This window comes from Spea bombifrons, chromosome 5, assembly GCF_027358695.1.
Source record: "Spea bombifrons isolate aSpeBom1 chromosome 5, aSpeBom1.2.pri, whole genome shotgun sequence".
In the NCBI taxonomy this organism is placed as follows: domain Eukaryota; kingdom Metazoa; phylum Chordata; class Amphibia; order Anura; family Pelobatidae; genus Spea; species Spea bombifrons.
Window position 1 is genome coordinate 51,310,327 of NC_071091.1, and position 144,179 is coordinate 51,454,505.

The 144,179-nt window shown below is 42.2% G+C and overlaps 3 protein-coding genes across 4 annotated transcripts in view; 1 reads left to right on the top strand and 2 right to left on the bottom strand.

Moving 5' to 3' along the window:
- Nucleotides 1-264: 264 nt before the first annotated feature.
- On the bottom strand, nucleotides 265-12,417 carry LOC128496921 (uncharacterized). Its single transcript, XM_053466752.1, has 5 exons — nucleotides 12,255-12,417; nucleotides 11,392-11,613; nucleotides 3,343-3,672; nucleotides 1,772-2,074; nucleotides 265-446 (listed from the first exon to the last, which is right to left on the bottom strand). The coding sequence occupies exons 1-5, from the start codon at nucleotides 12,286-12,288 to the stop codon at nucleotides 367-369; spliced, it is 969 nt and encodes a 322-aa protein (XP_053322727.1). The 5' UTR covers nucleotides 12,289-12,417; the 3' UTR covers nucleotides 265-366.
- A 1,005-nt stretch (nucleotides 12,418-13,422) lies between these two features.
- LOC128497658 (uncharacterized) lies at nucleotides 13,423-75,707 on the bottom strand. Its single transcript, XM_053467822.1, has 13 exons — nucleotides 75,487-75,707; nucleotides 70,283-70,336; nucleotides 67,717-67,782; nucleotides 67,428-67,458; nucleotides 51,092-51,207; nucleotides 49,337-49,459; nucleotides 48,649-48,691; nucleotides 43,692-43,823; nucleotides 43,399-43,554; nucleotides 42,309-42,354; nucleotides 41,602-41,644; nucleotides 19,556-19,619; nucleotides 13,423-13,619 (listed from the first exon to the last, which is right to left on the bottom strand). Exons 1-13 carry the CDS (start codon nucleotides 75,502-75,504, stop codon nucleotides 13,423-13,425), a joined length of 1,089 nt encoding a protein of 362 aa, XP_053323797.1. The 5' UTR covers nucleotides 75,505-75,707.
- Nucleotides 75,708-131,944: 56,237 nt separating this feature from the next.
- The window catches only part of MSANTD3 (Myb/SANT DNA binding domain containing 3), a 15,973-nt gene continuing 3,738 nt past the window's right edge, over nucleotides 131,945-144,179 (top strand). The window contains exons 1-4 of one of the 2 annotated variants that reach the window (XM_053467492.1): nucleotides 131,945-132,480; nucleotides 138,899-139,335; nucleotides 140,667-140,756; nucleotides 141,187-141,330. In XM_053467492.1, coding sequence (XP_053323467.1) covers nucleotides 138,921-139,335; nucleotides 140,667-140,756; nucleotides 141,187-141,330 — 649 coding nt within the window. In that variant the 5' untranslated portion in view covers nucleotides 131,945-132,480; nucleotides 138,899-138,920. The remainder of the gene's footprint in view (nucleotides 132,481-138,898; nucleotides 139,336-140,666; nucleotides 140,757-141,186; nucleotides 141,331-144,179) is intronic. The other variant, XM_053467493.1, reaches the window with a different exon arrangement.

The window sequence follows — 144,179 nt, forward strand, 5'->3', positions numbered from 1 at the left end:
AGCAGATTTCGGTGTTGCTGAACACTTCGACATCAAGGCGTTACAGCAACAAGCATTTGATCACTCTCTAAGCATATTTAATGCCAGGCACATCATCATAGTTAAGGGGATATTACATAAATACATACAAACATTACTAAATATTTTCCTTTAGCTATGTTGCAATATTTTTGTGGATATGTTAGAAAGTTAATGGCACTTAATTAGCACAAAAATATAAATATGTTTGCATCCAGTACAGAAAGGTAATTTCTCTTGACTTGGTTACTTTAAAACAAAAACATTTATTTATTTTGTCATAAATCTGCATACACTTTTGTAGATCAAACATACAATTGGCTTTGTTTTTATGGGATAGATGTCCTTTTATTTGTGGCTCTCTCTTTTTACAGACTTCATTCCACCATTTTCTATTAATATTCGGACTACTCTATTAAGGTCAATTCCTAGAGGGAAAAAAACAGTACATTCATTACTACTCATATAATAAAATCACAACACTATGCGATTAGATACTGCAATATATTTAAGTAGACAAATTAATGTAGCATATATGATATCAAATTAATTTACGGTATATGAACTTGGTAAGAAAACACAACCTACTAGTTGTCAGACATGAATAGATTTGTACAAGAAATATATGTATAATCTATGCGAGTCTGTCATGTGAGTTAGTGGAATATAAAGAGTTCTGTTGTGCGTCATGGATGCTGGGGGTTTTACATTTCAGCTGCGCACTGTGTATAGGGTATATAGATGATGTTCAAACATGATTGGGGTTTATTCACTAGAACAGGAGTTTAGAGGAGTGTTGTAATTTGGGCTCCTGCACATTACTATGTGTTATAAAAGGCCAACAACAGAGAGCTTCACTAACTAGAAGTCGTCCCTGCATAATGCACATTTTACTGTGGGGAGAGTTCTTAAAAGTGACCACCTTAATAATACATCATACAAGCCTTAGCTCAGTCTCTGTTGTATGAGAAGGTCATTAGGATTGTCGTTTATAAATGTATAAAGAAGTTGGTTCGTTAAAACCAATTCTCCCACAGACGCTCAACTTGGTGAATATAACCCCCTAAACGGAATACTGGTATGTATGAAAGTCAGAAGCATTGGAGCAGGCTTTTTTATACAAAAAACACCCAGTTTATCGGTGCCTACTTAATGACTATTGTATTCAGTTGTATTAGGTTGCTAATAAACTGCAATTGGAAGTAAGTGGAATACTAAACAAAAATAAAGTTTGACATAAATCAACACAGACCAGGGGAGGGCTGGCAACTTCTGGCATGGTATGTGTGTGGGGTATAAGATAAACCCAAGTGGCCCCTTGATGACCCCTGGTAACTGACAAACACACTTATACACCTACACATTCACTCACACTCCCTCTAATACACTTACACCTTTATTCTAACACACATTTACAAATACACCCTTGCGTACATACATACTCACTCACTCCCTTATCACTTCTCTCACTATCTCGTTCCTTGCCTTCCTCCCTGTCACTCCCTCCACCGCTACCTTCTCTTATATTACCTCTGTACATCCCTCCCTCGCTCTCTCTCTCTCTTCCCCTTTGCCTGCCTTCCTCCCTTCACCTCTAACTTCAAGAAGAGTTCTTTCTTGCATAGTCTGCACAAGTGAGCGAGTTGGTCCAAGTTGGACTGGCCCCTTTTGAAGTATTTTGCAGTGGCCTGGGTAGGAAATACCACCTGCCCCTGTGACAGACAATACCCTGAACAGAGCACAAAAGGATTACCTTTAAGGACTGGTTTTTCAGCAGCCGCTTTAATAGCTTCAGCAATAATCTTTGAAAGAGCTGTGTCATCTTTGCCTCCTAAACTCACAGCAAGCTTGCTACTACCAAAGGTTGATGACCTCACGCATCCTAAAGGGGAAACTGGACTTGCATCCGAAGAAGCCAGGTCTTTTGTATGCAAAGTGGCACAGGCTTTCTTCTGGAGGTTTAGAACTTGATTCAACTTAGATACAGATGTGGTTGTTGAAGCTTTGGGGGTAGTATCATGGATACTGCCAATGGGACTTACACTTAATGCACGATCTAATAAAAATAAAAAATATATTTCATCAGCAAAAAAAAGTCAATGTGACACGTATACATTCTGGTTAACAAACTAATTTAATTGTTGGTCAATGTTTTTTGCAACTGAGTGGAAGTACTGTGAAACCTCAACACCCATTTCTTTTAGACAAGGAATGTAAGCAAAGTTAGTGTGTATCTGAAGTCTAGGAAGTAAGAGGAAGTGTAGATCTTGCCATAGGATGGAACACAAGCAGCACAACATATACACAATATGACCAAATGTATGTGGACACCCCTCTAGCCCCTTAATGACAAAGCCCGTACATGTACGGGCTCAAAATGCATTGTTTTCAATGGGTTTAGGGACCACCCATTGTCCTTAAGGAGTTAATTTAGGTGTTTCAGCCACACGCATTACTAACACTGCATGGTTAAAAAATAAGCACATGGCATGCCATCTCCATAGACAAACATTGGCAGTAAAACAGGTCATACAAAAGAACTCAGCTGATGTTCACTATACACCAAGTCTTGGCTGGAGTAGTGTGGACTGAGCTTGGTGAAAAGTGGCCTCTGGAGTGATGAATCAAGCTTTACTATCTGGAACTCTGTTGGACATGCTGTTTGGTGCACAGCGCATACTGTTTGGTGCACAGCGCATACTAATGGTCTGGGGCTGCTTTTCAGTGTATAGGCTAGGCCCCATAGTTCCAGTGAAGGGTAATGTTACAGAATAAAAAGACATTTTAGACAACTGTATGCTTTCAAGATTGTTGGAGAAGTTTGCCCCTGTGCACAAAGCAAGGTCCATAAAGACATGGTTTGAGAAGTTCAGTGTGGAGAAACCAGAGTGGCCTGGATACAGCCCTGACCTTAACCCCACTGAACAGCTATGGGATGAATTGGAATGCCAAAGAGCCAGGCATTCTCGTCCAACATCCATTGCTGACCTCACCAATGCTCTTTTGGGTGAATAGGGACAAATTCCCAGAGACACTCCAAAATCTTATGAGAAGCCTTCCCTAGAAGGGTCTAGCCACAAAGAGGGGGCCAACTCCATATTAATACCAATGGTTTTGGAATGGGATATCCAACAAGCTAGGTGTGATGGTCAGGCGTCCATATACTTTTGGTCATATAGTTTAAAGGGTCACTGTTCGAAACCTCTGAAACGTGAAATTTAAGTCAAGGTCTAATTCTTACATTTTCTGCTTTTTATAGCAAATAACAGACTTACATCCTAAAAACACAAAAAATGCAGACTAAAATTAATACAGACTAGTTACCTTTGAAAATTTGCTTAAGTGCAGCAATTTTCATGTCTTCAGCTATTGCCTTTGAGCTGTTATGTATATTTGTGTTTGCACTGCTTTTGCTTGGTGCCTCAGATGCTTGTAAGGAGGTTCCTTGTGAAAGGGATCTTTGTGACACATGTAGTAAAAAGGTGCTACTCTTCGTTTGAACAGAAGAATATGAATTGAAAGGAAGCTTGCTGAAGTCCTTGTCCTCAGTAGGCATAGAAGTGGCTGGGGCCTTGTTTATTTTTTCATGATTAATGTCTTTACAGTGTATATCTTGCCTTCCCAAAGATGTAGTGTAACTGGATGTGCAATTTTCTAAAATAGAAGGGAAAAATTACCAAAACATTAATAATCTAGGAAGCCATCAATAAGGAACAAATGTACTAAATATCTACACCAATATATTACGATGTGGAGACATCTGTTCTTCTTCGCACAAGTACATGCACAGGAGTGACGTATACTGAATATGCGTTTTTGCATGCTTATAAATGCAGTTTTAATCCCCTGCAGACTGCCTTTCACACAAGGCTCAGAAAGCAAAATGACTGCAACCCTGCAGAATCTGACCATGGTAACGGCCTGTATTGATAGACATAACAATTTAGCATTATAGAGACATCTCCGTGTAAATATATTATTAAAATACCTTATAAACCAGAGAACTTTGTAGGTATTGCTTTTCGTAATAGAAATTCAAATTGCAAAATACACCAAATTACAAAACAATGATAAAGTAGCAATGGTTCTCTCCATAATTGAATTAAAACAATTATCAGTTGAATACCGGTACCATGGTTCTGAAGAAATTCTGCCTATTATATCATTCCCAAATATTGCACAATACATATGAAAATATAAATTAATTATAGATAATTTTCCATTATCTTTAGGGACTAGCTTGGTATCAGCACATACAGAAGGTGGTAGTAATCTTAAATCTGAAGAAATGCCCTTTTCCTTCATTTCTGATCCCATCGAGACTGAGGACAGACACTTTTTATTTAGTCTATTTTGATTTGGCTTCAGTACACAAAATACAAGTGAAGACCCAGAGGTGCTGCTGTACTTATTGTCTTTTGAATAATTTCTGAGGAAACAGTTGTCTAGGAACAGAACTAGCCAGAAAACATTCTAAAAAAATATAGAAAATCTATAGTAAAGACTGTTCACCAGTATGTATGTTCTAATGCATGGATGTTGGGCAGCTACAGTACATTACTCATGGAATATATTTGTTTCCCTTTTATTATAAATGAACTGTGCTCAGTCCATTTCTATGCAATTTTATAAAGTAGCATCCATCCCATGCCACCGACCAAAACCACTGCAAACCATTTACATGTTACATTCTCTGTGTAAAAGAAATTATATATGTTAAAGGGCTCTAATCATTATTACAACATACTTACATAAAGATTTATGGCACATGTAAACATTGAAGTCAGAGTAAACAACGTAACCACAACTAAAATGGTTCTATCCTTTGCACTGGTACTGCCGACAGATGTATTTTTGTATACCTGCTGGGGATATGCCATATGCAAAAACAGTGTCAGATTTTCTCTTAGTTTCCCTTAACTTAGTGCTCATGGGTGGATTATAGTCTTGACATGCTTTCAATAAAGATATGGAAGCTGGAGGTTGTGGAAGAGTAACAGACTTAATGGCAACATGAAGAGTATCAGAACCATCTTGCCTTGAAGCAGTACTGGAATCAAGTTCTAATGAAAGGACAAATTGGTAAACAAAGATTAAAATAACGACCAGAAGTGCATCAGTTACCCCTTCTAGTACATAGTTGGCACTGAAATGGTTGAATGAACACATCACCTAGTAACATATTCACACAAAGTCATTGAAAATATTGAACCCTTTAGGTAGAGGCAATGAGAGATGACAAAAGCATTTTAAATATTCTGATGAAATTGCCAATTGCAGACATTTAAAACAAAAAACTCTCACTAGATATGTGGATAACTCCAGGAGGGGTCAGAGGGTGAGTGGGAAAAAAATTACACTTAAAGCAATAAGCGCTGGCAGCATTCACCCAAGGATTCTTCACAGGGATCAGTAAGGCTATTGCAAACCCTGCATTTTTAATAAAGATCCTTTGGTGCAGTGTCATAGGTCTGAAAAGTATTCTAACGTGATCTCGTTGTTTAACAAGAGATCACAACCATAACTGGAAAATTAGTTTTATGAATAAGACACCATGCCAAATATTATAAGCTTGTACAATGTAGTAGGCATACATTTATCTCTTGGACCACGCAAAACTAAAGTCTTTTAGGTTTTACTAAGGTACCCGATACTAGGCCTAAATTATATCTATACCTGGATTAAAAATGTGTTGAATTTTATTTGAAATATGAATTAAGAACCAGGTACCATACTATTCTATTCTAGGACCTTTATTTTTTACCTTCTTTTAAGCATTGACAGCAGAATTTATGTTTTTTGTTGGTGACCACAAATCTATGATGCGTTTGTGGTACAACACACAATACCAGAAATCTATAACAATGCGCACTGTAGAAATACTTTGAGCACTTTCTCCCAAGTAAAAATGGTCAAATAAAAGATTTAAAATAGGCTTATTGTGCCATCATTCTTTGATTTAACTATTTCTAAAACATAGGAACTTTCAGCACTACCATGGCCCCTTCATACTATTGCATCCCCCTAACTGAAACAACGTCATCTGGCCAACTAAAGGGAGTGTGAGGTAGAGGACTGCATTGGGAGGCGGGTCCTGCACACTGCTGTTAATGACTCTAGATCTTTTACCTTGACATTCAAATATATTTAAATAGGATACACTGTAGTATTAAAAGAGTAAATAGACTGAAATCTAAGAAAAATAAATTGAAAGATTAAGTTCTACTTACCGAGAGCTTCTTTTCCCTGCCAATCCCTGGTGACACTATGAGACTCCTCCTCCGTACCTGAGATAGGGCAGGACTCAAACATTTAAAAGGCCCCTCCCCTCCTAGCACCCTCAGTGAATATCAAAGACCACACAGGAAAACAGAATCGCTGCAAAAACAAACATTTATTGAAAGGAAGGGAGGGAACAAAACGTGTCACCAGGGATTGGCAGGGAAAAGAAGCTCTCGGTAAGTAGAACTTAATCTTTCCCTGCCATCCCAGGTGACACTATGAGAGATATAACAAAGAAGAAGGGTGGGAAACAAAGACACTCAGGGGGAAAACACTGCCCCAAGAACCGTACGACCGAACAGGGCATCCTCCTGAGCCATTTGATCGAGTCTATAATGTCGAACAAAAGTACTGAGAGATCCCCACGTAGCTGTTTTACAGATGTGTTCAGGCGAGACAAGACATCGTTCAGCCCATGAAGTGGAAACTGCGCGGGTAGAGTGGGCACGAATCCCCGGAGGGGGAACCCCGCCAGCTGCTGTGTAAGCTAAACAGATAGTAGACACAATCCATTTCGCCACCGTACGCTTAGAAATGCCAAGACCTCTACTGGGACCAGAAGAGGCTATGAACAAACTAGATGATTTGCGCACAGGCTGCGTGCGTTCCAGATAAATAGAAAGACATCTTTTTAAGTCCAACGTATGGAGCGCTTCTTCTTCTGCCGATTGAGGGGACGAGAAGAACGTAGGCAACACAATTTCTTGGTCCCTGTGAAACGCCGTCTGTACTTTGGGTGAGAATTCCGGGGGCAAGGCGAGGATGACCTTATCCGGAAAAAAACGCAGAAATGGTTCTTTCATAGAAAGAGCCTGGAGTTCACTGATACGCCTCGCAGAGGTAATGGCCACCAGGAAGGCCGTCTTCAGAGACAACAGGTGTAGGGACACTGATTGAAGAGGCTCAAAAGGTGGCAACATGAGCCTGCGAAGGACCAGGTTCAGGTCCCAGGGAACCATCTTGGAGACAGGGCGAGGACGAATACGCACCATAGCCTTGGAGAAACGCCTGATGATTGGAACAGAACTCAAATTAAAGCCAAGTAAAGCACTAATGGCAGCAATCTGAACCTTGATGGTAGAAGGCTGAAGTCCATGGTCAAACCCCGTCTGCAAAAACTCCAGAATAGCAGCTGGAGAACACTCTGAGGGAAGAATTTTCCTGGATCCACACCAGCTACAAAACTTCTTCCACACTTTAATGTATCTGATGGATGTGACCTTCTTACGACTGCGCAGAAGAGTTTCCGTAACCGACTCAGAGAAGCCTCGAGACCTCAGAATCCTCCGTTCAACCTCCAAGCCGTCAGCTGAAATACCGCAGGATTTGGATGAAGGAACTGACCCTGGTGAAGCAGGTTTTCCCAGGCCGGGAGCCGTAGGGGTGGTGTGTGGCTGAGTGAGACTAGGCCTGCGTACCAGACACGCCTGGGCCAGTCCGGGGCGACCAGAATAACTGATGCCCGGTCGAACTTGATCTTTTGCAGAACCTTGGATATCAGAGGCAATGGAGGGAAAACATAGGCGAGGTTGAAACTCCAAGTCTGGGCGAAGGCATCCACCGCCAAAGGCTGGTCCCGAGGATTGAGAGAAAAAAACGCCGGAACTTGAGCATTGTCCCTGGAGGCCATGAGATCTATCTCGGGCATTCCCCACCGTTGGACAATCATGTGGAAGGCTGCCGGATGCAAAGCCCATTCGTGGCTTAGAACAGGAGTTCTGCTTAGAAAGTCGGCTTGGGAATTCAAAGCCCCCCGAAGGTGAACCGCAGACAAAGTCATGAGACGTGATTCTGCCCAAAAGGAAATCCTGAGAGCTAGACGCAGTAGGCGAGGACTTCTTGTACCCCCCTGCTTGTTGATGTAGGCGACAACCGCCCGATTGTCGGAACGAAGCAGGATGTTGCCGCCAAAGAGATGCTTTTCCCAGTGATGAAGGGCATTCTCCACTGCCAGCAGCTCCAGGCAGTTCGAGGGTAGGAGCTGAGTGGCAGGCGACCAGAGACCTTGAGCAAAGTTGTCCCGATAAGTTGCCCCCCAGCCTGTACTGCTTGCGTCCGTCGTCAGGAGCTCTTTGGATGACCAGGCCCATCGTCTTCCCGAGGCCAGAGTATCTCGCAGGAGCCACCAGGAGAGGGATGCCTTGACATGCGGAGGAAGACGAACCAGTCTGTCCAGAGCGAATGGATTCTGTTCCATCAAATGAAGAATATGATTCTGAAGGACCCTCATGTGAGCCAGGGCCCAGGGAACTGCATATCTTGCTGAAGTCATCTTGCCGAGAAGAGACATACACCGCCTTAGTGGACTTTTTCGTGCAGAAAGCACCTTGCAGGTTAGGGAGTAAATACCGCTGATCTTGCTCGAAGGAAGAAAAGCTTTTCCTTCGCAGGAATCCAGGTGAAGGCCGAGGAACTCCAATCGTTGGGAAGGAACTAACTTGGACTTCTCCCAATTTAGAATCCAGCCGAGATCCTGAAGCGTCTGGACCACCCGGGACAGGTGAGACTGAAGGAGAGTCGCTGAATGCGTGTGAATGAGCCAATCGTCTAAGTAAGGGATGACCGAAATGCCCTGACGTCTGAAATGGGCCACCACCACTGCAAGGAGTTTTGTAAACACTCTGGGGGCTGGAGACAGTCCAAATGGCAGGGCTTGAAATTGGAAATGACTGATTCCTGAACCCCAAGGAATAGCTATCCGCAGAAACCGATGATGGGAGGGATGCATAGGAACATGAAGATACGCATCCTTTAGGTCTATGGAGACCATGAAGTCCTGGAGGTTTAGAGAGTCCAGTGCTGATCTTATGGTCTCCATCTTGAACCTTAGGAAACGAAGGTGACGGTTCAGGAAACGTAGGTCTATAATGAGACGAAACCCCTTTGGTGACTTTGGAACCAAAAAGACCCGAGAATAAACTCCTTGACCCTGTTCCTGCCGGGGTACAGGAATAAGGACTTCTGTCTGTACAAATTGATGGACAGCAGACAGCAGGAATCCCCGCTGTTCCAGGTTCTGCGGAAGGTGGGAGATCAAAAACCGGTCTGCAGGTTTGCTTTCGAATTGCAGTCGATAACCCTGGGATATGATGGATCTCACCCAGGAATCCTTGGTGATGAGGAACCAATAGTCCATGAAATGCCGAAGTCTTCCTCCCACCGGGATGACTGACGAGTCATGCAAAACCTTTGGGATCCTGGGCCGCTTTGGGGAAGGCGAACCTGTCGTGTCTACCTCTCTCACGATGGAATCTGCCCCGGAAGGCATGCTCCCTTGCAGGGCGAAAGAAACCGGAACCATAACCCCTGGACTGGCCTGGAAAGTATGGACGAAAGGACTGCCGTCTCCTGGGAGCAGTTCTGCGTAGAGGCATCCAATGTTTATCCCCAGTCGTCTTCTCAAGCAGGGACTCCAGCTCCTCGCCAAACAGAGACCCTCCTTTAAAAGGGATATTTAGCAGTCTATTCTTTGAGGCATTGTCAGCCCCCCAGGCTTTAAGCCATAAGGCCCGTCTGGCCGCCACCGAAAGTGCAGAGGCCCTGGCTGACATCCTGACATTTTCAACCGAGGCATCGCAGAGAAAATCCACTGCCAATTTGAGAGCAGCAATGTTCTTAAGGATAGTTTCTCTAGGCGTTTTTGCCGCAACCTCCTCCTCGATCTGTGACAGCCAGATTTTAACAGCTCGAGACACTGAGGCAGATGCTATGCCAGGTTTAAAAGCAGCAGAGGAAGCTTCAAAAGATTTCTTAACAGCTGCTTCAGCCTTCTTCTCCATCAGATCCGAGAAATGAGAGCCATCCTCCAGCGGCAAGGCAGTCTTTCTGGAAACTTTCATTACCGCGGTGTCAACCAGCGGAGTTGCACAAAATTTTTCAAAGTCCTCCTCAAACGGAAAGAGGCGTTTCACCCGCCTAGACAGGTTAACCCTCCTCTCTGGATGATTCCACTCCTGCTTAATGATGTCGGATAAGGCAGGGTGCACAGGAAAAGAAGGTGACTGCTTGGAGAAGCCGGCAAAGAAGTGATCCTTCTTAGGCGTCGCAGTTTCCTCCAAGTTCATGGCAGACTTTACCGCAGAAATGAGAGTATCAATCTCTTCCACCGGGAACAAATAGGAACTTTCCTCTCGGATTTCACCTTCCTCAGAAGAATATTCCTCCAGCTCAGGATAATCTAACTCGGAGTCAGAAAATTGCTGGTAACCCAGGAGCGATGGTTCCCGAACTGCCGGAAGATGGGAAGGAGCAGGAACCGATTGACGAAAAGCCGAAAAGGTGGACTGCATCTCCTCCTTAAGCCAGGCCAAAAACTCTCTCCCACCAGAGGCTTCTGAATCCGCAACGGACTTTAGACAGGCAGAACAGAGCTTTTTCTTAGCATCCTGCAGAGGCCTGTGACAACCAGAACACTGCGCATGTTTTGATTTAGTTAAAGCCTTTTTAGGTCTCTCCTCAACAGAGGGAGGCTCAGAATTATCTGGAGCAGACATAATCAGACAAAATGCAACAGCACCGTCAGAAAAATATATAATAATCCATTGTCAACTCACCACACCGCTTAAATAGCTGCAAATCAGGCTACAAGCTGCAACAGCAGCAAATCTGGCGCCAAAATTTTGAATTGACATGAAAACGAGGCTTGGAACGCATACCGGACATGCCTGCGAACCGAGCCGGAAAAAACCGAGACGCCATCTTTAAAAAATGCTGAGACGCCGAGCCGCGGCGTCTAGAAACAGCGAGCGGCAGTGGAAACAGCGGGGAGCTGAGGGAAGGAAGCCGGACGGAACACCGCACCGCCAGGGTAAGTAAGCGCCGGGCCGCGCAGCACCAGCCACCGGCTAAGGTGCAGAGGCTACCCCCACCCGAGGGGGCTTAGCCCTAGGGAGAAACGGCTCAACCTAGAGCCGAAAATAAAATAACAAACGGGAGACGAGTCCTCCCTACCTGATGTAGGGCAGGAAAAACACTGAGGGTGCTAGGAGGGGAGGGGCCTTTTAAATGTTTGAGTCCTGCCCTATCTCAGGTACGGAGGAGGAGTCTCATAGTGTCACCTGGGATGGCAGGGAAAAAGCATTTTGTGATTACCTTTGGAGACTGGTTTTGTTGCAACACATATTGAAGCTTCCTCTAGCTTAACCAATGGCTTAACCAATGGCACGCATTGTTCATTCTTGGTTGACACTAGTGAGAGTGACGGAAGCTGCATCCTTTCAGTAGACTTCAATACAGAGGACTGAGATGTGTTGCTGAGGCTAAGTACACTATTTACAGGATATGCTTGTCTTACACTGGAGCAGCCTGGGGATGCTAATAAGAATTCAAGTGTGAAACAGAATTAGTTGTGAGATACCAACCGCCTATTTGTAAAAAGAACCAATAACAGCAAAACACAGTGGACTCAAGAAACTGTATACAATAACTGTCAGGTGTGTGCCAGATCCTGAATGGGATGTCTGCATGTCTCATTAACCCCTTAAGGACAACGGGCGGTCCCTAAACCCATTGAAAACAATGCAATTTGAGCCCGTACATGTACAGGCTTTGTCATTAAGGGGTTAAGATTAGTCCTTCATAATGTACAATGTATTCTTTCCAAGATTCCGCTGCCCTTCTTGCCTCCCTTGATGTTCCACTTATGTAGAAGTTCAAAATGCTTGGTGGTTATTAGTATATCACAGTGCTTTACGTCCCTAAAAGTCACAACAACAAGAACAAAAGCAGATGCTTAGAAATGAATTGTGAAAATAAAAAAACACATTCTTCCAAATCCCTGACGCTATCCACAGCTCAACCCCCCTCTTCCCCAACAGTGTCCCTCTGATCATTTGAAATGTTCGAAGGTATGTCAGAGAGTCCGGTAGACATCCACATATTATGCAAACATACTATATCGTTAAGGACTAATCTGCAAAACTAAAATCTCAGGAATCAGATTATAAAAGGTTTACCTGTTGGGTGTGTGGCACATGCTGAAGGGGACATCTGCAGTGTATCCGAAGAAACAGCATCAGGGTCTTTCTTCACTACTGCCAACGGATAGTCTTGATTTTGCTTTAAAGGCTGAGTTTTTGAACACTGCTGGTCAGAGCTGGATTTGGTTCTTGGGTCTTAAAGCAATAGCATTAAACAGTGAATTGCTTTTGAACAAAAATAGGAGTTTATTGGCAAATTTCAATTCAGTAACTTCACTATGTGTTAAGGAGGACCAACTTCAGTGAGTTTCTCCCTAAATTTGCATCATGCAGGGCAGAAGATCAGTTCTTCATAATGCATAGTGATGTCAATGAGCTGACAAATTTAAATCTGTTTAGTTTAGAAAAATGGCGCCTCAGAGGGGATATGATAGCATTATATAAATATATTCGAGGCCAATACAAACCATTGTGTGGAAATCTGTTCATAAACGGGACTATGCATAGGACACATGGTTTAGACTGGAAGAAAGGAGATTTAGTCTAAAGCAGAGGAACGGGGTTTTTACAGTAAGGACAATAAGGATGTGGAATTCTCTAGCTGCAGAGGTAGTTTTATCGGAGTCTGTACAGACATTTAAACAGCAACTGGATGGATACTTGGAAAAACATAACATTCGGGGATATAATCTTTAATTATGGGGAAACAGCTTATTGATACAAGGAGAAATCTGACTGCCATTTTGGGGTCAAGAAGGAATTTTTTCACTGGTAATTAATTAATGTTAATAAATTAATAATGTAAAATAGTAAATTACATTTGAAAGTAGTATAAAAAATACTTTGGCCATCAGTACATACACCAAGTGGTGATTTTACTAAAATAAATTTACAGATGAGCAGCAAATTTCAAATTATCTCAACTATCCATCAACGAGTGCCAATCTATACCAGTTTCTGTTTTGCATTATTTAGAGCAAGCTTAGGCTCTTTTGCAAGAGAGGTACTTTAATGATGTTTCTGTGCCACCATCATTATATGTCCCAGGCAAAAATTACATGAAATGCTCGTAGTTTATTTCCGGGAAGAGTTTAGCACCCAGTTTTAGGAAGAATGTCTCTAGTACTGCATTTAGTTAGAAAGCTGTTAAATTCACCCACGTAGGTAGGAAAGCACTTCTGAAGATCTATCTGTTAACCTATCATCAGATGATCATTTGAATACCTGTTGGGCACGTGGCACATCCTGTAGGGGAAGTCTGCAGTCTACTTGATGAAACAGTATCAGGGTCTCTCTTGACTCGGTCTAATAGATGGTCCAAGTTTTGGTTCATTGCAGAAAGGTAAGCTGAAGGCTGGGTGATAGAACACTGTTGTCCAGAGCCACATCTTATTCTTGGATCTAATAAAATATATTTAAATGTCAGGGGTCCAGGTATATTTTCTTCGGTTTTTTCTTCTGTGGGAAGCCTGCATCATTTTCATAGTTTTGCTATAGTTAAGCGACAATCTAATATACATCTTACACCATACCTAAGGAAAACTTTATATTAAGATTCAGGGTAAGTTAAAAATATATTTAGTCAGACTGATCAGCAGCCATCTATTCACTACAGATGAAACCTTCGTGTTTAACAGCCGTGGCATATTCTGGCCTAGGGGAGCGGAACCCCATCTGCCACATAAGAGGGAGCCAATCGCCCTCATGTTCGATCTGACTGCCTTCAGAATCACTGGTCAATAGGCCAGACAAAGGGGATATCAGCCATCTCCCCAGCTGACCTATTAATACCATGGACCACTGTGCTGTGTTGGGACAGGCTCCATAACTCATTTACACCAAGTGCTGCACAACCTCAAAAAGTGGAGTGCTGGGTTAGGACAGCAGGTTAGGGATGACGGCTGGTGGCCCTGTCCTAGGCTAAAGGCTTACACCTTTAACTCAGAAGCTGATCGTCCGTCTCCCCTACACTGCAGAAAACCTTGCAGCAAATCACAGTAGCCATTAAAGCGCCACCACGTGTTATGTGGTTGCCACTCTAGGTCTTTCTGCTGGCAACATTTTTGACACTCGGGGGTTAATAGATTTTAGCCATCATATAAACTTTAATGCATATGATAGCTGGGTGGTCCCTTTTGTGCAATCTCACTCTGTAGAATGCAGTCAGCTTCACTGTTGCCTCAGCAAGAGTTCTGTTGAGGGATTTAAAAAGACCCCTCTGTGTGCATTAGCAGAAAACACTTACAGTCAGCTAATGAAAACACAATTACACAGAGAGCTCTACACTGCAGCTTTCCTTAAAGGTAAATGCCTCATTTTTAACAGGTTGAAGAACGCACATTCCTCTTTGGTGAGGATGCTTGGGGCACTAGACTGTCCCTTTAGGCAGTAAATTGCACTTATAAAGTAGGGGCACAAAGTTTGCCTACAAGTGCACTCACCAAAGGGTTATTTCACTAAAAAGGACTTTGCAGTGTGTCTTTTACTTTGCATTATGCAGCACAAGCCCTGCCTTGTTGCAGCAAAAGCTCAAAGGGATTTGTTCTTCATATTGCAAAATCAGGGATTTCAAATTTGTCACCTACCTAAGAACTCAAAGAGATACCTTCAAGTGATATAAAGTTTGATTACTGTTAAGGATTGATAAACCTGGTATGTCTGGAATTACATTAAAAATTAATGCATTTGGCACATCTTGAGGGGTCATCTCCAGTGTACCTGATATATATATATATATATCAGTGTCCGGTACTTTCATGACCGGCATGAAAGGTCTAGATTTGGCTTCAACACAGAAGACGAAACTGAAAGCTGGGACTCCAATTCCTGCTTTTTGGGTTCTTACAGCGAAAAATTTTGTTTACTACAACTAATAACTACTAGGGCAACAGGTGAAAAGGGCCCTGCTCAAACGAGCTTACAGTCTACATAAAGTCACACAGCAAAGTCACCAATACTCTGCTGATTCCATCGCTAAAGGAGTTTCACCAGCATTAATATCAGCACAGTGCCATGGGAGGTTCATGGAATGGGTTTCCATGGCCGAGCAGCTGCATGCAATCCTCACATCAAGTACAATGCCAGCCATAGGACTGAGGGGTGTAAAGCACACCACTGTACTCTGCACGCTTCTCTGTTTGGCAGTCTGATGGACGAGTCTGGGTTTAGCGGATGCCAGGAGAACATTACCTGCCTGACTGCATTGTGGCAACTGTAACGTTTAGTGGAGGAGGGATAATCAGTGGCGTCTCCAGCTTTCATATTTAGGGGGGGCACATGGGGGGCCAGGGACCAAAGTAGGGGGGCCAATTATAAAACAGTACATATACACTACATACCGTGTTTCCCCGAAAGTAAGACAGTGTCTTACTTTCTTTTTATCCCTAAAAGCCCCACTATGTCTTACTTTCGGGGTATGTCTTATATTGGGAAAAAATTGTCCATATATACCAATCCACACGCATACCAATCCACACATATACACCAAACCACACACATATACACCAAACCACACATATACACCAAACCACACACATATACCAATCCACACATATATACTAATCCACACATATACCAAACCACACATATATACCAAACCACACATATATACCAAACCACACATATATACCAAACCACACATATATACTAATCCACACATATACACCAATCCACTCTCACTGTCACTCTATGCTTTCCTACCTTTCCTCTTTCAGTTTCTTTGCCGCCTCTTCGCTCTTCTTCTTAGTTCTTCTGTCTTCTCTTCTTCCGGGTCAGAGGGCACGGAGACCGGTGGGCACGGCTTCAGTGCTGTGCGCCGGGATCTGGCAGCAAACCCCGGCGCACAGCAGCTGTTGCCTTGGGGATCACAAGGGAGCGGTATCGGAGGTCTGTTAAAGACCTCCGATACCGCTCCCTTGCGAGCCTGCTCCTCCAGCGGCGGACATTACTGTCCGTCTCTGGAGGGGCGGCAGGGGCGTCGGACCGCGCTGCGGCGGACCCCGCGACGGCAGTGGCGTCGGACCGCGCTGCGGCGGACCCCGCGGCGGCGCCCCCTGGAGTGTGGCGCCCTGTGCGGTCGCACAGGTCGCACACCCCAAAGGCCGGCCCTGGTCCTGATGGACCACGGAAAACATTATTGCTGCTCCAGCAAATCCCCCGTGTTTCCCCGAAAGTAAGACGTATGTCTTACTTTCGGGGTACGGCTTATATTAGCCGACCCCTCTGAAACCCCCGATACGTCTTACTATCGGGGGTGTCTTACTATCGGGGAAACACGGTATATATATATATATATATACATACACACGTTAGACGTGCATTTTTAACTACATAACATGTATTTATCTCTTTGAAGTAAAGACTGTGATTAAAATATGATTTCAAAATAACAGCTAAAGTGACAGTTATTTTTCATTCTTTAATATTAGCCCCTGCTGACAATATATATAAATATTAGACCCTGCTTCCGATATATAGAAATATTACATCCTGCTTCCGATATATTTAATATTAGCCCCTGCTGCGGATATATACTTATATTATACCCTGCTGCCGATATACATAGAAATTATACCCTGCTGCCAACATATATTAATATTAGCCCATACTGCCGATATATTATTAGTCCCTGCAGCCAATATATATAAATATTAGCCCCTTCAGCCAATATTTATTGATAATAGGCCCTGCAGCCAATATATATTAATATTAGCCCCTGCTGCCGATATATATAAATATTAGTCCCAGCTTCCGATATAAATTAATATAAGACCCTGCTGCCAATATATTTGCCACACTGACTGCAGATCAGGGAAAGACCGTGAGAGTCAGTCCTGCACCGTGACATTGAGAGGTCCTCTCCCCTGTAATCATCCCCAGAGTCCCTTTGTCCCCTCATTCACTAAACCATACCGCTCTTTTACTTACACCCTGTAGTTCAGGTATAGATCAAATAAACAACACATGGAAACAGCACACGCAACTGAATGAGATAAAAAAAAAACTGTATTTGCAGGTATACATAAATAATGTATGGAAACATAGCAGATACAGATCAACAGAATTTTACACACTATTTGACATCCAAACAACTATAAATCATTCTTTTTTATCACATTATTAAAATCCCAGAAATCAAAAAAGTTAAAAGGCCCAAATAAATTAAGGAGATTGGACATAATGGAAACTTCAACAAAACTTTTAGCCATTAATGCATCACAACCATCTTAGCGCTGCGTCACCAAATGAACACCTCATTACAGATAACACAATGCATGCAGCTGCATATAACTAAGCTGAGTACCGCTTGGTCTGTGAAGGCCGTGAAACCAAAGGGGAATAGTGTCCTGTATAATGAAATCAAGAACTGAGTTTCACAAACTCTGAACCAACATCTACGTTTCCTTTTTAATAATATATTCAGATTGAAATAAGAGTAAATAACACAAAACCTTTACTTTTCCTCTCACTGATTTCTAGGCCTAGAAAGTTTTGTCCTCTGAAGTGACCACAAAATCTGGATAAATAAAAATTACAAAGTTCTATTTAACCCTCTACAGCAAGTAAAGTGCCAGGAAACAGATGACCAAACACATATCAGGACAGGCTCTGCCACACTGACACCCAAACACATACCCCAGGGCAGGCTCTGCTGCCACATGGACCCCCACATGAGGATGGGATAATTATTAATTATATACCACTACTAGTATAAAAATGCTTTCCACATTGCTCTGTTGTTTGTGTGTATTGCCCCTTGTGTATTTGTGCCCCCCCAGCCACCCTCCTTTGTGCATTGATTTATTTGATGCCACCAGCCAGCCCCCCTCCCTTGTGTATTGATTTATTTGATGCCCCCAGCCAGCCCCCCTCCCTTGTGTATTGATTTATTTGATGCCCCCAGCCAGCCCCCTCCCTTGTGTATTGATTTATTTGATGCCCCCAGCCAGCCTCCCTCCCTTGTGTATTGATTTATTTGATGCCCCCAGCCAGCCCCCCTCCCTTGTGTATTGATTTATTTGATGCCCCCAGCCAGCCCCCCTCCCTTGTGTATTGATTTAATGGATGCCACCAGCCAGCCCCCTCCCTTGTGTATTGATTTATTTGATGCCCCCAGCCTGCCCCCCTCCCTTGTGTATTGATGCACCAACCCCTTGTAATGGTTATTATAATGGCCCCCATACAAATGTGTATTAACCCCCCCCCAATGTGTAATTATGTCCCCAGCCTGCCAGCCACCATCTTTTTGTATTTAATTTTCCCAAGGCAGCCCCCCCCTTGTTAATGTGCCTCCTCCAGTGAGATCTGGTGTACTTACTCTAGTGCATTACTTCTAATAACACATTACATTTGAAGACCCTTCTGCTTATCAACTATTTTTTTAAATTAAATAATTACTTTTTTGAAGGTCTTCGTTTTTCTGCCTCAACACCGCTGCTCTCTTGCTCTTCTACAGCGTGCTCCCTGTCACAGCATCTGTTCCGTAAGTGCCCGCCCCCTTGAGCATCTTCAAAGGGGCGGGACGAAGAGCCTCAATGATTGGCATGCCGGCAAGCCATTAAGCGGCCAGCGGCTGACAGTTTCAAAGCTTTGAAACTTTGAAACAGTTTCAAAGCTTTGAAACTGTCAGCCGCATCGGCTGCAATTTCAACTGAATGTGCCGGCACGCCGGGAAATGTCCCGGTTTCCCAGCAGTGAGCCGGGTCAATTGGGGGGCACACTGGGGGGCACAGCATAATGTAGGGGGGGCCATGGCCCCCTCTGGCCCCCCCCTGCCGACGCCACTGGGGATAATGGTATGGGTCTGTTTTTTAGGGGTTGGGACCCTTACTTCCAGTGAAGAGAAATCTTAATGCGTCAGCATTCCAAGACATTTTGGACAATGCTATGCTTCCAACACCGTGGGAACAGTTTTGGGAAAGCACTTTCCTATTCCAGCATGACTGCGCCCCAGTACACAAAGCCAGGTCCATAAAGACACGGTTGGATGAGTTTGGTACGGAAGAACTTATGCCCTCTCTGCAATACAACATGATGCAAAAAAGCTAATTTTGTCTATTAAAATAACATGAAATGGATTAAAACTATAATGTGGACATTGTTAATGGGGTAAAGGACTATTGTAGCTGGAAAGACTTGATTATTAATGGAATATCTTCATAAACATACAGAGCCCCTTTATTACTTCTATGTTCCAAAGGCATGTTGCGTGTGAAATTTCCTTGTGTTTCATAAAAACACCTAAGTGACCCCAAACCTTCTCTATGCTACAGCTATGTATTTAAACCAAGTTTCTAGCTCCAAAAACGTGCAGTTTACAAAACATAAATCAGTTTTACCTGCTTGCTGAGGCTCAGTTAGCATGGGTTCTTTCAAATTGCTTCTACCTTCATTTGAACAGAGCTGTGGATATACAGATTTTAAAGACCAATGGTCAAAACAATTTCATATATGGTATAATAAAAAACTAAAAAAAAACAAAAACAAAACATTTTCCTTCTTTAGTCAGGTAGAAAGAAGACTGGGGTAGAGGTAGTAAACATATTCCAGAAAGAGTACAAAATTCAAACTTGAGTTATCCATTAACATTCTGTACTAAGAATAAGCACCTAAAGTGTTTCAAATCAAAACGTCGCTTAACCACTTATTTTTTTTTATTTAAATACTATGTCTGTACCCGTAATGGACCCACACAAATTATATATTGAGCTTTTTTAGTAGGGCTATCTCTTGAAACCATATTCATAAGTAGGGCTGCAACTAACGATTATTTTCATAATCGATTAGTTGGCCGATTATTTTTTCAATTAATCAGATTAAAAAAAAACGTAAAATTTTCATTTATTTAAAATAATTTAATAAAGTAACGTAGGATGTTAAAAACAAACAGCAGAATAAAAAAAATGCATTTCTTGTTTTTCTTTCCCAACCTGCCCCCCAGTTATGTACATTTGAGCCCAGGCTTGCCACACTGCCTCCCAGACATGCCACACTGCCTCCCATACATGCCACTCCACCCTCCCCACATTTGCCTTATATACCCTTTATGCCTTATACCCCCAGATATGTCACTCCGTCCTCCCAAGGTATGCCGTATACCCCCCTGATATGTCATAGATTTGCAGACTCGTTCACAGACACAATACTTTTATAAATAAATACATGGTTAACCCCTTAACGTCCATTGCCGGGTCAGGCACGTCATGCAAAACGGTCACTTAACGACCTATGACGTACCTGACACGTCATCAGACTTAAACAAGCTTAGAAAGTGATCAACGATCACTTTCTAAGCTTAAACGGTGTTGCTGTAATGCCTCGATGTCGAGGCATTCAGCAACACCGAGATCGGCATGATGGGCCATGTCTGGCCCCTCCCCGGGGCGTCAACAGCCGCCATACATTGTATGGCGGCGGACGCCCGTTTTAAAAGCGTTTAGGAGGCGATCAACGATCATCTCCTAAACTTCAATGGTGTCGCTGGAATGCCTCGATCAGGAGGCATCCAGCGACACCAAACACTTACCTCTTGATGGACTGTGACCGCTCCGGAGAGCGGTCACAGCCGCAGCTGCACGCAGTCTTCACCATCTGCAAGATGGCGGCGGCCCGGGAAAAAAAATAATAAAGTTTTAAAAGTTGGCTAGATGGTCTCCAGACCCTCTAGAGAACTCTGGCTCCACTTGCAGGTTGAATACAGGTACTGCATTCAACCATACAAGTCAATGGAGCCCAGCTTTCTAATCACTATGTGATTAGTAAAATATTTAAAAAATAAATAAAAAAATTTAAAAAAAAAAGGAAAAAAAGAAAAAGCTTAAAAAAAACATGGTAACATTTAAAAATTATTATGCTTTAGAGGAACTATCCAGTTCCAGCAAAATATAAAAAAAAAAGTCCAAAAAGAGTAAAATAAATAAAATAAAAAAATAAAGTTTATTATTATGAGCAAGTGCTAAAATTAGCGCTGTATCTTCCCAAAAATCCTGACGTGGAAAAATTTAAATAAAAGCATTTCAAATACCCAAGGGGTGTCTAATTTAAAAAAATGAATGGTTTGATGGAGTAAATTGGAGTTGTTATGGAACCATTATATATATCAGCAAGAAATGTTTATTGCTTTAATGAATATAAGCTGGCCTCGACCAATAAAGGGTTACACCTCACGCAGATACGTGAGAGACGCAAGTAGCAGTGTATTCAGTTATCTATATTTTACTAACCGCAAGCGCCATTCTGGCTATATCTTGTTGCAGGAAAGTATCTAATATTTGTTTCTAACGGTTTTCTGCCTTTCTGCCTATTTCCGCATAGTTTCAGGATTAACCAATTAATAAGCTTTACGTAACCTGACGTCCCTTTTTGACGTCCCTATATAATCTATAATATAAACAAAATAAAGCAGAGTGATTTTGGACCTGACCCAGAGTGTGTCGTGTCTTATTTTTCTCTCCGTGCACGTACATTTATATTCACATAATTTGGAGCAGTTCAACAATTGAAGAAAGGCTTTATTGGAAAGCATCCAAAACAGTTGGCGCCCAACGTGGGGCTCGAGGAAGCCGTACCTGTCGGAGGTCCCTCCCGGGGAGAGTTCACGCCGTGAGCTGACGATTAGACCCTGGGACTGCAGCCCAGTTACAAGGTAAGATCGTTTCTTATCTACCTTGTGTGTCTCTCGTTACTCACGTGTGTATTCGGAGGAGGGAACTCAGGTGGTTGACGCACCCTCGAGAGGCAATAAAAGAACCCCATGTAAATCTATTGTATAATCACTTGTTGAACTGTGGTGCCTCCCTTTTGCTGGCGAGCACACTGTTTCGGAAAGGTTTCGGAAAGTGTTTCAAGTCTACACCGGATCAACCCAGTTGCTCTGATCCCCAGACGGTGCTGTAAGACTAACACTAATTTGGACAGCCTAGTCGTCTGTCCCTAGCACACTGTAGAAATCGGTAAAGTGTTTCAAGTCTACACCTGATCAACCCAGTTGCTCTGATCCCAGACGGTGCCGTAAGACTAACACTATTTTGGACAGTCCAGTCGCCTGTCCCCAGTGCATAATATTACTACAGTGTGTGTGTGCCTCGCTCGTATCAGAAGGTTTCGGACGGTTGCGGACAAGGTTACGATACCGCTGCGGAATGGGGAACGATAACAGTGTTCCAAGTGGGTTCTGTACTCCCTCCCAATTAGTTGCTGACAGACGAGGGAAAAGATACATTAAGCAATTATCTAAGTTGGAAAAACGATATAAAGTACCCAGAGGAGGAACCTTATCAATTTGCACCTGGCAAAACCTCCTAAATGAAAAAACAGTTGGCGCCCAACGTGGGGAAATTAGACGACGACGGATTGAAAGATACTGTTAAAATCTGGCTAGATTGTAGCAAAGAATTTAAATCGTTAGATGGCGAAGAAATGTATGATGAAAAGCACTCAAGATATCTGTGTAAAATTCCAATGTTTTATACGCCACAGCTCTATAATGGCGCCGAGTCGTCGGACAAGGGGTGGAGCTGCCCAGCCTGTAATGCAATGACGTCAGGAAGCCGTCGCTCTTGTCTGTACTGTGAGGCCCCCCGCCCCCCGTCTACTCCGGCTACTGTGTCGTGTCTGACATAGACACCAGTGCCATCTTGTGACGCACTTCACCAACTGTCTTCAGTGGAAAATCCCCACCAATTGCCTGCCCCGCCTTCTATGTTAAATCCGGTACAGGCATCGAGGCCATCTTTGTTAACTGACAACGCCCAAAATTCTGGCCTACCTCCAGCTCCGTTATCTTCTATGTCTATTCCCACAGTGTCATTGTACCCAGTAGTTAATCCGGATGGCACATTTGTATTACCTACCCAGATTACAGCACCCAAACATATGGTCCCAATCATGATAATGGCAAGCGGTGAGGAAACAAAGAAGGAAAATATATCTACTAGTGCTGTTATGCTTCCGGCCCAACACCAGGCTGAGGAAGGCAAAACACTAGAAAAACCTCAAACAGTACTATTTCCACCCACTCCTCCCGTAGTTACACCCCCGGTACCTACACCCAGCACTACTGTCCCGTTAATGATGATGGGCCCAGGCGACAGTCCAGAAGGGGAGGAAATAAATACGACCGAGGGCGCAACAGCTGCCCCAACCCAATCCGATGCCGACAGCAGTATGATACTTAAAAAGGGAAAAAGGTTACCTAGACCGAAACCAATAACTAAACCCCAAAGAAGAACTAAGCCCAAACACACACAGTCCCCCTTGGTGGGTTTTGACCCACCTGTTCTCCATGCTGAGGAGATGGGAGCTAGGCCTAAGCACCAACCTATTTTCACTGATGAAGAAATAGGTACTCATGACAGTCTATCAGAAGAAGAGGGCTCAGAGGAGGGGGAGGAATCCCAAAGTATTTACCAGAGCTTACCTTTTGTACGTTCTCCTATAGGCCATCGCCGTATAAGATATACTCGACAATCTGATACCGAACAGCCCTCAAGTACGTCAGCCCCTCAGCCACCATCCATGGGGAATACAAATCCCAATAATCCGTTTTTTTCTCAATTCGCTGAAATTATGTCTGCAGCTATAGTACAAGCCACCCGACTCGCCACTGAAAATGCTACTCCACGAGATGGTCTCGCTTCCACGGAGCCGCGTTCCAAGTATGTAGCATTCAATCCGCAACAACTGTATACAATCGTCAAAGATCTCCCTGAACCTGATACATATCCAATGCCATTTTATCGAAAAGTTTCACAGGCCTGGACTACCTATGGATGTACCTGGTCTGACCTTGTTAGTATTGTCCAAGCCAAAGCAGGAGACTACGCAGATCTTATTCTCAACCAAATTATACGAGACCCATCTTATCTATTTTGCGATCCCAGATCCACTGAATCAGGTCAACAGTTTATCAAGCAATTGGAAATCTGGGCGAAGGACAGATTGTCCGAACAAACAGTATCTCTACAGGATATAACTCAAGAAAAAGGAGAGTCAGTGGAGAAATATGCCTACAGAATCAAACGATATTTTCGTGATCTAGGATTCTCACTCCAAGAAGTGGCACATATTCGTATGTTGGGTCGTGCCTTTGTAGACGGCCTCCATTCTGATCTCAACAAAGTACTCACTACCTGCCGCCCGGAATGGAGGTCAATGGATCTTGAAGTCCTTATACAGGTTGCTAAAGGATTGGAGGCAGGAAACAGCAAGAAAAAGTCCGCCATCATGGCGGTAATGACCGGAGCCGACGCCACTAATGAAGCCACGGACAGACAGCGACAACCTCGTAAATGTTTTGGATGCGGAAAAGTCGGTCATCTTAAAAGAGTATGCCGTAGTCGCCATCTGTGGGCCGCTTATCAAGCCCAGAACCAAAACCAGAACCAGAACACTCTTCCTCCACCTCCTCCTCCTCAGCCATAGGAAATAGGCGAGCAAATGGAGGAGGGGGACTCTATTTGCATGGCCGTCTCCGCCCCTCCTTCCGGCCCTTCCCCTAAGATCACTCTTGATGTAGCCGGAAAACCTTGCTCATTTCTTGTTGACACTGGCGCTGCTCGTAGCGTGCTTTGTGAGACGGATGCATTACCATCCTGGCTATCTGATATACAACTCCCCTGTAGTGGGTTAGAAGGCGTGGTTCAACACAACCCACTCACACGCCCCTTACCCGTCACAAGCTCTTCAATACATCTGCCTTCATCTACTCTAGCTCAATTTGTGGTCAGTGCCACTTGCCCTTTCAATCTTCTAGGAGCGGATTTTCTCAGCAAAATCCAAGCCAATATTACCTTCACTGACAAAGGAACTGTCACTCTCAACACTGCTCTTGCCCCTGAAGAAACCTGTATGCTTATGGCAGTAGTACATGATCCTGGTGCCGAAACCTGGGATAATCTATTTAATTCTTTGAATACCATGCTAGACCATCTTCCAGCTACCCTATGGGCCTCTGGACCTATGGACATTGGACGTCTCAATGTCCCACCGGTACAAGTTGTGCTTAAGGATCCTAATGTTCTTCCATACAAGGCCCAATATCTTTTATCAGTGGCCCAACTAGATGCAATATCTATTCAAGTAGCTGCACTCCTAGAATCCGGTGCAATAATACCTACTACTTCTTCTTGCAATACTCCGCTGTATCCAGTCAAAAAGAAGCAGATAAAAGGCCAACCTCCAGTGTACAGGATGGTACAAGATTTACGCGCTGTCAACGAAGCCACGGTTCTGGATACCCCTATTGTGCCAAATCCACATACTCTTCTATCCAGTATTCCATCTACGGCATCCTGGTTCACTGTAATTGATCTTGCTAATGCCTTTTTCTCCATTCCATTACACCCTTCGTGTCAATATCTTTTTGCATTCACACATGCTGGTCGGCAATACACCTGGACGGTGATGCCACAAGGAGCTCAAAACAGCCCGTCCAGTTTCAGCAAAGCTATGTCTTCTGTGCTTTCTTCATAGCAAGACGCTCACCCGGAAGTTGAGCTCCTGCAATATGTGGATGACCTACTTCTTTGTGCTCCAGACCCATCCACGTGTCAAGAAACTACCCTGGACCTACTCTATTTTCTAGCTACAGCTGGCTGTAAGGTCTCCAAATCGAAACTACAGTTATGCCTTCAAAAAGTGATTTTTCTGGAACACTGTATTACCAAAGGCCGTAAACACCTTACAATGGCACGAAAAAAGGCCATCCTGGAGTTGGCTCCGCCAGAAACTCCACATCAGCTACAGACCTTTCTGGGTCTCATTTCATACTGTCGTCCCTGGATTCCCGACGCTTCTGTGCTAATGCAACCACTCTATGACTGTATACCTCGAGAACTACCAGCAATTTTTTATTTAACACCAGAGGCACTGGACTCATTCGACGCTCTACAACAAATGATTGCCTCATCTCCAGCTTTAGGAATTCCGAACTATTCTCTGCCGTTCCGTCTCTATGTTATGGAACGGCAAGGCCATGCCACAGGTGTTCTCACTCAGATGCACGGTGGTCGACATCGTCCCCTCGGATTCTACTCCAAACGATTGGACCCAGTTGCTCGCGCGACACCTTCCTGTGTAAGGGCTATTCACGCTGCCAGCTGTCTTCTGGACGTCACTTCAGATATTGTCCTCGGACATCCCTTGACAATTCTAGCTCCACATGACATCTCAGCTATTTTACAACAGACTCAACCCAGACATCTCACTGCTCAGCGTCATCTTCGTCTCCAAGGGAGTCTGTTGTTGCCCGACAATGTTACTATTCAACGATGCAATGTTCTCAATCCGGCTGCCCTCCTTCCACTTCCAAGGGGGGAGTATACTGATATTCCGTCTACGGATTTTATTGATCTAGCCACAGAAGAAGATCTTCAGGAACAGCTATTGTGGCATACACAGTCATCAAATGTCGATTTTCCAGATGTACCACCCGAGGACGATCCACATGATTGTCTGACCATGATGCAAGCGGAAGTCGGTTCGCCTCCGAATATACAGGATACCCCACTCTCAAACCCAGAATGGACCCTATTTGTGGACGGCTCCAGATATGCCGATGACAAGGGTCATTTCCATACGGGAATGGCGGTTACGACTGACACGACTGTACTGCCTTAGCAGATAGTGCAGCCAAGCAAGCAGCTCTCTCTCGATGAAGACTCAGTGGTCCCTTTAATGACGGTGACCAAGAAAGCACCAATGGAATTAGACTGGGATATTTTAATTCAATTACAACAACAAGCTTCAACCAAGGAACAAAATCAATGGATACAAGAAGGAGCATCCGAGGATGAGCGGGGAGCCTGGGCCAGAGGCCAATATCTTTGTTTACCCCGGACTTTATATCCTTTAGTCGCATCACTAGCTCATGGACCGACGCATCAGTCTAAAACCATTATGAAGGAGATTATCGACAAAATCTGGATCGCACCAGGAATCACCCCAATGCTAGCACGAACCACCGAATCATGTTTAATCTGTGCTCAGTGCAATACCGGAAGGACAGAACCTACACCATCCAAATGTTTACCGAATGCTCAATACCCTTTCCAACGGATTCAAATTGACCATATTCAAATGCCGATGTGTCAGACATTTCAGTATGTACTGGTAGTGGTAGATGTGTTTTCCGGATGGCCAAAAACCTATCCAGTACGAAACCAAACCGCACCCACTACCGCAAAGAAGCTTATTCAGGAACTCATTTGCCGGTTCGGCGTCCCAGAAGTCATAGAAAGTGATCAGAAACCTGCATTTACGGCAAACGTCACTCAAGAAGTGTGGAAAATCATAGGTTCACATCTTGTTTTCCATACTCCCTACAGACCGCAGAGTAACGGGAAAGTGGAAAGATTAAATGGCATAATCAAATCAAAGATATTGAAAATGACACAAGAGACTGGTCTAAATTGGGTACAGTGCCTACCCATCGTATTTTTTGCTATCAGACATACGCCAAAGGCGTCACACAAACTGACCCCACACGAAATACTTTTTGGAAGTAGCCCTAGGTTAGGACAATACTTCCCACAACAGTTGCAAATGAATTATGAAACAATGGCAAAATATGTTATTGCTTTGACTACTCAATTATCTAATATATATACCCAAGTTTTCTCTTCTATTCCAGATCCCAATATCCTCGAAGGTACTCACTCTCTATTGCCTGGAGTGGGTGGTCGTGAAGAAACACGTCCGATCTACTTTGGAACCGAGATTCGAGGGCCCTTTTCAAGTGCTACTAACGACTCCTACCTCAATAAAAGTTGAAGGGAAACCCACGTGGATACACGCATCGCATTGCAAGAGAGTCAAAGGATACGATCCTCCAATCAATGACTCCTAGAATGCATATCCTTTGCAAAAGAGTGGGCATCCCACTATTATTATTATTTATTTTCCAATATACATGGGGAAAACCAGCCCAAGCTATCAGTCACCAGGGGGGTCGGGTAGCCATTACAAGAGATGCAAAACAAGCAGGTCCTCCCATTTTTTGGTACAACTCCAGTAGCACAACAGTAGCCACATACTCATTCCAATTTTGTCACATTATAGATTGTGTTTCTAAACGCTACACCAATGTATATACCGGGGTGATGACCACCGACAATTTTGACCCCGGGTATTGTGATGTTCAAATAGGAGAATGTGTTGGGTATATATGCTATGTTGGAGGGCAATGGGGGGACGACTGCAGGTATTGGGGCTCTGTTATAACTAATTCAGGAACCAAATGGGGATATAAGCCCCCTGAAGCCCTAGCCCTTAAAGATCAATATGGTAAATCATTGCTCTCACGAATGACTCTCATATCCACCGGAACTGGTGATAACCAACGATACACCCTTACTATAGAGAATCCCCGGCCAACTGATGCTCGAAAATATATGGTTTCATGAGCGGCAAGGCCCCCTTCTATCTTAAAGATATGTACAATAGTTTAGAATGGGAAGAGCCACAAGGTAAACCATCAAACCAACCAGTTTCGAAACCACCGGAAATTCCATATGCTGTTCTGCGCGCCATTCAAAGTATGATAGCTATAGCGAATCCCACTTATGATGATACTTTAGCCATAGAAACTGGATATAATGATATTAATCTATGGCTCGAGTGGATGCAATATTCTGCTATTAAGCACAATAAGTCCAATTGCTATGTGTGTGGTAAAGCCCGTCCACATCTGGGTACAGTACCCCTACAGTTGCCCTATCAGTCACTACTATGTCTGTTGAGTCTTTATACCAATACCAGTAACAAATTCACCGAATGTGAGAAATGGAAAAGAGAATATCCTCTACTAATCGAGGCTCCCAAGCTCAACGGAGGAATTACTATATATTCTGGCACTTATATTTGTATTTCAAACACCAAAGGAACAGGCAAATTTCTTGGTAAATTCTCTAATGGTAATTGTGCTGAATACAGCAATTTGACCGGTCCCCCCACACAGAATCAAGTATATTCTCTGGGAGACATCTATTGGCTATGTGGAGATATGAAATTGCGCACCAGATTAGAAGGTAGTTGGACTAATAAATGCGCACTGACCAAAGTTATAATGCCGTTATTTATAATGTCGGAAGAGCCAGAAGCTGTTGAGGCCCAGTCTACCCTGTTCCGTAAAAAACGCAGTGTCTCAAAAGCCCCCGAAGGAAGTTTCGACCCCCATGTGTATATAGATGCAATAGGAGTTCCTAGGGGGGTCCCAGATGAGTATAAAGCCCGAGATCAAGTAGCCGCTGGTTTCGAATCCATTTTTCCCATTGTTACAATAAATAAAAATGTTGACTGGATTAACTATATCTAGCAGAGATTTGTCAACTATACCCGAGATGCACTCCAAGGACTTTCGGATCAATTGGAGGCTGCAACCCAGATGACTTTTCAGAATCGTATGGCATTAGATATGATTCTGGCAGAAAGAGGCGGGGTCTGTCGAATAATTAGAGAAACTTGTTGTACTTTCATCCCAGATAATACAGGCCCCGACGGAAAAGTGACCATGGCTATTAAAAAGTTAAATTCTCTAGGAGACGAATTAAAGCGCAACTCCGGAATCGATCATCCATGGGCCGAATGGTTTGGCTGGCTCAAAGAATGGAAACAAGCTCTGGTCCAGCTGGGAATAATTTTACTGATTATTGTGATTATTGTTGCTTTTATGCTATTCTGTGTAGTCCCTTGTCTTCAACGCCTATGCGATAAAATGTTTGCAGTAGGCGAGACTATCCCGTTAATGCTTATGTACGATGACACGATGCCAAGCTTTGCATCTTCTTATGAAACACCATCTAGTTCGATAGTTCCCCCTGACAGTAATCCCCGCCCCGTGTAGGGACATATAGATCCGAGGGACATGTCCAAGACCTGAAACCGGGATTTTATCCAATAGGGATAATTTGTCGCCACTGCAGGTGAAGAGGATGCGGGATCATGTCCGGTAGGATCTGTCAGGATTAGGGACAGTCGGCCATCGTATATTCAAGGGGGGACTGTTATGGAACCATTATATATATCAGCAAGAAATGTTTATTGCTTTAATGAATATAAGCTGGCCTCGACCAATAAAGGGTTACACCTCACGCAGATACGTGAGAGACGCAAGTAGCAGTGTATTCAGTTATCTATATTTTACTAACCGCAAGCGCCATTCTGGCTATATCTTGTTGCAGGAAAGTATCTAATATTTGTTTCTAACGGTTTTCTGCCTTTCTGCCTATTTCCGCATAGTTTCAGGATTAACCAATTAATAAGCTTTACGTAACCTGACGTCCCTTTTTGACGTCCCTATATAATCTATAATATAAACAAAATAAAGCAGAGTGATTTTGGACCTGACCCAGAGTGTGTCGTGTGTCTTATTTTTCTCTCCGTGCACGTACATTTATATTCACATAATTTGGAGCAGTTCAACAATTGAAGAAAGGCTTTATTGGAAAGCATCCAAAACAGAGTGGCCGGGCTCAAAGATAGGGCATAGGCACAGACTGACCGAAATGGGGGAAAAAAAAGCGCACTTCCAAAATGTGGCATTTTAACCTCAAACACCAGACAAACCCATACATGTGGGGTATGACTGAACTCGGGAGATGTTCCTGAACACATATTAGGGTGTTGTTTGATAGTGACGTATACCTGGAGCTATAAATTTATACCCAAAGTACAATTTGTGTGAAAAAAATACAAAAAAAATACTACCACAAAGTGTGGCAAAGGCTGGTGGTAGATTCTGATGCATGGAAAGGGTTAAATACTACCATTTTAAGTACCTTGGGGTGTCTAGTTTTCAAAAATATATGGTTTTATGAGGTAAATTGTAGTGGCCAGGCTCAAAGATAGGGCATAGGCACAGACTGACCAAAATAGGGGGAAAAAAGCGCACTTCCCAAATGTGGCCTTTTAACCCCAAACAGCAGTCAAACCCATGCATGGGTGGTATCACTGTACTCGAGAGATGTTATTGAACACATATTAGGGTGTTGTTTGATAGTGACGTATACCTGGAGCTATAAATGTATACCCAAAGTACAATTTGTGTAAAAAAAAATACCAAAAAAATACTAACACAAAGTGTGGCAAAGGCTGGTGGTAGAATCTCATGCATGGAAAGGGTTAAAATACTAGCATTTGAAATACCTTGGGGTGTCTAGTTTTCAAAAATATATGATTTGATGGGGTAAATTGCATTGGCCGGCTTCAAAGATACCCGAAATGGCACATGGGGGGAAGAATTACCAGGCTTGGAAAAAATGGTTTTGAAATAGCCAAACGCTACCTGTACTTAATGCTCCATAACGTGCAGAAAAAAGCAAAAAAAACATAAAAACATTGGGTATTTCTAAACTCAGGACAAATAGTAGAATATATTTAGTAGGTTTTTTCATTAGCTTTTTTGGATGAGTAAAAGATTTTTGGGGTAAAAGTCAGAAAATGTGGGTTTTTTTTACATTTTTCATCATATTTTATTATTTTTTTATGGGAAATTAGATAATATGATTAAAACAATGGTATCTGAAGAAAGCCCTTCTTGTCCTGAAAAAAACAACATATAATTTTATTGCAAGACAGGAGGCTCATATTTGCTTGACTTTCTTTACTGTCACCTTAGCAGCAAAGTAAAAATAGAACATTGGTAACCAATCATAAAAAAGTCCAACAGTATAAACTTGGATGCAGCCCCTCCTACTTCCTCTTTCTTTGCTGCTCACCATGAAGTCAGGTCAGCCCTATTACATTGTAATTTCTGTGTTATGCAGATATATTGCATAATTATATATATTCCGTGTTTATTGCACTCTGATTGGTATATATAGTTTTTTGTCTGTATATATTATTGTGTTTGGTCTTTTTGTACCCATTTTCTCATATTTCGTGAGGTACTTATATTTGAATATTTCCGTTATTCTCCTTCGTTTTTTCATTTTCTTATTTGCCCCTCTCCGGTTCTTATTTACCTTTTTACTTAGCTGGGAGCTTGCCCTGGCTCCTCTGCATTGTGTTTTTTCCTTGTGCGTCTGCGTCTTTACCTTTTTTCTTCCGTTATTCCGTTTTGCCGTCTTTCTTATTGCGGCCGCCATCTTCTTCATCTCGTTCTCGCGAGACTTCGGGCGCCATTTTGTTTTTTTCTCCGATACTCGGCTACGTTGCCGCACAGTTGTGATTTAGTCTTCTAACAAGCAGGTTCTTCTAACTCGTGTTCAGTGCTCGTATTAAGCTCCTGCTCCTCGTTTCAGTTACCGGAGGAGTTATTTACCCTCCGGACATTGCCTTGAGGCTACCACCTACAAAAAAAAAACAAAAAAAAAACAAAAACAAAAAAAAAAACGCTACTTTTAAAGACATCTATATTTACTACGGTGAGCCATTGTTTTCTGTGCCTGGATCTACTGCAGTGTATCCCCTAATATATGGACTCATCCTGTAACCCTTTCATTGCTGCATCACAGCATTATATTTACTTATTGCCACTTTTTATTTTGTAGTTCTGTGCTCCTTTTTTATTTATCATAAAAAATGTCTGAGGATCCTAGTCCTTCTCAGGACTTTATTTTATCCTGGTTGGAAGCTAAGTTCTCTTCCTCCATGGAGTCTATCATGGCTAAAATGGCACATACTGTTCCTGCTCCTGCTCCACTAGATCCCTCTCTACCGCAGGAAATATCTGATGGTGATTCAGAAAAATCTGAAGTATCCCATACATCAAAACGTCCCTGGAAAGGGAATAGTATAACTGCCGGCAAAGGCAAAGGTCCTGCAAAACGCCCCAAGTTGCTTCAGGACAGATCTCAATCATTAGAGCTCGAGGACGTTAATTCCGGGGGTGTTCTTCAACTCCTCGATGAATGGAAAGCGACATCTTCGGATGACTCGCAGCACTCAGATTTTCTGGCTACGTCCAGAGATCGTCACTCACAATATATACGTGAGTCGACCGTGGGTGAGCCCCAGCAGAAGTCTACTAATGAGACGTCTTTATTATGCCAAACCGCTTCTGCTGATACTCCAGTGCATGACCCTGCAGGGGTTCTTTTATTTGAGCCATCCAACATGCGCCATCCTAAGGCTACAGAATGGGCACCTCCAGAACACCTGAGTTTATACCTACAACGATGGCTACGCAAACCATTAGATAAGGAGGTGCGTAACAAATTAAGAGCAGAATGTCCTCGCCCGATCATTCCGGGAAAAGTAACGGTCACTCCTGAATTTGACCAGAATGTGGTTTCTCTCCTCTCCCAGAGGGGTCGTGACCCACGTAAAGGACTGGAACAAGGCCTGAAATCCACGCAGGATAAACTGTTGGATATAGTGGGTCCCATTACTCAAATTTTATCTTTGGCGGACCGTGCCCTTCTTCAAGATTCTATCCTAGATCCTCGACTTATCAGAGATTGGGCCCTCAGGGTCGTTTGCCTGCTAGGCAATGCAAATGTGGCTATTTCCACTGAACGAAGAAAGGCGGCACTGCTCAGAATGGATCCTCGCCTAGCGGAACTGGGCTCCAAAGAGTTGGGCTCTTCTGCCAATGGACTCTTATTTGGCGATACTTTCGTGAAAGAATTAAACAGATATGTTTCTGTCATGACATCATGGACAAAAGCCAAGTCTTCCATGCGCAAGGTCTTCAACCCAGACACCCGTTTTTCCGCCAGGGCTGGACGACAGAGGGGCCGTGTCTCCAGCCGCTTCACGCCCACAGGCTCCAGGAATTTCCAGCAACAAAATACCTCTTTCTACAGAGGATCATACCGTCCACGTGCTTCCTACACCCGTGGTGGCTACAGAGGGAGAGGTTCTACACCATCTTCCAGAGGCCGCTTCAATTCCGGTAAGTACTGTGTCTCATCATCATGCTTCTCTCCCACAGGTAGCAGGCAGAATATCCCGTTCCTACCATTATTGGCAGGAGATCACATCGGATCCTTGGGTTCTTCATACGGTAAGGGGTTATCTAATAGATTTTGTTTCTCCTCCCCTAAAAGATCAGCCTCCTGCTCCGGTTTTCAGACCCACTTCTGCTTCCGACCTCATAGACAACGAGTTATCGTTGCTGCTAGACAAAGGGGCCATAGAACGAGTCTTCGGTCCTCCCGTTTTTGTCAGCTCAATTTTTCTGGTCAAGAAACGCACAGGCGATTTCCGCCCGGTTATCAACTTACGGGCTCTCAACAAGTTCGTGGCCTACCATCATTTCAAGATGGAGGGCATTCATCTATTGAGAGACCTCATGAAAAAAGACGACTGGTTCACTCGTCTCGATCTGAAGGACGCATATCTGTCGGTCCCCATTCATCCTCATCACCGCCAATTCCTTCAGTTCCATTGGAATCATCAATTATGGCAATTCAATTGCCTTCCTTTCGGCCTCAGTTCAGCCCCTTGGTGCTTTACCAAGCTCCTCAAGCCAGTAATGGCTTTCTTCAGATCCAGGGGCATAAGGTCCATAATCTATTTAGACGATATCCTCCTGTTTTCCCAACATCCAGGACTTCTCCAATCCCAAACCTCATTTGTCATAGAGACTTTTCATCTCTTGGGTTTCCTGGTCAACATGCAGAAATCAGAGTTGATTCTGACTCAAAAAATTTGTTTCCTGGGATTCGACATCGATTCCGTGTCCGCTCTTCTTTGCCTTCCAACATCCAAGATCGCCAACATCAAGAAGGAGATTTGCGCTCTTTTGCGCATCGATTTTTGCCCCTTACGGAGACTTTCTCGTATGGTGGGCCTCCTCTCTTCTTCGATCCAAGCGATCTTCCCAGGTCCTTTGTACTACAGAGCGCTCCAACGACTGAAAGCATCCTACCTCAGACGGATACCATCTTACGACCAACCGGTTCATCTCACTACAGAGGTACGTCAAGAACTCCAGTGGTGGCTGTTCCACATGCAAGCCTGGAACGGCCGGGCGATTTTCGGCGCTCAACCGGATTTCGTTCTAGAATCCGACGCCAGCATGCTAGGTTGGGGAGCGAGATCATTCACGGAGGCCACGGGAGGTCGATGGTCTCGAGAGGAGAGTACTTTACACATAAATCATCTAGAACTGATCGCAGGATCCTTCGCCATTCGCAGTCTGGCAAAAGACCGCTCGGACTGCTGTCTTCTCTTACGTATGGACAATTTTTCAGCAGTCCGCTACATAAATCGTTTGGGAGGAACTCGTTCCAAAGGTCTGACGGAGATTACGAAACAAATTTATCAATTTTGTTTCGAAAGAAACATATCCCTGTTGGCAGAATATGTTCCGGGAGTGGAGAACCAAACCGCAGATTGGTTTTCCAGGAATTGGCGAGATGCCAGCGATTGGATGCTCCACAGAAGTGTCTTTCGTTCCCTCGATTCCCTCAGAGGTCCTCTTACTCTGGATCTATTTGCATCCCGCATAAACCATCAGACTCCAAATTTTTTCAGTTGGCTTCCAGATCCGGAGGCTCTAGCTACGGATGCTTTCTTACAAATTTGGCCACCATCGGGAGCTTATGCTTTCCCTCCTTTTTCTCTCATTCCCAGAGTCATCCAACACCTCCTCAGGACGCGAATATCTCTCGTCCTAGTGACTCCATTGTGGCGCTCCCAGCCTTGGTTTCCAGCTCTTCTGGAAATGTCGATCCAGGATCCTCTAGCTCTCCCTCTTTTCCCATCTCTTCTCAGGGGACCAGAAGGTCAATCCCATCCTCTGATTATCGAAGGCCGTCTCTCCTTGGTTGCTTGGACGATTTCCGGGGATTTCACCCTGTCCAGGGATTATCGCAGGACGCTAGAGACTTGCTCAGAGACTCTTGGGCTCCGGGTACACACCAGGCTTATAGAGCCGCATGGAAGTCCTGGTCTGCTTGGTGTGTGGGACGACAGACTGATCCCCATTCTGCCCCTGTAGCTTTCATATTAAATTTTTTGGCAGACATGTTTTCTTCTGGTAAATCTTATAGTTCTATTAATTTGTCCCGTTCGGCCATTTCCAGTGGTCATGTCGGATCCAAGGAAGGTCCCATTGGAAAGGATCCTTTAGTTTGTCGTCTTCTCAGAGGTATTCGTTTACGACGACCTCCGACTGCTAAATACGATTCCTTCTGGGATGTTTCCATTCTCCTTGATTTTTTGCGTCAATGGCCCGATAATGATTCTTTGACTTTACGTCAATTATCGGCAAAACTAACCTTGTTACTTTGTTTACTCTCTTTTCGTCGTGTGTCAGATGTTAGGGCTTTGGAGGTTGGAGCAATTTCCTTTTCTCCTGAAGGAGTCATTTTTTCTATTCGTAGACGTACGAAAACTTCTTCGACTTCTATTTCTTATCCTTACCTCTCCGAGGATCCCAAACTTTGTATCGCTAGATGTCTTCAGACTTACCTTGCTGTTACTCGTCCTCTGCGTCCAGTTTCAGCTTCTCAACTTTTAATTTCTTATTCTAATCCTTTTCTTCCGGTTTCTTCTCCTACTTTGGCGAGATGGATTCGTTGGCTTCTCACGCTAGCGGGTATTGATCTTCATTTTGGGGCTCATTCTGTCCGAGGTGCAGCGGCCTCGGGTGCTTTCTTCGCTGGAGCTTCTCTCTCCGACATTCTCCACACAGCTGATTGGTCACGCGCATCCACTTTTCGGTCCTTTTATTTTCGGCCCTTATCTTCGGCTGTATTGCCTTTATTGGCCCGACGTTAAAAAAGCAAATATGAGCCTCCTGTCTTGCAATAAAATTACACAATTATTCTAGACTCGATGACCGAATAATTGGAATTTTAATAAAGACAGGAGGCGAATATTTCCCTCCCTCCCACCCTTTTTTCTTTAGTGTTCTTATATATATTTTGCCTGTATTATTGCCTATTGGTGAAATGTTTATACTTTCGCTATATCTATATATATACATATATATTTTATTTTTCTTGGTGTATTGATTATTTTATGCTTATAGCATTCAGATGCTGTCACGTGTCTCTCTTCTTTTTCAGTCTAAACCTTTGTGTGGGATCTCCTGGTTCCAGTTTTACCTGATGTCCAGGGCTTCAATTTGATGCTCCGATCAAGTTTCTTCAGATGGTTCTTAATTGTTTCGTCTTCCGTTCCATGGTTCGCAGATTGCAGAAAGAGGAAGTAGGAGGGGCTGCATCCAAGTTTATACTGTTGGACTTTTTTATGATTGGTTACCAATGTTCTATTTTTACTTTGTTGCTAAGGTGACAGTAAAGAAAGTCAAGCAAATATTCGCCTCCTGTCTTTATTAAAATTCCAATTATTCGGTCATCGAGTCTAGAATAATTGTGTAATTTGTGTGGGTTCACTAAATGAGTGAAGAGAAAATTACATCTAAACACGAACACCGCAAAAGTGTTAAAACAGCCTCGGTCCCAATGGTACAAAAGGTAAAACACAGCCTGGTCCTTAAGGGGTTAATCTTCACTGCCCCCAGGATTTAGATTCCCCTCAGTTTGCCCCCCTTTACCTCTAACTGCACCTTAAGTTAACCTTATTAAATTAACCCTCAGTTCTCAGCATTAAATTAATCCTGAAGAGAAGACCTCATTAACCATAACTGCCCCTAAATTAACCCTAAACATCCCATTAACCATAACTGCCCCTAAATTAACCCTAAACACCCCATTAACTATAACTGCCCCTAACTTTCAGCAGCCCAAATATTAATTTTATACTCAGATAAGTTCTTGAGCCATGTGTCCCTCCCTGCAGTCACTGCCAATTGGCCCCGCCCCTTTCTTTCTCCCTGTCCCTCCTTGCAGCCAATTGGCAGTGACTGCAGGGGGGGCTGGAAGAAGGAAATGGGCGGGCCAATCGGCAGTGACTGCAGGGGGGGACTGGTAAGTGACTGCTTCTGTGAGTCACACTGAAACGGATTATAAAATGAAGGGTATTTTTCAGAGGTATTTTTTATAATTGATAAAAATCGATTCAACTAATCGATAATGAAATTCGTTGGCAACGATTTTCATTATCGATTAGTGGTTGCAGCCCTATTCATAAGGCAACATTTTTTTCATATATAGAGCCAATGGGAAAACGTATATTAAATTGTCCTGATTTGGAAACTTCCCTAGATTTTCATTTATTTTGTACAATACAGGCCAAATATTACAAGTTGCACATCACATTTTCCAAACCTTTTCTCTTAAATTGAGCATGTTCTTAAAATTAGAACACATATATCAAAATCACCCTACATAAATGAATACATTTCTGAAAAGAAGACAGCCCTGGGTATTTTACTAGAGTAATTTTGACACTTTTCAAGAAGCAATTTTATCTTCAACCTCTTTCAAAGTTTGTGATAACTTATTTTCTTGTATTTTTGGACAAACATTGCATGCTTCTTTTCTTGCCCAGAAACTAGGCAACTGCAGAAAAAAAAAAAACTTTGTACAGCAGGATCCTCCTAGTATAGTGCCCCAACAAATTTAATTTAGCCCATATTACTATTTTATTAAGAGGTAGCCAAAGTTTATTTTTATGTATATTTCTATTTTAGGTAACTGGGGAAGGCTTAGGGGATTTTTAAAATTGCCGATAGGGCTCCCCAGCACAGCTATCAAGGGGTTCCCCTGTGCAGAAGAGGGTTCCCTTCTACAACGGTCAGTCCCTATGTGGAGCACCCTGATCGATGTCTGCAGCTCTACGACTGTGGCTGAAGACCTGACCTTGGTCTCTACAGACCCTGCGAGTACCTGCCGCATCATGTGGATTACCTGGCAACGTCAGCGTTTATGTTGTGGAAGAAAAAGCTAGAACTGCTGTCCAAGTCTCCAGTTAAAACCCTTCATAATCTAGGTGACATTGTTCCTTCTGGGTTTCAATCCTACCCGATTGCACCTTCAGTATCTTCATTTACAGTAACAAGTCAACTTACCCCCCACCCCAAGTTGTTGTAGCCCAAGGCTCAGCTCTAGGACATCTTCTGTTGTCACTTTACACTACATTCCTTGGCAAACTAATTTTGTACTTTGGATTGTCGTATGGATTTCTGTACAATTTCTAAAACTCAATCTCACTAGAATAAAACATTTTAGCTTCTCTTCCTGCAACGCTAAAGTTTCTTCCTTGAGTATAACAAGGTTCCAAAGTCACCCCACCTTCTCTGCCAACCGCTTCCATGTCCAAGTCTCCTGTCCCACACCTCCCCTTCTAATACTGCATCTTCTTGTTCTTCAGTCTTCTTCCTGTGTCTTCTTTCGTCGTCCGGCATATGGGAGGGGGAGGAGCCAGAGTGGTTTATGGGAGGGTGGCTCCCATACACCACTCTGCCTCTCTCCCGACTCCCTGGTGTTTTGTGAACCTCCGTTGCTGACAGGCACTTTCACTGCAGCTTCATAGAAGTCACAGCGTAAGTGAAGGTGAGTAACTGAGGCTGTCTGTGTGATGCAGACCACCACCAGCTGACAGAGAGGATGATCCTCTGCAGGAGACCTCGATTCTCTGTCAGCCGGTGGGGGTCTGCACGATGTGCACAGACAGCCTCCGTTACTGCCCTTCACTTACGCTGAGGCTTCTATGAAGCTGCAGTGAAAGTGCCTGTCAGCAATGGAGGTTCACAAAACACCAGGGAGTCAGGAGAGAGGCAGAGCAGTGTATGGGAGGGGGGAGGAGTCAGAGGGGTGTATGGGAGGGGGGAGAGAGACGGAAGTGAGAGACCGGCCGACAGTGAGGGGAATCCAGGTCCCCTGCAGCGTTGCGGGGGATCTGGATTCTAGTGTTATAATCCGATCTCTGTTTGAGGTCGGATTATATAAGGAGAGGAGTTTTTCAGAGCATTTGCTCTGACAAAAACCTCTTTTATAATCGATAAAAATCGATTCAACTAATCGATAATGAAAATTGTTGTCAACGATTTTAATTATCGATTTTATCGATTAGTTGTTTCAGCCCTAATGCACTATACAACCCACTCCATAACAGCCAATTAATGTTCCTTTTTTGAGGGAGGGGAAATAAAAGGGATTTTTAATTTATTAACTATCATGGGTGATGAGGAGAGAGGCAGGGTGTAGAAACACACATTTATAAACATTGTGTCTGTTCTTTTACAAATCAATGCATGTTAGTTGCTTTAACAGCGATCACATGTCCCAAAACACGGGTGATTGTCTGTAGGCCAATCGCTCAGGTCGCTGAGGAGTACAACACATTCGTCCCTCCCAGTTATCCCGACCTGCATTGCGTCACGGGAGTGAATTTTTTGAGATGACGTACCAGGTACGTCCATGGTCCTCTAAGGATACTTTCTCATGGCATACTCGGTACGTCACTGGTCTCAAGTTTTTGGTCACTGGTATCTAACGTTCAACCGACAGGATAACTCCTACGTTAATGCATATGATAGCTGCCTGGTCACTAAGTAAATTGTTAAGAACTTACAAAGTAATTCTATGAGTCTGCTACATTTTATTTTACTGGCATGTCAACCTCATTATTCTTTAATAATAAAACACTATTAAAATTATGTGGATACACTAAACCCTACTATACCCAATTCTACACAGGTTACAAGCAGCATGCAACTTCTTGTCTTATTAAACCAAAAACCGAATACAGTTAACAGCTTGCAAAGAGGTGCAGCCATACTTTATTTTCTGGAGTTTCATCTTGCACATGCAAAGGAGGACTCATGGGGAGTAGCAGTAGTCAGGAAGGAACACGTGATTAGTTGCCAATTTTTTTTGCTAGCATACATTTAATTAAATGCTGTTTCAGTGACTTCAATGTTAGTTCTACTAAGCATGTGCAAGAAAAGTTTACATACTAATGCTAGTTTAAGCAGCCAGGAGGAGGAGGAAAGGTAGGGGTCTCAGTCTCCAATAACTAAAGAATTAACTCCAGCAAGCATTTACAATACAATGGATATCGTTAGATGCTTAGTAAGATTGATTATCATGCCAAAGACTCATCTCATCAGAACACACTCTAACATGTCAGATGTCCAAATAGGGGATGGAGAGTGGCCACCGGCCGCCTTACTTGCGAGGGAGCATGTGGAAGCTGCAAAGATCTTTGCGGCAAAAGAACACAGAGCTCCATTGCTTTGTCACCTCCCTGGCCCAGCCAGTGGCTCAAAGGATGTCCTCAACCAACACATTCTCCTCGCTGCCTGCAAAAGCAGTGCTGTGGGCAGTTACCCGGGACAGCGGGACTATCCCACAAAAACAGGGATTATTGGGAAGTATTATTGGGAACAGCGAGAGGCTAGTCAACCTGAGTGGACAACACAAACATTTTCATGTGCAATAACCTGTTCTTCAATTACAGTACTCTAACACAAACATTTAATCAATATGTGATTAAACTGAATGGAGAATCTGCATTGATTTACACTATTTTATGAAATATTGGTTTAAATTAAAATTCAGTATTCTAAAAATATACTGTGTCTTACCCCATGATTTCTTTGTTCAGATTCACAATTAGTTGCTTTCCCCCTGTGGAAATGAAAAAATACGCACAGTATACATGGGCCCAGAACCAATACTGAAACAGAATTATCCTATTAAAATGATCTTGGGTTACACTGCATCAGATTCAAACTTGCCCCACACTGTCGCATGCTTCCCATGGAGCTTTCTAGAACTCCTCCTGCAGTTTTTAAATGTTGTATGTAAAGCAGTACACTTTATGTAGTGCACATTCTGTACATTGTTCATATGGTTTATTCAATACTTGTGATTGCATGATCAAAGGTTCAAATAGGAGTAAAAGTGAGGTTGGATATTTTGAGATACACGAAGCCTTCTCACCAAATGAAATTCATAACATGGAAATGTTTTTTCCATAGGTTTGCTTATACTGTTAAAATATTCCACATATTAGAAACATTTGAAAGGTTGCTCCATATACTACATACTAATTTTTAACAATCGCTGCTGTTTCAGTAATTTGAGATAATTATTCATTTCAACAACTGCTGTGCCATTATCAATAAAGATCAACTTTAATCAAATGGTTAAATGGACTTTAACATCACAAATATTCTATCATATATAGAGAGAGAATGGAGTCTTGATAGAATGTCCAACACCAATCTATATATAACCGCCCCATAACTGCCTCTGCATTATCAGAGGTTTGATGTGAAATATCCTTTACCGGTCGCTTTCTTTCTGGTAACATTTTTCTTTAGTATTTCTTGTCTCTAAAAATAAAGAAGAAAATGTTTTCATTGATCTGTTGAACAGGAATCCAATTATGAAAAAAAATAGAAAACACTATTATCTACAATTAAAAAAAAAATTGTAATATTCTTGGAGTAATTAGACAACTTGTACTGTACATGCCCAATGCAGAGTCTCCAGTTTCCCAAGGTCAAAGTCCTGGTTTATACACTACCCAGTGAGATATGGGTCAGCTCAATGGTTTCATCTTGCTTTATCAAGAACGCATCTTGAAATGCTTATTTAACCTTTGCTCCAGAGAAAAACGTTCATCATGCACAGTTGTTTTCTTCTTATAGGGTGGATGCGCATTTTGTTTAGTGAAAGATTTGAGTGTTTCATTTGCTAGTATCATAATTTCTTGCACAATAACATTACCAAGCATTTCAATTAAGTTAGATTTTTGTGGCTTATGTGCCTCATTTTGTGCATCAACCAATAAATTTAAAATAAATTAAAAAAACACCTTTGATGCACAGAATGAAGCCTTGGGACTTCTGCAATATTAGATTTTACTTATATATCTGCCTTTTACATATAATGAAAACTACTAACCATTATAGGCAAACAGGTGTTGAACAGCTAAAACATGACACTTAAAAATGTTCTAACAACAAAGTATGCAGTTTTGTGGCATTTACCTGCAGCAGACCTTGATGACACCGAGGAGGACATGGAGCAAGCAGCAATAGGACTTGTGCTTGAGTGTTTTTTTCCCATTCTGCTTTGATGTTGGCTGTCTGCGAGTAAATTTAAGTATATTATTAGTCCCTAGCTACCTGGAGCTGTTTCCTTTATTCTCCAATAATAAATTCAACACTACCAAGTTCAATGAACAGCATCATAGTATTATAATGTTCATTATATATTTATGTGCTTGGGACAGACTGAACAGAGTACTGAGTTTGAGCTTGTCACACTTGTAAAGATAGGAACAATTTTGTATGCTTTTTTTGGGGTGGGGGGTATAACAGGAAAAAGAACAGGATAAACATTAAAAAAAAATACAGTACTGCAATAAATACTTTTAGTAAGTTTACCAGAAGTGGATATAATTGCATCACATATAGAAGTCGTTGTGAATACATCTTTCTCTAAATCACATTTTCCAACTGTATCACTGTTCAGATCTGTCCTTTGTTTCTTTTTTGGTGGCTCATCTTCTTTGCCAGTTACATTTCCTAAAATTTAGGATATTTTATCAAAAGATGATTAGTATGAAGTGGATACAGCTACATCTTAAGTCAAGCTATTAATCTATTCAAAACATAAGTACCACGCCTAATGGGAATTTTAGTTGGGCTTCTGCAGTATTTACCTTTTGTAGGTTTAGTTGAAGTAGCCATTGATTTTTGGCATGTAGTATTAGCCATTGGTGGTTTCTTGCCTGCTTTATAACTTTTTAAACAATTTGCATTTTCTAACTTTTTCTTTGGTCCGATCTCATTACCTATTTTTGAAGAAAGCAAATCAAACAAATATGTAACACATTAATTTTGTACAACATAATTATTCATTGCCTCAGAAACAAAATAACTACTTGAGAATCATTCAGGAGTGAAACTAAATGAAATTCGGAGTCTTTTTGAGGGGAGTTGTCAGTTTTCCACAAGTCCCAGTCCTTTAACCCCTTAAGGACCGGGCTCATTTTTCGTTTTGTACCCTGTGGGACCGAGGCTGTTTTGACGCTTTTGCGGTACTTGTGTTCAGCTGTAATTTTCTCCTCACCCATTTAGTGTACCCACATAAGTTATATATTGTTTTTTTTTCAGGACAATATGGGCTTTCTTCAGATACCATTATTTTGATCGTATCATCTTATTTACTATAAAAAAAAAATAAAAAAAACATTGTGAAAATTTGAAAAAAACACATTTTATGACTTTTATTTGAAAAATCTTTTACTCACCTAAAAAAGCAAGTAAAAAAACTAGCTAAATAGATTCTACTACTTGTCCTGAGTTTAGAAATACCCAATGTTTTTATGTTTTTTTGCAAGTTATAGGGCAATAAGTACAAGCAGCGTTTTATGATTTCCAAATCTTTTTTAACAAATCTGGTCAGTCTGCCTCCATCTCCTCTTTGGAACATCTTTGAAGCCGGTTAACTCAATTTAACCCATTCAAACCATATATTTTTGAAAACTAGACACCCCAGGGTATTCCAAATGCGGTTATTTTAACCCTTTCCATGCACCAATTATACAACTACACTTTGTCAAACTTTGTAATAGTAATTTTTTTCACACAAATTGTACTTTAGTTATAGATATACAGGTTCTGGTATAGGTCACTGTCAAACAACACCCCAATGTGTGTTCAGGAACATCTCCTGAGTGCAGTGATACCCGACATGCATGTCGTTTGTCGTTGTTTGAGATTTAAAATGCCACATTTGGGAAGTGCGCTTTTTTTTCTCCATTTTAGAAAGTCTGTACCTATGCCCTATCTTTGAGCTCGGCCACTCCAATTTACCCCATCAGCCATTTTTTTTTATATTAGACACCCCTTGGGTATTTGAAGTGCTTTTATTTTAACTCTTTGTTGAGATTTTAGAGAAATTTTAGCACTTGCTCAAAATAATAAACTTTATTTTTATTTTATTTTTTTAATACTTTTTTTATATTTTTTTTTTTACACATTTTGCTGGTACTGGATGGTTCATCTAGTAACATCATTGCATTATTATTTTTAAATGTTAGCACCTTTTCTTTTCCATTTTTTTATTTTTTGAATATTTTACTAATCACATTGTGATTAGAAAGCTGGGCTCCATTGACTTGCATGGTTGAATGCAGTACCTGTATTCAACCTGCAAGTGGAGCCAGAGTTCTCTAGAGGGTCTGGAGACCTTCTAGCGAACTTTTAAAACTTGATTGTTTTTTTTTACAGGGCGGCCGCCATCTTGCTGATGGCGAAGAACACCGTTAGCTGCGGCTGTGAGCGGTCACAGCCCATCCAGAGGTAAGTGTTTGGTGTCGCTGGATGCCTCCTGATCGAGGCATTCCAGCGACACCATTTAAACGCTTTTAAAACGGGCGTCCGCCGCCATACAATGTATGGCGGCTGTTGACGCCCCGGGGAGGGGACAGACATGGCCCCTGATGCCGATCTCGGCCTTGCTGAATGCCTCGACATCGAGGCATTACAGTAACGCCGTTTAAGCGAAGAAAGTGATCGTTGATCACTTTCTAAGCTTATTTAATTTTTTGACGAACCGTCCTGAACCGGCAAAGGTCATTAAGGGGTTAAGAATAGAGGTGAAAAAAGTCACCCCAGTCAGGTTTGGGCACCCTTCTTACACTGTCATATCTTATCAGGTTTGAGACAACAAATACCAGTGATTCTAGACAATCTTTCAGCACAAAATTTTGAGAAGAAGAAGCCAATCAGTAGCACAACTTTATACAGCGATCAGCCATAACATTATGACCACTGACAGGTGAAGTGAATAACACGGATAATCTTATCATGGCACCTGTCAGTGGGTGGGATGTATTAGGCAGCAAGTGAACATTTCATCCTCAAAGTTGGTATGTTAGAAGCAGGAAAAATGGGCAAGCGTAAGGATCTGTGCGACTTTGATGAGGGCTGAATTGTGACGACTTGACGACTGGGACAAAGCATCTCCAAAACTGCAGCTCTTGCAGGTTGTTCCTGGTCTGCAGTGGTCAGTACCAAAAGTGGTCCAAGGAAGAAGTGGTTAACCGTTGACAGGGTCATGGGTGGCCAAGGCTCATTGATGCACGCGTGAGGCCAAGGCTGGCCTGTGTGCTCAAATTCAATTGACAAGCTACTGTAGCTCAAATTGCTGAAAAAAAACGGTTCAGGAATGGTTTGAGGAACAAGTTCAAGTAAATTTGTCCTCCAAATTCCTCAGATCTCAATCCAATCCAGCATCTGTGCTGGACAAACAAGTCCAGTTGTTGGAGGTCCTACCTCACAACGTACAGGACTTAAAGAATTTGCTGCTAATAATTTGGTGTCAGATATCACAGAACACCGTCAGCGGTCTAGTGGAGTCCATGCCTCAACATCCCAAGGTGGAAAAGGGAGACTTACAAAATATTAGGCAGATGTTCATAACGTTATGGCTGATTGGTGTGTGTATACTTATATACACACACACACACACACACACACACACACACACACAGTGGGGCAAAAAAGTATTTAGTCAGCCACCAATTGTGAAAGTTCTCCCACTTAAAAAGATGAGAGAGGCCTGTAATTTTCACCATAGGTACACTTCAACTATGAGAGACAGAAGGGGGGAAAGAATACAGGAAATCACATTGTAGGATTTCTAATGAATTAATTGGTAAATTCCTCGGTAAAATAAGTATTTGGTCACCTACAAACAAGCAAGATATCTGGCTCTCACAGACCTGTAACATCTTCTTTAAGAGTCTCCTCTGTCCTCCACTCGTTACCTGTATTAATGGCACCTGTTTGAACTTGTATAAAAGACACCTGTCCACAACCTCAAACAGTCACACTCCAAACCCCACTATGGCCAAGACCAAAGAGCTGTCGAAGGACACCAGAAACAAAATTGTAGACCTGCACCAGGCTGGGAAGACTGAATCTGCAATAGGCAAGCAGCTTGGTGTGAAGAAATCAACTGTGGGAGCAATTATTCAAAAATGGAAGACATGCAGGACCACTGATAATCTCCCTCAATCTGGGGCTCCACGCAGGATCTCACCATGTGGTGTCAAAATGATCACAAGAACGGTGAGCAAAAATCCCAGAACCACACGGGGGGACCTAGTGAATGACCTGCAGAGAGCTGGGACCAAAGTAACAAAGGCTACCATCAGTAACACACTACGCCGCCAGGGATTCAAATCATGCAGTGCCAGGCGTGTCCCCCTGCTTAAGCCAGTACATGTCCGGGCCCGTCTGAAGTTTGCTAGAGAGCATTTGGATGATCCAGAAGAGGATTGGACGAATGTCATATGGTCAGATGAAACCAAGGTAGAACTTTTTGGTAGAAACTCAACTCGTCGTGTTTGGAGGAGAAAGAATGCTGAGTTGCACCATACCTACGGTGAAGCATGGGGGTGGAAAAATCATGCTTTGGGGCTGTTTTTCTGCAAAGGGACCAGGACGATCTGTGTAAAGGAAAGAATGAATGGGGCCATGTATCGTGAGATTTTGAGTGAAAACATCCTTTCATCAGCAAGGGCATTGAAGATGAAACGTGGCTGGAACTTTCAGCATGACAATGATCCCAAACACATCGCCCGGGCAACGAAGGAGTGGCTTCGTAAGAAGCATTTCAAGGTCCCGGAGTGGCCTAGCCAGTCTTCAGATCTCAACCCCATAGAAAACCTTTGGAGGGAGTTGAAAGTCCGTGTTGCCCAGCGACAGCCCCAAAACATCACTGCTCTAGAGGAGATCTGCATGGAGGAATGGTCCAAAATACCAGCAACAGTGTGTGAAAACCTTGTGAAGACTTACAGAAAACGTCTGACCTTTGTCATTGCCAACAAAGGGTATATAACAAAGTATTCATATGAACTTTTGTTATTGACCAAATACTTATTTCCCACCATAATTTGCAAATAAATTCTTTAAAAATCCTACAATGTGATTTCCTGTATTCTTTCCCCCCATTCAGTCTCTCATAGTTGAAGTGTACCTATGGTGAAAATTACAGGCCTCTCTCATCTTTTTAAGTGGGAGAACTTGCACAATTGGTGGCTGACTAAATACTTTTTTGCCCCACTGTATATTGTATAAGAGATGTCAAACATCCACAGCCATTATTATGTAACACATAATTATGCAACACGTTGTTTGCACTTTATTTATGAAACCTAATAAAAGTCAAGCTTTGTAAAATCTCTAAATATGAAGCTAGGTGTTTATCTCAAAACGACAAAAAAGGATTATGAGCCATATATATCCAGAGACAACTAGAAGACTTCACAGGAAACACTTTCCGATTGACCTGGACGGTGCATAACTTCACACCTCAATTCTAGTTAAGCAGAGTGGGTAGTATGCAATTTCATGTGAATGTCATCCACATAAGGCACTAGCACAGTGTGGTTTGTGCATGCATTTTGGCCATTTGGTCTTAAAACTGCCATTGCTGAGGACATTTTCCCAACTTCACAGGAAATTAGGACCCTGTGTCAGACAGCCAGCCAGCCAACAAGACATGACTCCACTGTAAACATCAAAGGCAGGAAGAAATATGCGATACACATTAAAATTTTCAATGTAAACAGATTAAGTAAAAAAAACAATAAAAGATGAACTTACTGCCAAACATTTCTCCCATCCACAAAGCATCCTCTGCATAAATCTAGAATATGGAAAGACTAAACTTATTACTATTGCCATACAAATGAAGACATTTCAACCAACCTATAAAAGAAATCTATTTAAGAATGTTAGACTTTTCGCGTGTGGTAGCATATTTGTGTGTGCATGCATGTATGTGCATGTGTATACTGATTTTAATTGTATTGACTAGACAACAACATGAGATTGGGGATCTCTTTACCTTTCTCTTTGCTACCATATAGATCTCACAACACAAAATGTTTCATTTTCCCTCAAGAAATTGTAAAAACTACTTTTTGTTATGTTTGATTTTCTATACACAATTTATTAGGTATTCTGTAATGGAAATCAAGAGAGTTATGACCACCAGACCAAACAAACACGTAAGATTACAGGTTGCTAGATGGCTGATCCAGACTAGAAGATGATGAATGATGAAGAGATTCTGGTGCAATGCATGAAAATTGGTTTCATCACCATGGCCACCTATTAAATCATGCTGAACAGATCTTTCCACTTTGCATCAGATTCACTGATTATTCGTAACCCTCACCGCACACAAACTAAAAACTAAGATTCTGGAAGAACTCTATACATAGACCTTCAGGCAATTCATTTACATTTTTCAATATGATTAAATCGGACCGGAGAACAAATATATTACATTTAAATTCCAATTTCCAGATTGTCTTCCAATTTCCAGCATAATTCTCTTCAGTTGTTCAGGACTGAAGGATTTTAATCCTTGGCATTTTATATTTTTAAAAGTCTCTGGATAACGAGTCTCCTAAAAAGAGAAAGTGTAAACAATTCAAAACATTTTCATCATGAACACTCGTTAAGTTTAAAACGTTTAACTGGATTGTTTTAAAAGAGCAAACAGTTGAGTCAACAATGTCACATGATAGCAAACCAATACCCAAATCTTTAGGTAAAACAGGTCTTGACAAAATTTTTTAAATCTAGGAGCCAGCTAAAAAAAGTTAGGAGCCAGGACTTTTTTTTGCCCTACACTCACACTTTGCCCCAGCACACACAGTCTCACACTTTTCCCCAGCCCTCACTTTGCCCACACTAAAAAGCACCAGTGCATACTTTTAATTACCATTAATTAATTCCGTTAATTAACTCTGTCCCCAGTTTCCATAGGCATCTGTCACTAAATAGCTTCCCATAGTCCCATGTTTAGTGACAAAGATGCCTATGGGAAACTGGGGACAGAGTTTGCCTTTGCCCCCAGTCTCCCATAGGCATCTGTCACTAAACACGAGATTACGGGAAGCTATTTAGTGACAAAGATGTCTATAGGAAACTGGGGACAGAGTTTGCCTTTGCCCCCAGTTTCCCCATAGGCATCTTTGTCACTAAACATGGGACTATGGGAAGCTATTTAGTGACAAAGATGCCTATAGGAAATTGGGGACAGAGTTTGCCTTTGCCCCCAGTCTCCCATAGGCATCTTTGTCACTAAACATGGGACTATGGGAAGCTATTTAGTGACAAAGATGTCTATAGGAAACTGGGGACAGAGTTTGCCTTTGCCCCCAGTCTCCCATAGGCATCTTTGTCCCAGCCTCCTACTGCCAAGCATGCCCCCAGTTACTTCCACTTACCCAACCCCGATGTGCACTCTGTTGGATTCCCGCTGCTGCTGGCGGCGGCTCCACCCATCCTCCTCACTGAACGGGGCTGGCACCGCCCACAAAGCTCATTGAGCAGCGCTGGTGCTGCCCACGAAAGTTATTGAGCAGCGCCGGCTGACCCACTTCTATTTCGAATCGTCAAATCGGTGGCGTTTTAAGAAGCCGTCCCCGTTGATCCGAAATAGAATTGAGTCAGCTGGCCAGCGCGACTCAGTGACCTTCGTGGGCGGTGATAGCCCCGTTCAGTGAGGAGGGTGGGCGGAGCCGCCGGCAGCAGCGGGGTTGTCTGCATCGCACAGACGCCCGCTGCTGCCGGAAAGGAGGATCCAAGTCCCCTGCAAAGCCGCGGGGTATCTGGATCCTAAACTAAATTATAGGTTTGGCTCACAAACACCTAGGCGCCAGGACAGAATTATCAGTCATCCTGGCGCCTGGGATTTGTCGAGCCCTGAGGTAAAATATAGGTAAAATAAAACAGTACAAGAATAATACCATATTCCAGTGTCATGTGTGCTAGTGGGAAAATGATTGACATTTCTATTTAAGGGTAGTTGGGAAATGATTATGTATGGTCTTATATAGCACCATCATATTCAGCTATGTAATGGGTCAACAGGACACAACTAATATATAACATAACAATTTGACTTACAAAAACAAGAAGCCCTACTCAAACTAGCTTACAATATAGAGAATAGTACATAATCTTTTTTTAGACAAAACATTTTCCGAGAAAGAAAACCTTTTAACTACGTACAAAACCATAAGAGACTTACCATATACTTCAAGATGTGCATGGATGAGTTAACATGCCCCATCACATCAACAAACTGTGCATCACATAATTCACATTTACTAAAGACGTTGCTCTTTTTACGTACATATTCAATTCCTGAGAAAAGAAAAGGATAGCATTAGCTGATAAGTGTCACTTCATAAAAGACCACCAATATCTATGTCGCTAATTACAGAAGAGGCACAAATTTACAACTGAAGCCTACCTTGTAAGCTTGTAAGATAACCCTAGAAAATCCATATGTTGAGAAGAAAAAAAAAATCATTTGATCTGCTACTAAAAAAAAAACTTTTCTTGGTAAACCCCTAAGCAAAATGTTACCAAAAAGGGGAATTAAAGTTTATATTCCTCTTTGACAAAAAAAAAAAAAAAAAAAAAAGCTGGTAAGAAAATATGTATCCACCATAAACATATTACCTTATCACTTACACTGCAGTTTAACACCAATAATAGTTACACTAGTTACACAGGATAACTACGCTGAATGGAATCAGTCCATGTTGGGAAAAAAAGTGAAACGCTCTCAAAATGATATTTTTAAATAACTTTTCCTTAGTACATTCTTGCTCCGGATGGGAGGGCATATTTCCGGATAAGTGTTAGTAAGTACTTAGACAAAGGGTACTTCCCTGGGTCCCAAGTCCCAGTTTTATTTACATTTTGCCCCCCCCCCCATCATCTTAATCATTTTTACTTGACCTTAAGAGGTTTTTTTTGGTTTGTTTTATTTAATGTGGTAGGTGGTTAGAAAAGGTATTAGAAAATAGCCTTGGTCCTTGACCTGTGCTGAAAACAGACACAAAAACCAACAAAAAAACGTTCCCAGCAGCAATAACGACTGCTGATAAGAACTGCACATTCTAACTTATCATCAGGAACAAACAGACAGACAATTGACACATAAGCAATATACAAAAACACAAGTGCTTGTTCCATAGCTGGAAACGCCTGAAATCCGAAACCAATAAAACAGCTATGATCCAAAACGCATTATGAAATGGAGCAAACAACTTACTTATGCAAAAGTAACTTAACATTCTCTTCAATAACTGCCTGAAATGTTAAATTCAGAAGACTATGCCTGAACTATTGAAGCACCATATTCTTTGAGAAGGGCATTACTCTCACCTTCCAAGTCTTGATGATTTATAACATGTCTGACAAGCTGAGTTACATACTTCAAGACAATAAAGAGGAACGATCACCAAAATGTATCACCATTAGAGCTTTAATATCCCTCATTCATCCCCTGCACCACTTACAGCTAACCCCCTACCCTGACAGATAAAAATCATAATAACCCGTACCCCAGACTCCTTGGTGTCTAGTAGGGGCAGCCAGTAAACGTCTGCACGTAGACCACCTCTGCTGGTAGCCGAAAAAAAAAAAAAAAAAAAAAAACTAGGGATGCACCGAAATGAAACACAGTTTAAGATTAGCAGGTGATCGCTGATCACCTCCTAATTTCTTTTAAAGCAGGTGGCGCACGTTGATGCTCCGGGGAGCAATCAGACAAGGGCCCTGCTACAGTTTTCAGTGCTGCTGAAGGCTTTGATAGAGGTATTACAGCAACACCATTTTGGAGAAGAAAGCAATCTTAGATCCATTTCTATGCCTGTTTAAACGTATGATATGCCAGACATGCCAAGTAAGTGGTCAATTTATATTACGGTATTAGACAGCCCTTCTAACCTTTCCGCCCCATACCCAGTACCAGAATAACAGCCTGAGATGTGCACAGTTTTATGCAGTGTATTTACCTGGAGTGAGCCAAGGTATACATTCCTTACTTTGCTGAGCAAATGTGCAGCCACACAGTTTAAATTTTAACTATGTTTTAGCACTATTGTACTGTGAAACATTGTTGATCCTTGTTTTCAATGGATACTTAATCCTACAAAAATGTTTGTAACAGAACATCTGTTTTCATGCCAAAAGCTTAGGCATATAATTATCATACAGGATGTATTATACATATGCTGTTCTGATGAAATTCCTAACCTGTACCACGTTAAGATTTCTGCTTATACAAAAAATGTTTCTTCATCTACTGTATGCATAGCATTAATCCTCTAGAGAATCTCAACGTTCTAGCGTATGATGTATCCTACAAAATATTTAATATATCTTTTATTATATCTTTTATTAATATAGCAGCAAAGATTTACACAGCTCTTCATACAATACATAGACAAAACTAGAATTGACAGACTAAAACAAATCAATAAATTAGGTAAATATTACAATCTAGAAGAGAAATTATAGTGCCAAATTACTTTTTAAACAGTTACAGTTATTGTTAATCACTTGCTAAGCTCTTCCAGCAGCATGGTGCTGCCATATTTGAAAGGCATGGTTAATGGGGTGTTTAGGGTTAATTTAAGGGCAGTTATGGTTAATGGGGTGTTTAGGGTTAATTTAGGGGCAGCTATGGTTAATGGGGTGTTTAGGGTTAATTTATGGGCAGCTATGGTTAATAGGGTGTTTAGCGTTAATATAGGAGCAGCTGTGGTTAATGGGGTGTTTGGGGTTAATTTGAGGCAGTTGTGGTTAATGGGGTGTTTAGGGTTAATTTAGGGGCTGTTGTGGTTGATGGGGGTCTTTAGGGTTAATTTAGGGGATGCTGTGGTTAATGGGGTGTTTAGGGTTAATTTAGGGTAGTTGTGTTTGATGGGGTATTTAGAGTTAATTTAGGGGTAGTTATGGTTAATAGGGTGTTTAGGGTTAATTTAATGAAGAGGACTGAGGGTTTAATTTAATTTAATAAAGTTAACTTAAGGCGCCGTTAGAGGTAAAGGGGGACAGACTAAAGGGAATCTAAATCAGTGAAGATTAACCCAGTACTTATTTATAAAAGTATGGTGTCAGTGTGCTGTGAACAAGTCTGTGACTATGAGGGGACTATGAGATATCTGGGGGGGGGGGTATAAGGCATATCTGGGGAGGATGGAGTGACATATCTGGGGGTATAAGGCATATACGGTATATAAGGCATATGTGGGGAGGGCAGCGTGGCATGTCTGGGGAGGATGGAGTGGTGTATCAGGGGGTATAAGGCATATCAGGCACAGTGGCATATGTGGGGGTAGAGTGGAGTGGTATATGTGGCAGGCAGCGTGGAGTGGTATATGTGGGAGGCAGCGTGGAGTGGAATATGTGGGAGGCAGCGAGGAGTGGAATATGTGGGAGGCAGCGTGGAGTGGCATGTCTGGGAGGCAGCGTGGAGTGGCATGTCTGGGAGGCAGCGTGGAGTGGCATGTCTGGGAGGCAGCGTGGCATGTCTGGGAGGCAGCGTGGCATGTCTGGGAGGCAGCGTGGCATGTCTGGGAGGCAGCGTGGCATGTCTGGGAGGCAGCGTGGCATGTCTGGGAGGCAGCGTGGCATGTCTGGGAGGCAGCGTGGCATGTCTGGGCTCAAATGTGCATAAATTGGGGGGGGTGGTTGGGAAATAAAGACAAGAAATGCATTTTATCAAAGTTTTTTTTTTTATTCTGCTGTTTGTACCGTATTGGCTTGGATATAGGCCGCCCCCGTATATAGGCCGCACCCTAAAAGTTTGGTGCTTTTTTAAAGAAAAAGTTTTTTTCTTTAAAAAAGCACCAAAAAAAACATGCTGCCACTCTGTCTCCCCCCGAGATATGCTGCCACTGTCCTCCCCCCTCCTGAGATATGCTGCCACTGTCCTCCCTCCCCGAGATATGCTACCACTGTCCTCCCTCCCTGAGATATGCTACCACTGTCCTCCTCTGCCCCCCCCCCACTGGATGTGCCGGCACCGGAAGTTGTATACGCGTATTGCGTAGACGTCCCCCGCCGGCCCCGCAAGACACCCGGGAGTCTGCTCCGGTAAGTCCGGGGGGGGGGCTTGGCGGTCCGCACGATGCGCTTAGACAACCTCCCGTGCCGGCACCCCCCCTGTGGGAAGTGCCGGCAGGGGAAGCTGTCTGAGCGTATCGGGGAGTAGGATGCAGGTCCCCTGCACGGCTGCGGGTGATCTCTATCCTAACCCCGCTGCCTGCCCGGCGCCCGGGACTGCATGTCCCGGGCGTCGGGCGCTAGACCCCGAATATAGGCCGCACCCCCACTTTAAAGACTTAAAGTGGGGGGGAAAAAGTGCGGCCTATATTCGAGCCAATACGGTATTTAAAATCATTTGTTTATTAAATTAATTTAAATAAATGAAAAATGTACATTCATTTTTTTTATCCGATTAATCGAAAAAATAAATCGGCCAACTAATAGATTATGAAAATCGTTAGTTGCAGCCCTACATTGGAGTAAGTTTTCCAGTCCATCTGTGTGTTTAAATATATATATATATATATATATATGTGTATATATATATATATATATATATATTTTTTTTTACTTTTGACCTTATAGATGCATGTTTAAAGAGTTACATTTTTCATGAAAACCAATGTAATCATACAATCTTAAATTAGTAACACCACAGCTTACCTGAAACAAATGGAGTTTCCTTTGTCTGAGCAACCACTAACCATAGGGAAAATAAAAAAAAAAATCAAATTCAGGTATTATTATAAAAGCCATTATAATGGCTTCTATACTTAAGCGAGTTCCTATAAGAATGCTGTTTGTATTGCAGTACCTGCATTCAACCTGCAAGTGGAGCCAGAGTCTCAGGAGGGGCTGGAGAAACACTCCTGAGGATTCTTTTCAACTTCATTGTTTTTTTTTAAAGGACACCGCCATCTTGCGAGCGTCAAAATCACTCGCAGTGGTGGTTGTGACCGCTCTTCGGAACGGTCACAGCATGTCCTGGGGCGGGAGTTCAGTGTGGCTGAATGCCTCGTGATCGAGGCATTTCAGCGACAACATTGAAGTTTAGGAGGCCTGCTGTAAGCCTTTAAAACGGGCGAACGTTAACACCTGGGGAGGGGCCAAACGAGCCTATGATCCCGATCTTGATGCTGCTTAACCCCTTCGTGACAAAGGCTGATTTTACTTTTTGTACCCTTCGTGACAATAGCCTTTTTAACATTTCTGCGCTGCTTGTGTTTAGCTGTAATTTTCTTCTTTCCCGTTTACTGAACCCACACACATTAGATATTGTTTTTTTCAGGACAAGAAGGGCTTTCTTTAGATGACATTGTTTTGATTGTATCATATTATTTACTACTAAAAAAAGTATAAAATATGGTGAAAAATTTAGAAAAAAATGACTGTTTCTAACTTTTAGTTGAAAAATCTTTTACTCATCAATAAAAGGTAATGAAAAAACCTGCTAAATAGATTCTACTATTTGTCCTCAGTTTAGAAATACCCAATGTTTTTATGTTTTTTTGCTTTTTTCTACCCATTATGGGGCAATAAGTACAGGTAGCGTTTTGCTATTTCAAAGCCATTTTTTCCAAATCTGGTAATTCTTCCCCCCATGTGCCATTTCGGGTATCTTTGAACCCGGCCAATGCAATTTACCCCATCAAGTCATATATTTTTGAAAACTAGACAGCCCAGGGTATTTCAAATGCTAGTATTTTAACTCTTTCCATGCACCATATCTGACACCAGTCTTTGTCAAACTTTGTGGTAGTCATTTTTTTGCATGTGGTTTTCCACACACATTTTACTTCAGGTATGAATTAAAAAGTTCTCGTATATGTCACTATCACAAAACACCCCAATATGTGTTCAGCAACATCTCCTGAGTACAGCGATACCTCACATGAATGATTTTGCCTGGCTGTTTGGGGGCAAAAGGGCCACATTTGGGGCAAGCGCATTTTTCAATGTTGAACTTTGGCATTTGGGGATCCACTGCCCATACCCTATTTGGTACATCTTTGAGCTGGGCCATTTCAGTGTGCCCAACAAAACCATATATTTTTCAAAACTAGACACCACAGGGTATTTTAAATGCTGGTATTTTAACTCGTTGCATGCACACATTTTACCACCAGCATTTTTTCAAAGTTTGCAGTAGTATTTTTGTGTGTGTATTTTTTCCCGGCGTATAGTGGGACAAACACTAAAAGAAAACGAAGGGTTAAACTCCGCCCCCCCCTTACCCTATAACCGCCCGTAGCGGCATGGAGAATCAGTTCTTTTTTGTCCCGCAGGGACGAACACTTGGCTCCGGCTTCTCCGGTTGAAGATTTCAACCGGCACACGGGTTGTGCCGGCCAAGGGGGTCGGGCAGTCCGTTCGCTCCCCGGGTGGGAGCTCGGCTGCCGCTCAGCTACTCCGCGTTACAGACGGGTTCTGTAGCGGAGGTTTTTCAAACGTCCAGGGGAGGAGCATGCGCAGTTCAGTGGAACGCACGCCCGGGTGGCTATGCGTTCCACTGATGATCCGGCCGTGCTACAACGCATGCGCGGTTCGGATCATCCGGATTTGGCGCCAAATTCAAAATTTGGCTGCCTATAAAAGCTGTGCAAACCTGTCTGACCACAAGAGTGTGTGTCAGGACAGGTTTTGGCCGTGTTGTTTGACCCCCACACGGTTTTTTTGGTGATCTTGCTTTTGATACACCAAAGATTATGTTAACCCCTTCATCTCCAGAGAAGGACAAAATGCCTTCTGCTCCTCCTAAAAAGGCTTCATGTAAGTCTAAACATTTGGCGTGCCTTGAATGTAATACTCCTCTCCCAGACGGCTACAAGAGGAAGACGTGTCAGCAGTGTTTAGCAGATATCCTGGCTAAAGAAAAACAAAAGGATATGCAGTCTTTTCTATCCTGGTTCCAGGATAATTTGTCCCAAACATTCCAAGCATTTAAGGAGGCGGCCAAGCCAACAGTATATGACAAGCCAAGTAAGAAACGCAGGAGAGATAGTCCATCTACTTCGGAATTGTCATCTGGGGAATGTTCGCGTTCATCAAGGGATGTTTCCAGTTCGGAAGAATCTGAATCAGAATCCGGTTTTCCCCCTCAAGAGCTGGGAAAATTCATTAAAGAAGTAAATCATGTTTTACTGAATCCAGACACTAAGAAAAAGGGTTTTCCTGTTTTGCCTCATCTTATGAAGTTTGTACAGCGTGAATGGAAGCATCCTAGTAAGCGAGCTTTTGTTTCTAAGCACTTCAAACAACTGTTTAAGCTTCAGGATGACAGCATATGGGAAGAGCTTCCTAAAGTTGATGTCCAGGTCGCGCAGCTGTCAAAAAAGACTACATTGCCAATTGGAGAAGTTTCCGGCCTAAAAGACACTATGGACAAGAGAGCAGAGACTGCTAATAGAAGAATCTTCCAAGCAGCAGGACTTCAAAGTAAAGCAGCATCAGCTGGAGCAGCAGTAGCGAGAGCTCAAGGCTTATGGCTCCAGAAATTAGAAAACCACGTTCTGGAGGATGCAGATAAGGATCTTTCTCAACTCCTTAAAAATTTGAAACTCTCTAATGATTTTTTGATTGATACGGTTGAAGAATTAGTCAAGCTATCCGCCCGTAATATGGGTCTGTCTACGGTTGCCAGGAGAGCAGTCTGGCTTAAATCCTGGAACGCTGATTCGGCATCTAAATCTTCACTGTGTGATTTACCGTTTGAAAGAAAAAAGCTTTTTGGGTCTCCTCTTGAAGAGCTGTTGAGACAAATGTCAGACACCAAGAAGGCACTGCCTCAAGATATTAAGCCCAAATGGAACCGCAGGTATCCCTTTAATAGACAGAGATATTCCAGACCATCGGATAAGTCTTCCTTTCGGAAACAAAATAAAGACACCAGATTTCGCCCTAAAGGAGCCAGACAAGATAGGGCAAGACGGTTCTGACAAAGTAGGAGGACGCCTTCGGATGTTTCGGGATACATGGTTCCAGACTACCAGCAACCCTTGGATCCGTCGGATCATTTCAGAAGGCTACACCATAATGTTTTGCAGACCTCCTCACAATGTTTTTCTAGTCTCCTCTTACCCGTCAGTAACCAAGAACACGGCATTAATTATGGCAGCGTCAAAACTCCTCAGTCAGGGAGTTATAGAAAAGGTTCCAAAGTCTCAGTTTTTTCAGGGGGTTTATTCCCGGTTGTTCCTAGTCCCGAAACCAGGTGGCACCTTTCGTCCAGTATTGGATTTGAAGTTCGTCAACCAACACATTCCTTACCAACACTTCCGTATGGAGACCATCTCTTCAGTTACCCAGCTGATTCAGAGAGGGGATTATATGGCCTCCCTAGACCTTCAGGATGCTTACCTTCATGTGCCTATAGCCGTAAAGTAAAGAAGATTTTTAAGATTTGCAGTGAACACAAGCCGAGGTCTCCTCCACTTTCAATTCAAAGCGCTACCCTTCGGCCTTTCCACTGCGCCAAGAGTCTTTACCAAGATTCTCACCCCTTTGGCGGCGGAATTAAGATTACAGGGGATATCGGTGGTCCCTTACCTGGACGACTGGTTGATAAAAGCCTCATCAGCTGCACAACTTTTAATAGATCTTCAAGTGACAATCAATCTGCTAAAAAACCATGGTTGGCTTCTGAATGTGGCCAAATCAAACTTAATTCCAACAACAGAGATCAAGTTTCTGGGGTTTCATGTAAACTCAAACTCTCTTCGTCTTGTTCTTCCGAAAGACAAAGCCACACACATTCGGCTAAAAGTCACGGATCTCCAGGCATATCCCATATGCTCCATCAGAAAGGTTATGAGCATTTTGGGACTTATGACTTCCACCATACCGGCAGTAGCCTGGGCGCAGGCAAGAATGAGGCCTCTTCAATGGCACATCCTGTCCCACTGGTCCAGAAAAGACGAGGACCTGGACAAAGAGATTTTGATATCTCAAGAAGTGTTGCGGCAACTAGAGTGGTGGAAGATCAAGAAAAATTTGACAAGCGGCCTGTCATTCCAGCCCAAACAGTGGCTGATAGTTACCACAGATGCATCCCAGACTGGTTGGGGAGCTCATTTCCAATCTCACTCGGCACAAGGAGAGTGGTCAACGCAGGAAGCTCGTCAATCTTCAAACTTCCGGGAACTACAGGCTGTCTTCAGGGCCCTAGTATCCTTCAAGCCATGGATAGTAGGCAGATCAGTAAAGATTCAATCAGACAACGCCACAACAGTGGCTTATATAAACAGACAAGGGGGTACGAGAGTAGCCAGTCTTCAATCGTTATGCACCGACATTATGCGATGGGCACAAAAGCATCTGGAAGCTATCTCGGCGGTTCACATCAGAGGGCAGTACAATGCCCTAGCAGACGACCTCAGCAGAAACAGATGCTCTCAAGCAGAATGGTCTCTTCATCCGACTATATTTCAAAAATTGGTGGCATTAGTGGGCTTGCCGGAAGTGGATCTTATGGCAACACGACTGAACCGAAAGGTCCCTCTTTTTGCTTCCCTGTACAGTATGGATTACCCGCCCTTTCTGGATGGATTGGGGATCAAGTGGCAATTCAGCCTAGCCTACATCTTTCCTCCGGTGGCGATGATTCCCCGAGTCTTGCTCAAAGTCAAGATGGACAAGGCAAGAGTACTAGCAGTTCTCCCGTTTTGGCCGAATCGGAGCTAGTTTTCGGACCTGTGCCAGCTAGCAGTAGCTTATTGGGAGCTTCCGTTGTCCTCAGTAGTTTTGGAAACGAAAGGAATTCCCCTTCACATCCTTCGAATGTACAGACTGACGGCCTGGCTGCTGCAAGGCTAATCCTGAAAAATCAAGGTATAGAACCTATTATGACTGATCTCCTCTTGAATTCAGTAAGACGGTCTACATCAAGAATTTATCTGAGAACATGGAGAAAATTTTTGGAATGGTGTCAGTCTCTAGATCTGCAGTCTTCTCCTCCGTCCATTCCGGTCATTTTGCGCTTCTTGCATATGGGATTTACAGCAGGCCTCAAAGTCTCTACTCTTAAAGGTCAAGTGTCTGCTCTCAGTCATTTCCTGCTACTCGATCTGGCGTCAGATCGCTTAATTCGGAGATTTTTTAAGGCCACCACTATTAAAAGACCTCCGGTTAAATCATTTTTTCCACCCTGGGATCTTACCCTGGTTCTCAAAGCTCTGTGTTTACCTCCGTTTGAACCTCTCCAGGAAGTGTCACTAAAATTCCTCTCCCTAAAGACAGCGTTTTTAGTGGCTATCACGTCGGCACGGCGCATTGGGGAACTCCAGGCGCTCTCAGCCTCTAAGGAATTTCTAGTTTTTCATCAAGATAAAGTGGTCATGTATCCGAGACCGTCATTTCTGCCTAAAGTATTATCCCAGGTCAATATTAACCAGCCTATTGTCCTGCCTACTTTTTATCCGGATCCGACACCAGAAGAAAATGAATGGCACTCGTTGGATATTAAAAGAGCTCTTACCATATATTTGGAACGTACCTCTTCTTTTCGTTCCTCTGACCACCTGTTTCTACAATTCCAGGGAAGATCTGCAGGGCAAGCAGTGTCAAAATCTACGTTATCTAGATGGCTCACAGATACAATCCGTCTGGCATACGACTCCTGTGGGGCCACAGTTCCTCCTCAGATTACGGCTCACTCTACGAGAGCCGTCTCAGTCTCCTGGGCTTCCAGGTCTTCAGTCTCTCCGGAGGACATTTGTAAAGCAGCAACGTGGTCCTCATGGAATACTTTTATCAAACATTATAGACTGGACATTTCCTCTGCTTCAGCGGCTGAGTTTGGACGTCAGGTCCTTCACGCAGTCAAGCTCTAACTCCCTCCCCTTTTTTTGAGGGGGATCTTGCTACATCCCTCTGGTACTGCCACTATACGCCGGGAAAAACAGTAATTTTACTCACCGTAAATTCTCTTTTCCCAAGTATAGTGGCAGTACGGATCTCCCTCCCAATTTGGTATTAATACAGATAATTGTTTTCCATCCTTTGGTCCTCTTGTTAGTTAACTGATTCTCCATGCCGCTACGGGCGGTTATAGGGTAAGGGGGGGGCGGAGTTTAACCCTTCGTTTTCTTTTAGTGTTTGTCCCGGCGAAAGAGCAAACCCTCTGGTACTGCCACTATACTTGGGAAAAGAGAATTTACGGTGAGTAAAATTACTGTTTTCCCACACACACCTACTTTATGTATGAATTTACAGCTCTTGGTATATGCCGCTGTCACACGACACCCCATAATGTGTTCAGCAACATCTCCTGAGTACAGTGATACCCCACATGCATGGGTGTGTCATTTTTGTGGGAACTAAAAGGCCACATTTGGTACGTGTGCATTTTTCTAATTGGAAATTAGATGTGTGGCCATCCTTCCCCCGGTGTTAATTGGGACGTTGTTGAACCTGGCCAATGCAATTTACCCCATCAAATCATACCTTTTTTAAAAGTAGACACCCCATGGGCATTTAATATGCCAGTATTTTAACTCTTTCCATGCGAGAATTGTTTTAAGCTAATATGCTAATTTTAGGACTTGCTCACAAAAATATATTTTTTATATATATATTTTATTTTTTTTTGTCTTTTTTTAAAAAAAAAATTTAACATTTTTTTTCAACTTGGAGGTTCCCCTGATAGTGACATCAGTGGGAAATGATTTTTACATTTTACTAGTTTTTTACTATTTTTTTCTAATTATTAATTTTATTTTATTTTTTAATTTATTTTTACTAATCACACTGTGATTAGAAAGCTGGGCTCCATTGACTTGCATGGTGAATGCAGTACCTGTATTCAACCTGCAAGTGGAGCCAAAGTTCTCTAGATGGTCTGGACCATCTAGCGAACTTTTAAAATTTGTTGGTTCCTGTTACAGGGCAGCGGCCATCTTGCTTGATGGCGAAGATCATCGGCAGCTGCGGCTGTGACCGCTCTCCGGAGCGGTCACAGCCCATCGAAAGGTAAGTGTTTGGTGTCGCTGGATGCCTCCTGATCGAGGCATTCCAGCAACACCATTTAAGTTTAAACGCTTTTAAAACGGGCGTCCGCCGCCATACAAAGTATGGCGGATGTTGACGCCCCGTGGAGGGGCCAGAGATGGCCCCTTCGTTCCGATCGCGGCGTTGCTGAATGCCTCGAGGTCGAGGCATTCAGCAACGTTTTTTGGGTGCAGAAAGCGAAAACAGATCGCTTTCTGCACCCGTTTAAAGATTGTCGTAAAGCACATGCTTTTCCGTGTCGTGCCAGGACCGGCAATTGTCGTTAAGGGGTTAATGCCTCATCATCGAAGCATTACAGCAGGGGTGTCCAGGTTTTTTCTGGAGTGGGCCACTTCATCAGAATTGTATACGTGCGCGAGCCACGCTTATTTTTCATTGTGAGAAAATATGGCCTTTTGTTGTGACTACAAATTCAGGATAATTAAAAATGAAATAGTTCTATTTATTCTAGGGATACACCGAAATGAAAATTCTGGACCAAAACATTCACTTAGCCAAAACTGAAAATGACCCCACCTCAAATTTTTAATAAAAGTAGGTAACACACCACAACTGGACAAAAAAAATAGTAATATGACTTGGCATGATAAGAGTGTGATTGCTAACAGCAATCACAGTCCCATCATGCCTAGGTTCCAGCACTTACATATCCAACCAGTAAATGCTAGAACCTAGGCATGATGGGACTGTGATTGCTGTTATCAATCACACTCCTATCATGCCAAGTCAGCCAGTACATGCTGGTACAGGGTGGCTGTAAGCGATGTGCAGACCCCATATTGCTGGCAGCATCAATACACAAGGGGGGCAGCTAGCTAGGTTTCAGCATGTACTGGCTGTTAGCAATCACACTCCTATCATGCCTAGGTTCCAGCACTTACACATCCATGCTATCACACACACTCATTCATTCATATACTCATTCATTCACAGATTCATTCCCTCAATCACGCATACTCATTCAAACACCCTCCCCACCCCCTTACCTGCACTGCAGCTCCTCGATGCCGCTCACAGACCTCAGCAGGGGGCGCGGCCTCCCTCTACGTTCTCTGGTACTGAACAGAGGAAGCAGAACTGGAGCAGAGTCATGTGATGTCACGTGAACTCTGCTGGGTTCCGCTTCCTCTTTGCAGTACAAAAGACCCTCCCACTGGTAAGTAGCAGGGCTCGAGGTATGGCCCGCGTAAGATCGGTTGCCCTAGCTGCCGATCTTACGCGGGCCGCACCTCGAGGGCCGCATGTTGGACGCCCCTGCATTACAGCAACAGTTTAATGCCATGATGTGCCAGGCCAGTCATTGGTCGTTAACTGACCGTTTTTGCATGACGCGTCTGGCACATCGTTGGTCGTTAAGGGGTTAAAATGCTCTCGTACGAGTCAGTTATTGACATATAGCTACAAGACTCAGTAAGGGTCACTATAATTTTAATTATATTGATCTCTCCCTCTCTCATATTTTATATACTTCTGCATATCTTTACTGAAACACTTTCAATAAACAGTATTTTGTGTTAATATAATGAACATGTAACAACTAAAAGCTAATTAAGTCAGTTACAGATCATAGATTGTAGACAGTGTAAAAACTATGTGGTGATAACTAACAAAGCGAAACCAAAGACAAATAAAAGTCCAGAAACAATGCAAAGAAAAATACTGTATGTAAATTGTAATGTAGCCAAAGACTGACATCATCCAATGCTGTGTACCATAAGGATAACCGTCACACATCTTCTTAACCCCTTCCGGACCATGACGTACCTGGTACTTCCTGGTAATACGTCACCACCAGACCAGGATGTACCAGGTACGTCATGGCCAATAAGCGGTCGCGCTGCACGCTGGGATCGTGAGGGGATGGCTGCTACTGACCGCTGGGCGACCCCAGCGATCGTGTAGCAGCCAATCTCCGTCAATTCCGTGCATGTGATCACTTTAAAAGCGAATCACGTGCATGCTTTTGAAAATTGACAGATACAATGTTTGTAAACATTGTATCTGCCTATATTACCCTGTCTCCCTCCTCCTCACTCGTGGTTGTGAGTTGGAGAGACAGAAAACGTTGTGCAAGAGAGTCCTGAGCGATTTGTGTAAAAAAAAAAAAAAAAAAAATCTATCTATCTATATATATATATATTTTCACTGCTGATCAGTGTTCTGATCAGCAGTATTTGACCCTAAGGGGTTAATTCTTTTTTTCCCCTCATAAATTGTGGGTGGGTGGGTTAGTTAGCGGGGAATTGATTAGGTAGGGATTAGGGTTAGGATCTAAGGTTAGGTAGGGTTTTAAAAAAAAAAAAATAATAGGTTTTATATGGTGGAAGAGGCATATAAAATTTTGGCGCCAGACTCTGCCACTGACACTGCGTCAGATTTTGATGTGGGACAGTTTACCAGCAGCTCTGATGATGATGCTGCACCCCCAGTTAAAAGGAGCAGTGTTGCTACTCCTGATCCCTCTGATGAGTGGATCCCTGCAGCTGGCACTTTTCCAGATGCTCCCCCCTTCACCGACAATTCCGGCATTCATCCGGATGTCACAGAATTTACCCCATGCCAATTTATGGAGCCGTTCATGGGCAATGAGTTTTGGGAGGCGTTATCTTACCAAAACTAACTTGTACGTTGCCCAGCAATTTAGCAGTATCAGTATCTGTGACAACTATTGCAGTTATTAGACCACCATGCCAAATTTGAAAAAAAAATACATTTTAAAAACGTGATGCATGCCTTGCAATATTTGCCCTATACTGGTCAAAATAGATGAAAATCCTGGCTTTATTTGGTGGTTTCCAAATAAAGTTAATGAATATATTTTGGATCATTTTCCCCATTGGTTCAATGTGTATGTATACAAAACTGTAAAAAAATGCGTTTTTTTCATTTTCCCCCCACTTTTTCCCAGTTTATTTCAAACAAAACAATGTACTACCCAGCTTAATATGGTTTCAAATGAAAGCCCTACTTGTGCTGAAAAAAAACAATATATGATTTGTGTGGGTGCACTAATTGATAAGAGAGAAATTACAGTTGAAGAAACACAAAACGGCTCCGGTCCTTTAGCGACACGTTAGTATCAAAACACCCAAGGTATTTCAAACGCTAGTATTTTAACTCTTCCCACGCACTAATTCTCCCACCAATCTTTGTCAAACTTTGTGGTATTTTTTTTTAGCGTTTCTTGTTTCACACACATTTTCTTTAGATATGAATTTACAGGTCCTGGTATACGTCACTGCCACACAACACCACAATATGTGTTCAGCAACATCTCCCAAGCACAGTGATACCACCCATGCATGTATTTACCCAGCCGGGGGAAAAAGGGCCACATTTGGGGCATGTGCATTTTTCAATGTTGAACTTTGACATTTGGTGATCCTGTGCCCATGCCCTATTTGGTACATCTTTGAGCCTGGCCAATTCAATGTGTCCAATAAAACTATATATTTTTGAAAAATAGATACCCCAGGGTATTTTAAATGCTGGTAATTTAACTATTTCCATGCACAGACTTTACCACCAGCCTTTGTCAAAATTTGCAGTAGTATTTTTTTTGTGCGTATTTTATTTTTTTTTGGAGCTGGAATTTTCTCCTGATAGTGGAAAATTATTTTTACATGTTACCACTTATTTTAAAAACTTTTTTTGTATTATTTTTAAAGTACTTTACTAATTACATTGTGATTAGAAAGCTGGGCTCCATTGACTTACATGATTGAATGCAGTTCTCAGGAGGGTCTGGAGAGTTGGAAACTTTTTCAGCTTATTTTTTTTCTTAAAGAACGCGCCGCATCTTGCAAGTGGCAAACTTCTCGCAGTGGCTGTTGTGACCGCTCTCCAGAAAGGTCACAGAGCGTCCTGGGGTGGATGTTCGGTGTTGCTGAATGCCTCAACAGCTATTGAAGTTAAACTCTTTCAAAACGGATGTTGAAGCCCCAGTCATGGCCCCTGATGCCAATCTCTGTGTTGCTGAATGCCTCGACATTGAGGCATTATAGCAACACCCTTTGGGTGAAGAAAGCGAACGTAGACTACACTTGTTTAAAGTCAAGACGGTCCTGGCATGTCGATTGTCGTTAACTGAATGTTTCTGCATGATGTCAATTGTCATCAAGGGGTTAAACAGGGTAATTGTTTTGGAGAGACTTGATTTCATGACTTTTCTCTGCTAAATGTTAAGGTTAGATGTTGCAAAATTAGCATCCTTTATCTAAAATTAGCCCAAAAAGGAGTCTTTTCACAGGCTTTAGAACAACTCCATCAATTTGATACTAAAAGTATGCTTAGCTTGTGCCTTTGTTGGTTAAAGAATTTGTTGTTGAAGCTGAGATTTGTGGCTAGCAGACTCATTTAACCAATTTCCAGTCTTTTTTTCTACCTTTTTTTCGTTAACATCCTTTGATAAGACTTATTGCTAGTCTATTGTTTTTACTATTCCCTGAGCCAGTCAGGGAAAAATCAAATAGAACGAAAAATGTTAACACAAAAAAATTATGTTCCGTACTCACCCAGATTGTTCAGCCTAACAGATTCCTTTGCCTAATAACAAAAAATTACACATTTAATGTATGTGTGTTGGACTTTTTCACATATAATTTGATATGAAAACTGGGTATAAAATACATAACATAGGAGACAGAAGAATTCATTGGGGTAGATGCCAGCTGTGATTGGCATAATACGCATTTTGTATTTACACACTGAAAGAAAGAAATGTGCATATGGATGATCCCCCAACACAAACAAAAAACTCCTTATTTTGATTCCCTACCCCTCCACAAGTTTTCCAGCACTTACCTTGTGTTTTTTTCCTTTGAAATGCTCATTCAGGCTTGAAGCAGAAGTACATGTGACATTACAGAGCTAGGGAAAAAATGCAAATAAAGGTGAATATGGGGAAATCCTATTTTCCCAGGTTTAACAATATGCTCAGATGCAGTCATTATTCAGGTCTGGATAACTGGCCATAAAGGAGCTGGCTGTGTCAATAAATTACTGCTGATCCTTGACAATGAGGATCCATTTGCATGGGACGGACACAGTCAGCTACTATACCTCTGCAGAAAAGAACAGGGGACAAGGCAGCAGTGACCATAGGCAGTTAAGTAAAGTGGTCTTTTTCTAGCAAAGGTTTGCAGAATTGTTCCCTTTATATGCTGACATACACACTCATGCTAATGCCATATTATAACAAACTAGCAGCACACTAACACACATGCACACACACTGGCTAACACTATACACATATGAAATTATACACCAACACTATGGACACACACACCAGATCTGGCACGACAATACAGTAGACATACTGACTCTGGCACTATACATTTACACACACACACAAAAACACACACACTGACTAGCACTATGCATTGACACACCTACACACAGATACTACAGTATACACATAAACCCCCCCCCCCGTGGAGACCAGTCTAAAAGTTTAAAACCCTTGTACCAACATAATGGCCCTCCATAACACTGCTCCTCAATACATCTCTGCCCTCGTGAAAAAATACTCTCCTACTCAATCTTTACATTCTTACCGTGGGCTGAGGGTCTCCTCCCAACGTATCACCTGTTCCTTTTCCCAACTACAAGACTTCACTCGTGCTGCCCCATACCTCTGGAACCTACTTCTGCCGAACCTTCAGCTTTCAGCCTCCCAACAGTCAAGAAAAATCTCAAAACCCACTTCTTCAGAGAAGCATACCATCTTAGCTGCTGGAACTTCCTTGTCACTTATACAACCCCCACAGTACTTCCTTATGTTTGTCCTGAGCCCATTCCTTCAAGATTGTAAGCCTGCGAGCAGGGCTCTCTCCACCTAAGGTATCGGTTTGTCTTAATCTGTCAATTCTAGTCTTGTCATACCCCTTAAATATATGTATTGTAAGAAGTGCTGCGGAAATTGTTGGCGCTAAAAATAAAACTAAAAAACTAAATTATAAAGATTGGTGAAACCTAAACATAGAACAAGTAGTGGTGCATATCCAGCACAGAGGATTGTTTCCCTCACTGCAGCAAGAACTATATGTGCTTTCACCCGGGGTATGCAGTCCAAATAATAAATGTCGCTGGATGTATTGGCATCACCAAATTCATTTACCATGTTCCAGAATCTTTTGACAGACATTGGAAGAAGTCAGCATTTTCTTCTTGACACTTGGGACACAACCCTTAATCTTAACCCCTTTAATCCCTTATGGGCGTACCGGGACGTCCAAAAAAAAAAAAAAAAACCTCTCAAGAACCCCCTATGGACGTACCGGTACGTCCAGCCCTTCTTGCAGCGTCAGGGACACATCCCTGCCGCTGCACGGGAGATCAGGCATCGCCAGCTTTCTGCTGCCCGATCTGATGTAACAGCTTCCGGCATGAAAGCCGGAAAGTTGTTACATTTTAAACTGCCTGTTCATGCGTTCAGGCATTCCCTTTCCGGGTTGCGTCACTGCTGACGTAACCCGGAAGTTCATCGGAGGCACAGACGCTGCGATCTCTATGCACGTCTGTGAGGACCTGCATAGAGATCACAGTGTGATTGGTGCAGGGGGATCGCGGGGAGGGGAGTGAGAAACCATGTCTCTCACCCCCCCCCCCGAAACGGAAAAGGAGTTATTAATTTAAAAAATAATAAAAAAAATCAATAATAATATAAAAAATAACGTGAGCTAAGTAATGTAATTGTGACATCACTGGCATGTTCAGGAGGTCCCTAAGAGGACCTTATAGTATGTTCCCTGGTGCTGGGAAAGTATGGAAAATCTATATAAATTAGGTATTTCTGAAATCAGGACACCTGAATTGATAAACTTGGAGGGGATTTTTCCATCACTTTACCTAATTTTGTGAGGATTCAGCGGGAAAATGTAAAAAATATTTTTTTTTTCTAATTTTCGCTAGTTTTTACTAAATTTCTCATTCTAAATTTTCAGCTAATCATGCAACTATGGTATCAAAAGAAAGCTCTATCTCTCCTTGAAAAAACAATATATTGTTTACATGGGTACACTATTCACAGGAAGAGAGAATAATCGGTGAAATGGCAAAACTGCTCTGGGACTTGAGGTACCAAAAATCCCTGGGATTGAAGGGGTTAATGTATTCCATACGACATTCCAAACACTGGATCTACCAAAACACAGGTTTTATGACCCATCTTTCCTGCGTGCCAAGGGGGAAATTTCATTATTTTTTTTATTTATAATATTATATATATATATTATATATATAGCTGCTCCTTCAGCTATCAACATTGCAACGCAGATAAAGGTATGTGCTGATTTAGAGTCAAGTATCAGAAGTCTAAAGTATTACAAAAACAGTTGCTCATCTGGAATACCATAAAGTAAATACTTACTTCACACGTGTAAATGCCTTTAGTTCTGTTACATGCCATGTTCAGATCCATGCTCTAAGAAACAAGAATCACAAATAAATGTCACTCAGTACTGAGACCATGCTCATGATCAAGAAACAAGCCTTATGCTAGAGTATTGCCTTATACAAATAAATACCGTATCTTTCATTATAACCCCTGTGAGTTAACTGTAAACTGCCTATAGCATAGTTACCTTTTATATTTAAATGATAGATTTGCAGAGCTAAGATAAAGGTTTAAATACATGTTCCTTTAAACCAGTGCTGCCATTGATGTTCCATGCCATTACAATCAAGGTTCCTTACCCTTTTCCAACCCTTCAATGATGGAAATAGGGCTGGTCTGGCCTTTCCAGATAATGGAAAAAATTCCCAGTATGACAGGTATTATACACTGCTCAAAATAATAAAGGGAACACTAAGATTACACATCCTAGATCTGAATGAATGAATTAATCGTATGACATACCGTATTTGCTCGATTATAAGACGACCCTGATTATAAGACGACCCCCCAAAATCTGAATATTAACTTAGGAAAAAAAGAAAAAGCCTGAATATAAGACGACCCTAAAGGAAAAAAGTTTTACCAGTAAATGTTAATTCATGTAAACTATTTTTTTTAATAAAAGCTATGATTGAGAAAAATATTTTTTTTTGTTTTTATTTCTTGTATTTTCCAACCTGTCCCCCAGTTACGCACATCTGCCCCCAGGCTTGCCACACCAATATGGCACTGTGGCCCATGATATGCCTTTTAACCCTCTATATGCCACTGTGCCCCATGGTATGCCTTTTGACCCCCTATGTGCCACTCTGCCTCCAGAAATGCCTTATACCCCTATATCCCATTCTGGCATTTAGGGGGTTAAAATGCATATTATGGGGCAGAGTGGCATATAGGGAGGTATAAGGCATTCCAGGAGGCAGAGTGGCATTAAGGGAGTTAAAAGGCATTATATAGAGCACTCTGCCTCCAGAAATGCCTTATACCCCTATATGCCACTCTGGCATTTAGGGGGTTAAAAGGAATATTATGGGGCAGAGTGGCATATAGGGAGGTATAAGGCATTTCAGGAGGCAGAGTGCACTATTAAATGCCCCCTTAACGCCACTCTGCCTCCTGAAATGCCTTATACCTCCCTATATGCCACTCTGCCCCATAATATGCCTTTTAACCCCCTAAGTGCCAGAGTGGCATATAGGGGTGTAAGGCATTCCAGAAATGCCCTACACACACACACACACACACTTACCGGTGCTTCCAATTTCCTGCTGTATTGCCGGGGCAGCGGGTTGACGTCTCATTCCGCGGCAGCCGGAAGGAGGTGGAGTTGGCAGCGGGGGTTTGTATGCGTCCGTCGCAAATACCTTCCCCGGCTGTCAGAGATCAGGAACTCTGGAGCTCTGACAGTCGGGGAAGGTATTTGCGACGGACGCATACAAACCCCCGCTGCCAACTTCACCTCCGGAAGCACCGGTAAGTGTGTGTGTGTGTGGGGGGGGCGTTAAATTGGGAGGGGGGGCGACGACAGGAGGATCCAGGTCCCCTGCAGCGGTGCGGGGGATCTGGATCTTAGTCTCCTAATCAGACCTCTATTTGAGGTCTGATTAGAAGACGACCCCGATTATAAGACGAGGGGTATTTTTCAGAGCATTTGCTCTGAAAAAAACCTCGTCTTATAATCGAGCAAATACGGTACTTTCGTCTTTACATAGTTCAATGTGCTGACAACAAAATCACACAAAAATTCTCAACGGAAATCAAATTTATCAACCCATGGAGGTCTGGATATGGAGTCACACTCAAAATCAAAATGGAAAACCACACTACAGGCTGATCCAACTTTGATGTAATGTCCTTAAAACAAGTCACAATGAGGCTCAGTAGTGTGTGTGGCCTCCATGTGCCCGTATGACCTCCCTACAACGCCTGGGCATGCTCCTGATGAGGTCGCGGATGGTCTCCTGAGGGATGTCCTCCCAGATCTGAACTAAAGCATCCGCCAACTCCTGGACAGTCTGTGGTGCAACGTGGCGTTGGTGGATGGAGCGAGACATGATGTCCCAGATGTGCTCAATCGGATTCAGGTCTGGGGAACGGGCGGGCCAGTCCATAGCATCAATGCCTTCCTCTTGCAGGAACTGCTGACACACTCCAGCCACATGAGGTCTAGCATTGTCTTGCATTAGGAGGAACCCAGGGCCAACCGCCCCAGCATATGGTCTCTCAAGGGGTCTGAGGATCTCATCTCGGTACCTAATGGCAGTCAGGCTACCTCTGGCAAGCACATGGAGGGCTGTGTGCCCCTCCAAAGAAATGCCACCCCATACCATTACTGACCCACCGCCAAACCGGTCATGCTGGAGGATGTTGCAGGCAGCAGAGCGTTCTCCACGGCGTCTCCAGACTCTGTCACGTCTGTCACACGTGCTCAGTGTGAACCTGCTTTCATCTGTGAAGAGCACAGGGCACCAGTGGCGAATATGCCAATCCTGGTGTTCTCTGGCAAATGCCAAACGTCCTGCACGATGTTGGGCTGTAAGCACAACCCCCACCTGTGGACGTCGGGCCCTCATACCACCCTCATGGAGTCTGTTTCTGACCGTTTGAGTGGACACATGCACATTTGTGGCCTGCTGGAGGTCATTTTGCAGGGCTCTGGCAGTGCTCCTCCTTGCACAAAGGCGGAGGTAGCGGTCCTGCTGCCGGGTTGTTGCCCTCCTACGGCCTCGTCCACGTCTCCTGATGTACTGGCCTGTCTCCTGGCAGCGCCTCCATGCTCTGGACACTACGCTGACAGACACAACAAACCTTCTTGCCACAGCTCGCATTGATGTGCCATCCTGGATGAGCTGCACTACCTGAGCCACCTGTATGGCTTGTAGACTCCGTCTCATGCTACCAGTAGATTGAAAGCACCACCAGCATTCAAAAGTGACCAAAACATCAGCCAGGAACCATAGGAACTGAGAAGTGGTCTGTGGTCACCACCTGCAGAACCACTCCTTTATTAGGGGGTGTCTTGCTAATTCCCTATAATTTCCACCTGTTGCCTGTTCCATTTGCACAACAGCATGTGAAATTGATTGTCCACTGTGTTGCTTCCTGAGTGGACAGTGTGATTTCACAGAAGTGTGATTGACTTCGAGTTACATTGTGTTGTTTAACCCCTTGATGACAATTGCCGGTCCGGGCACGTCACCGAAAATCAAGTCGATAACTAGGACCGGCACGCAAACATAGGCCATTGTGCCACAGACTTCACGGCTGGCTGAGCCATTGAATTGTTTACCACAGGCAGTATGATAAGGAGTCAGGGTTTTATCTAGCAGACTAGCTTAAGATAACAGAGCTACACCACATACAAGTGGGTAACATACAGCTGCCTGAAACATTATATAATGCAAAAATGGTGGCAATCCTCATCAAAAATAATTCAGCCGTTTTTTGTCACAAATCGCTGGTTTTATGAGCTACAAAACTCTATAAAACTGTTGAGACGCGCACAGTAAACTTATCAGAGTCAGCATGCTTAATGCAATTTTCACACTAAATGCCAAAAAAAAAGGTATTTTTCATTTGGATTCCAGTGTTTTACCACATGTAAATGGCACAGAATATTTTTAGTTGTGGGAGTTACAGAGTTAGACTTCTTGGAGGTCAATGGGTGTAGCAGCACCAGCAGCCAGCCACATGTATGCAAATTACCACATGGATGCTTTAGATATTTTGGGTCTCGATGACAGGGAAAACATATCACAGCCATGTTTTTTAGGACACATACACATTTCACTAGTACTTTCCAGCAGTATGCTACACGCATGCATGTTATAACAACTCTCTTTGCGCTTTGTGTTGGGTACTAGCACGTGAAATGTATGTGTCCTACAACACATGGCTCATGTGGTCACCCAACCTACAGCTCCCAAGTATAACTTTTGAGACAGTTCTTTATTGACTCTAGAGGATCCCAAACAGATCTGTCACAAAATAAAGTTGTGTGTAAAATTCACTTTGTGTGAATGTTATGGGTAACGCTTTGTTAACTTCCTTTTCTCAGGATCTGCATTACTTCGCTTTATGTTGCCTACTCTTTTTATGTGGCCTCTCCGAGATGTCATTTTAAGTGGTTTATTTTATTGGCAGCGCGATGTCCCTGGCAACGAGTGGGAAATCAGGAAAACAATTGAGAGATTATGGGGTTCAGTTAAACGGTGTAAAAAGAAACATGGCAGAACTTCCCGACAATCCATCCAAACTTACTCTGCCGACTATACATGATTGGCCTCCAGAAATTAAACATGTGTTAAGAAATTGAATAACCACACATTCTTACTATTAAAGTTTGTTAAGAAAGTTTGGTAAAGATTACATACATTACATTTATTTATATAGCGCCAGCAGATTCCGTAGCGCTGTTACTATCCGTGGAATGATTTAATATCACACATCACAAACTGGCACAAAAGGAGATGAGGGCTCTGCTCTTGTGCGCTTACAATCTAGTCGGAGGTTGAGGGGGTTTGTGAAACAGTAGGAGAGGACTGCTTGGACGGAGATGATCTGTAGATTTTAAAGGTTAAATGTCATGTTACCCTGAGAATGTTAAATCAAAGGCATCCGTGTCATATGGTAGATCTAAATTGTCCTGAAAGCTCGCACTCTAAACCTACTCAGCCATTTGTTTCTTACAGATCCGATTACAATAGGTTATAAGTAAAACCCGTCCCCGGATTACGTCACGCACACAAACACACGTGCCCAAGATCAATAGATCAACTGTTTTCACTAGTATTATTAACTAACCGCAATGCCAAACACTATCAAATAATTCGTTCCCGCGTGGGGACACGTACATGCTCACGATCTAAATCTTTAACACTTGACCTTAAGGCAGGCAACATGTTTGCAGCAGGGAAGACAGTAATCGCAAACGCAAAACTATGTTCCCGGTAACCGAGAGATCTCAAACGGTTAACCCTTTGAATGCCAGGCAGCGGAATCCGCAAACGCACCGTTCAAGGGTTCAAACCTGGGCGCAGTCTTATCCTGCAGCGAGAACGTATAGCGGGTGCAAACGTCCACCTCTCTTTCCCGCGTCGCAGCGTTAGTGCATAACCACCGCGTCCGCCTTTCGGATTATTTTCCCCGTAGGGAGCTACTTACAAGCGAGTCCTTACCTTCTGTACAGGGTGCATTGTTGTGTATCCCGGGAAGGAGGCTGTGCGGATATTACGCCCCTCAAAGTATTTTCCTCTGAACACCACTTTAAAGCACTTCACAAGACATTTGCCTGTATAGATAGCTATAGCATTGGCTTCGAGAGTATGCACCAAACTAGACGACTGAGGTAAACAAGCAGTGAAGAGATAAAAGAAGCCTTTGGCCTGTGTAGCGAGATAGTTGTATGTAATCTACCGCTAGATGGCAGCATACCTCCAGTAAAGCACTACGTTAATCCTATATGCCATTACCTTTCTCACGCACGGTTTCCAAATGACAAATTCAGACAATATTATTATTATTTATTGTTTTATATAGTGCCATCAAAATATGTGGCGCTGTACAATGGCATGAAACTGTTCGCAACTTTTGGCATAAATAAATACAATTTATGTCTTTCATTATGTGTAATTGTTACTAGGAATGGGATTATTTTACCTCAGTGGAACTCCACCATACTGCCCAATATTGTTTTTTAATAAAACATCATTTATTTAAGTATTACATACTTAAAGCTTTATCTTAAACCCTCATAATTGCATGTGCTTACTATTGATATGAATACTCACCACACCCAGCCACTTCTCAGGGTAGGCAACTCTGAATGGCTTTGAAAGGGGGTTGGGCTATCAGTAGGAGGGGCGTGGTTAGCCAACTGAGGTGCAGGGCTACGAAAGTCGCTAATTATTACACTCATCCTGGGGTAGGTACCGTATATTCCGGCGTATAAGACGACTGGGCGTATAAGACGACCCCCAACTTTTACAGTCCAAATATAGAGTTTGGACTATACTCGCCGTATAAGACTACCCCTCTACCCAGTATACAACAACCAGCCAATCACGGCAAGCGATGTACCTTACCGGTGATTTGCTGGTTGATTTGCTGACATATACATACATGCACTGCCCTTACACACACACACACACACATATATAATATATATATCTATATATATATCTACACATATGCCTGTCCATACATACACATTTATACACTGCCCTCACCACACACCCCTGCCTTTACACACACACATGTATATGTATATGTATATGTGTATATATATGTGTATATATATATATATATATACACACACCAGTATATATATATATATATATATATATATATATATACACACACACACACACCAGTATATATATATATATATATATATATATATATATATTTCTCCCCCTTTGTCCCTTTCTCCCCATCTCTTACCTTATCTTCTGTCTTCTTTCTTCCATCCAGTTGTGAGAGCCCGATGTCTGGCACTTCAGACCTCGGCTTCCCTGCTCTCTAATCACTACGCGCCGGCTATTGATGCCGGGCGCCGGGACATGACGTCATCCCTGCGCTCGGCATCAATATCCGGCGCCTAGTGATTAGAGAGCAGGGAAGCCGAGGTCTCAAGTGCCAGACCTCGGGCTTCCCTGCTCCCTCATCACTACGCGCCGGCAATTGATGCGGGCGCCGGGACATGACGGCATCCCTGCGCTCGGCATCAATAGCCGGCGCGTAGTGATTAGAGAGATTGGTGGCTTCGTGGGAACCTCCGGCTTGGTAAGTACCCGGCGTATAAGACGACCCCCCACTTTTAAGAAGATTTTTTGGGGTTAAAAAGTCGTCTTATACGCCGGAATATACGGTAGTAGTGATGGGAAGTTCGGATCATTAAAGTGAATCGGATCATTTCGATTCGTTCACTGAAATGATCCGATTCATGATCCGAATCTTCGGATCACTCAGTGTGACTCACAGGAGGTACTGTTTTCCAGTAACTCTGTGCAGGCACACTAACGATTGGCCCCGCCCCTTTCATTATGAATCCTCCCCCCTGCCTCCAGTGATGTCAATGAAGGCAGAGAGTCGTTCAAAGATTCGGATCTTACAGGGATCCGAATCTTACAGTGATCCGGATCACTGTAAGATCCGGATCACTGTAAGATCCGGATCACTGTAAGATCCGGATCTTTGAACGACTCTCTGCCTTCATTGGCATTCTAATCATTAAGAGAATATCACCATACTGTTATAAATAATACATTAATAATCACTGCCCCCAGGATTTACATTCCCCTTTACCTGCAACTGCACCTTAAGCTAACTTTATTAAATTAATTAAATTAACCCTCACCATTAAATTAACCCTAAACACCCCATCAACCATGACTGCCCCTAAAATTAACCCTTAACACCCCATCAACCATTACTGCCCCTAAAATTAACCCTTAACACCCCATTAACCATAACTGCCCCCAAATTAACCCTAAACACCCCATTAAGCATAACTGCCCCTAAATTAACTCTAAACACCCCGTTAAGCGTAACTGCCCCCAAATTAACCCTAAACACCTCATTAAGCATAACTGCCCCCAAATTAACACTAAAGACCCCATTAAGCATAACTGCCCCCAAATTAACCCTAAACACCCCATTAAGCATAACTGCCCCCAAATTAACCTTAAACACCTCATTAAGCATAAATGCCCCTAAATTAACACTAAAGACCCATTAAGCATAACTGCCCCAAATTAACCCTAAACACCTCATTAAGCATAACTGCCCCTAAATTAACACTAAAGACCCCATTAAGCATTACTGCCCCCAAATTAACCCTAAACACCTCATTAAGCATAACTGCCCCTAAATTAACACTAAAGACCCCATTAAGCATAACTGCCCCTAAATTATCCCTAAACACCCCATTAAGCATAACTGCCCCTAAATTAACACTAAAGACCCCATCAACCATACCAATTTATTAGGTAATTTATCTGGAGTACATGCAATTAATTTAGGGGCAGTTATGGTTAATGGAGTATTTAGGGTTAATTTCAGGGGCCGTTATGGTTAATGGGGTCTTTAGGGTTAATTTCAGGGGCCGTTATGGTTAATGGGATCTTTACGGTTAATTTCAGGGGCAGTTATGGTTGATGGGGTATAAGGGTTAATTTTATGCTGATGACTGAGGGTTAATTTAATTAATTTAATAAAGTTAACTGTAGGTGCAGTTATAGGTAAAGGGGGGCAAACTCAGGGGAATCTAAATGCTGGGGGCAGTGTGAACATTATTAATGTATTTATTTATAAAAGTATGGTATCAGTAATATTCTCTGAATGATTCGAATCTCTGTAAGATTCGGATCCTTGTAAGATCCGGATCCCTGTAAGATTCGAATCATTTGAATCATTTGAATCATTCGACTCTTCGGATCATTCGACTCTTCGGATCATTCGACTCTTTGAACGACTCTCTGACTCTATGAGTCATCGTTCCTGTGTGAATTAATGAGCTGTAACCTGACCCCAGAGTCTGTGTCTGAGTGCTCTGCAGATGACTCACAGCTCTAGGATCAGGTTACAGCTGCATGATTCACAGACTGAACCGCTACAAACGTATCGTTCAGTCTAGTGAACCGATTCATCCGGATCACTAAAAAGAACCGGATCAAATGAACGATTCATCATGATCCGGACATCACTAGTAGGTAGTTGGCTGGGCTCCAACCAGGCACAAATGTCAGCTTCCTCAGAAAACAGGAAGGCTCACCAGCAACAGAAATATATGCCGCAGCCATAAATAATTTGCACCGTTTAATTCTGAGACATCATAAAAGGGAGGGGGAACCAGAAAACACCTTACACGTCTCACGTCCACAAGGTGGGGCAACCCCCAATAGCATTAAATGGGTTGGGAATGGAGGGGGTATTGGGTAGACAGTGGGCTATCTGCGGCTCCCCTCCCCACGGAGAAAGAGGACATCGAACCAGGAAAGCAGCAATTCACCCAGAGGCTCTGGGTCAAATCAGGAGGCTTCCCTGGTATCATACTTTTGGAGTCTACTGATTCCTGTTTGGATAAAAATCTAGCGAAACAATGGCATCTTCTTGAAAGGGATTTTAAATTTTACATTCTACAAATAGGTGGATTACATCCTCTGAGGTGTTCATCAAGGTTGATAACAGTGGTGTATTTACCCTAGGGAAGCTCCTCCAGTCTCCTCCACCTCAGCGGTCAGCGTCTCTGGCACAAAAACAAAGTAAGAAACCGAGAGCCGGGCTATGAGGTCATTTTAAGGATGCCTATAGAGGTTGTGCTGAGCCAGCACAGCGTCCATATTAAATATGCCTTCGTAATTACGTTCGCTTTCTGCACCCAAGCGGTGTTGTTGTTATGCCTCGACATCGAGGCATTCAGCAACACCGCAATTGGCATTAGGGGCCGTGTCTTCTCCCTCCACGGGGCGAACGTCCGTATGGCGGCGGATGCCCGTTTTAAAAGTGTTTAGGAGACGATCAACGAGCGGTTACAACCGCCGCTGCGAGTGATTTCAAAAAAGTTGGAAAAGTTCGCCAGAGGATCTCCAGACCCTCTAGAGAGCTCTGGCTCCACTTGCAGGTTGAATACAGGTACTGCATTCAACCATGTAAGTCAATGGAGCCCAGCTTTCTAATCACAGTGTGATTAGAAAGAAAAAGAAAAAGTTTACAAAAATAATAAAATGTAAAAATAATTTCCCACTAAATGTAAAAATAAAAAAGGCAAACAAAATAAAATATATATATATATATATATATATAAAATTGTGAGTAAGTCCTAAAATTAGCACATTAGCTTAAAACAATTTTCGCATGGAAAGAGTTAAAATACTGGCATATTAAATGCCCATGGGGTGTCTACTTTTACAAAATGTATGATTTGATCGGGTAAATTGAATTGGCCGGGTTCAACAATGTCCCAATTAACACGGGGGGGGGATGACCGCACATCTAATTTCCAATTAGTTCCCAAAAAACCCGACAAACTCATGTATGTGGGGTATCACTGTACTTAGGAGATGTTGCTGAACACATATTGGGGTGTCGTGTGACAGCGACATATACCAGGAGCTGTAAATTCAAACCTAAAGTAGATGTGTGGTAAAATGTGTGCATGCAAAGAGTTAAAATACTAGCATTTGAAATACCCTGGGGTGTCTAGGTTTCAAAAATATATGGTTTTATTGGGTACAGTGAAATGGCCAGGCTCAAACATGTACCAATAAGGGCATGGGCAGTGGATCACCAAATTCCAAATGGATCATGTGGGGTATCGCTGTATTCAGGAGATGTTGCTGAACACATATTGGGTTGTTTTACGACAGTGACATATACCAGGACCTGTTAATTCATACCTGAAGTAAAATCTGTGTGAAAAAAATGCAAAAAGAAGACTACCACAAAGTTTGGTGGTAGAATTAGTGCGTGGAAAGAGTTAAAATACTAGTATTTGAAATACCCTGGGGTGTCTAGTTTTCAAAAATATATGATTTGATGGGGTAAATTGCATTGGCCGGCTTCAAAGATACCCGAAATGGCACATGGGGGGAAGAATGACCAGATTTGGAACAAATGGTTTTGAAATAGCAAAACGCTACCTTATTGCCCCATAACGTGCAGAAAAAAAGCAAAAAAACATAGAAACATTGGGTATTTCTAAGAATCTATTTAGCAAGTTAACTAAAAGTTAATCTAAACATTTCACCATATTTCACCCCCTTATATGCAACTCTGTCTCCCTGATATGCCACTCTGCTGCCAGATATGCCTTATACCCCTATCTGCCATTCTGCCTCTTGACCCCCTATTTTCCACTCTGCCCCCAAGATATGCCTTTTAACCCCCCTATATGCCAGTCTGCTTCCCAGTTATGCCTTATACACCCCAATATAACACTCTGCCTCCCCGATATTCTTTGTAACCCCCTATATGCCACTCTGCCTCCCTGATATTCTTTTTAACCCCCCTATATGCCACTATGCCTCCCTGATATTCCTTTTAACCCCCCTATATGCCGCTCTGCCACCCTGATACGCCCCCCCCATCTGCCACTCTTACCCTCCCCTGGCTTACCAATGCATCTCTAGACTTCTCACCGGGCTTCAGATTCCTTGGTGTGTAGTGGTGGCAGCCGCTGAAGGTCTGCGCAATGCGCACAGACAACCTTCTATGGTGGAGCACCAGAAGGTCATGTGATGATGGCACTCCGTCATAGAAGCCCCGGAGGAAGTGTCGGTAGCAGCGGAGGTTGTCTGCGTGCGTCGCACAGACCTCCACCGGCTGCCAGAGAGGAGTATCCCGGTCCACTGCAGATCTGCGGGGATCTGGATCTTAGTCTTGTAGTCAGACCTCTATTTGAGGTCTGATTAGAAGACGACCTTGAATATGACGATGGTTATTTTTCAGAGCATTTGCTCTGAAAAAAACCTTCTCTTATAATCGAGCAATACGGTATATATTGTATAACGTAGACTAGGGGCTAAGTCAACCATGACATAGTGAGATAAGGCAATCACCAATGGTAAATCAGGATTAGTCCAAGGGTAATTCCAATTTATAACCAATGGATATAACTAATGTTATAAAAAAATTGTTAAATAGCCAGGAGAGAGATAAAAGGGAGCAAAAAAAACTGAGAGAGAAAAAGAAAGATATTCTGTACAAAAAGTTATTTTGAGTAAATTCATTGAAAGGCAATTATCTGCACATACCAAAGCGTTTTGTTACATACCATAGAAATTTCTCACACAGCAGAAAACACCCTTATATCTTCCAAAGGAACTCAAAGACGATACAAAACAATGTATTGCGGAATAAGGCGTTCTTGAAACTATTCTTTATGTAAGGAGAGGAGGGACTTAAAACTGCATAATTAAGCAATAAATAGGATGCTTGAAACTTTCTTCAAAGGGTATAAATAATTTGAGGAACCATATTTATTTTAGAGCTTGCGAATACATTTCTTCCTGTTTTACCAAAAGCTCAATCATCATCTGTAGCGCTTTATTACGGAACAAGGAGTCAGGCAGTTTTGCAAACAATTTGGCAAGTCTGGTAGGACTCCCAATCCAGGACAAGATGAGAAGGCTTCTTGGGGCCAACACCTGCAGAGGAAAGCCAGCTAGTGGACCCCTTGTGATCATCCCGCAGGAGGTTTTGACCCAGAATGGCCAACCAGTCCTGAGTTCATGAGAGCTCTAACAACCGGTAATACAGGAAGGTTGACAGATCCTCTGTCCGCCAGGCTTTGTAAGAATTATTGTAAAACTTTTTGTTTTTCTTTACTCTGGGTTGGCTGTAGTTATTATATTATGGGTATTACTCGGAGTAAGGAAGGATAAAGTCTCTTAGAATGCCCTTGGAACAATTGAGCTCAATTGATGCATTAGGGCATTGGACAGGCAAATGTTTGTACATTTATGTGAAAAGGTCTGGCCTAATGAATCCAGCTGGCCACCAGCCTGAACGAACAGACAGTATTGGAAAAATTGTAAGCTGACTTATCGACTTAATTTATAGCAACTTGTAGTTTAAAGCCTGAAGATGTAAATCTGATGTTGGGGAAGCCATTGTGTCTCTTATTCTAATGTCTTAATTTTATATGCTTCTTTCAGAGTTAGTTTAGATAAGGGTTACAAATTTTTGAATGCTAGAATTTGCAGTTAGCACATATCCTGCTTTTGAGTATGATAAGATATCCTGTGTATCTGTCTGTGGTTTTTATGATATCTGCTTGTTTCATTTTACATGTTCAAATTAACATGCTTAAAGTAACAATATAAGTAACGCACCTCCTTATATGGATGTAAAACTTGATCTTCATGTTTTATTGGTCCCTGTCCCATTTGCTTTATTTTTGCAGTACAATAAATATATTGTCAACTGCACAATAAATTAGTGCTGTCTTTTCTTACTCCATCGTTTGGTGTGATTATTCAACACTCCAACCGGTCGTCTGGTGACTTGTGGGAATCGTGGTCCTAGGCAGGCTAGGAGGGGAAGGGTTAATTCGGCTATAAGAAAAAAGCCCCAACAAAGCCTCAGAGTGTGAAGGATTATGTAAAACCCTCAAGAAAAAGGGGATGTTACTAGATCAGTACAGCCGACTGATAAGCAAAATATAAACAATTGGGATCAATTTGATGTTTGATTTTTTTGGTGCTCTAGAAGGGGGCGCTGGAGTTTTGTAAGTGTTAACTTTGCCTGCACTGCACATGCTGTAACAGTGAGGGAGAGACTTTCCAGCTTCCTTCCCCATAACCTCCCTGCGAACATTCTTCCAGACTAGCTGATAACATTTTAATTAGATGCATGTTAAAGCTGTGCACAGGGGGAATGGAAGAAGTCAATTCCAAAAACTAACACTGAGACAAACAAAAAAAAAATCAGTGTGATCACTATTCATGCTGTGTGTCAATTGATGAATCAAGGAGCAGCCAAGTTTTCACCCCAGCATGGCTAGCCCAGTATCAGACTCTTAGGCAACCTGGATCTGGAATTTGAGGTAACAATAACCTTTAATTCGGCATGACTGTGTAGGACCCATCAAGCATATCACTTTACCTTGCCCAGATCTCACAGTTATATCATTGCAACATCCTGATTTGGAACTGATGTGGATGGATATAGCAGGATAATTGAGGGTAAGAGATGCACAGGGTATGCAGTGGTCATCAAAAATAAGGTTATAGTGCTGGGTAAGCTATCTAGTGCTGTCTGCACAAGGAGCTGAAATTGTAGCTTTGACTGAAACACTCAAATATGGGGAAGTTAAAATGGTCTGATTCAAAATATGCATTTGGAGTGGTACATGCATTTGCTATGTTGTGGAAGGAGAGAGGATTTAAAAGGGCTGTCGGATCTAAAAATGTAAATGGGAAGGAGGTAAACAAATTGATAGATAGTATACTACTGCTCCAGCAGGTGGCTGTAAAGCATCGCCACGCGCACCAAAAGTGGGATTCGGCTATTATTAAGGGAAATCGACGAAGCATCAAAAGCAAACAAAGTCATTGATTTTTCTGCATATATCCCCACTTATACTGAAACTGATCTTGCAAAGACCTGGTGTATAAATGAAATAAAAGTGGTGGGTTATTTCAGACGATCAAGTGTTTCTCCTCAAAAGTATAATGATAGACTGCTTAAAAGACTTGCATGGGAACTCATCAAGGAAGTAATGCCATGGCTAACACTCTGTTGCGGATAGCTTTGGGACCAGGACTGCATGTGGAATGTCCACTGTGACAGAACCCTCCATCACTGGGACCCCTGGAGAGGCCTGAGAGCCAGCCTCCTCCCTATCAACTATGGGCCCAGGCCTTGTAGAGACTTCTGTGTGTGGATACAGGGGTTCAGTTTCTGCTGATTTTCCCCATGTTTTATTACTCAGAGTCTCAAAACTGTAATGACAGCTGGATATCCTGTTGTAGGAAGAAGGCTGATTGTCTTTGCATTGTTGATTGTATATGTTTCCCCTGTTATTGTGTGAGTTAGCCCTTTCCTTGTAGGTATGACTAGTAGTGATGTCCGGATCATGAACGAATCGTTCATTTGATCCGGTTCTTTTTAGTGATCCGGATGAATCGGTTCACTAGACTGAACGATTCATTTGTAGCGGTTCAGTCTGTGAATCATGCAGCTGTAACCTGATCCTAGAGCTGTGAGTCATCTGCAGAGCACTCAGACACAGACTCTGGGGTCAGGTTACAGCTCATTAATTCACACAGGAACGATGACTCATAGAGTCAGAGAGTCGTTCAAAGAGTCGAATGATCCGAAGAGTCGAATGATCCGAAGAGTCGAATGAACCGAAGAGTCGAATGAACCGAAGAGTCGAATGATTCGAATCTTACAGGGATCCGGATCTTACAAGGATCCGGATCTTACAGAGATTCGAATCATTCAGAGAATATTACTGATACCATACTTTTATAAATAAATACATTAATAATGTTCACACTGCCCCCAGGATTTAGATTCCCCTGAGTTTGCCCCCATTTACCTATAACTGCACCTACAGTTAACTTTATTAAATTAATTAAATTAACCCTCAGTCATCAGCATAAAATTAACCCTTATACCCCATCAACCATAACTGCCCCTGAAATTAACCGTAAAGATCCCATTAACCATAACGGCCCCTGAAATTAACCCTAAAGACCCCATTAACCATAACGGCCCCTGAAATTAGCCCTAAATACTCCATTAACCATAACTGCCCCTAAATTAATTGCATATACTCCAGATAAATTACCTAATAAATTGGTATGGTTGATGGGGTCTTTAGTGTTAATTTAGGGGCAGTTATGCTTAATGAGGTGTTTAGGGTTAATTTGGGGGCAGTTATGCTTAATGGGGTCTTTAGTGTTAATTTAGGGGCAGTTATGCTTAATGAGGTGTTTAGGGTTAATATGGGGGTAGTTATGCTTAATGGGGTCTTTAGTGTTAATTCAGGGGCAGTTATGCTTAATGAGGTGTTTAGGGTTAATTTGGGGGCAGTTATGCTTAACGGGGTGTTTAGGGTTAATTTAGGGGCAGTTATGCTTAATGGGGTGTTTAGGTTTAATTTGGGGGCAGTTATGGTTAATGGGGTGTTAAGGGTTAATTTTAGGGGCAGTCATGGTTGATGGGGTGTTAAGGGTTAATTTTAGGGGCAGTCATGGTTGATGGGGTGTTTAGGGTTAATTTAATGGTGAGGGTTAATTTAATTAATTTAATAAAGTTAGCTTAAGGTGCAGTTGCAGGTAAAGGGGAATGTAAATCCTGAGGGCAGTGATTATTAATGTATTATTTATAACAGTATGGTGATATTCTCTGACTGAATAGAATGCCAATGAAGGCAGAGAGTCGTTCAAAGATCCGGATCTTACAATGATCCGGATCTTACAGTGATCCGGATCACTGTAAGATTCGGATCCCTGTAAGATCGGAATCTTTGAACGACTCTCTGCCTTCATTGACATCACTGGAGGCAGGGGGGAGGATTCATAATGAAAGGGGCGTGGCCAATCGTTAGTGTGCCTGCACGGAGTTACTGGAAAACAGTAACTCCGTGCAGGCACACTGAGTGATCCGAAGATCCGGATCATGAATCGGATCATTTCAGTGAACGAATCGAAATGATCCGATTCACTTTAATGATCCGAACTTCCCATCACTAATGACTAGGTGTCACTGCTGCATACCTAATTATGAATTACACAACAGGTAGCTGTTAATCCTGTGAGCTCTTGTTATCTCCATGTCCATGGTAATTAGATCCTGTGAAATTTGTCTTACCCCTTTTCTTACTTGTGTATATATAGCTCTGTATTTGGCTTTAATAAAAGAGTCCTGTTTTCACCTCAACATGAGTGTTGCCTGAAGCTTGGGGTGGGCTGCTATGATCCTTTATTGTCCTTTTCAGGAAAATAGCCACGCTGTGTAGCTAAGCTTCGGATAGCCACAGTGCCAGCGCAACTCCGGTGCTGCAACGTCCCCCCTTCTATCTATGCTGGTTCTGCCTGGCGCTGAAGGGGTTAATTGTTGGTGTCCCGGCAGAAGGAAGCAACGATTGGCAGGAGTACCCAGTCGGGGTACAGGTCAGTCTCGTCACATCCACAAATTGCTCAGTCATGTGAGATTTAAAAGGTCCAATCCAAAACTCTGAAAACCATGTACAACATTTAGTGCTTACAAATAGCCTATACAGAATTACTGCCTACAAATGGTTATATATGTTTGTAATTGTTGAGCAGTTATCAAGATGGCCTGAGGCCTTTCCAAAATACCGTATTTGCTTGATTATAAGACGACCCCCCAAAATCTGAATATTAATTTATGAAAAAAAAGAAAAAGCCTGAATATAAGACGACCCTATAGGAAAAAAGTTTTACCAGTAAATGTTAATTCATGTAAACTATGTGAACAATTGTTTGTTAATAAATGCTATGATTGAGAAAAATATTTTGTTTTTATTTCCTTTTTTTTCAACCTGCCCCCCCAGTTATGCACATCTGCCCCCTGGCTTGCCACTCTGCCCCAGAAATGCCTTATACCCCCTATATGCCACTGAGCCCCATGATATACCTTTTAAACCTCTACATGCCACTGTGCCCCATGATACGCCTTTTAACCCTCTATATGCCACTGTGCTCCATGATATGCCTTTTAACCCCCTATGTGCCACTCTGCCTCCAGAATTGCCTTATACCCCTATATGCCACTCTGGCATTTAGGGGGTTAAAAGGCATATTATGGGGCAGAGTGGCATATAGGGAGGTATAAGGCAAGTTCAGGGGGGCATAACACAGAAGGATCCAGGTCCCCTGCATCTGAGTCCTCCGTGCTTAGTCCAGGCAGCGTGTAGAGCTCTATGTGATTCGCGTAGAGCTCTACAAGCTGCCCGGACTAAGCTTCGGGGACTCAGAAGCACCGGTAAATTGGGGGGGGGCATAACACAGGAGGATCCAGGTCCCCTGCATCGCTGTGGGGGATCTAAATCTTAGTCTCATAGTCAGACCTATTTGAGGCCTGATTATAAGACGAGGGGTATTTTTCAAAGCATTTGCTCTGGGAAAAAACCTCGTCTTATAATCGAGCAAATACGGTACTACTTAAAGAGATCATCCCACGGTATGGGCTCACTGCAGAGTTAATTAAGCATGTTACCCAGGCCCTTGGGATTGAATGGAAATACCACTCTCCCTGGAGGTCCCAATCGTCAGAACAAGTAGCGAGAATGAATCAAACTCTCAAACGGACTTTGACCAAACTATGTGAACAAACTAAGTTGAAGTGGGTTGAGGCATTACCGCTAGCCTTAACTCTCGCATATGCAGTACCCCACTGAAAGATTAGCCAATTGAAAACTTTGTTTGGAAAACTTTGACGTAAAACTATTTTGTCCACCAAACCCTGTTTGCATGGGGGAAACTACCAAATTAAGGAATATATTACTTAGCAGTCTGTTCTCTCTTCTGTTCATAGGTATTCTGTTTAAGAGCAACCAATAGTGTTAGCAGGTCTGGTGCATGTGTTCCAGTCAGGTGACAAGCTTGTCCCTGTGTGGAAAGGGCCGTGGCAAGCCCTGTTGACCACACAGCGTCATCAGACTCCACAAAGGGAAAGCGTGGATTGGTTACACCAGTGTAAAAGGTAACATCGGATGCAGACACAGCTCTGAGCAATCTCCACCCTCCTTCAGCTCCCATGCTACAGATGATCAGTAGGAAGTGGATCAAGGGAAGGAGACCCAGACGGAGTGACTCACCCGAATACCCACTGACTGCGGGTACCAGCTCCCACGCTGCAGCTGTCACTGCCGTCTCCATTCCTGCTCCGGGGCGACTCCTGGCGGTGGATTTAAAAACCAGCACTGAGTATCACTCAGTGCCCAGTTATTGTGCCTGACAGAGCTCTATATTGTGTTCCTATTGCTCTTACTTGATTCCTGTTACTAACCCCTGGCTATTGATGATTGATTACACTGCTCTCTCCGATCCTGACCTCTGGCTATCGTCATTGGACATTGCTGTGTTTAGTTGATCTGCCCCTGCCTGTTGTGAATTATCCTGCATAGGTGTTTTGATGTGCATAATAATCCGTGACCACTTGCAAAAGATGGAGATTTTCCTTTTTGGAGGAAAAGGAATCAACTTTACCTCAGCCCTGTGATGCCCATCCAAAACAACAAGACCACTATTCTTCAAAATGAGGCAGGAAGCACCCCTGTTACCACAAAATCCCGTTACTACCGGAGATAAATGTATGGACATATTTGGCAAAGGAAGTACTAAATGTCTCACACTTTTGTACCGTATTTGCTCGATTACAAGACGAGGTTTCTTCCAGAGCAAATGATCTGAAAAATACCCCTCATCTTATAATCGGGGTCGTCTTATAATCAGACCTCAACTAGGTCTGACTATGAGACTAAGATCCAGATCCCCCGCAGCGATGCAGGGGACCTGGATCCTCCTGCCCCCCCCCTTACCAGTACTTCTGAGTCCCCGGTACTTAGTCCGTGCAGCGGACTAAGCACTGGGCAGCGTGTAGAGCTCTACGCGATTCAGGTACACAACTTCCGTTGCAGCCGGGAGGAGGTGCGGTTAGCGGCGGGGGTTGTCTGCGTCCATCGCGCAGACATTCCCCGGCTGTCAGAGATCAGAGTTCCGGTTGCAGCGGAAGTTGTGTACCCGAATCGCACCGGGGACTCAGAAGCTCCGGTAACTTTGGAGGAGGGAGGGGGAGTGCTAAATGGGGGGCATAAGGCATTTCTGGAGGCAGAGTGCTCTGCGAAATGCCTTTTAACCCTCTTAATGCCACTTTGCCTCCAGAAATGCCTTTTAACCCTCTATATGCCACTCTGCCTCCTGAAATGCCTTATACCTCCCTATATGCCACTCTGCCCCATAATATGCCTTTTAACCCCCTAAATGCCAGCGTGGCATGTAGGGGTATAAGGCAATTCTGGAGGCAGAGTGGCACATAGGGGGTCAAAAGGCATATCATGGGGCACAGTGGCATTTAGAGGGTTAAAAGGCATATCATGGGGCACAGTGGCATATAGGGGTATTAGGCATTTCTGGGGCAGAGTGGCAAGCCAGGTGGCAGATGTGCATAACTGGGGGGGCAGGTTGAAAAAAAAAAGGAAATAAAAACAAAATATTTTTCTCAATCTTAGCTTTTATTAAAAAAAAATGTTCACATAGTTTACATGAATTAACATCTACTGGTAAAACTTTTTTCCTATAGGGTCATCTTATATTCAGGCTTTTTCTTTTTTTCATAAATTAATATTCAGATTTTGGGGGGTTGTCTTATAATCAGGGTCATCTTATAATCGAGCAAATACTGTATTTCTAACATGGTAAACTCCCAACAATTGTTACGTACTTAATACCTATTAAGTACTTCTCAAAAGGAGTTGTCTGTGTACTTCAAACTCCAATGGTGATGTATATTACAACATGTCATGGGACCCTAAGATAATCATGACTTGTCGCCCTAAAAGGGAAAATCCAAGACAAAACCGCAACTCTTTGTACTGAGAGACCGTGTATCGACCTCTCTTATCGTATGAAATGTAATTCTACTGTAATAGATGCCAGTTACCGTCTAAATGTCAAGTAACCTAAGGGTTGTTTTTTTCTCTTGTGGGAATGTTACCCTTTTCTATATCCCCCATAATATTACCGGAGCCCCATGTGTTGATTTGCCACTCCCCCAATACCTGATCGTTATGGGCCATCAAGGGAAAAGCAAGACACAAATAGAGGACTGTCAGAGCTGAAAGTCCGAATGTCAGTTTAGGGGTTTCCCTTTGTTGGGGTACCAGTAATCTACAACATTTGGGTAATAAATGCCCTTGCATGCGCCATCGTGGAGAACCTAAATCATACTTCTGCGGCTCTTGAAGAGCTGCTAATGAATTTAAACAAAATACAAAATAGAGCTGCCATTGATTACCTTTTCTTGAAACACGACCATGGTTGTGAACAATTCCATGGCATGTGTTGTTTTAATTTAACCATGTATCATATCCAATCACACGGTATAGGTCACATCAAAGGTGGAAAAAGTTCTGACATGATTTATATTTGTCTTATTCTTTAATATAAAAAAACTGGCATTTTAACAGGGGTGTGTAAACATTTTATATCCACTGTAATATAAAGGATTTTTCCCTTGTTCTCTCTATATTGAGAACAAAGAATATTTTATGAATATAGCTGTTTCAGCAAGTAATCCTAAATAGTTTATATTCTATGGGGAAATATAGGGAGTATAAGCTACTTATCTCTAGGAATGCAAATTTACGGGGCTACATTGCAAACTGATTTATTACCTAGGAGGTATTATCTTATAGAGATATGTGTGATTAAGGACAAATACCAGATGTCTTATGTAATTGTCTTAAATTATTTCTTAGAACCGAGCGTCTCTCAGAGGTCAATAATGGAAATACAATGGTACAAATATGCTAGGAAGTTTTCATTATAATAAGTAAAATCCACAATTATAATTGGAGGATGTCAATCAATAGGTGGAGAATAATGGTACTAAGCCCTGTCTTTAAAAGTTTATGTTTTAAACAAAGGAGGACCCAGACAATTTCTTTTGGACATCACAATATTTTGGCACCATGTTTTACTCTCATAATTACTTTGAGTATCTAACATTATTCTGGCAAATTGCAATTTTAAGGCAGTTATATAACTTTAAGAAAGTTATTTTTCTTTTCACTTAATTTTTCCACTGAACCTGGATTGATATCTACAAGGATCAGTTGGACCACAGCAACAAGTGGTGGTAAATATATATATATATATATATATATATATATATATATAAACCTAAACAGGCTATGACAGCTGCACCCACACAATGAAATCTCCCCAACACAAAGAAAACAAAGAATAGAAAAAAGGAAGGTGTGCTGTGTCCTGGAATCATAAATAATAAATACACATATCATAGTGACAACACACATGTTTAAAGTACAAATGTACAGTTGTATGAAATAGTATACTTTTTTTTATAGTGTTACGTATCAGAATATAATAACAATCATCTGTTCCTTACCAGGTCTAAAAATTGGGCAAATACAACCTCAGATGAACAACAACACATGACATATTACCCAGTGTCACGATTTATTCAACAAAAATAAAGCCAAAATGGAGAAACCGTATGGTTTAATAGCTTGTAGAACCACCTTTAGCAGCCCTAGCTCAAAATAATATTTTTTGTATGACTTTATCAATATCTCACATCGTTGTGAAGTAATTTTGGCCCACTCTTCTTTACAAAGTGGCTTCAGTTTATTGAGGTGTGCGGGCATTTGTTTACGCACAGCTCTCTTAAGCATTTTAATCGGGTTGAAGTCTGGACTTTTGATTCTTTTCTTTTTCAGCCATTTTGTTGAAGATTTGCCATTTGGCCAAGCTTTAGCTGTTGGACAGATGGCCTCACATTTAACTCTACAGTAGAATAGTTTGGTAGACAGAGAAGTTCATGGATGACTCAATGACTGGAAGGTTTTCAGATCCTGTGGCTGCTAAACAAGCCCAAATCCCCACTTTTCCAACAACATGCGTGACAGTTGGTATGTGGTGCTGATATGCTGTGTTTGGTTTTTGCCAAACAAGGCACTGTGCATTATGTCCAGACATCTCCACTTTGGTCGTGTCTGTCTAAAGGACGTTGTTCCAGAAGTCTTGTGGTTTATCCAGATGTCACTTTGCAAACCTAAGCCGTGCTGCCATATTCTTTTTAGAGAGAAGAGGCTTTCCCATAGCAACTTTTTCAAACAAACCATACTTGTTCAGTCCTTTTCTAATTGTGCTATCATGAACTTTAACATTTACCATGCCAACTAAGGCCTGTAAAGTCTGAGATGTTACTCTTGGGTTTTTTTTTACCCTGGGGTGAATTTGTTGCGAAGTTCTGCTGGGAGTGCTGCGAGTTTTAGATAATCGTTCCCAGCGTAGAAATGGCCTTGTAAGTCTTCCCAGATTGGTCGGAAGCAACAATTACCTTTCCAAGATTATTGCTGATGTCTTTCCTCCAGACCAGCAAACTGCTAAAACACCAGCTTTTATAGATTTGATGACAATCAGCTAACCAAGAGTGTTTGTTATGAACACCTGTGTTGTTGTTCTTCCGAGGTTTCATAATTCTTAGACTTGCTAAGGAACAGATTATTATTATTATGTCCTGATATATAAAACCATATAATTCAAAGAGGGCGTACTGTCTTTTTTTCATGTGTGTGTGTGTGTATATATATATATATATATATATATATATATATATACTGATTGGCCATAAACACAACACACCTCCTAGGCACTTTAGAAGATAATGGATAAGGCTCCACCAGGTTCTGTAACAAAATACTGGGAACACAAATAAGATCAGGAAAATATAGCTAGTCCTTACTTAACATCATCGATTTTGGTTTAGGTGAAACAACATAACTATGTTCCCAGGTCTCTCTGCCTTCTAAGCCAACTGCTTCCGTGTTCCTGGCTCCTTTCCCACAGCTTTGCTTTGGATCTTGTATCTTCTTGTTCTTCTGTCTTCTTAATTCTGCCTTCATTCTTGGTCCGTGTCTCAGTGAATCAGACCTTCCCATGCTCAGATTGAAAAAATGGTGCGAGGATTGGAGAGGAGAGATGATGTTTCCAGAAGCCTTGCCCTTTTGCGGAAGTGCGTCTGGAGGCCTAATTTACAAGATACTGGGAGAAGCACACGAAAACAGAAGACTGAAGAACAAAAAGATGCAAGATCACAAGCCGGGCTGCGAGAAAGGACACAGGAACACGGAGGTGGTCGGCGGAGAATGTAGGGAGACATTGACAGAGAGCGTAAGTAAGAGTGTGGGTATCAACATTCTAACAAAACAACTCTGTGTGTGTGACTGCCTGAGTCTGTGTGTGTGTGTGAGACTGCCTGAGTCTCTGTGTGCGTGTGTGTGTGACTGCCTGAGTGTCTCTGTATGTGTGACTGTCTGAGTCTCTCTGTGTGTGTGTGTGAGACTGCTTGAGTCTGTGTGTGTGTGTGTGTGTGAGAGACTGCCTGTGTCTCTGTGTGTGTGTGTGTGTGAGACTGCCTCAGTCTCTGTGTGTGGGTATGAGACTGCCTCAGTCTCTGTGTGTGGGTGTGTGACTGCCTGAGTCTCTCTGTGTGTGTGAAAGAGACTGGCTGAGTCTCTGTGTGTGTGTGAGACTGCCTGAGTCTCTGGGTGTGTCTGTGTGTATGTGTGTGAGACTGCCTTATATACAATTCAATCTTTACATTCACTTTTATAGGCTATATCCACTTGATAAGATCTAACAATTCTGCTGAAGTTCGCCATACAAAAGTATAAACTTCGATTACTGATCATTGCTGCAAGTTAATTTAGGAGCACATTTGGTATCTGACATAAGCAGAACCTTTTTTTCATAACAAGCATACCCATAAACACCCTATACGTATTCACGACAGATGGACGAATACAAACTGATGTAAGTGGTAAAGTAAACAAGAACTGTATACAAATAGAATCATCCGAATGGATCAGACATGCATTTTTTCCCTCCTGGTGAAGCCAGAGTGCTGAAACACATCAGGGACATTTGAGGACCTTGATCTTGCACATTTCGATATTAATATTTATTGATCATTGATCATAGAAAACGATTTGGCAACTTAAAGAGAACCACACATATTGCCTGTTTGCATATACCATTCTTGTGCAAATTATCCTGTTTAAATGTTCTGGACTTTCTTTATAATTTTGCTGTGAAGATAATTAGCCATTTATGTAAACTTTGTTTTTAGATATTGTGGAAGCAAAGATTTATTGATGAACTAGTTTGCATAAGTTTGTTTGTGACTGCAATATTATACAGTATATTTCCACATTATCACTGTATGCTTGGATCATCTGCACTATTATTGTGGAGTTATTTTTCCGATTTTATGAGCGCCCCATCATATACATATTTTCCTTGCTCCTGGCCTAGGATTGTGCTTCTTGTCTCATGTAATAAATTTAGGGCCAACACAAACTTCATACAGCCGGAGCAACATATATATATATATATATATATATATATATATATATGTATATGTATGCATCACAAAAATAGGCAGTCACTTAGGTCCAAACAAAGGTAAAATATTTAATATACACAAAAATGGATGATAAATATAAAGTAGATAATAAGAATACAAAATAAGTCTTACAAAACCTTTGAAAATAATTTAGTTCATGACATCTGTACTATGCATTCCTGAGGATGGAGGGAGTGTTTAAGATGTGAAGAGTCCGTGGATGGCAAGTACATGTCCCCTAACCTCTCCTCACCATGCCATACAAATGACTTGCTTATATGCGGTTTGGATAACTATTTCAATCTAATGTCTTTACGTGTCCAAACCTTATTTTAGGTTGTCACTGTAAGCATATTGTAATGCCCTTTTATAGTCACAATTGTACCATGCATTAACAAGTTGCAATCCTATCTATAGAATGTCTGTTCAGCAAGTCCTTCATTCCATGCTTAAGGTCAGGGAAACCCTTTTCCCTATCATTCAAGCCTATTAGTATATCCCAATGATCACTTATTTATGACCAATGATTGCATATTTTGACTATTGCCTATACCAATGATTACATATGGTCCTTTTATATTATTGGGGTTAGCAGAGATGTTAAACGTGTTAGACTATTTTACAAATCCCCCTGATGATAGGATAATATCCTAATCATATCTTTTCAAATATACACATTTACTCACCATTCGTATCACAGTCATATCACATTTATACTACTATCACATCACACTTTTCCTGGGACCACATGATAATCATTAGTATGAGACACTCTTCTCTACATTCATTATGGAATGAGAAGATTGTGCCCTTTTTATAATTTCCCTTAATATTCCATGTCCCTTATTTACTTTGTACTTAACTTGTTTATACATCTTATAACAACAATTGGATTTGACAATATATTTGCAGCTGTGGATTTTACAGAAGATTTTGACCACATATTTACTGATTTTTTTAAATTTGACCACCAACTAACTCCGGACATATCATTCCATTGATGTTGAATTTGCTCTAATTCTCCTTGTTTATGTTGGAAAACAATTTCTGCATCTTTCAGTTGTTGCTCTAATATGGCCAACAATCCCCTATCTTTCTTTATTTCCTCAGTCCATGTTTTCCAAGGAAAATGGTCTGTGTAAGATTGAATTGCAGAGGTAGTGTTCTTAAACGCTCTGTGTCTATAGTGGAGACATTAAACTTTTTTCCCATCTATCTCCAACTTTTTCAAATCACCTTCTATGAAATATAATCCTCTGTGAAGAGTTTCGCGATGCATACAAGTTGACAAGAATGCTCTGACCAATGACTCTTCCTTCATTACTTGAAAACAAACTTTCCCTCTCTTTACTTGAGTCATTAAATCATGCATTGATGTAACAACCTTTCTTGCCCTGGAAAACATATTACTTTAGAAACAAAATGAAGACAAGCTGAAACATCTAATTGTTCCAGATTTTCCCCATCAAATACAAAATCTGTATATCTTAAATTATAATGAATCAATTGTGTGTCACTGACCGGAATTCCCAAAACTGTTACTGGTACTACTACTTGTTCAACTGCTGCCACTGGGATTAAAGATGTCCCAATACAAGAATCCTGATCACAACCCATCCATTTATAAATCCACAAATCAATATGACCCAGACCAAAACTATATTTTTCAGGTAAACTTCTCAACAAACCCAAAGGTGTAATACCACTCTGTAAAGCTTGTGCCATCATCTTTAAATTAGTGGAATATTCTACCTGTATTTCCAGGCATGCCCTTGACACTTGATTTTCCTCTTGACTCTCTATTAAGTCTAAAGTGGCATCCTGTAGATGAGATACAGACGACCCAATCACAGTTGCAGAACCATTCTTCAAATAACTGATTTAACCCTTTTTGTACTTTTACTCCCTTACTTCCTATATAATTTACGGATCCCAAATCGGAGTATTTACCGTATTTGCTCGATTATAAGACGACCCCCCAAAATCCAAATATTAATTTAGGAAAAAACAAAAAGCCTGAATATAAGACTACCCTATAGAAAAAAAGTTTTACTAGTAAATATTAATGCATGTAAAAAAAATTCATATCTAATAAAAGCTATGATTGAGAAAAATATATATTTTTTTTATTTCCTTTTATTTGCCAATCTCCCCCCCCCAGTTATGCACATCTGCCCCCAGGGTTGCCACTCTGCCCCCAGAAATGCCTTATACCCCCTATTTGCCACTCTGCCCCATGATGTGCCTTTTAAGAGTGGCATATAGGGGGTTAAAAGGCATATCATGGGGCAGAGTGGCATATAGGGGGGTTAAAAGGCATTTCTGGAGGTATATACCGTATTGGCTCGAATATAGGCCGCACTTTTTTCCCCCACTTTAAGTTTTTAAAGTGGGGGTGCGGCCTATATTCGGGGTCTAGCGCCCGACGCCCGGGACATGCAGTCCCGGGCGCCGGGCAGGCAGCGGGGTTAAGATACAGATACCCCGCAGCGGTGCAGGGGACCTGCATCCTTCTCCCCGATACGCTCAGACAGCCTCCCCTGCCAGCACTTCCCACGGGGGGGGGGTGTCGGCACGGGAGGTTATCTAAGCGTTTTACCTCTGCCCACCCCCGACTTACCGGAGCAGACTCCCGGGTGTCTTGCGGGGCCGGCGGGAGACATCTACGCAATACGCGTATGCAACTTCCGGTACCGGTACCGGAAGTTGCATACGCGTATTGCGTAGATGTCCCTCGCCGGCCCCGCAAGACACCCGGGAGTCTGCTCCGGTAAGTCGAGGAGGGGGGGCAGAGGAGGACAGCGGCAGCGTATCTCGGGGAGGGAGGACAGCGGCAGCGTATCTCGGGGAGGGAGGACAGCGGCAGCGTATCTCGGGGAGGGAGGACAGCGGCAGCGTATCGCGGGGAGGGAGGACAGCGGCAGCGTATCGCGGGGAGGGAGGACAGCGTATCTCGGGGAGGGAGGACAGCGGCAGCGTATCTCGGGGAGGGAGGACAGTGGCAGCATATCTCGGGGGGGGACAGAGTGGCAGCATGTTTTTTTTGGTGCTTTTTTAAAGAAAAAAAACTTTTTCTTTAAAAAAGCACCAAACTTTTAGGGTGCGGCCTATATACGGGGGCGGCCTATATCCGAGCCAATACGGTATATATTTATATATATAAACTGCTAACAGCAGTCACATGGGGATGATAGGAGTGTGAGTACAGCCTCCCTATGCCATGCTACCACCACCACCCATCTTACACATCCATTCTATCATACACACACTCATTCACAAACATTTAAATACTCATTCATTCCATTAATCACACATACTTGCTCAATAAAATTTATACCATTCCAATGTACATCCTCCATTTGACCCTTACGAAGTATACAAGTTGGATTATTCGTAAAAACAAATGAGTGATGCTTCCTGGGGTAATGGTAACCTTGTCCTACATTGTAATTCTATAGGTTCCAGTTCATCTTGGCCTTTGACACTATGGGGATTAACTCTAACTTCAGGTGCTATAGAATTGGTTATCGTAAACACAAAATATACTTTCAACAAAGCTATTTCTCTTTCCACCTGAAAGTTCCAAACCCTAGTCCAATCCTCACCCCCTGCTGATATAGGAAGAATTGAAGGATCTAAGATTTTCCCATAAGACTGAGTCTTATACCAAATCTCTGTCTTCGATCTTCCTATTTTCCCTGATGTTAACATCTCATTGGTAACATCACCTGTGCATTGTGCATGTTCTTCTCCCTTAATTGTTATAGACCACCACATGGACTCAGTAGGATGACATTCCCAAACACCTGCCTGATTATTGTGAGTATAATTCCCGTGACTGTGTGAATTTGGCTTTTGGTCCTACTTTTGCATGAACCATGATCTCTGAGGTATGCTCAAAAATAGTCAAATAAGGCTGATCTCTGGAGCCATAACCGAACCTAATTTGTCCAACAATGTCTCTTGACCAGTGTTCCCTCTAAGCTGTGCGCTTGTGCGCTCGCACATAGCTTTCAGAGGGAGCGCACACGAACAAAAATTGTGCGCACAACCAGTAGCGTTCCAAAGGGGGGGGGTCCGCTACCGGTTGTGTGCACAGCACCCCTCCAGAGACGGACAGTAATGTCCACCGCTAGAGGAGCAAGCTCGGTTGGGGAGATCAAGGATCTCCCTCCAACCGGCTTAAAATCAATCAAGGGAGCGGGAGGTCTGTTAATGCAGACCTCCGATCCTGCTCCCTTGCGATGCGCGCGGCAACTGATGCTGTGCGTCGGGATTTGATGTCAGATCTCGGCGCACAGCACTGAAGCCACGCCCACCATCTTTACTGCACCGGAAGGAGAGGACACAGAAGAGGAAGAATGAAGAGGAGGAAAAGGGACAGAGAAAAGGTAGGAAAACACTCTGTGAGAGTGAATTAGTAAGTGTGTGAGAGTGATGGGTGTTATGTTGTAGTTTAAACTGAATGTTTGTGAATGAGTGTGTGTGTGATAGCATGGATGTGTAAGTGTGTGTGAGGGGGATAGCATGGCATAGGGAGGCTGTAATCATATTCCTATCATGCTCAGGTTCCAGCATATACTGGCTGCCTGGGCATGATAGGAGTGAGATTGCTGGTAGCAATTATATATTTTTTGTTCAATTTTGGTGTGTTAACCACACCTTTATTAAAAGTAAGTAACACACCAAAATTGGACAGAAAAATTCGATAACAATATTAATTTATATATATATATATATATATATATATGACTGCTAAAAGCAATCCCACTCCTATCATGCCCAAGCAACCAGTACATGCTAGAACCTGGGCATGATAGGAGTGTGATTGCTGTTAATCATATATATATATATATTTATATATATATATATATATATATATATATATATATATATATTGTTACTGATTTTTTTGTCTAATTTTGGTTTTACTTTTAATAAAAGTGTTTTTTGTTTTTTTTAAAGGTGTGTGTGTGGGGGGGTCATTTTCGGTTTCAGTCAAATGAATGCGAAATTTTCAGGTCCAGAATTTTCATTTCGGTGCATCCCTATATAGATATAGGCAATGTGTGCCTCTCTATATAGTGATAGGTGTTATGCTGTACCACCGTCAGTGCGTGCCTCAGTATATAGTGATAGATGTTATGCTGTACCACTGTCAGTGTTTGCCTCAGTATATAAATGATAGCAGTTATGCTGTACTACCGTCAATGTTTGCCTCAGTATATAGTGATAGCAGTTATGCTGTACCACTGTCAATGTTTGCCTCACTATATAATGTTAGCAGTTATGTTGTACCACCGTCAATGTTTGCCTCAGTATATAATGATAGCAGTTATGCTGTAACACCGTCAATGTCTGCCTCGGTATATAGCGATAGGTGTTATGTTGTACCACTGTCAATGTCTGCCTTAGTAAATAATGATAACAGTTATGCTGTACCCCTTTCAATGTTTGCCTAACAATAGAAGCTATGCCGTTTTAAAGTGTGTGTGTGGGGGTCCCACGTACAGGATCCGCTCCAGGTGCCAAATACTCTAGGTACGCCCCTGCGCACAACAGTTTTTCCCAATTTTTTTTTATCCTTTATGCGGCCTTGAGCCTCCGCTCGTGATCCGCTCATAATTTAATATGCAGTGATAATTTCACCTTTAAAAAAACATCACAGTAAGTAATACTGTTGTGTAACCAATACTACATTATCACACTATAATATAGTGTTATTAACCATGAGCGAGCTGTTCCAAAAATATAGAATAACAATTTAAATTTAACGTTTGCAGAAGTATATTGTGCACACAAAATTTTGGCTCTGGGAAAATTTTTGCACAAGAGCAATTTTCTGCCTAAGAAAAATTAGAGGGAACATTGCTCTTGACGTATCAATGTCCGATGTCAGGAGTCGATCCACCCGAACTTCTCTTATCTTATGCGATAATGTCTTTTGTGGTAAATCCTTTGTCTGGCCATCAATTCCAATTGGCTTCTGGTACAGTTCCAACAACACAGCAATCAAAAAACTCAGCACCAACAACCATAGAAGTAATATGTAACATGCTATCTTGATGTCACGCTTCTTGTATTGCTGTTTCTTAGGAGGTTCTCCTTCCAATAGTAAACAGTTTTGTTTCTCAATTTTCTTGCAGAACTGTGTTCCTGAGACCTTGTTTACCTGAAGGTAGGGGACCTATGTAGTCAATCTGCAATGTAGACTATGGACCGTCTGCAGGTGCAATTCTTAGAAGTGGAGGCTTTTGTCCTTTGGGTCTAGGGTTTACTTAGACATGACTGAACAACATTTTGTACAGAGTCCTCTATTTTGTCCCAATAAAACTTCTCTTTGGGGATTTCCAGCAACTTTTGCTGACTCACATGACCTAAGCTTTCATGATTATAGCGGGTGAATTCCATCTGCAAGTTTTTAGGTACAACTGGAAGTAAATTACCTTGCATCTCATAACACACCACTCCATTTTCACAAACAAAGGGAGGTGTTATTTAATTCTTACATTCTGCAATGAACGGATCTTTCATCTGTTCATCGATGAATGAAGGTACATTTGCTTCCTTATTCTTTACTGGTAGTACTTCCAAAAGTTCTAGTTCCATCACTATCTCTCCTATCAATTTTGGACAAAGGCTCAATTGAATCTGGAGGCAATCGGTACTGTTTCTGAGCTATGGGATCTGTTCCTTCCACTTTGAAAACAACATATTTCATTGTCCCTACCTCATCCTTAGACTGAGCCCACAACGAGGGATGTTTCTGCATAATTTCTACAAGAGTCAAGTCATCATAATCCATTTCTGGCTAAACATGATTTGGGGATACCTCCTCAATTAAATTGATGACTGCCACTATACTATAATCACTTGGATCTATTACTACAGGCCCTTTAAGGTTATTACTTCTCCAAATCACTTGATTCCCTAAGTCAATGACCCAACCTCTTTCACTCATTACATCAGCCCCTAAATGTTTTATGAGCTAGGACCATGCTAGATATCAATTTCAGTACACAAATAGCCAGGAATCTCAAACAAAACACCAGTAAAGTTGCTGAAGTATTACCTTTTTCACTAAAACCTGCAAACAGGTGAGTTAGATGTTATAGGTAATGCTTGGTTAGTCACACTTAATTGAGCCCCTGTATCAATTAAGAATGTAATCTCTTTTCCCTGTAGTTTTCCCTTGACATATGGTCTGCCACAGCTGTCAGTTGACACTGGAGCTACATAGGTCAACAGAGTGATTGATTCTTATCTAGTCACTGAGAGGGCGTCAGACCCCCCTGCCATTCTTTCCTGTTCCATTAATAGCAGTGCTATTAATTTTGAGCTCTCGCACCTGCCTCTTTAATGGAGTGTATGGAGAAGTTGACGTACTCTGTTCACCAGTAGGTGGGGTTGTTGGTACCAGCCCATTCTCTTTCCCAAAATGTTGTGTTCTGGGGACAAGATTCCTAGTTTTAAAGAATTGTCTACACTGCCACTTCAAATGTCCTTTCTTACCACAATGGTAATAACTGACATTTGGTCTACTTATTCTTTGGTTAATAGCATCAAGTTGTTCAGAAGCAGGATTAGTTTGTGGCTTGGGACAGTCATAATTCTAGCCGTTTGTCAATTAGTTCCTGTACTGTAGATACTTTACAGTTGGCATTTTCATTGATCTCCTAATGCGATCAATTAATATGGCTGCTTCTTGCAAACTGGGGTTTTCAGAGGCAAGCTGAACGGATACAGGATCTAGATACTCAAATTTCCTCACAAATGCTGTAATCATTGCTCGTGGTTCATCTCCATCAACAACTCCCATCGCCATTCTGTATGCTTTCTCGAATTTCAATAAGAATGCAAAATGATCATCTTGAAGATTTATTTTTAAAGATTCAATTAAGTCAAGAGATGGAGATGAATCACCAGTTGTGAACAGAATTAATTGCTTCAATCTATCCCCGTCATTTGCATGCACTAATTGACCTAATGCATCCTCTGTGGGTGTGTCCTGTAACCTTTTAGCCATATGAGATGGCAGCCAAACCCTAAAAATCATATTCTTTTCTTCGTCCGTCAATAAAAATGTATCTGTATTTGTCTCAAATACATTGATATTATGGAATGCATCCATCTTATCGTTGTAATTGGGAAGATCTTTGACAATTTTCCTTAATTGATCATTGATTTTTAAAGTCAATTTCGTTGCCCAAGTTCCTCAGAATCTATCATGGAGGTACCCGCTGTTTCAGGGATGAAGGACACGCCCTTCTTGCTACCTTGTCTTGTGATAACTGACACCTTCTTATTTTCTAAACATAATCTAGACAAAAACTGAGTTTGTCTGTCCATATCTCTCTCCAAGGGGCATAACTAGAAGCCTCAGGGCCCCGGTATGAGAATAGGTTAAGGAACCCCCCCGCCCCAACACAATCTACCCCCTTCTCGCACTATCTACCCTCTCCCTACCCCCTCCTCAATATCTACCCTCTCCCTACCCCCGTTCTCACTATCTACCCTCTCCCTACCCCCCTTCTCACTATCTACCCTCTCCCTACCCCTCTTCTCACTATCTACCCTCTACCTACCCCCCCTTCTCACTATCTACCCTCTCCCTACCCCCTTTGTAGGTCACTTACCGTGCAGTCCTGTGGTGGGGGCGCAAGGCCTCTGTCTCGTCTAACCTCTCCTCTCCATGCCATACAAATGCCTTGCTTATATGCGGTTTGGATAACTATTTCAATCTATTGGTCTTCACCTGATTGTCTTTACACGTCCAAACCCTATTTTAGGTTGTCACTGTAAGCATATTGTAATGCCCTTTCATAGCCACAATTGTACCATGCATTAACAAGTTGCAATCCTATCTATATAATGTCTGTTCAGCAAGTCCTTCATTCCATACTTAAGGTCAGGGAAACCCTTTTCCCTATCATTCAAGCCTATTAATATATGCCTATACAATGATTACATATGGTCCTTTTATATTATTGGGGTTAGCAGAGATGTTAAATGTGTTAGACTATTTTACATCTCATCCTGAAGATACCAACTGACTTGACAAAGTGGGCCTTTTTTTAAGTTAAGTGAATGGAAACCAGTGACTGTGAGCGCCAGAATGATGAGTCAACAGACTCTGAATTAAGTGAAGTTTCCTTCTGGCACAGTTACTCTGTTAAGGGCTAGATATCATTCAAGGGGTTTGAAGTGGGAGAATTAGGCAGGGGGTAGTCATGACTGAATGCCGTGCCTCTGCCCTAGAGAAAGTGGAGAGTGACCCATAAATAGTAAATTTATCATTTATTCTGATGGTTCACATGTACACTCATCTACTCATGATCCTCTTCTATTTAAAAAGTTACTATAGTTCTTACAATCTGGAAGCCAGGAGAGAGTGCAACATAGTCACGTAAATATTTGTACTGTGAATAGTGTCAAATTAGGGCTGCAACTAACGATTATTTTCATAATCGATTAGTTGGCCAATTATTTTTTCGATTAATCGGATACAAAAAAAACAATGTGCCAATTTTTCGTTTATTTAATATAAAAACTTATAATTTACGTTAAGATGTGTCATTAACACCGATATAATAATTAGCTATATTTAAAAGGACCCGATATGCCTTATAGCCCCCTATATGCCACTGTGCCCCCCTGATACGCCTTATACCCCCTGATATGCCTTTTACCCACAATATGCCACCATGTCCCTGATATGCCTTACACCTTCTATATGCCACTGTGCCCCCTGATATGCCTTATAGCCCCTTTATGTCACTGTGCCCCCTAATATATAAGAAAAACGCTAAAATAGGTCTAAAAATATATGCTTTAATAAATATAGACAAAAAAGAATAGATAATACACAATAAAATATAAATATATGGACAATACAAATAATAAATCAAATATTACAGCAATCAAAAAATAAAATAACACAAATGAAAGAATACACATAATTAATAGATCCCGATCTAGATCTACCTGCCCCACCAGGGGTTAATATATCAACAAAAGAAACACAGGGCAAATAAGCATAAAAATAAAGATAATACTCCAGTCTTAGCTTACCCAGTGGTGCTTACGTGCCCTGTTTTTCTTCTGTTGATATATTAACCCCTGGTGGGGCAGACAGAAGTGGAAGTGAAGGGAAGTAGCGGAGGTTGCCCACATCGCGCACTAAAATCCAAATCCCATGCAGCGCTGCAGGGGACCTGGATTCTCTCTGGCAGCAGATGGGGGTCTGTGCAATGCGCGCAGACAGCCGATTCTCCCCTCCACTTCTGGTGGGGCTTCCATGATTGTGCACCGGTCCGGAAAGTCACGCGACGCCGGCGTTCAGTAATAGAAGCCCCAGCGGAAGTGGAGGGGAGAAGCGGAGGATGTCTGCGCATTTTGCACAGACCCCCACCGGCTGACAGAGAGGAGGATCCGGGTCCCCTGCAGCGCTATTAATCCGATCTCTATTTGAGGTCAGATAATAGAAGGAGGGGAGTTTTTCCAGAGCATTTGCTCTGAAAAAACTCATTTTATAAATCGATAAAACTCGATTCAACTAATCGATAATGAAAATCGTTTATTATGGATTTTATTTGTTGTTGCAGCCCTATGTCAAATGTCCATATACAAGCCTATAGGTTAACCAGAAGTTATAGCTGCATTTACACTCACTGAGCTGCAAACACATAGTTGTTGGCTTGACACGCAATCCTCAGTAGATACAGTTACTATTAGTAAAGACAGAACTGTGTAATTGGGTCTGTGGGTCCCTAACATATCCAATTGTGATACCAGCAACAGAGATAACAACCCTGCTGAAGTTTCAGCACAAGTACAAAATGGCACTTTTCAGTGCACAATGTATAAACAACTATTCTTTCATTGAATTTCCCTTGAATCCACCATAAGGATCACACAGTTGATATACATTTCTTTGATATTACATTACCTTTACCTCTGGAGAAGCTCCCCATAGGGCAAAACGCGTCATTTTAAGTGTGGTCAATTTAAATTCCTGACACAGGTTTTTCTTAATTTTACTTAATTTTTTTTAATCCCTTATGTTACCAAACAGAAATAAGGTCAATGATCAGCAGTGGCACCAACTGTGTTTTTTCTGTTTTATTGTGTTTTTTCTGTTTTAGTATAAGAGTTCTACATATAAGCACATTAATAATGATTTATGTGTATCTATGGTTTCAAAGGAAAGCCCTAGTCATTCTGAACAAAAAGGATGTCTAATATGCGTGGGTACATCAAACACATAAAGGAAAATCTTGATTAAACCAACACATTTAATACAAATGACCAAAATGTGGTCTTCAGAGTACTAAACTATCTCAGTGCTGAAAGGTTTAAAAGGTGTAATTTACTGACCGCATGCATCTGTAACTTGGAGGAAAAGACCAATTTTGTCTACGTAGCAGAGACATTTCTTCCACTCCACCATAAAAACATGTAGATTCATCAAATAATTACACCGTTGCCATCAGCTACGCAGCCATAGTTTGAGGAAATAGTATTACCAGACATTAAGTGTTGTTGTACGGCAAGGTTAGAGTTTATAGTTTATACTAAAAAAATAAAAAATAAAATGTAATTAGGAGCTTTGCAAGCTAGACAGAATCTGTATTGAAAAGTTTAACAGAACATAAAACAGAAATTTACACTGCCTTAAATATAAAATAATAATGGCAAAGCCTGGCAATAGATACAACTTCACTATTTTGATGCAAAACTTACAAGTTTTTATTTTTATTTTATTTTTATATTTTTTTTACATTTTTTTTGTAAAAGTTTCATTACTGCTTTAGTTTTCCTGTTTCACAAAGGTATTTCATCAAGGTATATCAATCCCTAAAAAAAGAAATGCGCATTAAAACAACAAATACAAACAATGAGGAAAAAGCTTTTATTTGGATAGCACAACTTACAAACGTTTACAACAACAAAAAAAATGAATTATTAAAAAAAAAAACTAGTTCTGCAAATTTGGGGTGTGCACAGAGCTCTTTTAAAGGCCGTCTAACACCCCCTCCCACACACACAAAGTACTTGGAGTAAGTTGTCCTCACACCACACGCGCAGGGCAGGGGAGAAGCACAATTCTGTGTCAATCGCATAGCAAATAAATGGTGCAGGTCTGAAGAGTGACCTGAAACGGATGTGCGATCAGGGCCGGCCTTAGGTGGTCAGGCACTCTGTGCAGGTCACCCCCATGGTGCTCCTACCCCGTCATCATCCCCAGAAACCCTCCTTCACTGTGCAACACTTCCCTTTTCTTCCCCGTTTGTAATTTAGGTATAGACCATATAAACAACATGGTAACACGGCATTGTAGGTATAGATCGACTGAATAAGACCCTGTATTTGCAGGTATTAATAAATAACAAATGAAAACAGCCTCAGGTATAGAGCAACTGGAAATCACATATAAACTCAGTATTGAATCCATTAATCAGGGCCCGAGAACCCCCCCCCCCCAAGTGCCAGGTCGCCATTGTGACCAGAAACCACTTCCTGAAGCCCAGGGTTTCACAGGACTGCCATCATAAATCTGGTGCATGCTACCGGACCCCACTGGAATTCGCGATGGAAGAAGACAGGCAGAGGTGTGGCAGGTGACAGAGGGAGTAGTGTATGTGAGCGTATGTATACTATAGTCAGTGCGTGAGTGTCTGTCTATAGTGTTTTGTAGTGCCAGATTCATTGTGTCCATAGTGTTAGAATGTGTATTTTTATACATGTATAGTGTTAGCCAGAGTGTGTGTGTGTGTGTGAGCGCACGCATGTGTATGAGTGTGGTGCTAGCGTGTATGGTGTTATTAATGTTACAGTATGGCATTAGCATGAGTGTGTATGTCAGCATATGGTGTTAGAGTGTATGTATTGGTATACGATGTTAGTATGTGTGTACATGAGCACTTTATGCCTTAAACAGAAAGCAGAAGCATATTTAAGTTAAACTGTGCTTTATATTCCAGAAGGACCATGCTTGATAAAGGATTCCATCTTTTTCACACGTACAACCATCAGAAATCTTGCAACCTCACTATGCTTGTTTTTCTTACTGGTGGTTTTCCCTAGTGATTTTAGAAGTTAAGCTCACAGGGCATGTGGAACATGTTTATACTTTTAGTGTTAACTATCACAGATCCTTTAAGTAGTTCTACAAAAATATTACTCTTGTGGGAATTAAAGGCAGTGTGTAATGCAAAATAGTAACAAGGGAAAGAAGCAAAACCTACTTCTGAACTGGATTTGTCACAGCATTTTTTTGAAATGCAACAACTACTTCCATGAAGATTCCATGTTTCTGATGCTGTTGAAGAAAAAGAATTCAATAGCATCATTCTGGACAGGGACCACAGGTTCTGTATAGATCAGTGATGGCGAACGTTTTTGGGCCTGAGTGCCCATTTTTGTGCATCAAAACAAGTTGCAGACCTCAAAGTGCCAACACTGCATTTTAAACACGGAGAGGACGTTTTTTCGGTACAAAATGACTATACACAACAGTATGCATCAATATAACATATTAATAGAAAGAGATTATTTTAGGAAAGGCAGTGGGACCAGGGGACATTTCAGAGGACTGTGGGAAACAAGAGATGCAAACTATTGAGCTTAAATAATAACAACAGAGAATTAAGTATTAGCTCTTTCCAATATCTGCGGTGGGAGCGAGAGGCGTCCGTCTTCCCGTGGTGCGCGCTTCACAGCTGAGCGCCGGAACAGCAATCACATTCCTATCATGCCCAGGCACATCCAGATTCCAGGATGTACTCGCAGACTTGGCATGATAGGAGTATGATTGCCCTATCTACCCCTTCTCCCCTATCTACCCCTTCTCACTCCTTTCTCCCTATCTACCCCCTTTCCCCTGTCTCACTCCCTTCTCCCTATCTACCCCCTCCTAACTATCTACCCTCTCCCTCTTTGAAGTTCACTTACCTTTCAGGAGTCCTGCGGTGGGGGGGCTAGGCCTCTGCCTCCCAGATCTGCCACTGTATGGAACAGTATAGAGTGATGGGAGTTATGATGTACTTTTAGAGCATAATTAGATCATGAAAAAGACATTGGAAATGGTACAGCATAACACCCATCACTCTCACACACTTACCAATCCACACATATACCAATCCACACACATACTCATCCACACACATACTCATCCACACATATACACCAAACCACACATATATACTAATCCACACATATACACCAATCCACACATATATATACCAATCCACACATATATATACCAATCCACACATATATACCAAACCACACATATATACCAATCCACACATATACACCAATCCACACATATACACCAAACCACACATATATACTAATCCACACATATACACCAATCCACACATATACACCAATCCACACATATACACCAATCCACACATATACACCAAACCACACATATACACCAAACCACACACATATACCAATCCACGCATATATACTAATCCACACATATACACTAATCCACACACATACCAATCCACTCTCACTTAATGCTTTCCTACCTTTCCTTTCTTCTTTCAGCTTCTTTTTCCTCCTCTTCGGTCCTCTTCTTCAGTTCTTCTGTCTTCTCTGTCTTCTTCCGGGTCAGAGGGCACGGACAGCGGTGGGCGCGGCTTCAGTGCTGTGCGCCGGGATCTGACAACAAACCCCGGCGCACAGCAGCTGTTGCCGCGCAGATCACAAGGGAGCGGTATCGGAGGTCTTTAACAGACCTCTGGCTCCCTTGAGTGATTTTAAGCCGGGTTCAACCCGGCTTAAAATCACTCAAGGGGGGGGGGCGTGGTTACCAGCCGACCAAGATGGCTGCCTAAGCCTTGAGCTCTGCAGGACCCTCTCCGTATTGTTTAAAAAACCACGTTTTATGCTACCATGGGCAAGCACACCAAGCTTCCCGGGACCCCGAAACCACAGGGGAGTAGGGATAAGCAACCTACCACCTCGGTGCGTGCGTTTTTCCACGCGGCCCAGGATCAAGATTCTCGGGACTCATTCCCCAAGATGGCGCCGTCACCCGCCAGTTCCCATGAGGAGGGAGCCGAAGACTCCTGTATTGACCCGCCGCTTCACGAACTCGCTCTGCAAGACGCTCTGCGTCGTCTCCCTACGAAATCGGAGATGATTCCTTTGATAGAGAAGGCTACGCAGGGCATACGTGACACTCTGGCTGAAATTAAAGCGGACGTGCAACAATTGGGCGACCGCGTGGCCGCTGTTGAGCATGACAATGCTAAGATCGTCACTACGGTTGATACTGTCACCTCTCAGATGTCGGACCAGACCACTACACTCCGGCTTCTCGCCCGCAAGATTGAGGACCTCGATAACCGAGGTCGCCGGAATAACCTACGCGTGCGGGGAGTTCCTGAATCGGTTCTTCCACCTGACATCACACTCACGCTCCAAAATATCTTCAATGACGCCCTGCAAAGGCCTGCTGATACCCAGATCCTTTTTGACAGGGCGCACCGAGCATTGCGGTCCAGGGGCGACGCTAACAGTCCTCCAAGGGATATCATCTGCCGCCTCCAGGACTTCCCCCTAAAGGAGAGTATCCTGAAAGCCTGTAGAATGCGGGTGAGTCTCACCTGGGATGGTAATCCCATCTCTATCTTCCCAGACCTGTCCCCAACTACGCTGCAGACCCGGCGCGTTCTCAAGCCCCTTACTACCGCTCTCAGGGAGGCCTCCATCCCCTACCAATGGGGGTTCCCCTTTGCCCTTATCGCCCGACGGGACGGCGACACTTTTGTGCTTCGGCAGGCTGCCGATGTCCCCCGCTTCCTGCAAGATCTTCACCTGCCGCACCTGGTTATCCCGGATTGGGAAGCCACCTGCCCGATATTAGCTCCGCTCCGTGATCCTGCTACGGATTGGTCCCCCAGGCCTCGTCGCAACAAGCGCCAGAAGTTGCCAGCCACCTAGGTTTTCCCATCATCTCTATCGACACCCCCTGGATGTCAGTCGGCTCTTCGTTATAGGATGACTACAGATGACTTGCTTCGAGTGGACTATGTTGTACGTTTAAGGTGACTTTTTATTTGCCTTCAATTTTTTTTTTTTTTTTTTTTCTTTTTCTCGTTTACAGGTGTGAGTGCTCGGTATGCTTTTCACCTGCCGGTTTTTGCCTCCGAGCCTCTCTCGCATCCGCGCTTCTATTTAACTGTGCTGTCGCACTTTTACTTTAGTATTGTTCTTATTTTGCACCTTTTTATTGTACATCGCTTTGGATGCAGGGTTATGGGTTATGTTGCCTGATCTTGATTTGTACTTCGTGTATCTGTGCATCTCTCACTCATCGGCTACAACCTAGCCAGACAACTCATGCACCACACAGACATACCTTTTTTCTTTTCTTTTTTCTCTTTTATTCCCTCCACCGTGCTCTTGGGGATTTCTTCTCCATACCCACGGGGATGTATGTCCTCATATAGAGTTGCACATCACACCACACGTTATGGCCGAGGGTTTCCAGGCACTCGTCCACTCTCTGTCCAGGGGGTTATATCTATCTCTATCTATATTACATGATCTTCACCGTCACACACATGCATTGTCCTACCTTGTGTTCCTTCTTTTTTCTCTTTTCCGTGGTTTTCTGTCTTCTCTCTTTTTACTTACGGAGAGGGTGCTCCTGCACCGCGTTATTTACCTCTCTTCTGTCTCTTTATTGCTTTCCTTTGTTTCACCACTTTACACTTCTTTTTCCACGTTACCCCACCAGAGCCTACCCACCTTGCCCTACGGGGCTAGGTCTTAGGGTCTCGACCACTGGCATGGTCGCTTGGCTCACGATTCGATGTGTTTACATCGGGCACCTGTTTGCCCCACTTGGTTTTATTTTTATGGTTCATGGTTCTGTTCACTGTGTTTCTGTGGATGTACTCGTACTATGTGTATTGCTGCTTTCCTCCTGCCTATTAGAACCGTATGTCTGATACACTACTTAAATGTACTTCCCTCAATGTGAGGGGTTTAAATAAACCGCAGCAGAGGTCCCGACTGTTGTATGTATTACACTCTTTTCGGACCAAGATTGCCTTCTTGCAGGAGACACATTTTATACGCTCTAAGGAATTCAACTTCCGTGATCGCTATTTCCAGTCAGCATTTTTCTCTAGCTCCCCGCAGTCTAAGACGAAGGGTGTAGCCATACTGTTACATAAGTCTCTCCCCTTCCGGCTCCTTGACGTCTGGAGGGATGAGGAGGGCAGAGGTTTAATGGTCAAGGGTTTTCTGGGGATGCATAAAGTCTCACTAGCTACTGTGTATGCTCCTAATAAGGACCAGGTTCCCTTCCTGGTTAAATTCCTTTCTAAATTAGCAGACTTTCAGGAGGGCTTAACTATCTTTGGGGGAGATCTTAATATGGTCCTGGACCCCAGGCTCGACTGCTCTGTGGGGACTTCTCATATTTCATTTGTCAAAATTAAGCGGGTCAAGCGGCTGCTCCTCCTGACTCAGTTGGTGGATGCATGGCGGGCTCTCCACCCTTCCGCGCGTGACTACACTTTTTTCTCCCCTCCCCACAATCGGTATACCCGTATTGATGCATTGTTCCTTTCCCACCATCATCTCTCCTACCTGAAGTGGTTGCCGTGGAGGGAGTTCCTTAAGTCACCTACCTTTCAGAGGGTTCTGCCGGGTCTTCCTGGTTCTCCGCCGGTCCTGGATCCCCCTTGACCTACCTCGTGACTCTGTACTGTATGACCTGTATGGTCTTTCGCCGTTACCTATATCTCTTTTGCTACTGTGTACCTCTGCAGCCTGCTGTACTCTCAGTTTTTACGACATTACATCCACTTTTTTTATTTTTTTTTATTTTTGTTAATGTTTGGTTCTCTGTAAGTTTCGGCTCGGTATCGAGCTACTCAGTTTCTCAGGTCGCGCCATTTATTGCGCCTTCCCTTGGCAGTGCTCTGAGGGATTGTTTTTTTTTTTTTGTGTGTGCTTTACCAATAACCCTTGTACAGATTGTTTATATGTCCTATTGTTCTGATTGTGCCTGATGAGTAATGTACTGCATTTTTGGCACTCTGTACCATTCCATTGAATACTGCTCCTGGTATGTGCTCTTTATGATATGTGTGTCAATGGTATTTTTTTTCTATTTCAATAAACTGAGAATTGAGGAAAAAAAAAAAAAAAAAAAAAAAAAATCACTCAAGGGAGCCAGAGATCTGTTAAAGACCTTCAATACCGCTCCCTTGCGAGCCTGCTCCTCCAGCGGCGGGCATTACTGTCCGTCTCTGGAGGGGTGCCGGGTGCCGCAAGTTGGCACCCCCCTGATAAGCGGCGGCGTCGGACCCCGCGGCGGCACCCCCTGGAGTGTGGCGCCCTGTGCAGTCGCACAGGTCGCACACCCCAAAGGCCGGCCCTGCGCGGGAGCCGACGCCGTGACTACAGTGTATGACTGTAGTCACGGCGTGCTCACAGAGACGGCTCGGCGTGCCAACAGCGGCACGCGTGCCACGCGTTCGCCATCACTGCCTTAGGTTATTAACCAAATCAAGATACATGCATAATAATCATCTAAAAGAAGAATATAACAGATTATGCTCATGTCCCTTCCTGCATTTGCAGAACCTCAGAGCTATACGCTGCTTCAAAGTGCGAGACAGACTAAAGGGCTAAGTGCCAGGCATTGATTAATTGATCCGAGTCATTTTTGCTGGAAGGGTCACACCTTTATACCTTTTTATAATACATGGAAGTCTATAGAATTATCTGTCTACAAACTAACAAATCCTGTATGTAACAAAAAAACAAAAGCACGATCTCATGCAGTACTCCTTATTCTGTTTGCCGGGACTATAAGTGGTTGTGATAAAACCATGAGACCTCAAACTATATTAGAATACAATGTAACATCAAGTCAAGGAGAATTTAGGTTCATTGTTTAAAGAAAAAAAGACCAACATCAAGGATTGAACCAGATAATCCATAAAATGAATGGATTTGCCATGCCTCCTACTATACAAAGAACTTTTCACTATATATATATATTTTTTTAAAGAAGTGAATGAAGGTTGAAATTAAGAATTTTATTTTAACAAGTGGTATGTTATTTTCATTAATATTGCATGTGTTATATGCTTATTTGCTTAATTGAAAATATTTAAACAAATGTTTTTCATAATCATATTAATATATTGTAATGTATGTTCTCAGCATGAAAGAGTTGACTTAATCACACTGAGTATAAATTACCCCATTGTCAAAAGGTATGTAAAAGGGAATTTTCTCAAATTTCAATTTCAATTTCAAATACTTCAATGTCCTAAGAAGATGGTTAATAAATGTCTGGACACTTCAGGCAAGAAGTTAACTCTCTTTTGAATTATTGGCTCTATGTTAATCCCAGGAAAAGAGATCATCTAATGGTCCAGATGTATTTGGGTTTTTCTACATTAAATTAAAATTATCCCTGGACCAATACTGCCTCCTGCAGGAAATTGTGATAATTGCGAGTGAAAGACATAATGTGGGTGTGGTAATACCTTCCCGTCTTAAAATTTTGGGTGATATAAACCAAGAAGGATTTTAGGATGAGGAGAAAGAGAAAAGAAAAAAAAATAGGAAGAAAGTTGAAACAAAGAAAAGAACTAAAGGGGAAGCCTGTTCATCAGACTGATCAGAGACTTAGCTGAATCCTACTGACTGTGACAAAAAGATCACCATACCTAGAGGGTAAAGTATTGATTTGCTGTTTTAATACATTTAGTTTTGTCATATAGCAAACTAAATCATTTAATCTGACCATTGGCTATATAGTGTTAATATCAAAATCGGATTAGAGAAATTTTATCTGCATTAACTTCTCTAATTTTCAGTGTGTACTAATGAGAGCTAACATGAGCTCCTAGTACAAGTATTTGGTCTCCCATATTAACCCCTTAATGACAACTGACGGTCCGGGCACGTCACCCGAAAACGAAGGGTTAACGACAATTGACGTGCCAGGACCGGCATGACTTTAAACGGGTGCAGAAAGCGATCTACCTTCGCTTTCTGCACCCAAACGGTGGCATTCAGCAACACCGCGATCAGCACTAGGGGCCGTGTATGGCCCCTCCCCCGGGGCGTCAACGTCCGCCATACACTGTATGGCGGCGGACACCCGTTTTAAAAGCGTTTGGGGGGGGCAGAGTGGCAGCATATCTATTCCACTGTTTTTTTTTTACTAAGAACATTTATTCTTTAAAAAAGCACCTAACTTTTAGGGTGCGGCCTATATTCGGGTGCGGCCTATAATCGAGCCAATACGGTATTTCCGGATGATGCCTTTCCTTAAAAAGAGAGATTAAACAAGTGATTAATCCATTTGTATCACTGAAAACAATACACACATTATAAATTCAACCAACAATATCTTTAAATTGCTCAGAGAATGATATATTTTTTTTAAAAAAGGACAGCAAAGTATATGCCAGGGCAGAATCAGCACAAAAAGCAATCCATACTGAAAGGTGACACAGCTATGTGTGTACTCCAAAATACTCCAACAATGCTGAACCAAAAAATATGCAACAGGCATTTCAGCAGAATAAAAAATCTGGATGAAATTCAATTTATGTTAACATGTCAACATATGATCAATAGCAATCTTCTGTTAATTATTATTATTTTTTTTAATACATATATGTATAACAAGTACAAACATATTAAAGCCAGATTTATTTAATAACTAAATCTAAATGGTTCAAAAGACATTTATGTTAAATATATTATTACAAAATATTCTGTGCTTAGCTCCAGTAATATGTAAGACCATGGCGCCTCTGGGCCTTTCTTATAATATTCCACAACATGCTCCAGACCTGTATTGGGGTAGTAAAGCTCTTAATATTGCATGTTAAGCAATGAAAACATTTTAGTTTAAAAGCAATTATTCCATTAATTTGTATCTGAGAGACGTGCAATTACCAAGGATGTTACGTGGAAGCTTTTCAATCATTTAAACAAATTACCCCTATTCTCCTATGTATTTAAATAACACTTCATCAGTATACTTGGAAACTCCAGGTGAAGAATGGCGGAAGCAGCATTGAGGCACGTCCCAATCACTTCCACTCCCTATTAAATCAGTTTTTCAATATGTGGGACTAGCCCAGCATGCAACATCAGTGGACGGTCTGCCGACATCAGCAGGACCGCACACCCACATCCACAAAAGAGAGGGGCTCCAAGTAGCGGGAGCCGGAATGTTCCCAGGTATGCTCATCAGTATGTACATGCTCTGTACTTTAGAAAGTTTAACAATGTTTCATTTAAACAAATACTGCAACTCTATTATATATTAAATGCACGCCGGAGTACATTTACCATACATTTCAGTGCATTCAACGCAAGCAGTGGTGTCACTACAGGGGGGCAAGGGGGGGGCAATTGCCCCCCCTAGGTTAATCCTTGCCCCCCCTGTTGCCCCCCTGCCGAATTTGGATCCTGTCTTTCTTTTTTTTTAATTTATTTTTTTAACGCGGAGGAGAGAGAGGTGCGGCCCGAGTAAGATCGGCAGCCAAGGCAACCGATCTTACGCGGGCCGCACCTCGAGCCCTGCTACTTACCTGTGGGAGGGTCTTCTATACTGCATAGAGGAAGCGGAACCTAGCAGCGTTCACGTGACATCACATGACTCCGCTCCAGTCCCGCTTCCTCTGTGCTTTACCAGAGAATGCAGAGGGAGGCCGCGCCCTCTGCTGAAGTCTGTGAGCGGCGTCCAGGAGCTGCAGTGCAGGTAAGGGGTGGGGAGGGAGTTTGAATGAGAATGTGTGATAGAGGGAATGAATCTGTGAATGAATGAGTATATGAATGAATGAGTGTGTGTGTGATAGCATGGATGTGTAAGTGCTGGAACCTAGGCATGATGGGACTGTGATTGCTGTTAGCAATCACACTCCTATCATTCCAAGTCAGCCAGTACATGCTGAAACCTAGCTAGCTGCCCCCCTTGTCTATGGATGCTGCCAGCAGTATGGGGTCTGCACATCACTTACAGCCATCCCGTACCAGCATGTACTGGCTGACTTGGCATTATAGGAGTGTGATTGCTAACAGCAATCACAGTCCCATCATGCCTAGGTTTCAGCATTTACTGGTTTGATGTGTAAGTGCTGGAACCTAGGCATGATGGGACTTTGATTGCTGTTAGCAATCAAACTCCTATCATGCCAAGTCAGCCAGTACATGCTGAAACCTAGCTAGCTGCCCCCCTTGTCTATTGATGCTGCCAGCAGTATGGGGTCTGCCCACCACTTACAGCCACCCTGTACCAGCATACACTGGCTGACTTGGCATTATAGGAGTATGACTGCTAACAGCAATCACAGTCCCATCATGCCTAGGTTTCAGCGTTTACTGGTTGGATGTGTAAGTGCTGGAACCTAGGCATGATGGGACTTTGATTGCAGTTAGCAATCACACTCCTATCATGCCAAGTCAGCCAGTACATGCTGAAACCTAGCTAGCTGCCCCCTTGTGTATTGATGCTGCCAGCAGTATGGGGTCTGCACATCACTTAAAGCCACCCTGTACCAGCATGTACTGGCTGACTTGGCATGATAGGAGTGTGTTTGCTAACAGCAATCACAGTCCCATCATGCCTAGGTTCCAGCATTTACTGGTTGGATGTGTAAGTGCTGGAACCTAGGCATGATGGGACCTTGATTGCTGTTAGCAATCACATTCCTATCATGCCAAGTCAGCCAGTACATGCTAAAACCTAGCTAGCTGCCCCCCTTGTGTATTGATGCTGCCAGCAGTATGGGGTCTACACATCACTTACAGCCACCCTGTACCAGCATGTACTGGCTGACCTGGCATGATAGGAGTGTGATTGCTAACAGCAATCACAGCAAGCACAGTCCCATCATGCCTAGGTACCAGCATTTACTGGTTGCCTGGGTATGATAGGAGTGTGATTGCTGTGTGGGCAGTGTGGACGGCAGGGCTGGCTTTGGGGTGTGCAACCTGTGATCTATGCCTGTAATTTAGGGGGTTTTAAATATACCTTTTAATGACGTGTTTTTATGAGAATTTCAATTGATCTTTACCTGCAAAGCTGGGTTTTTGCGTTATTCTGTAGATCCATATCTATATATTTCCATACATTATTTATGTATACCTGCAAATACAGTGTTTGTATGTCTTATTCAGTTAATACCTGCAATGCTGTTTCCATGTATTTATTTGATCTATACCTGCAATGCTACATTTCATATACTATTGTATACCTGCAAATACAGGATTTGTATGTCTGATTCTGTTTACTTGATATATACCTTCAGTGCTGAGATCACAAGTGAATTTCAGTTGATCTATCCATGCAAAGCTTGGTTTGTGTGTTAATGTGTTGATATATACCTGCTATCGGCAACTGGGGCTAATATTAATATATATGGGCAGCAGGGGCAAAAACACTAAAAACCATCCTGATGCAGACGTCTGTGACGTGGATTGTGTCCTGCTGTTTGTGTGTTTTTGGTTATCAGTGTAGCAGAGCCTGTCCTCGGGTGTGTGTGTATAGGTGTTGGTGTGGCAGAGCCTGTCCTGGTGTGTGTTTGGGTGTTGGTGTGGCAGAGCCTGTCCTGGTGTGTGCGTTCAGTTGTCAGTGTGGTAGAGCCTGTCCTAGGGTGTGTGTTTGGGTGTCAGTGTGTCAGAGCCTGTCCGTGTGTGTGTGTGTGTTTGGATGTGGGTGTGGAAGAGCCTGTCCTGATGTGTGTGTTCAGTTGTCAGTGTGGCAGAGCCTGTCCTGGTGTGTGTGGGTGTCTGTGTGGCAGAGCCTGTCCTGGTGTGTGTGTGTGTTTGGATGTGGCAAAGCCTGTCCTGATGTGTGTGGGTGTGTGGCAGAGCCTGTCTTGGTGTGTGTGTGTGTTTGGATGTGGGTGTGGCAGAGCCTGTCCTGATGTGTGTGGGTGTCTGTGTGGCAGAGCCTGTCCTGGTGTGTGTGTGTATGTTTGGTTGTCGGTGTCGCAGAGCCTGTCCTGGTGTGTGTGTCTGAGTGTTGGTGTGACAGAGCCTGTGTTGGTGTGTGTGTCTGAGTGTTGGTGTGGCAGAGCCTGTCCTGGAGTGTGTGTCTGGGTGTTGGTGTGTGTGTTTGGTCATCTGTTCCTGGCACTTAACTTACAGTAGGAATTATTTAATTTATATTTATCCAGAGATAAAATGCCCTCCTGAAGTTGTAGTGACTTCAGGGGACAAAACATTCAAGGCCCTGAAATCATTTAGTGGTAAAGTTATTTATTGTGTTTATAATATTTATTTCAAGGATTAGTCGCACTCAATTGTGGCTTCAGGCTTCCCATGTTGAATGATCAAGTATTATTTTAGCCCAATAACAAAAGTATAATTCCATAGCACATTACTTTTGGAAATTATGAATGCCCCCCCCAGTTTGACTGTGATATCTTGTGTGCCCCCCTATATATTGTTTCTAGAGTCGCCACTGAACGCAAGCAAATCAAACCAGGCACTCTTTAGTTATTGAAGATCAAAAATTAGACTTCTGTCTCATTTAACACCTCCCTAGCTACCTCTTGAGCATTTTTCTTGCACAGTTGTACTCCAATTCTACTGAAATCACTTGAAATCAATGGGATAAGCAGCCAATCACATGTATGTTATCTGAACATGTATGCGATTAGCAGCTGCTTTGGTGACTTCAATGAGTGCTACTGAGCATGAACAAGTAGTTTACATATTAATGCTTCACAGGTTCAGTAGAGACAACCAGGTGAGGACACTGAAGTCCAATAACTAAACATAGCCCAATTTGCATGCATTAAAACACATGAACGTCCATGAGAAGTACACTCTACAAACACGAATAATGGCTCTACTGAATAACAGACAATTGCTTGGAACTGAAACCCTACTAGCCGATAAGCTGTATGAGAAGACCAACATTGTTAAAACATAACATCAAAAAGAGATACAGCTAAAATATTTGATAATTTATAATTAATTGATACATGCTAATCAACGATAAGGACAATTTACCCCTCCCTAACCTCCATCTGGACAAGGCATAATTGTATCCCTAATATTTGCTAGTTAGTCCTGGAGAGCTGCTGCTGCTGCTGCTACAGACCCTATAATCTCAGATGCAAACTCCTGTCCAACAATCTTATGTGGTCTCCTAAAACTGTATCGTATAATAATGATGACATTCCAATGGTGATCAAAATTTGCTCTAACATAATCTACTTACCAATAAATGGTTCATCCTTCAGACTTGCATCAATGGAGTATTGCAACCTTTTAGAATTAAGAATCTCTGGAATATAAAAACATCATTGAAGGCTTTATCCACTGAACAAGTACTCCATAGACAAGTACAAACATCTTGTTAGATTTCTCTTCCATTGTGGCTTAGACAAAACAAAAAGAGAACATTTCAATTAACTTCTATTGGCAACAGATGGGTATGGTCTCTGCCAAACTGGGAGCTCCATCCAAAAATATTGGTGAATTAAGAAAGAATTACATTAAAAAATATTAAAACTATTTTAAAAAAATTCTAAAGCCCAATGTCTTTTCAAAACAATTTTAAACCTTTTTTGGGTCAAAGAAGTCAATACAAAAATGTATTGTGCTTCAACTGTTAATGCAATAGACTGTGATGCTCTATCCATGCCTAAATTATATTTCAGTAGAATCAGAATGGCCAAATATGACTGCATGTATTTATACATTAGTCCAAATGGAGATTTTGATCTGTAAATCTACTACCAAGACTGCATCTGTACTGAATCTAAAGCTGCAAATACATTTACTATGTATCATTTGATCAAGTAATTTATTCCCTTAAGTGCTTTTTTCTTAACATATCTTTGTTCACCCATGATTCATCATCTTTGCGTAGTGTACCCATAAGTATTATGTATTTTTGTCTTGTTGTGAATAAAAGTTTTGTTGAAAATTATTACAAAGGGCAGTGAAAATCAAGGATAAGAAAAGTGGAGAGAGGTAGATACACAAAAACAAATGCATATACAGAACGAGTATAAAACCAGAGACAAAAGAAGAATCTAGATGACAGCCCACATCAGGAGGGACTCGAGCAGTGAACCTCTCCCAATTTTCCAACCCTTACCTTTTGAGAGAAAAAAGGGGGGGGCATGTTGCCCAGGAGGATCCTGAATGCTTCAAAGTAGGTAAACTCATACTGGTCTTAAGCTTCCTTAACTAATACCTCAGAGGCTCAACCTGCCTGGTTGTCTAAACCTTACTCACCCAATAACTAAATGAGGGTGTCTTAACCGTTTTCCAAAATAAGGGTATCATGCATTACGCTGCATTAAGGAGATTTATAGGAAGGGAGCATTTGTGAGCTAATACAGCAAATTAAGTATGGTAAAGGACCATCGCACCCAGAGTCAAGTGAGAAGGACTGTCTACCACCCAAGAGAGTGTGAAGTTAACTCTTAAAATGAAGGAAGCCACTTACAATCCCAGTACAAATGCAGGAAGATGCTACTTTATTATGAATATTCACTTGGATGCTGGGACACAGCAAACAAGAGTGAGCAAGTATACATACTGTCACCCACTCCTCACTGGATATACCGTATTTGCTCGATTATAAGACGACCCCCCAAAATCTGAATATTAACTTAGGAAAAAAAGAAAAAGCCTGAATATAAGACGACCCTAAAGGAAAAAAGTTTTACCAGTAAATGTTAATTCATGTAAACTATTTTTTTAAATAAAAGCTATGATTGAGAAAAAATTTTTTTTTGTTTTTATTTCCTTGTATTTTCCAACCTGTCCCCCAGTTACGCACATCTGCCCCCAGGCTTGCCACACCAATATGGCACTGTGGCCCATGATATGCCTTTTAACCCTCTATATGCCACTGTGCCCCATGGTATGCCTTTTGACCCCCTATGTGCCACTCTGCCTCCAGAAATGCCTTATACCCCTATATCCCATTCTGGCATTTAGGGGGTTAAAATGCATATTATGGGGCACAGTGGCATATAGGGAGGTATAAGGCATTCCAGGAGGCAGAGTGGCATTAAGGGAGTTAAAAGGCATTGTATAGCGCACTCTGCCTCCAGAAATGCCTTATACTCCTATATGCCACTCTGGCATTTAGGGGGTTAAAAGGCATATTATGGTGCAGAGTGGCATATAGGGAGGTATAAGGCATTTCAGGAGGCAGAGTGCTCTGTTAAATGCCCCCTTAACGCCACTCTGCCTCCTGAAATGCCTTATACCTCCCTATATGCCACTCTGCCTCATAATATGCCTTTTAACCCCCTAAGTGCCAGTGTGGCATATAGGGGTATAAGGCATTCCAGAAATGCCCTATGCCCCCATCTAACACACTAACACACACTTACCGGTGCTTCCAATTTCCTGCTGTATTGCCGGGGCAGCGGGTTGACGTCTCCTTCCGCTGCAGCCGGAAGGAGGTGGAGTTGGCAGCGGGGGTTTGTCTGCGTCCGTCGCGCATACCTTTCCCGGCTGTCAGAGATCAGAGTTCCCCGCACCGGTGTGGGGAACTCTGATCTCTGACAGTCGGGGAAGGTATGCGCGACGGACGCAGACAACCTCCGCTGCTAGCCACACCTCCTTCCGGCTGCAGTGGACGTTGTCCACGCGGATCGCGTAGACGTCAACCCGCTGCCCCGGCAATACAGCAGGAAGCACCGGTAAGTGTGTGTGTGGGGGGGTGTTAAATGGGGGGGGGAGACAGGAGGATCCAGGTCCCCTGCAGCGGTGCGGGGGATCTGGATCTTAGTCTCATAATCAGACCTCTATTTGAGGTCTGATTAGAAGACGACCCCGATTAGAAGACGAGGGGTATTTTTCAGAGCATTTGCTCTGAAAAAAACCTCGTCTTATAATCGAGCAAATACGGTAGTCTGTTGTAATATCCCCTCCAATTTACCCATGAAACATGGTGGGGGATCCTCCTCCAGTAAAATTTCTAAGGGTTAATACTGGCCTGGGAGGCATGTTAGTTCCCTAGACAGCCTATGTTTACATGGTAGGGATCTAAAGGAATGTGTAATCTGGGCACATTGGAATCTCTCCAACACCCATGGGGCGACCACCAAGCACCAACTGATGCAATGGCATGTTAGTACCAGCTGAGAGAACCTAATGGGGGTGTCAGCTAAAGCCAATCGAAAGAACCACTTGGGAAAATCTGGGTTAAAAGGTGGCAATATGGGGATAGGGTACAAGAGCAGCCCCCCCTAACCTCCTCATTTGTCATACCGTTAGAGCTGCCCTCACCCTCTGAAACTCAAGCCATAAACAATTGTGAAAGGATCATCTACTATAGTTTATCAGAAGGACCAACTGACTACTCCATTATTCTGAGAAAGCGTGTGACCCAATAATACTTCAGTAAGTTGGGGGGGGTTGCGTCGAGAACACCATTATGCTTGGGGAAGGTAAGTACCCTTATAATTGCATGGTGACATCACTGGATTCTTTTTACATTTTTCCATTTTATTTATGTTTAAAATATTTTTATTTAATTTTTTAAGTATTTTCTGAGGAGGGAGATCACCAAACAGGGCCTTCTCATGTCTATTATCATCACCTCAATAAATGTAACCCAGTCATTTAATACAGTTTACCTTCTATATGTATTCCTACAATTATAGCACATTTCTATTTACATCCCTTACATAATAAAAACCGATATGTGAGATTTTCTTTACATCTAATTAACATCTACAAGAAGTTTATATTCCAATAGTTAAAAGGACAATTTAATGTCAATGCCACTCCCATTAAAGAATAGATTATAAAGTACTCTGTAGGGCTGCAACTAATGGATATTTTCATAATCGATTAGTTGGCCGATTTTTTTTTCCGATTAATTGGATAAAAAAAATGAAATTTTTCGTTGATTTAAAATAATTGAACAATCAGGATGTAAAAAAAACAAACAGCAGAATAAAAAAAAACTTTGAGAAAAATGCTTTTCTTGTTTTTATTTCCCAACCTGCCCCCCCCCGTATGCCTTATACGCCCAGATATGCCACTCGCCCTCACCAGATAGGCCTTATATCCCCTATATGTCTTATACTCCCCTGATATGCCACTCTGCCACCCCCAGATATGCTTTATACCCCCCTATATGCCAAAGTGCCCTCTGATATCCCTTATATCTGCTCAGTGGCATATCTGTGATATAAGGGATATCAGACATACCCAGGTTCCAGCATGTACTGGCTGACTTGGCATGATACCAGTACATGCTGAAACCTGGCTTGCTGTCCCCCTTTGTGTATTAATGCTGCACATCACTTAGAGCCCCCTGTGCCATGCTCCTCCCCCCACTTACACAACCATGCTATCACACACACTCATTCATATACTCATTCACATACCCTCCTTCACCCCCTTACCTGCACTGCAGATCTCTCACACGCAGATTTCCATAGGGGCCCTGTTGATTCTCTCTCTGTCTCTCTGCACGAACATCCCTTGTCCCGCCCACTGGGAGGAGGAATGGAGCAGTCATGTGATGTGAGATGAATTCATGTGACTCCTCTGGTTTCCTGCTTCCTGTGGCCAGCACAAGAGACGCTGCTTGCACAGTAAGACACACAGTTAAGCAGTGCGGCCCCTGCAGGGATTATATTCGCCCGTTTTATTTTTATGTCGGCATTTTGCCGAAGATGTGATTCGGCCACCAGTTTGGCTCACAAACACCTAGGCGCCAGGACAAAATTATCAGTCGCCATGGTGACCTGGCGCCTGGGATTTGTCGACCCCTGCCTTATACCCCTATATGCCACTGTGCCCCCCTGATATACCATTGTGCCCCCCCAGATATTCGCTAAAATTGATTCAACTAATCCATAATGAAATACGTTGGCAACGATTCTCATTATCGATTATTATTGATGTTATTGATTCGTTGTTGCAGCCCTAGTACTCTGTGGGTTGCAGCCCTGTTGTTGCAGCCTATCCCCCTTTTGTGGTCCATCAGTTCTTGCCAACAATTGGCAGCCAAATAGACATCTACCCACATATCAGTGCTGGAGCGGACTGGAGGTAGGTATATCACGTGCAAGAAGATGTGTTCAGGGCAAATGCAAATGCATATGGGCGGTTCTACAGAATCCCCTCATGCATTTCCAAAAGCAACACATTGAACATTTAAAGGGACCACAAAGTTCTCATATGTGTTAAAGTTAATTCTCTTTGATTGATCATATAACGATTTATGTATATTCTGTCTATGTTACCGTTCAGCAAGTATAATTATTAGAACAAGATTTTTTCTTTTGCATAAAGGTAGCACAGATTGTTAAACTTTTGCTGAAGACAACTTCAAAAGGGCAGGCTAGATTCACCTTGCACTAGCACATTGTTTTCAATCATAATGAAGAATATTATTTCAAAATTGTATATATTATTGTATATATTATTAAAATATAATATTATATAAAATTAATATATTATATATTATACCTGGTGCATTTGAGGTTTACTATAAACATGGATCATTATTTAAAATAAACGGATATAGCTGCATGTAAAAAAATACATTAGAATACACTTAACAGTTCAATAAACACCAACAAAACATACCAAATGAATATAAACTTACCGAGTCGCAAAGACGTTGCTGATGGTTCAGCCTTAATAAAAAGGAAGGAAAATGCCTCCTCCCCCTTCCATACACCCAGAGCCGGCCTTAGGCGTTGTGGCGCCCTGTGCGGACTACTCCTCTGGCGCCCCCCCCTCACTACCCCCCTCTCTGCCCCTTCAAACTACGCGCCCTCTCTGCCCCTTTAAACTACCCCCCCTCAAACTACCCCTCCCCTCTACCCCTTCAAACTACCCCTCCCCTCTACCCCTTCAAACTACCCCTCCCCTCTACCCCTTCAAACTACCCCCCCTCTGCCCCTTCAAACTACCCCCCCCCTCTGCCCCTTCAAACTACCCCCCCCACTTACCTTGTTGCCGGAGTCCTGCGGTAAGAGCGGGAGGCATCCGTCTTCTCGCTCTGCCGGCATTTCATGTTGAGCGCCGGTATAGTCCGGCGCTCAACATGAGATGCTGGCACCGCGAAGGAGTCACGGAGAGTAAGGGGCGCCGAGCGGTTGCCGAGAACTTCACGAGCAACCGCTCGGCGCCCCTGACCGGGACTTAGATTAAAGCATCGTTTTTTTTTTTTTAAACTTTATTTAACATCAATGATGTTAAATAAAGTTTAAAAAAAAAACAAAAAAAAAAACGATGCTTTAATCTAAGTCCCGGTCAGGCGCCCCTGCAACCATGGCGCCCTGTGCGGTCGCACAGGTCGCACACCCCTAAGGCCGGCCCTGCATACACCACTCTGCCTCTCTACCCGACTGTATGGTGTATGGGAGGGGGGGAGGCAGAGTGGTGTATGGGAGGGGGGAGGAGGCAGAAAGGTGCATGGGAGGGAGGAGGAGGCAGTGGTATATGGGAGGGGGAGGAGGCAGACTGGTATATGGGAGGGGGGGAGGCAGAGTGGTGTATGGGAGCGGTGGAGGAGGCAAAGTGGTGTATGGAAGGGGTGGAGGAGGCAAAGTGGTGTATGGAAGGGGTGGAGGAGGCAAAGTGGTGTATGGAAGGGGAGGAGGCAGAGTGGTGTATGGGAGCGGTGGAGGAGGCAAAGTGGTGTATGGAAGGGGTGGAGGAGGCAAAGTGGTGTATGGAAGGGGAGGAGGCAGAGTGGTGTATGGGAGGGGAGGAGGCAGAGTGGTGTATGGGAAGGGAGCAGCCAGAGTGGTGTATGGGAGGGGAGCAGGCAGAGTGGTGTATGGGTGAGTTATAGTGGCGTATGGGGGGGTATAATGAATTTCAGGGTAGCAGAGTGGTGTATGGGGGTGTAATGAATTTCAGGGAGGCAGAGTGGCATATCTGGGGGAGTTAGAGTGGTGTATAGGGGGTATAATGAATTTCAGAGTGGCATATCTGAGGGAGGCAGAGTGGTGAATCAGGGAGTATAATGAATTTCAGGGTGGTGCAGGGCATTTATGGGGGGCGGAGTGGCATATCAGGGTGCACAGTGCCATATAGGGAGGTATAAGGCATAAATGGGGGCAAGTGGCACATTGGAAGTTATAAGGCAACCTGGATTCCCTTCACTGTCAGCCGGTGGGTGTCCGTGCGATGTGCACAGACAACTTCCGCCTCTCCCCTCCACTTCCGCGTAAGTGAAGCGGAGTAACGGAGGCTGTCTGTGCACATTGTGCAGACCCGCACCGGCTGACAGAGAATCGAGGTCTCCTGCAGAGGATCATCCTCTCTGTCAGCCGGTGGGGGTCTGCACGATGTGCACAGACAGCCTCCGTTACTCCCCTTCACTTACGCTGAGGCTTCTGTGAAGCTCCAGTGAAAGTGCCTGTCAGCAACGGAGGTTCGCAAAACACCAGGGAGTCGGGAGAGAGGCAGAGTGTTGTATGGGAGGGGGAGGAGGCAGAGGGGTGTATGGGAGCCACAGGAGGATCCAGGTCCCCTGCAGCGCTGCGGGGATCTGGATCTTAGTCTCATAGTCAGACCTGTTTGAGGTCTGATTATAAAACGACCCTGATTATAAGACGAGGGGACTTGTCTTATAATCGAGCAAGTACGGTAATTCTCAATTTGCACCAATATTCTACCTTGGACCATGATATTGCTGCATTTGTTAATTAAATAATCCAAAGGCAAATCTATTTCTAATGGTTTGGTTTGCAGTTATTCATTAGGTATAGGGCTGCAACTAACGATTATTTTCATAATCGATTAGTTGGCGGATTATTTTTTCGATTAATGGATTAATCGGATAAAAAAAAAATTTCATTTATTTTAAATTTTTTTACAAACAAACAGGATGTCTCCCAGATATGCCACTCCGCCCTCCCCACATATGCCTTATATACCCTTTATGAATTATACCCCCTGGTATGCCACTGTGCCCCGATATGCCTTATACCCCCAGATATTGCCTTATAGTGCTATTACTTATTACTATTACTTATTACTATTACTATGCCTTACTATGCCATAGTGCCCTCATAGATTCACAGACTCGTTCACAGCACACTGACACAATACTTTTATAAATAAATACAGGATTAATCTTCACTTCCCCCAGGATTCAGATTCACCTTAATTTGCCCCCCTTTACCTCTACCTGCACCTTAAATTAACCTTATTAAATTAAATCAACTCTCAGTCCTCAGCATTAAATTGACCCTAAAGACCCCTGTCACAGAAGCCTCTGTGCCATAGGCTCCTAGAGGGGACTGAGTGCCAGCCTCCTTACTACAGACTATGGGCCCTGGTAAGGAGTGCCACGTTATCCAAATCATAAGAGACTCTAAAGACTGTGGAGCTCGGAAACAGATTTGGGGTTCCTGCATTTTGGGACTGTGACGGTTCCTAAAGTCACCCTACCCCTCAGTTAATGTTATCCTTTTGTGTGTTATTAATAAAAATGTATTTTAGTATTGCCTTATTTCCTAACCGTTTACACACAGCACACTAAGGTCTGGGAGATAATCTAATCAAGACAATGTATATTTCTTATTTTAGTGGTGTCTGTGTCCCTTTGTATTGTTAATCCCGTTACAGCCCCTGTTGTCTCTGGGATGCAGATTAAGGGGGTGGTTTGTATCCCAATATCTTCTTTTATGTTAATGTGTGTTTTGCTGGATATATCCAGCCATCTGTGTCTACAATAAATCAGTTCTCCCCTTGTTGTACCTAAAGATTAGTCTTGCCTGGTTATTTGGGTACTGGATAGTGATATCCCTTTACTTTGCTTGGGGATATTGCCTACGGATTGCGGGGAATTATTGTCCTATAAGGGAGAAGTCGTTCTTGGCGGAGAGGGTCAACCCGAGTTCCCTGATCGGTCCGTCACAACCCCATTAACCATAACTGCCCCTAAATTAAACGCTAACGACCCCATTAACCATAACTGCCCCTAAATTAACCCTAAAGACTCCATTAACCATAACTGCCCCTAAATTAAGCGCTAACAACCCCATTAACCATAACTGCCCCTAAATTAACCCTAATGACCTCATTAACCATAACTGCCCCTAAGTTAACCCTAAAGACCTCATTAACCATAACTGCCCCTAAATTAACCCTAAAGACCCCACCAACCATAACTGCCCCTAAATTAACCCTAACAACCCCATCAACCATTTCTGCCCCTATATTAACCCTAACGACCCCATCAACCATAACTGCCCCTAAATTAACCCCCACCTCCCCAAACTTTCAGTAGACCAAATACTGATTTTATGCTTACTGTTAGATGAGTTGCAGAGCATGTGTGTATGCTATAAGGAAAGGGGAAAGGCCAGAGTTAGTAACTGCTGTAAGTGACAGGTCAGAGTATAAAACGAGGGGTATTTTTCAGAGCATTTGCTATGAAAAAACCCTCATCTTATAATCGATAAAACCGATTCAACTAATTGGCAACAATTTTCATTATCGATTAGTTGTTGCAGCCCTAATTAGGTTAACCATATGGTTTGAAACATATGAAACACAAATTCAGTTTTTGTATAAGAGATCAAATACAAAAATAGACCGGATGGACACATGCATGGCTTCCTTTGTCACTCACATCTCCAAAGATTGCTTAGTTGTTGGTAGCATCTGTCATGTTAGTTTCCATGAGAAGACAAGTAGCGATTAAGATGTGTGTGTGTGGGGGGGGGGTTTCTGCCCTATGTAAGCCCTCCTCGAGTACTCTGTGAAGGTAAGATGTGTGGATCTTTCCAGTGTATTTTACATAGGTTGGCTGGAAATATTATGAGGAGGATGTGCTGCTTGGTAACATGACCTGAAGAGATGTAATGGTTTGTGAATGCCAATTACTACTTATTAATTTATACATCACCTTCACATTTTGCAGCAGATAAACACACAACAGACTGAACATGCTTGAGACCATAGGTGGTGATTTGTCACAATATTACTTTCTACAGAGCAGTGTAGCATTGTAGGATTTATTTGGGTGGCATTGAGTAGCAGCGACTACACACCGGGTTTAATTCCCTAAAGAAGCGTTGATAGGAGAGTTGTGTTCTAGCGCCTTCACTTCACTTATGAACAGCCAACCCCTGTGAGCTCCTGCTGCGGGACAAGCTTGGCAAGCTCTGTAACTGTATCTCACTGCATCCAGGGACTGTAACGTCAGTGGTCTACTTAACTTACAGACATATCTAATTTTCTACTGTTTCATTTGCATCCATGATGTATTTCTAAAAAAATAAAAACTGTATACTGTACAAGACATTAAAGTACGAGACAAGTATTTTAAGGTGGACCAGCCACACAATGGAATCCCAGTGTAAACATTGTTAAAAAAAAAAAACTGTCAATTGTATTTTTGAAAAACATGTTCTCTTCACCACTGACTTCTCTACATGACCCTCTTATCAATCAAATCATAAATAAAAAAATATTTTATAGAGAACACACTTATCACCTTGTGAGAGAGACAAAAATAAACTTTGCTTTACCAAACATTTTTTTTAATACTTTGGCCCAGGAAGTACTGAAATGCATAAAACCTACACTATATGGGTATTGAGACACCTGTCCATTACACCAACAGGGACTTTTAGAACATTGCATTCTAAATACATAGACATTAATTGGTCCCCCTCTTCCAGGAGATTTTGCGGTTTTTCTATGGGATTTTTTTGCTTTGTGTGCCACTATATGGACAAAAGTATCGGCACACGCCTCTTAATTATTGAAGTCAGGGTTTGGGCTGGGCCCATTACTTTCAGTCTTAATGCTCCAGCATACCAAGCTTCCAACTTTGTGGGAACAGTTTGGGGAAGGCCCTTTTCTATTCCAGCATGATGGTGCCCCAGTGCACAAAGTAAGGTCCATAAAGACATGCGTGTGTTTTGCGTAGAAGAACTTGACTGGTCTGCAGAGATTCCTGACGTCAACCCCATCAAACACCTTTGGGACGAATTGGAAGGCGATTGAGAGCCGGACCTTCTCATCCAACATCAGTGCCTGAGCAACTGGTCAAAAATTCCCACAGAAACGTTCAAAAATCTTGTTGAAATCCATTCCAGAAGAGTGGAAGTTGTTATAGCTGTAAAGGGGGGACCAATTACATATTAATGTGTATGTATTTAGAATGTAATGTCATAAAAGCCCCTGTTGGTGTAGTAGGCAGGTATCCCAATTCTTTTGCCCATACGGCGTGTTTCTGAAGCGTCTTCCATCAACATAGCACTTGCACTACTATCTCACGCAGAGCGGGGAACATGAACACGCAAGCCCTGAGTCACCAATATTCACTGTTGTTTATTGCTACCAGGCTCTTCTCTCAACGCTGCAAATAATAAATAAAATAAAAGGCATCCCTCGCAGAAGCAGACCTATTCCAAATATTACTATTTACCTGCCATTGCCGGCACCGTCACTTCCGGGGCCGACAGGAAGCAACGCAAACCGGAGTGCTCCCCTGTCGGAGACGCAAAGGAGCGCATGCGCGCTTCAATGAGTTGGCTGAAAGGAGGAGTAGTACGAATGAACGCTGCATAAAACCTGGCCTGGAGTTCAGGACTCACGACCAACTGGAATGGGCTCATTTAGTACCCTGGTGTAAATGCAGCTAGATGTATTTATGTTTAGTTGGATTTATATGTTTAACGTAGTATGCGCTTTTTTACCTTAAAATATGGGTTATGTCAAAAAGCACTCTATGTTACGGTTTTAATAGCATGGGTGTGTGTTTGTGGCATAGAACATAGAAGCAGGTTAATGTAGGGCACTTCGGGTCGCGCCCTTCTTTTTATGTTAACTATTTTATTTCACAGATCTCAATGTATGTTGATCTGATGTAAAAAAACAAAAAACAAAACACCTCACCGAGTATAGGTCTTGAGGACCGCTGCCAGCAAGGAAAGCTCATGCTACTGTGGATTGTGTCAGTTTGGCAGTGCTTGGTGGGAGTTGTAGCTATAAGGCCAGGTGTTGCCTACCTCTGTGACACCCGTGAGGACACATTGGATGGGGAAGTTTGGAGGATCGCTGGATGTCGGGTAAAAGTGGAATACACAGCGGAGCATGAGAGGGAAAATACCCATCTAATTCCTATCTAGAACACCGAGAAAAGTCGTTTTGGGTTACATGTCCAGTTGATTCAGTCCGGGTTTTGCGAGCGGTTCTGTGACAGCCCTGGGAGGAAGGCCTCTTGCATGCACTCAGGTTGAAGAGCCTCAAATGGCAGGGAAATTAGCTGGCTCTGGAGGAAGGACCGAGATGATCCTTTGTTCTCTTAGACGGTGTGAATAAAATCATCACGATCCAAACGAAGGGAATAGGAATAACGCCCGCGTAGAGGGCGGGGAAAGACACGAGCGGTGCCTGGATTTCGCTCATTGTACATCTCGGTGCTGCGATCTGCCGGGTTTGACGCTCTTTGTCCAGGCAGGTCCTGATCACTGCTCTCAGACCCAGGAGCAAGCAAGGGATCACCAGCTGGAGAAGCACCGAGCCCTGCCCTGATGCCCTGGAGCTTGGTAGGCATTTCTGTGTGTGAGAATATGCTCCCTGTAGTTATTTATTGATTTGTTTATACACCCCCCCCCCACACCCACTCTGGGGACATCACTCAATCCCATCCCCCACCCACATCTCCTTTATACTCTCTCTTGTCCCGATCACCTATATCTTGCACTGATCCTCCTCCCAGTAGCCACCTATTCATTCACTAGTGACCACTGAAGTCTGCAAGAGGCAACCTGTGTTTTTGTGTGTAGTATATGTTACCTGCACTGTATGAATGGTAGTACTGAAACATGAAGGGTGTGCACAAATCCCATATGCACACACACACACACACACACACACACACACACACACACACACACACACACATACATGCATGCTGGTTGTGTTAGTTTAAAATCACAGTCTATTAAAATCACATTGCAAGCAAATGCTCATCCTACTTAAATGTTTAATATATCTTCATTGCAGGAGTGTTTTGTGAGCTATTTTTTGCAATCTGTCAGGTTACCATGGTAACACCAGACTATACTCTATCCTAAATAGATGTGACACTTTCATTATTGAAACTGCCCTCTCTATATAGTCAATTCCTTATAGAGATGAATCGGAAGGCCTTGTGACTTTCAGAAGTGTACTTTACATAGAAATTAAATACACGTCCATCTGTGTCGTATAATGAAGTTTCAAAGCTGTAAGATTTTTATTAGGAATACGCAACATAATTTCAAGTGTGATCCGGTGAATATACAATCAGTATTTATTTTTGCATAGTGATATTAGGTAAGGGCCAACATATTCTCTATTGCTCTTAAAAATATATATATATACCTGTTCTAGCAAGCATTTGCATAGGTGTGATGAGTCCTAGGCACAGGAGATACAATTTACCTATAGGCTTATAGATGATTCACCACCTGCGTATTTGAGAAGTATATATTTTTGTGAAAGCAAATTGTCATATTTGTATTTCGGTCTGGCTTAGTTTTACAGGTTATATATTATTTTTCGGCAAACATTATGAATGTGCTATTTTTCACATAATTAATTATGTGAAAATTATATATAATTATAATTATTTGTGCTTTTAATAACGTTTCGTGTTCAGTTTTAGTAAATTAGTTGCAAAGAATAAAACAAAATGTTTCATATAAGAATATTTAATGTAAGCGATTTGTATCAGGGCTTCTATTCATCTTATTCATGATCATTTTACTTTTCTGAAGTCATAAACCAAAAGCATTTTCTATTTCTCATCTTTTGTCCACTAATTATGAAACATCAAGTTTCAGTGGCAGATGCAGTATAGCAATTAAACGGGTTTATTTACTAAAGAGATAATTGCGGTTTCAATTTGCCAACGTTGGTGTAGGTGATGGGCCTCCAATGGTGTCTGCTCCAAGAGAGCTTGTTTGGTTCTGGTATGATGCAAGGTCAACAAGACTTCTTGAATGTTTGCTCATCTGTTGAACTGTGTATTATGTAGAAACTTGCAATGGTTGAGTAATTTATAGCATGTGGGTTGGAATCAAAACACTCCTGCTTTAGTAACTAAACCCCAAACAATCCAGTATCACTACAGTAAAACATACGTCTTATGATGAACCAACTAGCATTTTTTGACATGTTGGTGGAAATTCCTAAGGATGGTCATTTATAATGTATAGAAATAAAAGTGGGATCCTCACTTGAGCTGCGGAGTGCACCCAATTCTGAAGAAGGAGAAAAAATATAATGTAATCTCCCAAAAATATTTTCTTTAAAACAATAGTTTCTTGTAGGTTAACTGCTATAAAAATCTTCAAATATTAAAATATTACATGGCTCAAATATTAATTCAATTAGAAATATTACGGAGGCAGATGTTTGAATTATCACTTAGGGAAAATTGCATCTTTCAAGGTGATGGACTTCCTCAATCAACTTTGTTATTGGAGTTGTTCCCCTGAAAATGTCCCCTTCTGTGCTTAAAGAGATACAAAATATATATGTTTATGGAACAAAGTGTGAATGATGGCAAAAGTGCTTTGCTTTACTTTTTATGCCCAAAGATAAAGGATGATATTATGTGTCAGTGTATTAATGGGCTGCGCACATGGCACAAACTATTCAATGCCACTGTCGACCTGGAATGCCCTCCTAGCTTGATCAGGAAAAAAGCATGCGTTGCTCCTTATTCAAAATAGCCTTGGTTCAAGAAATCTTAGACCAACTCTTTAAAATCACTCCCAACAACAGCTTACACCCTAGCAATCTGGGAGGAAGCATAAGTAAAATCTGATCCTGCCCATCCCCAGAATCCTCATAAAAGAACTTCCACTGACAAAATAAGAGCTTTATGGAATATATAGAATAGAACATCTATTTGATAGAGGGTTATTTGCTAGCTACACAGTATTCCCCAGAAAAGATTTTGATAAATATTTACATTTAAGGCATGCCTTCGAATGGAAACCACTCTTCTTGGCTATAATAGAATCCCACACACACCCAATGGCGGGTGGCTTTAGAGTACGGTTTCTTTGAGGAACTTACAAATGTATGTATTCATGTTTTGCTAGCTGGAAAACTAGTTCCAACATTGTCAGTTTTGGATTGAATTCCACCAAGCTATTCTTGCTAATGATCATTGTTTACATTACAAGACAGTTCTTACATGTTGACCCTTTGAGCCATTGTTACAAGCAATCACTATGAAACCATTTCTGTTGTAGCGGGGACTTCTCTGGCAGTCTTGGTTGTTTAACGGATACCTTTCTTGTACACTTAAACAGGAAAGTGCCAGCATTTTGCCAGCTGATCTCCTGTGAGATCTGTTATGTCCAAAAGCATTTGATCACTGCTATCATGCGGGGATCCGACCACAGCACATGATTGCTGGCAAGGTAATACATGCCCTAATTAAGATATTCCAAACTATGTTTTGTAAAATAATACAATGCGGGATATTAAACCAAATATAAAAGGACATTTAGCCTTTTAATCTTCATGTGGCTAAGGTGGGTAATACCTTTCAGTAAGTAAGGTGAAACCATTAGTTTTTTGTTTTTTTATATATATATATATGTATCTTGTTTATTGGCATTCGTGAAAGATCTCAAAACAGAGTATGTGTAACATGCATATCCCCAGGTTACAGACAGTTACGTGGTATTTACGGCATAGCAATACAATCGAATAGCTCTAGTGACACATCTATTGTAACCAAACAAAATAGGGACTTGCGGAGCATGCTACCGTTGGTGAAACCATTAGTTTTATATAGTTTGGGGTCTGTTAGGCATAGTTTGAGCCATTACTTTCCTGGAATTCTGCTATCCCCGTAAAGCGCATAAAGCCCCCCAAAACACATGCACTCACCTGTTGGTATTGTGTTGTGGGGGTACAGAGGTATAGTGTGTAAAACACAATGCTATTTTATTTTTGGTAGCAGAATTCCAAGCAAAATGCAAGAAAGTAATGGCTCAATCTATAAAGACAGCTCATCAGACCCAAAACTACATGCAATTTAAATAATTGTTTCATCTTACTGACAGAAAGGAAAGTCAGCTTAAAAAATGTGTTGCCCCATTAGAATGGCACATATATCTTAATTATGATATATATACATTTTTTATGTTAAGGGGACATATGATGGTGGGGCATAACTTTAGAAGAGAGAAGGGGGATATGGCCAAAATATTAAATATATGAAAATTTAAAACTTGAATGGAACAAAAAATGGGTCCTAGATCCAAACCAAATTTGTTGACCCCTGTATTACGTTACATTTTAGTTAGTGCACCATGGCCAGTCTGAGCATAACAAGGTGGCCCTGGCACTTTACGGCTGGCGGATGCTTAGTGGCATAATCACAGCCACTGGCGGGATATGACTGGTCACATGTTATGTTTTGTATGCTCATATCCAGGCATATCCAGGTGGTGTTCACACACTTCAGCACATAATGTGCTGCTACAGAAGCAGATTTGATGCATATGGAGTGTTGACAGGCAGTGGCCCACCTGGTATTTGCCTAGTATGCCAGATGGCCAGTCCGGACCTGTAAAGTACCAAGAGGCATCACTATTACAAGCCAGAAGAATACAAATTACTGGTTACATTTTATTAGCAATAACATGAACACATAAGGCATACTGGTACAGAAGGAGAATAGCGGTGAGTTTTTAGTCAATGTGTGTGCAGGCCAAAAGGGTACAAGAGATGGGAGCAGGAATTTAGTAAGGAAAGAAGCTGGTTATGGGACTAGGCTGACTCGGAGTAGGTTCAATGTTGCCTGAACACAGAAGGTGGAGGAAGATTGATTAAGGAAAGGCCTTTCCTCATCTGTGTTTGGTTAGTAGTAGAGAAGACTTTAAGAAGGGAGAGAAGGTCATTTGAAGAGAGAGAAGAGATTTCAGTAGGGTGGTTTTAAGGGAAGGGAAAAAAACTGTAAAGGTGAAAAGAATAACATAAGTTAAAAGGAAGTCATGATGGAACATTGCAACTAGTGTGAAAAGATAAGTAAACTAAACAGAATACAAGGGTGCTGCAGCATTTCTATTGCACATATATCTCGTGAAGTACAGTATATTGTTTTATAAAGCAAAGAACCAGGTTGTGCGAGATGCTGATTCTCAAACCAAGCCACTTAACAATTACAAACAAGCTAGACAGCATGGCACCAAAATAATTTAGCAGGCAATAGAGAAATGGAGGCGCTAAGATTTACCAAGCATATACAGTAGGGTAAAGCATGAACATGGATGTTTAAAAGTGAATATGAAGTGCAGGAATGAGCAATACATACTGGTATTAATGCAGAAGAGGGAGTTTGTATAAGCAAAATTGGAGGAAGGGTGTCAAGGTAGTCAACTGTAACTCCACCTTTCCACTTGTGAAGGATTAACATGGCCTATAGTAGTTTGTTGATTGCTTTCTTTGCAGATTTGATTAACCTGGAGACTGCCATGTCATATTTTTTAAGGCTTTGCCCTGCTCAAATACCTTTAAAGCAATGCCAAGGAAGTATCCGTAGACCTTCATTAGTCACATTAGAGTGTATACTTTTTTTTTATTTATTTATTGTCTATTTTTCTTTTGGATGTCAACAGAGACACTGATGCCCAAAGTCTGCTTGTCACCTTTTAACATTTTGCATGAGAAACAACTGCGTATAAAGCGTAATTTTAAAATCTGCTCCAGCATCCCATAAGAGGAGACTAGTAACAGGTGGTTCTGTCACGTCCTACAGCTGCATGGCCTAAGCAGTATGCTTTCCAAGATTAAATGGTCCTTCCAGGTTTAAATGACGGCCAAACACATCTCTTGCAAGGTATTTAGTTTAGGGGGTTCTCGGACTACGTGAAAATGTAAAGGGATCACACAGCTATCGTATGCTTTAAAGTTCCTGCTTTTCTCGCTTTTGATATAAACTGGCAGGCAAAATTGTAACCAATTTAGACCATAATCCAAGTGGTATTCAGGAGCTAATTTACAGGTGAACCATTGTCACCGCAAATGCTTTAATGCAAATCGGTGGGATTTCTCTTCGGACATTGACCTTTGAAGGCCACACATTGTGTACATTTATTATTAATCCACATACAAAGTAATGTTATAAAATAAAAACATTTCTACAAGCGACTGTGAACTGTAATAACGGTCAGCCGAAATACTTTTTTCTGTCTCTGCCACAGAAATATAAACTGTAACCAATTCTGTTGAATATTAATTCCTTATTTTAACAAGTGTTGGTTTGTTTTTGCATTTTGTTTCTTACTTGTGTGTTTAGGTGTTAAATGTTGTTTTTTGTAAATTACACAATTGCAATTGTCGTCATTAGCATCAGAGAATTTCCACTAATGAGCCAAAAGAGTTCAGTCTAGCATTCATCACCTACTGAATGAATTTTACAAGCTGATCTTTCTAATAATTTTTGCTTTTCTATTCAGTATATGGTTAATGGTAGGCTAGACAAGTTCCTCTAACGCTTCCTTTAACTGGTATCTCAACATATACTCTGGCTTAGCTTGTACTGGAAAGCATTCCTATTTCTCAATCTCTTTAGCTTATCACTTATGTATTTAAGGATTTTGTATTTTAAGGTATGTTTAGAAATATGATTCTCGGCTATTTAGGCCACTGATTCTCGTCTCATAGCAGTTGTTGGCTTTCGGGTATTTAAAGTTATAACAGGTATATGTAAATCTTGATACACACTTTCAGCTAAGTGGCTTTTTTGGAATCTTTTGCAGAATTAAAATGTCTTAGATTCTTAGGCTTCTTTTCAGTTATACTTTTGTGCCTTTTTAGTTATAATTTTGTACTTTTCTGCTTGTTTTTTGGTTGCAAGTCAAATATCGAAGGGAGTCCGTCATTACACTCTATGTGCACCGTTCGTAACAGTTTTAATGGTATTTAATTTTGTCCCGTCTTATTCTTCCTTAGGAGGTTTGTCTTACTGTGGAAGATGCAAAACAACGAAGTTTTAAAACCTGCCAAGTACTTCTCCGAACTAGAGAAGAGCGTCTTGTTGGCGCTCGTGGAGAAATATAAGTATGTTTTGGAATGTAAGAAGAGTGATGCCCGGACTATTGCTCTAAAGCAGCGCACATGGCAAGCGCTGGCCCATGAATACAATTCCCAGCCCAGCGTGTCGCTGCGGGATTTCAAACAGCTAAAGAAATGCTGGGAGAACATTAAAGCGCGGACCAAAAAGATCATGGCCCATGAGAGGAGAGAGAAAGTGAAACGGTGTGGGCCAGCATCTAATAGCCATCAGGCTTTGAAAGAAAAGGTGGCAAGCATGATTCCAGAGCAACTCTATTTTGTACAGAACCCCGCTGAAGAAGAAGCTGGATACAATCATGATACTTCTAACCATGGTAAAATATTCTGTAATGATTTATCCACACTGCAGAGCCTTGAAGAAGCATTTAAATGTTTTACCAGTTCTCTCACAGACTCCCTCGCATATTACAAGGGTCAACTGAAAATTTATTCTGTATCATATTTCATTTAAAAAAACAAAAACTCTGGAAGTCCAAAAAATTATTGTAAGGTGACATTGGCTTAATTCTGCCAAACTGTTACATTATATATATATATATATATATATATATATATATATATATATATATATATATATATATATATATATATATATATATATATATGTATGTGTGTATATATATATATATGTGTATGTATGTATGTAAACTTTATTTAAAATCAGTCACCTTACAATAATTCTGAGTTTCAAAAAAGTCATACAGAAAATAATTTTGATGTACCATTTATGATTCAGTATAGGGTGGATTTGGTGAAACTGCTGTGGGCATTGGGCTTTTTGACGCCATTAAAAACGGAATAAACAACCTTTTTAGTGAGGCGAGATCAATTTATGAAATATCTTTTTTAGCCTCTCCCTTTATTTTATCAACAATTCAAACATATATATTTTTAGTAGATGTAATCTATTGTAAGCGTGAGATAAAATTGTTCCTATTAATTATGTTCAGAATACGTAACTTGAATTATAAGGCGTAGATCTGTAATTAAAATTTTTATATACATCTTTTTTATGTGTAGTGTTGAGAGCCAGTAATGTTGCCTCTTGCTGATAGAGGAAGACCAACTCTACTATAAATGCTACCTGGTATGTTATTGGTGCAGTGGGGACTTTTTTTTTTTTTTTTCCCCGTCTGGTACGAGAAAACCTATTGTTCACCTCAAAACAGTATGTGCTTAAAATTGTTTTAGAACTCACATAATGCGATATCAAACAAACAAACACCGCTTTTGACCAATGTGCCCCATGGTGCTCTGTTAGGGTTGATCATGCCCTGTATACAGTATCCAAGGTTCAAGTATGGTTGAGTTTAAAAGGCATAAAAGCAAGGTCCAAAGGCTAGCTCTGAAATATGGGTTTTTCTTTTTTTGTCTATTGAGAATCGCCTTTTTATTTTCTTCTTTAATGAGTCATTTTTCAATTTATCAGCATCTAAGGTATGGTTTTTGCCAGCGGTGTGGTGGAAAAGAAGTGCTAGTATGCTAGTAAACTTACCAAATAAGATACAGAATGTCTGAAGATCTTAAGCATTTTCATTTTCTTGTCATTTATCAATCATCATTTATTAAACAGTAAACATTTATTTTCATGATTAAGTAAACCTTATATGTGAAAAAGTAATATTTGCACAATCATTATCTTAAGTGTTCGAACTGTCGGAAGTGCATATGAACACTCCTGGCTCCCGTGCTGTCGGTGTAAGAAAGCAGACGGAAGAAAGTGATCAGCGGTATGGTAAGTAATGCAGCTTTTTTCCCCCTCCCTCAATATAATTATGCAAACCGTGATTTTCATATGAATGCTATTTTCTTTATTGTGAAAAGTTTACTTGCTCCTTAAGCATGGTGTAGCTGTTGTGCTCCATTAATACTTGGCAGAAGGTGAGCAATTATTTTTCCTTGATGTTTTTCCTTGGTGTTTAAATACCTCCTCCATTACTTTTTCTATAGAAAAGGTTTTTCAAGGGATTTTGTTTTTGTAATGCTGCGGTTTTGTATAACTAGTGCATAAATAGTTTATCTTATTGTATTATGTTTTCAGCTCACATCATAAAGCATACAACCCGTGGCTCCATAGGTCTTCTTTGTGTGTGTGTGTGTGTGTGTGTGTGTGTGTGTGGTTGATTTCTGTCTCTTTATTTATTTTTTTCTTTCTTTTACCTTAGAAATTGATTGCAAGAGAGTTAACCTTCTGGATCTGGAACTCCTTATTGACGAACAAGGCAAAATCCAGACCAAACCATTCAGGAAGGTCCCTGAAACTAATTCTTTGTGTGCTGATGGGTCACCTCCTAGATCTATAGAGAAAGGTATCAATAATAAATAGTGCACCTGTCAATATTTTTTGTAGGGCTTTAGTATATATTGCTTCTATTTCTGCCTTTGATCTAGTGTTGGTATTTTAAATAAGCAGTGTGCTTGTCAATACATGTTATGATAAGGATACTTCATTCTTAGGGGGTTAATCAGTGATATACAGTATGTGACCAAAGGTATATGGACATCTGGGCATCATACCTATACGTGTTTGTTGCCAAAACCACTACCACCTATTAACAGCCTCTACTCAAACTCAAGATTTTGGAGTGTGTCTGTTTGAATTTATGCTAATTCAGCCCAGAGAGCGATTGTTTGGCCAGGCACTGATGTTGGATGAGAAGTGCTTATTGATATTCAGTGTTCCAGTGGTCAGGGTTCTGTGCAGGCCAATCGAGTTGTTCCACCCCAAACTCGTCAAACCTTGTCCATACCTTGCTTTTTGCACAGGCATACTGGAACAGGAAAGAGCCTTCCCCAAACTGGTGCCTACAATAGTCTAAAACATCTTTGTATGCTTTAGTATTAATATTAGCCTTCACTGGAACTAAGGGACATACCCCAAACTCTGAATTATCCATTATTCCTCTTCCCCCAAACAATCCAGAGAACACATTTCCACTGCTCCAGAAACCAGTTGCTATGTGCTTTACACCACTGGATCCGACACTTTGCATTTTGTGCAGCTTCCACTTCACAAAAATAGCACATACAATGGACCAGGGAAGATTAATTCGGGCAAAAATGTTATGAAGATACTTGTGGCATATGTAAAATCCTATGACGGTGTGACGTTTAAAGTCACTGTGCTCTTCCGTACAACCCATTCTACTTCCAATGTCTGTCTATGGAGACGGCTGCCTATGTGCTGGATTTTATACACACAAGCAATGTGTGGCTGAAACACTTAAACTGAATAATTAGGAGGGGTGTCCATATACTTGTGGTAGGCCCTGTCCACTGACTCTTCTAGTCTGTGTGAAAATCATAAGCAAATACATAAGTGAAGAACAGCCAAAAGGGGATGTGTATTGTTGCTGTTTTGTGAAACAACAACAATTCAGAAACAATTCATGTTTTCTCCTGGACTATCCAAGGACAGGATTCCATATGGCAGATGTTGGTGCTTACAAGCAGTCGGTGGAAAGTGGGTGCAAAAGATATCCATCTTCTTGAGCTGAAACCTGAGCCTGCAGCTACAGCACAAGGGCACCTGACAGCATGAGATCAGTCCTGATGTAAAATGGGTCTTATCGCCATTTCAGGTGGTGGAATATTCCTTCCTATTTAACCTAATACAGGGTATTTGCTGTGGCTCTTGAGGAGTCCCAGAAATGCAAAAGATTCGTTGTTTTGCTTGTTTTTTTAGCTTCATAAGATGACTAACCAGTGAATTGATTATGTGTTGCCATAGTGGGAAATGAGGACCATTACTCACGATCAAGATACATTTTTAAAGAGGACACTATCTTGATATTTGTATATTGTCCTGTTTTAAGTTAATCACAGTGTACATTTTTGATTATGACATGTGACTTTGTATTGAAATATCTTTTTTTTTTATTTAGAAAGATCTACATTAGTGATATACTGTATATGCGAGTCACTTTTTTTTTTGGGCTGGTGTATCAAGAATCACAATAGGTGGCTACATGAGGAGAGAAAAACGTCTGGTTGCCTTAGCAACCAGTTTGGTTAGTTTTTGCGACACCAGCTAATGCTTGTAGGATGATATCCCCTGATACACGTGCTATAAATGTGTGAGTACAGTAGATTCTGTGGTAAAATTGGTGCCTTTTGGAATACAGGTTAACTGATTAGGTATACTGTCAATTACATCATGAGCCATTACACATTGTATGTATGTGTGTAATGAATACATATGCAGCAAGTCTCTGCTTCTGTGTGGTTTTGAATTTGCCTCCTATGTGGCAAATAATCAGTTACACACTAATAAAGGAAAATGGAGCATTCCTGTGAGGAATGGCTTAATAAGTACAAACTACAGAATACAGTGGAACAGGAGAGTTTCCCCTAGCATCTGATACATCTAGGTCAACTGGTGTTTGATTTCTTGGATTGACATTGTTCGGGGAGGCAGGCATACATTTCTTGATGTGTGACGATCTTCCTCAAAGCAGACTTTTCATTTGAAAACAAAAAGCCTGTGTGAAACCAAACCAGCTTTCCCTCTTCACCAGGGCCAAAGTTACCAACTAGGGTTTGCACAGGCTAATGAAAGACCGTTTCTCACTCACATCCCATAGACACTAATGTCTGAAATCAATGCTAAGGAGTACAATGTAATTTCCTTTCCTAGTCGACCGTCAGATGAGCTGTATGTCAATTTGGTGATACCCTGCTCAAAATCATCACCCCCTTTTTCACATTTAATAGCAGAATCGAATGTTCCACACAATGTGACCATAATATGCTAGTCATGTGTTTTGTTTAGGTCATGGTCATTCTGCTTTAAAGTTTTGTTTGGTGTGAATTCACAGCTGATCAGGTGGTCAAAAAGATCCTAGTTGATTTCCGTGTGTCTCAAAAAGTAGCTTTTTAGCATGACCATGTTCATTCGATATAATCCTTGCGGAAGTTCATGGAACCCATTGTTGCCATAATAATAAGAAAAGGAAGTGGTGAGATCTGCTTACCTATATTTTGGAGCAGATGATACCTGGTTCATGAATTTCTCATACGAGGACCACGCCTACATTATTTCAGTGGAAATAATATCAAAGAAGTCCACGGATATCGGTCCATTTTCTGTAAATCCTTACTGTAAATCCACTTGGGGTATGTAAGCATACAGTGTGATAACAAGTAGAATCACATACTG

Coding starts and splice junctions, on each gene's coding strand:
- LOC128496921 (XM_053466752.1), bottom strand. CDS start 12,288: ATGTCCCCTTCAGCATGTGCCACACACCCAACAG. Junction 3,673..11,391: donor AACAAAACCAGTCTCCAAAG/GTAATCACAAAA, acceptor CTTCTATTTTAG/AAAATTGCACATCCAGTTAC. Junction 2,075..3,342: donor ACTTAAGCAAATTTTCAAAG/GTAACTAGTCTG, acceptor TATTTTTATTAG/ATCGTGCATTAAGTGTAAGT.
- LOC128497658 (XM_053467822.1), bottom strand. Junction 19,620..41,601: donor CTGAACAAAGAAATCATGGG/GTAAGACACAGT, acceptor GTATATCCACAG/CTCTGTTCAAATGAAGGTAG. Junction 13,620..19,555: donor AACTGAGCCTCAGCAAGCAG/GTAAAACTGATT, acceptor ATATTTTATTAG/ATCCAAGAATAAGATGTGGC.